The sequence below is a fragment of the Polypterus senegalus genome, chromosome 1 (assembly GCF_016835505.1).
Source record: "Polypterus senegalus isolate Bchr_013 chromosome 1, ASM1683550v1, whole genome shotgun sequence".
In the NCBI taxonomy this organism is placed as follows: domain Eukaryota; kingdom Metazoa; phylum Chordata; class Cladistia; order Polypteriformes; family Polypteridae; genus Polypterus; species Polypterus senegalus.
In genome coordinates, this window is record NC_053154.1 from 32,398,887 (window position 1) to 32,543,065 (window position 144,179).

The following is a 144,179-nucleotide window of genomic DNA, read 5'->3' on the forward strand; positions in this document are numbered from 1 at the left end:
GAGAAGCCACTGATGTTGAGCCACGGCAAATGGTTCACTTATTTGACAGGGTGGAGATTGGAGTATTACATCCATAGGCCTGAATCACATTCTTGATTATTTGGATGGTTATCTACCAGGTAACGCTTGTGGTTGGTCGGCCAGGTGGCAAACATCCGAGGTTCAATCCCCATAAGGGAAAGCAAAGGTGCGTACACCCGATGAACCCCAATAAGGGTAAAACACATGTTGTGGATTCTTTGTATTATTTGGCAAGTACTGTATCACATATTTATGATGTGCTGCTCACAACTGAGAGGATGTGATGGATGTTTCTGTATGTGTGTGTGTGTCTGTGTGTGTGTATAGTACACACGCACAGACACAGACACACACACCCACATATGTGAAAGAAAACATCAATAGGTTAGGAAGACAGGCTCATTTCTGGTTTACAAGGTCTATGGCTGTGGGAAAGAAACTCTTCAGATGTCTATTAGTTTTATTCTTTAATTGACCTAAAGCATTTACCAGAGGGGTGTATTTGTATCAAGTGATGACCTGGGTGAGATGAGCAATAATTTTCTTTAGTGACCACACTGTGGGTGTTTTAATGAGTCCATATTGCTCATACTAAGTTGCCTTTTACTCCTTTATGCTTGATGCTGCCAGGACAAACACTGTCCTTGCCAAACAAGCATGATGATATAGCATATTACCAGGTGGATTGCAGAAAGGCATGACATTTGGGCTTGATCTCAGAGTGAGGGGCTGTGACGGTGATTGACAGCACAGCCCTGTGAGCTCAATTAAAGGCAATGTCTAATTGGTTCTTGACTTTTGGCAGTTTACTACTGTTGCAGGAGCTCTCCATTGTCTCAGAATCTTCTGTGCCATGGATATAGAGCTTCCTCTGCAAAGTCAAAAATGCCCTGGGATTTGCGAATAGTATCCCTTAATCATGTGAATGACACTCACAGCCTTCCTTCACCCTTCACCTCTCTCCCCAAAGGGCAGGAGTGACAGCTCCAGAATGACAGGCACAAGTGACATGAACACTGGAAGCCTCTAGTGCAAAATCTGCATCTTGGTAGTGGAGACACAATGGTTGTTCCATCCAGTGAACTAAAGCTGCAGTGGAACTCCGTATCAAATCTCCAGGACTCTGCGGAGCTATTTAGATGCAGCTCTGTTCACCTCACCTTGTAAAAGGTGCCCTAAAAATCGTTTCCCTTGCTGATGGTACTATGGATCCAGTCACAATCCAGTGCCTTCAATATCCCAGAAAGTTTTCCACACATCTTGGCCTTCACAATCACCTCAGGGCCCCCCATAAAAAATGTAAATGGTTTGTGGGCCCATTTAAATTGTGGAAGACTAGTAATTAAAAAAGGTGTGATGTACTGGGTACTAGGGGGCTAATCTGAAAGGAACCTCAGATGACAGTTTAGAAAAAGTTGTCAGTCTGCTGGACTTTATTTCTTGCTTTAGCCTAATAATGCCAGAACCTGCTCCTAACTCATGTTTTTAAAATCTAAAACATGGAGGGGGAATCTGATATCATCAGATTTCTGTTGTTCTTGGAACAACATTGAAGATACTGTTCCAGGAATATCGTTCACCTTCACCCAATCAATTTAAAATTCAGTGTCTGACATTAGAGAACAGGAGGTGCACCTCACAAAAATGTTTTTCATATCTGCTGGGCTTGGACAACGAAGCTCTCACAGTTTAAATTCATAAGGAGACCAGTTTCCTTTAATTTGTTATAACAGTATGTGAAGTCATAAGCTTCCAAGTACTAAGCCCCTCTATTCTTCCAAGATGAACATCAGCAGGAACAAAAGACAAATGAAGAAAAAACATACTCAAGGTTAGAGATCAAGAAGATTAAAATTCAGTTATACCAAAGTCCGATAGTTAGCTCAAATATTATCATCACAAAACCCTCAAAGTGCTGACTTTGTAAAGAGATTTTTTTCACAAAGAGAATTTCACAAAGTATGCACAATTTTGAATTGAGTTGAGAATTTATTGTTATACACCCAGTAAACTGTCAGTCACCTTGTTCATTAGAAATATTACCCTGCATGCTCTTCTGGTCACCAGTATACACAAATTAAATAAAACATAATACAAATAACATGCTAATAGTCAATAAATAAGAAAAAAAACAAATGCCCACAATCAACACAGTAGTACAATGTAAGCATATATAGGGCAAATACAGGGTGGTCCTGATCTAATTATGCAGATCCAGATCGTCTGGATGACTTTGATTAATGCTTGGACGATTCCAGTTCAGCGTGAAGACGATTCTTCATGTTGTCACTTTGCACACTTCTCGATGGTCCGGGATTTTCCGGGAGATTTTCTATGTAATAAACTTAATAAGTTATAGCGTAATAAAAATTGCATAATTAGATCTGGACCACCCTATACCATGAGTATTATGTAAACATATAAATGAGATACTGAGATTGAAACATATAATCAAAAGCACATGTAACACAGATACCATAATTCAAAATGTGAACAGAATATGTAAATTACTGGCTGGAGCTATCTGCCAGAAAGTCAGACATTGCAAGGGGACAAGGTAATGAACGGAAATCATCCTTAGGTCCAACTGCAGACAGAAACTGTTTCTTAATCTTGCAGCTCTTGATTTCACTCTCCTGTACCATCTGCCTGATGGTAGGAGTGTGAACAGACTGTGCCGGGGTTGGGTGCTCTTCTTTATAATGCTGTGAGCCCTCCTGATGACTCTGGCATGGTAAATATTATCCAGAACTGCTCCACAAATGGCTTGTGCTGTCCTGACCACCCACTTTAGGGCTTTGCGGTCCTGTTTAGAACAGTTACCAAACTAGCTTGCGATAGCATTAGAAAGAATACTCTAAAAAGTAGCCATATAAAAGCTATCAAAAATTCTGTCTGCCGTGCCAAATATGTTTAGCCTTCTTAGGAAGTACAGTTGCTGCTGAGATATCTTTTACCATTGAAATAGCGTTGTGTGACAAGGCAAGACCCTGACTAATATAAACACAGAGACATTTAACATTTTTGACTTTCTTTACCTCTGTCTTACCAATGTGTACAGTGGTGTGCGCTGCTCCACCCTCTTCTGTGGGTCCACAACCATCTTCAAAGAGGGACTGTTGTCCTGGCAACATGTTACCATCACTGCTTCTTCTATTCCAGTAATTATTCCAATGACTATGGCACCATCACCAAATATGATGTTACTTAGTGTTGTTCTGGAAAGTAACATAGTCACTCATGAAGAGGGTATAAACCTGGGGGGCTTAGCACACAACCATGAAGGATCCTTGTATTTATAATCAGTAATTGGGAAATGTGGTTCCCATTTGTGGACAACATGAGGTCTGCCTATTAGAAGATCCAGAACCCAATTAAAGATGGCAGATGGCAGTTTTGTTGGTATCATTGTGTTGAATGTAGTGTTGTAATCAATAAATAGTGTTCTAACATCACTATAGTTGTTCTCAATGTGTGACAGAACTACTGTACATCCATGACAATACTAACAGCATCCTCTGTGGACCTATTTGCTCTGTATTCAAACTGATGGGGGTCTAGAGTATAATGCTCTGGATCTAAGTCATGTCCAGTCTTTTGAAGCATTTCATCACAATATGAGTCAGTGCCACCGGTCAATAGTCAAAGAGGCATGTCACTATGCTCTTCAAGTGGCAGATTAAATATTTCTGCAAAGACATCCACCAACACTGATGAACAAGATCTGAGTACACACCCAGGGATTTTATCTGGACCCACAGCTGTCCATGGGTTTATTCTGCTCAGAGTCTTACCCACAGCCAATCCCCAGACTGTGAATAGTGAGTTCATAATGTCCCTCACCACAAACTCACTCTTCTGTGGTTTGGTGTTAAGGGTCTTGAAATGGGCATAAAGTCCTTCATCTCATCATGCAGTGTGACGTAGCTACTGAATTCTCCCTTAGTTCTGCTTTGAAAGTCTGCAATCTGTTGCAGTCCCTGACACATACACTTGGTGTCAGCAGGGTTGTAATAACACTTGTGGTGGACGCCTGGGGTTCTTGCCCAGCCAGGATGCCTCTATGATGAAAGGACCAGGAGAGATACCTCCCCTGGAACATGAGAGTGTAACCCCCCTGGCTGAGTGTGCCTGGGTGCACTTGGACACTTCTGGAGTCCTGGTCTGCAGCACTCCCACCACACCCAGAATTTCTGCCGGAAGAGGATCCAGGAATAGATGGAGTACTTCCGGGGGCCCTTACAGCACTTCCGCCACACTCGGCAGTGCTGCCGTAAGAAGATCAGAGTGAAGCTGCACTTCTGGGTGCATTATAAAGGAGGCCACCTCACTCTGTTCATGGAGCCAGGGTTGGGAGGAGCAGGACAAAGCTTGCGACGAGGAGCGTAGGCAGCAGAAGAAAAGAGAGAAAAAAGAGAAGAGAAAAGAAAAGAGAGAAAAAGGGACTGAGCAATAGTGTTGTAGGCTGGTGATTTGTGCACTGTTCTTTAGAGGCAGCGAGAGGAAATAAACATGTGGTGCTTGGACGTGTTTGTCACTGAGCCTGTCTGTGTTCAGTTTAGGGGGCTGCACAACCCTTGTTATTCCACACACTACAAACTGAATTGTGTTTTGGTTTCTTTGATTACTCTAAATCGGTCATATGTGGCCTTTTCGTAGCCTTCAACATTAAAAAAGACAACTACAGCAGAATGAGCATACAGCTTGGACCGAACCTCACAGCTTATCCACGGCTTCTGATTTGGGAATACCCTTATGTGCCAGAAAGATGGTTATCGTTACAGTATACTCATCTAAATCAGCAGTGGAGTCTTCCCGCATAGTAGTGATCTTAGACACCTTCTACTCAGTACCCTCAAAGCAGTCTTGAAACATGTTTTCAGACTCTTCAGTCCACACTTTCACAGATTTACTTACTGGATGGACTTGTTTGAGGAGCTGCCTGTATGACGAATAGAGGAACAAGGAGGTGTGATATGACTGCTCAAAGTGAGGGTTGGGTATAGCCTTGAACGCACCTTTCACATTGCTGTAAACATGATTAACAATATTTTCCTCTTTCCTTTTGTTGGAAGCTTAACATGTTGATGGGATTTTGGAAGCATAGACTGTAAGCCACAATGATTAAAGTATCCCATAACAATAAATACAGCATATGATATCAGGTGCAAACACCCCAGAGTCCTTGTGGTCCATCTTAAATCAAATTCTACTGATTTAATTTGAGTTTGTATTCATTGTTAATCCCAGAGGACAAATTGTCTTTTTACGTGACCTTTCGGGGTAAGAGCATAGTGTCAGACATTGTACAGTGCTCCAGAGTAATTTTCAGGTCAAGGGCCAGCCTCGAGATGACATTACATCTCACAATTTCCAGTGGATGTTTGGTAGCGATGGGATGTTGTTGCTGTAAGAGCCAATCTTAGAAATTTAAAGTTTTGAGTTAAACTCATATTGATGTTTGCTTAATTTGAATAGAATATTAATGTCTTTCATAGTCATAGCCTATGGTATAGTCTTTTCCCCCTATAAGTTAACAAGAGATAGAACCTTCTTACTATAACTGAGTAACAGTGTGATAATAAGCTCTTTTTTGTTTGGAACAGGTCCCAGTAAAGAGGGACTTGAAAGACCCATTTTTTGCTAAGAAATGGGATAAGCATACAGTTTTCTGACCGTCTTGAAATGGTTCAGAAATGTTAAGTAAATAGTAACGATTTGAGATGTAACAAGATTAAGTTTAGAATTGAACTCTTCTTACATTAATTTTTCCTTTTTTTTGCTATTTCAATTTTCTCATTTTGTGTGTAAACTGTTTTACTTTAAAACTTAACTAAACTTCAAAAACGAAGATATTTTGTCTGTGGAATCATTTCTGCGCGTCAGGCTTTTGTTGAATCCCATTTTTGAGCTGAAGCTGCAGTACTTTGGTAATTTTTGAAAAACGCAGCTACATTTTTCGTCAGAAAACTTGCTAGCTATCTAAGGCCTGAACTGGAATCTACCATTCGGGAACAGAAGATACTACAGAACTCGTCAACGAAGGAAAAGAACAGAATCATTCAGAAGGTACTGTGCACTTATCTACTATCTTCGCATGATCATAAATGAAAGCAAGGTCGCCGTACCTTAAGAAGATTTGAGAGACTGTGATATTATTAAAGGACGTCTTGGAAAAGGACATTTTGGATGATTGCTTGTGCCTTTGCCTGAGCCATTGGAGCCTTGTTTCAAGAAAGTTATCTTCCTTGTTGGAACGTCTCTATTGTGACGAAATTGCTGTCAGGAAACGTCTTGTCATTTGATCGAACTGTTGTCATGGCAATGTCTAAACAGAGCTCAAGTGAGATTGGCAGTGATCTAAGTACAGACTCGAAGTCAGAAAATATAATTAGGGATCTTAAAGATCACATAAGTCAGAGGAAAGAGAAGCTTTCCGTGTTCATAACTGAAATCGAAAGTCTTAAAGGCATTCCAGGAAACCGCTTAATTGTGGCAGAAAGATTTCATGATTTTTGTGCGACGCATAGAGAGATAGAAGAGTTACACGAAAAGCTACTAGCTACTTTAAATAAGGAGGGAGCGATTAAGAAACAGAAAAAGACATTCGCGGAAAGCTCTAAGAAATGGAATGAATTTGCTGCCGTTACAACGGCATGGCTGAATGATGCAAATGAACAACTAGTTAATCAATTCGAAGAGATGCAATTTCAAGAACAGGTTCGTTCAAAGTCAAAACACAAAAGACATCTCCTCAGTTAAAGCATGCTCTTGATATTAAACTTGATTCTTTAGCCCAGAAAACCGCAGCTGCATCGTCATCTTCTAAAGCAGTGTTGATTGAACAATCGACACTTGATAGTATTCTACAAACGCTTCATGAACTTAAAAATAAAGCACAAAAGCAGGAACAAACCGACACTCAGAGCTCTGCAAATGATATACTAAATGTGCTAGCGCAGAATCAAGCCGAACTTCAAAAGGGCCAACTCGAATACAATAAAGCAATTATTGAAATGACTAAATCGATAGCTGATCAAAGGAAAACACCTTCTCCAGTACCTCCAGCATCCCCAGCACTGCGTGGAGAGGTACCGCATAGACAGGTCCCTTTATTTTCAGGTGACCCGCTGACTTACGCAAAATTTATTAGAACTTTCGATCATGCTGTAGGTAATATATTAACAGACCCACAAGATAAATTGGATTATTTGATCCAATATACAAGTGGACCAGCCCAAGAAATGATTGAAGGGTGTCTGATTGCCACCAGATGAAGGATATGAAAAGGCTAGAAACAGCTTGAAAGTTACTATGGCAACCAAGCGTTCGTAATAGATACATACATAAGTAAAGCTTTGAAGTGGCCTCAAATTAAACAAAATGATGGGGAAGCCTTGAGAGATTATGCAACATTTCTTGATAACTGTAAGGACTCCATGACTAAAACTAGAAATCGAGCAGCATTCAGTAGCAATGAAAACATCCGCACTATCCTCGCAAAGCTCCCATGTTATATACGATATAGATGGCGAGACGTAGCTTACGAAATTGAAGATGAAGAAGAGAGAGAGATCGACATTCAAGATTTAACTGTCTTTTTACATAAAGAAGCTAAGAAATGTATGCATCCCGTTTATGGCGACGTAGATAAAAAAGAAAAAACTGACAAAAGTAAGTCTCCTCAGAAGTATGGACAGAAATCAGGAAGTATCTTCACCACCAATATTTCTGATGAAACTGAAAGGGAGACTCATGAAATCCCTATCAAAAATACTGTTAACGATACATGTGCATTTAAAAAACCTTGTGCATTTTGCAGTGATCAGCATATTCTCGCCGAATGTAGAAAAATTAAAGAATTGCCACATAAAGAAAGAATTGACTTTTTAAAATCTAAAGGTTTATGTTTTCGCTGTCTCAAACAGGGTCATCTAAGTAAGAACTGTAAACAGAGAATGAAATGTCAGACATGTTCTTTACAGCACCCAGATATCCTGCACATTCAAGGGGACAGTGGAGCAGTATTTAAAGCTACAGCTAGTGTGGCAACATCTACTGAAACGGAAACCAAGACTGGAACTTGTACCTTTACTGAGGCCGGAGAAGAATGCACTACAAGTAGTTCCTGTTAAGGTAAAATCCAAGAAAAGTGAAAGGTATGTAGAAACATACGCCTTTATAGACCTCGGCAGTACAGTAACAATTTGCACTGAAAGGCTCCAAAGACAATTGAGCCTTCAAGGGAAAAGGACGCAAGTATTCCTCAAAACTATGAGTAATTACGATGATGATTCAAAAATGCTAACCCAATGTTCTGTTTTATCAGATTTACAAGTCTGTGGTCTCAATGATGTTGAATATATTGATTTGCCAAAGGTCTTCACACAGGTCTCCATTCCAGTGAACAGAGAAAGCATTCCACTACAAGAAGATATCGATAAGTGGGCATATCTTAAAGAGGTACGTCTGTCTCATATTGACTCTGAAGTTGATCTTTTAATAGGAATCAACTATCCAGAAATCTTCAAGCAGTCACGAATCATACCTAGCCAAAGAGGTGGACCTCACGCCATGAAGACTGCACTTGGATGGGTAGTTGGTGGACCATACAAAGAGATCGATGACCTCGCAAAACAAAGTGGTAAGATGCCTAAACATTCAATTAATCGTGTGTCAATAACAGAGATTGAAGATATGCTGCTGCAACAGTATAACACAGACTTTCCAGAGCGCAACTGTGAAGAAAAACAGGAAATGTCACAGGAAGACATCAAGTTCATGCGCATAGCTTCAGAATCTGCAAGACTGGTAGGTGGCCACTATTGTTTAAATTTGCCTTTGAAGGATGAAACACTTAAAATGCCGAATAACCGCTGCATTGCTGAACAGCGTGCTATAGGACTCAAAAGAAAATTGAGCAAAAATCCAGGTTTCCACGAAGACTATAAAGCCTTCATGAAAGACATTATAGACAATGGTTATGCTGTTAAGATTCCTAAAGAAAGCCTGAATTGCAATGAAGGCAGAGTGTGGTACATTCCACATCACGGTGTGTATCATCCAAAGAAAAATAAGATTCGAGTAGTCTTTGACTGCACTGCCACCTATCAGGGGATTTCACTTAATGAACAATTACTAAAAGGCCCTGACCTAACTAACACACTCATTGGCGTCCTTACAAGATTCAGAAAGGAGCCAGTAGCTTTAATGGCAGACATTAAGTCAATGTTCTACCAAGTTAAGATACCAGACAAGACACAGATCTTTTACGTTTTCTATGGTGGCCTGAAGGTAATGTAAGTAAAGACTTAGAAGAATTCAAAATGACAGTACATCTTTTTGGTGCTACTTCTTCACCCAGTTGTGCTTCTTATGCTTTACGTAGAACAGCCGAAGATGCCAGAGATACATTTCCTGAGGAAGCTGTTAACACCGTACTCAACAACTTCTACGTGGATGACTGTTTAAGGTCAGTGACAACAGAAGAACAAGCAATAAAGCTGGCAAAGGACCTCCAAGCTCTATGTCTCAAAGGGGGATTCCATTTGACTAAGTGGGTGAGTAACAACAGAGCAGTTTTATTGTCCATACCTGAAGAAGACAGAGCTCATGAACAAAAGGACTTAGATTTGAGCCACAGTCTCCTTCCCACAGAGCGTGCCCTGGGCATCCAGTGGTGCACAGAAACTGACAGTTTCAAATTTCAGATTAAATTGCCAAACAAGCCCGCTACAAGGCGTGGTATCCTGTCTGTTGTTAGCTCAGTTTATGATCCACTTGGTTTCCTAGCACCTGCTTACTGCCAGCAAAGCTTATTCTAAAAGACTTATGCAAAGAGAAATTTGGGTGGGATGAAGTAGTAGAAGTCAAACACTTTCAGAAATGGAAAAATGGATGGATGATTTGAAGTTACTTACAGACTATAATGTGAACAGATGCTTCAAACCTATTGGGTTTGGAACCATAAAGACAGCACAAATGCACCATTTTGCAGATGCTAGTGAAGATGGATATGGCACTGTCACTTACCTTGTTTTAACCAATGAAGATGACAAAAGGCATTGTTCATTCCTGATGGGCAAGTCAAGAGTTGCACCATTAAAGCAGGTCACGATTCCAAGAATGGAGCTGACAGCAGCCGTTGTGGCAATAAAAATGGACAAAATGCTTAAAGGTGAGCTTCAAATGCCTTTACAAGAATCTACATTTTGGACTGACAGCACCACGGTGCTAAAATACATTTCAAATGAAAGCACTCGATTCAAGACCTTTGTTGCCAACAGAATCTCCGTGATCAGAGATCATTCACAACCTTCACAGTGGAGGTATGTCACATCTGTCCTTAATCCGGCTGATCAAGCTTCTAGAGGGCTAAACATAGAAAACTTTCTCAAGAGCACCACATGGTCACAAGGTCCAAGTTTCTTATTGAAGTCAGAACGTGAATGGCCAAAAAGACCAGATCAACTGAATGATTCACTTTTTGAAGATGATCCAGAAGTTAAAATTTGTGCAGTTAACATGACAAGAGTAGAAGAGGCGACCGAACCCATCAACAAACTAATCACTTACTTTTCAGATTGGCATCGTTTGAAGAAAGCAGTGGCTTGGTTTCTCAAGTTTAAAGACATACTGTTGCACTTAAGAAATGAAAGAAAAACATTTCAACTAGAAGCCAGTCAGATTAAAAGTAATCCAAAAGAACAAAATCACTCATCACAAAGCACATGAAAAGGTACAAACTGACTTTAAAACCAAGTCCAATTTCTCTAGACGACTTAGTTAAAGCTGAAACAGAGCTTATCCGTCTAAGTCAACAGCAAGAATTTCCAGAAGAATTAAAAGCTCTAAAGAAAAGACTTGTGTTAAAAGAACAGTCAAATCTATAAACTTGACCCGATCATACAAGATGGAATACTGAGAGTTGGAGGAAGACTCAGTAAAGCTTCAATGCCCGAAGAAACTAAACATCCGCAATTCTACACAAACATTCACATGTTGCTTCTCTCATATTGCAGCACATTCATAAACGTATCGGACATTGTGGGCGCAACTATGTGCTCGCACATTACGCCAAAATACTGGATACCTCAAGCGAATTCAGCTATCAGGAAAATAATTTCAAAGTGCACAACATGCAGAAGATACAATGCAAAGGCAGGTGAGCAAAAAATGGCAGATTTGCCAGAAGATCGCCTAGCAACAAACCAACCACCGTTCACTAATGTTGGAGTTGATTATTTTGGCCCCTTCCTAGTCAAAAGAGGAAGAAGTCTAGTCAAGAGGTACGGAGTAATCTTCACATGTCTAACAACCAGAGCTGCGCACATAGAAATGCACATAGCTTAGACACTGATTCTTGTATCCAAGCCATACTCCGATTTACGGATACAAGAGGACAAGTTAAAATCATGCGCTCAGACAATGGAACAAATTTTGTTGGAGCAGAAAGAGAGCTACGAGAAGCTATTAAAAAATTGGAACACAAAAAAATCAGTGACGCTATGATGCAAGAACAAATCAAATGGATTTTAATCCACCATCAGCCTCTCACCAAGGTGGAGTGTGGGAAAGACAAATCAGAAGCATAAGAAAGATTTTAAATTCAACACTAAACCAACAAACACTCGATGATGAAAACCTTCCTACAATGATGTGTAGAGTAGAATCAATACTCAATAACAGACCCCTTACAAAGACATCAGATGACCCAAATGATTTGGAACCACTCACACCCAATCACTTGTTATTATTGAAGACAAAACCTGAAATACCACCTAAACTCATTTCAGAAAATGAACCATACCCAAGAAGACGCTGGAAACAAATTCAATACATGGCTGATTTGTTTTGGAAAAGATGGACAAAAGAATACTTGCCAATACTTCAAAACGTCAAAATGGCTTGCACCAAGAAGAAATTTTGAACCAGGGGACGTTGTTCTAATTGTAGATAAAGCTACACCTCGCAATTCCTGGGTAATGGGTCGAGTCATCAAGACAATGCCAGATGCCAAAGGTGCAGTCAGAAGAGTTTGTGTGCAGACCAAAACCAGCACACTAGACAGACCCGTGAATAAACTGTGCCTGCTTCAAGAAACAGCAAATGTTTGAAATATGAAATTTTTAAAATGTTTGTTTGCAGTGTTATTGCTAATGATTTGAAAAGAATAGTTAATATAAAAGTAATTGGCTCATATTGAAGTAAAGTAAAATAATTGTCTCCGCTCCTGCATAGCCAATTAGGGGCCGGAAATGTAAGAGCCAATCTTAGAAATTTAAAGTTTTGAGTTAAACTCATATTGATGTTTGCTTAATTTGAATAGAATATTAATGTCTTTCATAGTCATAGCTTATGGTATAGTCTTTTCCCCCTATAAGTTAACAAGAGATAGAACCTTCTTACTATAACTGAGTAACAGTGTGATAATAAGCTCAGTTTGTTTGGAACAAGTCCCAGTAAAGAGGGACTTGAAAGACCCATTTTTTGCTTAGAAATGGGATAAGCATACAGTTTTCTGACCGTCTTGAAATGGTTCAGAAATGTTAAGTAAATAGTAACGATTTGAGATGTAACAAGATTAAGTTTAGAATTGAACTCTTCTTACATTAATTTTTCCTTTTTTTTGCTATTTCAATTTTCTCATTTTGTGTGTAAACTGTTTTACTTTAAAACTTAACTAAACTTCAAAAACGAAGATATTTTGTCTGTGGAATCATTTCTGCGTCAGGCTTTTGTTGAATCCCATTTTTTGAGCTGAAGCTGCAGTACTTTGGTAATTTTTGAAAAACGCAGCTACAGTTGCTAACAATGGAGATAACTTTAACATAAAGTCACAGAAAGAAAATGGCATCATGTTAACTATAAAAAAGATACAAAATATGACAAGCCTTAAACAACAAAACAGTAACAAAAAGACAGTGACGCTAAATTCACTAATGCTCATACCCCCCAAATCATAATACCATTCATTATGGTGTGTGTGGCTAAGTATAATCTGACTGGTTAAATGTGAGAGGTTGTGTTTTACTAGTTTCCTGCAATTTTGTGAGGAAGCCACAAACAGATACAATCAGAAAGTTGCTTAGGATATTATTATTTATCTTCATTTTCAGAAAGCATTATATAAGGACTCAGCAATAAAACTAAAAGAAGTGGTAGTTCAGGGTGTGGTGTATAGATGGGTTAAAACACAGGAAGCAAAGTTTTATGGTTTAAGGAACCCTGTCATAATTGAGTGATGTTAAGAGTGGTGTCCCCGAAAGGTCAGTGCTAGGGCCACTGCTATTTCTAATTTATATAAATAATGTGAATAAGCAACAAGTTGGTTAAGTTTATAGGTGATGTCAAGCAGGCTGGGGTAGCAGATAATCTGGAATCAGCAGAATCATTACAGAGGCACTTACGGAGAAGACTGGCTTGGGTAGATTTATGGCTGATGAAATTTAATGTCAATACATATAAGGTATTACACGTAGGAAGTAGAAATGTTTGATCTGAAGAAACAATGGGATGTTGAGATCTGAAAATTGAAAGTACACTTTATAAGAAGGGCCTAGAGGGTCACAGTGGACTATCATCATCCAGACATTGTATAGAAACCATTCATAAGGCTAAATGAATGTTAAGTTATATAGCACAATGTGTAGGGACCAACTCCAAGGAGGTTATACTTAAGATGTTTAATGCACTGATGAGGGCTCACCTGGAGTACTCTCCATATTACAAAAGAAAAATACAGCAGTGGTAGAAAAAGTACAGATAAGAGTGACTAGGCTGATTCCTAAACTGCAAGGTAAAAGGTATGACAAAAGACTAAATGAGTTAAACCTTTTCAGTTTAAACAAACAGAGATTACAAGGTGACATGATTAAAGTTTTTTAAATTATGAAAGGAATTATTACAATGGAACCAGGCAAGAACAAAAGGAACTCAGGGATACAGGTGGAAATTTGTTAAGGGTAAATTTTGCACAAACATTAGAAAACTTTTCTTCACACAGAGAACCACAAACACATTGAATAAATAATCTTGCAGTTTGGTAGAAAGTAGGACTTTGTAGACCTTCAAAACTCAATGTTATTTTAGAGAGATTCAATGGATAGGACTGGTGAGCTTTTTCTAATGTGAAAACTCCCATTCTCTATTGTCAATGGTGAGAAAATGGCAAGCATACAATTATAATGTTTTGTTTCATTCCACAAAGTTGGATGCTACTACTGCGGTGGGTTGGCACCCTGCCCAGGATTGGTTCCTGCCTTGTGCCCTGTGTTGGCTGGGATTGGCTCCAGCAGACCCCCGTGACCCTGTGTTCGGATTCAGCGGGTTAGAACATGGATGGATGGATGCTACTATAAGTGTGCCACCATCTTAAACAGGAAGTGGTAATGACATCATTCCGATGATGACATCCACACAGTTGGTAGCAACCATAAATGATTTAGCCATAAAAAAACACAAAAAACGGCAGCATTCATAAAATACTGATAAAATGACAAAAGTTAATAAGTTCAAAATGAAAAAAAAAATCATAAAATACATACAAAATGTACTTCAGTACACATAAAAATCAACATAAAGGCACTTTTAAAGGCTGTCAATTGGCATCCACAAATCCCCACCAACCTCTGTGACACAAGGTGTTCCACTGTGCTCAGTACTCGGCCCACTGCTTATTATTATTTATCTTATCCCTTTAGTTGACTTTATTAATCAGTATGTTCTAGGCTTTGATTTCTATGTAGATATACTCAGATCTATCTGTGTACAGTAAGCCTACCTCCGATTTCCTACCCAACTCACTGGCTGATTGCACTGGTCACATTAATCCAAGACAGTGTTGTTGCTTATAGGTTCTAAGACTCTTCTTATATCTGATTGTTACTTTAGTGTTGATATTAATGGTTGGACTATCTTTACTTATTCAACAGTCAGGAACTTGATGGTTGGTGTTGATTCCAATGAGCAGTAGAATCTGTACAGAGAAGACTAACTAGGTGTATCCTAGAACTTAAGGACATACCATACTCTGATAAGCTCATAGAATTAAACCTGTTTAGTCTCAAGCAGAGGAAGCTACATCCTAATCTAAGAGTTCAGACTTCTCAAGGGCATTAATAAAGTAGAACCATTCAAATTATTTTGACTAAACAGTCAATTTTGAGGACAACTTTGGAAATTAAAAGGAAATTGAGCACTTTGAGTAGTGAGAAAAGCGCTATATAAATGCAAAGAATTGTTATTATTATTATTATAAATCTGGAATAAGCTAATGAGTCATGGAGCTGAAGAAGAAACTTTGACAACCTTTAAGAAGTATTTGGATGAGTTGTTGGGGCAGTTTATTTATTACCTAAACAACTGATCATGATGGTGTGAAAAGATAACAGGGAGACAGAAAAAGTTTTAGGGAAGCCACCCCATATACTTGAATAAAAAATGCTAAGAAATGTCTATCAAAGGTCTTTTCAGACTTGTTTCAAGACAGAACTGAATTAATGTTAACAAGATGACATTTTTATTGCCGGTTTGAAAGAAGTGACATCAGTGGGAAATTATGTGATTGGGTCTGGATCCAGAAGTGATGTTGACAGGCTCTGGGGGATTTCCCTCAGTTGGTCTGCAGGAGAAAGTGAGAAAGGATTAGTGAACACTATCACCCCCTGATCTGGCATGTATTTACTACCTTTCAGGCCCATTGGCTGCTGCCTATTTACAAGTGTGTGAAAAAGGACTAAATCTTGTCTTCTCTTTTTTGCCTTATATTCTAAGCACTCATCATCTCATCATCCGTCCAGCCATTAAGACCCCTCATGGTCCACCCTATAGCCAACAGCTGGGTATTGATACCTGGGCTGAGTAACAAACTGGGAAAAATCTGCATGTATGTGCATGTGCCTGTGTGTATGTGTATGTAAATAGATAGATACTTTATTAATCCCAAGGGGAAATTCACATAATCCAGCAGCAGCATACTGATACAAAGAAACAATATTAAATTAAATAGTAATAAAAATGCAGGTAAAAACAGACAATAACTTTGAATAATGTTAATGTTTACCCCAATCCCCTGCCCCCCAGGGGGGAACTAAAGAGTCACATAGTGTGGGGGAGGAACGATCTCCTCAGTCTGTCAGTGGAGCAGGACGGTGACAGCAGTCTGTCGCTGAAGCTGCTTCTCTGCCTGGAGATGATCCTGTTCATGGATGCAGTGGATTCTCCATGATTGACAGGAGCCTGCTCAGCGCCTGTCGCTCTGCCACGGATGTTAAACTGTCCAGTTTCATACCTACAATAGAGCCTGCCTTCCTCACAAGTTTGTCCAGTTGTGAGGCATCCTTCTTCTTTATGCTGCCTCCCCAGCACACCACCGCTTAGAAGAGGGCACTCCCCACAACCGTCTGGTAGAACATCTACAGCATCTTATTGCAGATGTTGAAGGACGTCAACCTTCAAAGGAAGTATAGTCGGCTCTGTCCTTTCTTACACAGAGCATCAGTATTGGCAGACCAGTCCAATTTATCATCCAGCTGCACTCCCAGGTATTTATAGGTCTGTACCCTCTTCACGCAGTCTCCTCTGATGATCATGGGGTCCAGGAGGGGCCTGGGCCTCCTCAAATCCACCACCAGCTCTTTGGTTTTGCTGGTGTTCAGGTGTAAGTGATTTGAGTTGCACCATTTAACAAAGTCCGTGATTAACTCCTATACTCCTTCTCCTGCCCACTCCTGATGAAGCCCACGATAACAGTGTCGTCAGCGAACTTTTGCACATGGAAGGACTCCAAATTGTATTGGAAGTCCGATGTATATAGGCTGAACAGGACCGGAGAAAGTACAGTCTCCTGCAGCGCTCCTGTGTTGCTGACCACAATGTCAGACCTGCAGTTCATGAGATGCAAATACTGAGGTCTGTCTGTAAGACAGTCCACGATCCATGCCACCAGGTGTGAGTCTACTTCCATCTCTGTCAGCTTGTCCCTAAGGAGCAGAGCTTGGATGGTGTTGAAGGCGCTAGAGACGTTACATGTATTATGTACAGTATGTAAGTGTGTATGTGTGGAGTGGGTGGTCAGTTTCCCCATGACAGTGCATCGAAATTTAAAAAAAGCACACTTGCATGTTTGAAGACAATCTAACAAATTGCTTGTGTTTACATTATCATCCTTTTCAGTCCACAAAAGGACTAATGTTTGTTTATCAACCTGCAGTTGGCATGTGTCTTAATCTGCAATAGATGGGCACATCATGCAGTTTAGCTAATGGATAAGGGTACAGAATAAGATAAAAGGGGACCGAAGACTATACCTGGGGAGTCTTTATGTATGTCCATACAGTTTAGTCTTTCTGCTCCTCACCAGTCAAGCCCTTTTCCTTAAGATTTTTGTTAACTTTGTCCATCCACCTCTGTTTTGACCTCCCTTGTTTTGTCCACACCTGTACTTTCATTCCCATCACTCTTTTGCCCACATAGTCATTTTTTCTCCTCATCACATGTCCATACCACTTCAACCTTCTTTCCTGTACTTTCTTAGATATCACTCCCAATTCTGTTGTTGATTGTTCCATTTCTGTCATGTCTTGCAACTCCACACATCCATCTCAACATTCTCATTTCTGCCACATCTAACTTTTTCTCCTGCACTGCCTTTACTGCTCATGTCTCAGCTCCATACATCATTGCTGGTCTTACCACTGTCTCAAAAACACGACCTTTAACCTACAATTTAATTCTTCAATCACACAAAACTTCTAAAACCTTCTTCCAATTGTTCCATCCACACTGCAGTCTAAGTGTTCTCTCTGCATCTAGTTTTCCATCTTGGGCTACCACTGATCCTAGATTTTAAATTAATCCACTCTTTTCGATAGCTCTCCCTGTAGGCTAACCTCTGAATCCAGATCATTATTAAACCTCATATATTCTGTCTTCTTCCTATTTATCTTTAATCCCTTATCTTCCAAAGCCCTTCTTTCATCTTCCTCTCCATCTTCTCTTTTCTGGTGCTACACATCACAATGCCATCAGCAAAAAGCCTGCACCAGGGGGATTGGTCTCCCAAGTCCACACATCCTTAATGTGGAAGTAACCCCTGAGGAAGACGGGAATAGTTCAGTCAATCAGACATTATTCAGTCAAAGGCGAGTACATGGATTTATGCTTTGCAAAGCAGAAGAGCAAAGTCTCCCAGTTTCAATCGACTTTTAATATTAATTTTCCTCCCTCCCCTTTACTTATGAAACAGCATCTAAGCATTTCATCAAATCAGCCAACCGTTTCTTTTTTGTGTACATGTCAAGAGGGGCTCCAAAGAAGGAAAGGTCTAACAGACGAGTTCCAAAAGAAGGAAGTTACCCTAGTTCAGCTTACTTCACCTTGTCTTATGACAGACTCCTGTATGAATAACCTGTCATTATAATAAAACAGCTTTTAATCCTTAGTAGTTTGGAAATAGTTACATTTTCTTTCACAATAACCAGGTCAAAGAGGTAAGGGCTTAAAGAAGACCCCTGATGCAGACCTCCTCTAACTGGGGTTGTGTCTGCTACCCCAACACTGCTTCTAACCTGAGTCCTCACTTCCTCATACAAATCCTGGACAATCCTCAGATATCTCACTGTGTATTACAGTTAATGTGCATAATCTAGAAATGTAAAGTATGTTCCATTATTAGCAGGAATTGACTATTAGGAAAGTATCTTGAATGAAAACCTACAATAACAAAGGTCCTTAAAAGGTCTGAGTTTAGGACCCCTGCTCTAAGACATGTAGAAAAACAATACAAAACTAAATCTTAAAAGCATTTAAACATGTAAAAGAACATTTGTTTTGGTTTATTGTATTCTGAGACATGCTATATGATTTCTTTCTCTCAGATATTAAGCTCTGTTTCAACATCTTTGTTCTAATGACAAATTCATACTTAATCAAAACCATATTGTCTCATTTTGGTTCCAAAAATATACATTTTTTTCATAAAGGCCAGGTGTATCGGAGGTGGATTCAAATTATTCTATCATGGTGTGGAGGAGAAATGGAGTAGGGTTATTCTGAAGGAACAGTATGTTAAAAGTGGTTTGGAGGTGAAAGGAGTGCCAGACAGAGTGATCATTATGAAGCTGGAAATTGAAGGTGTGATAAGTAATGTTATATGAATGGCCTGTTTTACTCTGGGAACAAAACTAAATTTTCAAGAGGAAAATGCATAAGAAAAACTGAACATGGACATTTAACTGGGTGTGGAATTCAACCCCAGAATTCTGGATTGGTGAGTCAGCAGTCCTGACAACTCTGCCACTGCCGCTCCCTACACATATCTAACTAAAGCTCATTTCAGTATGTGTATTCCATCACGCTTAGGTGCCGGCCTAAGTCTGAAGTAAAACAGAGGGCTGTTTCGAAATTATTTCTCCTAATACTAGACTTAGATCTTCACACAATCTGCATACTATGAAGGCTATTATTTCAAGTTTGCTTTATTAAGACATTATATATCATGCATGTAATATTTAATTATTATTTATCATCTGGCCACATGAACATCTTTGTTTAGGTTTAAGAGCCATCATTGTGAGTTTGGGTTGTAAGGATGGAACTACTTGCTGCTAAGGAGTAGACACATGACATCATGCTGAGCTCATCAAGCATATTGTTTAATGGAATCTTGGAAAATGAGAGCATGCCTGAGGAGGGGAGAAGAAGTGTACTGATGCTGAATTTTAAGAATAAGAGGGATGTACAGAGCTGTAGTAATTATAGGGGGATAAAACTAATGAGCCACAGCATGAAGTTATGGTAAAGAGTAGTGGAAGCTAAATTAAGAAGGGAGGTGATGATTATTGAGCAGCAGTATGGTTCCATGCCAGGAAAGAGAACCACAGATGTGATGTTTGCTCTGAGGATGTTGATGGAGAAGTTTAGAGAAGGCCAGAAGGAGTTGCATTGCGTCTTTGTGGATCTGGAGAAAGCATATGACAGGGTATAGTATTGTATGAAGAAGTCAGGAGTGGCAGAGAAGTGTGTAAGAGTTGTACAGGATATATATGAAGTGTGACAGTGGTGAGAACTGCGGTAGGAATGGGACCAAAACATCCGAGAGCAACTTCTCCCAACCATCCAAGAACAGTTTGGTGACAAGCAATGCCTTTTCCAGTATGATGGAGCACCGTGCCATAAGGCAAAAGTGATAACTAAGTGGCTAAGGGAACAAAACATCAAAATTTGGGGTCGGTGGCCTTGAAACTCCTCAGACTTTAATCCCATTGAGAATTTGTGGTCAATCCTCAAGAGGCGGGTGGACAAACAAAAACCCACAAATTCTGACAAACTCCAAGCATTGATTATGCAAGAATGGACTGCCATCAGTCAGGATGTGGCTGAGAAGTTCATTGACAGCATGCCAGGGCGAATTCAGAGGTCTTAAAAAAGAAAGACAGGCCAAAACTGCAAATATTGACTCTTTGCATAAACATAATGTAATTATCAATAAAAGCCTTTGAAACTTAAGAAATGTTTGTGATTATACTTCAGTATACCATAGAAACATCTGACAAAAAGATCTAAAAACACTGAAGCAGCAAACTTTGTGAAAATTAACATTTGTGTCATTCTCAAAACTTTTGGCTATTGCTGTACTCTTCAATGGACAGACTCTTGCTAGGGTGACTTGCTGCCTTGCTCCATTGCACTCTGCTCAGTCATCATCTCCATACTTACTGGCAACAGGTAAGCAAGTTCTGAACATTAATGAATGGCATAACTTCATGTCTCCTGAAAAATGTGTTTGGTGTGAAATGAACATGTCATTCATGTTACCTGTGTGGCAAAAGTTGAAAAGCAAACATAAAACTTAAGCTTAACATAATGCTTGCTTAAATTTCACTACTGTCTTCATTCCTGCACTAGTGAACACTTCATAATTTAATCATGCAGTACTTGTCTCATATTGGTAACACTTTAATTTAAATGCTGCAAAAATGCATCTGTTACTCATGTACTCTTAGGTAACAAGACCTTAACAAAGGCTTCTTGTGGTCTTCATACCCCTTAAAAAACATCAGTAGATCGGTTATTCATCTCTGTGCAGTGTGGCATATTGACATGATCGTAAAATGACTTGTTAATATGAAGGAGTCACAGGTCATACACTAAATTTGTAACATCAAGAGAAATGTGTCTCAGTTAAGCCACCTCAGACCTCTCCAAAGTGAAGTTTTGTTAGTAGGTCCCACTGCAGAGATGAAGAAACCCTTTAATGATGCTTCACAGGACCCAAAGGAGTGTTTGTTAAGGTCTTGTTATATAATAGTAAATGTGTAATAGATACATTTGAGCACTGCCTAAAGCGTTACTGGCATTTTTGTAAATATAGTTTATACAGTATAAAAATGTGCTCTTGTGTTTGCTTGGTTACTTTTCATTTGGTCAGCTTGCTTCTTTTTCTCATTTTTTTTTTGTGTGTTGCTTGTTGGTAGCTGGTACGATATGACACAGAGTAGTGTGCCTGCCTCTCAGATCCTGCACCCAGAGATCGAATGCTGTGCTCTGTCTCAGTGGAGTCTGTAAATTCTTCCTGTGTCTGTATGTTTATTCCTCTGAGTACAATAGTTTTCTGCAAATTTAAATGTGATAAAAGGAATTCCATACTAAAGAAAATTTAAAGAAAAAAATACAATCACAGTAAAACCTTGATTATCTGTCAGGTTTTGGGCCTGAGACGGATAAGAGAAAAGATGGATAACTGAACAGCTACTTTAAAAATGAAATACAGTAGATTAGTTTAACGAATAGTCATATTTATTAAAAAAAAAAAACTATATTTACAAAATATAATATAGTATTAACAAAATTAATTATTTTATATAATACTAGTCGCCCCCTCCCGGCTCCGCCTGCTTAGTAATGGAACAGGACAGTGAGGAGGGTCCTTCCTGGCTCCCCATTCCTGATGTCACACTTCCCCCTCTCCTCAGCCCGCAGCCTCTGTCTCGGATTAGTGTAAATATATTGCTTCTGAAAGCGAACTGTGATTCTTAGCATGATGAGAGAAGTCACAAAATCAACCGGAATGAAGCAAATTATAGAAAAAAAACAAACCTAAATCTGTAAAGTAGTTCTCTTGTAAAAAGTGGACAGACATACAGAAAGACAGACAGATGTTGGATTTTATATAGAGAGAGAGCTTGTAATGACCAGCGTAATAAGCAAATACAACTCAGAGGTACTGGGAGTTTTTTTTGTTTTTGTTTTTTCTGTCCCCCCCAGGCCATTGGACCTTACTCTTATTCGATGTTAATTAATTTTGATTCATTTTGTTTTCTTATTGTGTCTTTTATTTTTCTATTCTTTATTATGTAAAGCACTTTGAGCTACTGTTTGTATGAAAATGTGCTATATAAATAAATGTTGTTGTTGTTGTTATTCCACAACAAATGGTGCCCTGTCTTACACTCCATTACATGGGTTACAGAGCGCAACTCCAGAACAATAAAAGAAAGCTTTCCCTTCCAATAATTATCTTCTGTCTGTCTTTTTCTATACTACAAACACTCCTGCTTTTTGTCTCCTGACTTCTTACCCAAACTTTCCTTCCACCACACCTTCCTTTTTCTCCTAACTTGTCCCGTCACTCACATCCTAAGAGGTGCGTCCGCCTCTCACAGAACAGAAGCCCTTCGCCCAGTCCTATCGCTTACAGCATTATGGCCTTTCTGCTCCCACACATTGCATCACAAGCTGCTTGCATGTCACAATGTATTAACAAAACATAATATAATAGAATTTAAAAAGAAAATTACAATACAGAATAACATTAGTGTCAGTGGTTTCCTTTTTGTTGGCATCACACTTTATACTGTTCACTGTTGTTGTTCCTACTACATAAATTGAAGTAGTACTCGAGGCACTTTTGCCATTTTTAAAACGTTTAATAATTAAAACTTTTTTGTGACATTTCCAACTCCACACACATGTTAATCAGCCATAACAATTTATAGTAGTTTAATTATAACAAAAGAGGAAAACTATGAAACGCCATTAAAGCTGAAGATACGTAACTGACACTGTGATTTCAAAATGTGGCATGACATGTGGTGCAGGGGAAAACACTACGCGCTACCAGAAGGGAGAGTTGTTCCAATGTGCAGAGCTCGCAGTGCATCGTTCGTCGGTAGTAACAGGCAGACGCTGACATGCGCAGTGTTTTATTTTTTGCCTCTGATGGTTAATCGAGGTCTTACTGTATATATTTATAAAATAAATGAATAATAATGAAAAGTATGACCAGTAAAGAACATCTCAGAGCCCCAAATGTCAGACACAAATACACTGACACAGTACCAGGTTCAAATAAAATACAGTATTATTTTTATTAAATATTTTATATAGGCTTCTTCTTTTCCACAGTCCAAAATACATAATTCAATGCAATTCCTTCCTGTTCTTCTGTTCTGTGCACTACTCTCAGGTGAGCTTTGCTCAACTTCACTCCCAACTTACTGAGGTGAGGTGGCTCCTGTTATGCTGGAGCTGGAAGTGATTCTGATGTCACAGCATTGAGCAGTGGAAGCACTTCTGGATCAGCCTTTAATTTAGGGAGATCTGCTCTCAGCAGCTCCCTCTGATGGCACCCATGGCACCTAGCAGGGCTGCCCAATGGGGCAACAATTCCCAGGTTGTCCCGTCAGGCATACACATGAGTGAGCCAGTAAAGGGACACTGCCATTGCCACTCCACATTGGAGGAGTACTGTTTGGAGCCCTGATAGGCAGTCTCCCAATTGTCCTTCTGTTCCACCCAGGAAAAGGAGCCCCAACTATACAGTTCAACATATCCATCCTCTTAGAACCACCTTCCACGATTCAAGCCTTCCGGATTTAAATTGTCCATCCATCCCATTCAGGAAGCCAGTTCATCCTTGCTGTCCATGACAACAGTAATGTTAATAGAGCTGGCAAACAAAATATCAAGTATTGCAGTGAATAAGTTGAAAAAAGCACAAATAATGACCAAAGAAATGGAAAGAAAATACAAAATGAAAAGGTTTAAGTGAAAAGGGAGCATCTGCACAAATGTTGCGCTCAGACTTAGAACATTAGAATACTTTCCCACTGGAACAACAACAAAGTGTGCCAGTCATAGTCACCTAATCTACCCACTTTAACATTACGTTAAGCTTTGAAGGTCCCTAAACTTCCACTTTCCACCACATTGCTTTGTAATTTATGTCATGTGTCTGTGGTTTTCTGTGTAAAGAAAAACTTTCTTAACACTTGTGTGAAATGTACCCTTAAGTTTCCAACTTGTGTCCCCATGATTTTGTTGAAGAACTTATTTTACAGTAACAACCTCAATCCAGTTTAATAATTCCTTGCATAATTTCATGTAAACTCTTATTCCCCGTTTGCTTAAACTGAAAAGGTTTAGCTGATTGTATCTTTCCTTGTAGCTCATACATCTTAATCTCAAAATCAGCCTAGTCACTCTCCTCTGGACATTTTCTAGCTCTGTCTATGCTTGTAGCCAGACAACCAAAACTGAACAAAGTACTGCCAGTGCATAATAAAACATATTATCTAAGACAAAAAGTTCCATATACATCATATTAAGTCAACCATAAGGTTTCATAAATTAGATCAAAGGTAAGTAGAAGGAAAAAAAAGGCTCAGATAAGATGCAAAACGTTAAATACTGAAATTAAAGATGCAGGTCTCACACAGGAAGTTTTATCGTACAAGCAAACCTCAAAAGTAAATTTATATCAGAAGTAATAAAATGTAAAAAACAAAAAATGAAGGGGCAGAAAATCAAAAGGTACATCTTAATTGTAGACATGCAAATGTCAGTCAGTCATTACCCAACCCACGATATCCTGTCACAGGGGTCCTCTGGAGCCAATCCCAGCCAGCATAGGGCACAAGGCAGGAACAAATCCCGGGCAGGGCTCCAGCCCACTGCAGGGCACACACACGGGACAATTTAGGATTGCCAATGCACCTAACCTGCATGTCTTTGGGCTGTGGGAGGAAACTCACGCAGACACGGGGAGAACATGCAAACTCCATGCAGGGAGGAGCTGGGAAGCGAACCTGGGTCTCCTTACTGCGCCACCGTGCTGCCCCAAATGGCACTGTGGTAGCCTCAAACAGAGCAGTGCTGATAAATAAAACCTATGAAAACACAGAAGAAGCAGCCGACTTTAATACCCCTAATTTTGTAATTTTTATCATGTTATTAGTCATTCTTTATGCTTTTTCCAACCTATTCAGAATAATAGTTGGTATTTTTGATTTCCAATTGTTATTACACTACAGTTCTTTATTATTTGTTACATTTTCATACCATTATATAATTGCATATTAGTTATTACATTCAGTCCTCAATAGGTTGACTAACAACATTATGTAGATGAATTTAGAAACCTCATTAGTTTTAAGCCTGCATATCTTGAATGCTGTGTTAGGAAATCCCACATACACACAGAGAGAACATGCAGGTATGACACAGCCAATGGCCAGTTGCAATAATGGAACGAAGTATGCCAGCTTACAATATTCAGTTAGGGTTATTTGGAATTTGAACTTCAACACATAAACATGTTCATTTAACTTAAAAATATTCCAAGTAGCCTGCAAATGACAGAAATGATTCCACTTCGCTTGGCTTTGAGGAGGAGGTTGGGATCACACACTGAGCAAGGCCTTAACCTGCAGCATCCAGATGCTCCTACTTGTGGGGAAAACTTGGGGGTTGGTGGCAGGACTGGCACCCCAGACACTTTAATAAACCTCTCAGTGTTCATCCCTACTCGAACTAGTGTGGTGGTGAGTTGTCACCCATTGCACGGCTGCGCTCTTATCCAGTACCGCCGCTCCGAGTACGCAGTCTGCGTAGGGCATCAACTCTCAGGGGGGCACCATCCCAGCTGCTAAAAAAAATCGTTTTTATATAATAATAAATTAACATTACTAATATACATATACAAATAAAAATATAAACTTATATATTGCATTTTACGGTGAACGCAGAGTAGGCTAAGCACACGTGATGCGCCCTCATGTATTTACTTTTATTTGAATAAAGTTCTATTTTGGCCCCTATAGTAGGTGTTTTTTTTATTATTTTATTTTTACTTCCGTAATATTTGGGGGATGGGGCACAAAAGTAAATTTCTGCTTAGGGCACCCATTTGGCCAGCAGCGGCCCTGCTCTTATCATTAATTTGGGATCCTGAGGTGGTTCGGCGTGTGGTGGTAGATAGGGTAACGCCCGGTGTCAGCGCATGCTCCCAATCTCCTCCTCGTCCTACTTAAGATATTTTTCGAAATAGGAATTGTTTTTACAGCAATGAAATGTGAGTTGCGTATGTACGTCAGACGCGCCCAAGACACGAGTGCCCATGCCAGATATGAACAGGGCAAAGCCCGGTTGTAAGTAGCTGACTAGTTTCACTTTCGAAGTACATAACATGTAATAATAAAAATCATTTAGACGATTTTTTTTTTCCAGCCACTGTCACCCATTGACATTATAAGCAAACTACCGATGTGCTCCTTCAAATAACAGCATTGGGATAGGACTTAACTTTCTTCCACTCTTTGTGTCATCACCTTTACCAGGACGAGTCTCCACACGCGCACCCCTCACGTCACTGCAGAAGGATCGGAGATTACAAAATGGTCTTCTCCGAATTTCAAAGAAAAGGCAAAATAAGGCTGTTGGCGCTCTCTTTGACAGAAGTTTGCGGAACCCTTTCCGTTGCGGGCGTACCCGGATGCGGCCGGCGCGAGCAAAGCTGCCCATCCTTTCTTTGCTGCTGAGTGGTCGCGTCGCTTTGCGCGGCTTCCAAGTCTCAATCTGCGTCCCTCACTGGCCGGACTTCAGGTGAGTCGTGAACGCTCACTATGGCAGTTTTCATCCATGCTCGTAATACTGCACCCGCTTTGCAAAAAAACCTGAAACTATGATAACATAAAATAAGTCCAATTTACATTTTTTTTTTTAAAAAATCAGTGTTATACAAGAAGACGAGCGATCGATACGCTGCAGGTTTAAATTCCGTTATAACCAGTGGATACCTTGCTTTGTTTTATTTTTTAAGAGTTTGCACTTTAATTTCTTTAGCTGGCCTTTTGGGGGTTTCTTCAAGTTACACTTGAGGTGCCTGGTCTGCAATCGCAGCGCTGTAAAATCGCCTGTTGCTCCCACTGAAGGGTGACAGACTTGCGTGCTCCCACCTTTAACACTCCGCTTTGAAGTGGGAGGTAATTAAAGGGAAAACAAGCCATGGAGATAAAAGTAAAGATTTCCTGGAAGTAGCCCTTTAGTGACCACTTAGATGGCATTGTTTCCACCGGGCTAATTTATGCCTTTAACAGATCTCAGCTAAATAGGCTTTTGTGTTTGTTCAGTATTATAAAAATGAGAAAGAGCGTTAAGAATGAAGTAAAAAACGGGAGTGTCACGTAGAATTTAAAGTGTGGTTCTGAACTTTACTGGTCAGGTAGTGTTGCATAATTCTAAATATTCTTAAATTATCTTTCTGTCGTATTATATACAGTCGGCTGCCACTATACTAAACTGTTGTCTGAATACTTCATAATTGTCTCAGTTAATGAGGGATGAAGCGTTTTAAAGGACAAGAAAGTCGCACAGTAGCTTGCACTTATGTTCCCAACTTCAAGGATTTCGGACTGATTCCTGCCCAAGTTGCAATCTGTGCGGATTTACTTGTTCTTTCCTTATCACTGTGGGTGCTTACTTACTCTCCCATGTCAGAACTGTTCATATTAGATGACATGTTTTTAAAGTTGACTCATTGTGTAAACAAATGTGACGGAGTGTGAGAATGAGTGTGCCCAGTATAAGGGTAATGTCCTGCCCTATTGCAATAAGGTAGACTTCAGCTTCTTGTGGAGTTAAAATTGGATTATGTGAGGTTAGTAAATGTGTAGATGAAGGATGAGTATGACTGTGTGTAAGTCTGATTGACAATATTATGGCATTACATCCTGGGTTGACTCCTTCCTAATACCCAGTGTTGTCAAGATTGATGCTAGCTTTGCGTAAGCGTAATTAGAAAATAGAATGAATGAAGCCCTCAATTATAAATTACTGAATGTCTCAATTGTACGAACTCAATCCCACCTGTCTAACTGACATAAGCTGTTGGGTTATTGTAAATCACTCTTCATTTATGGTGATCAGTTTTATAACCTTGTCCAGTAACTTTCCAAAGAGCCCCCCAGACTAATGTTACTCGATTTCGTTGACCGCTTTTGTAAATCGGTTTGCATAAAAGTGTGTTCTAAGCAAATGTAAAATTTTGAATTTACATAATGGGCGGTGTGGTGGCACAGTGGGTAGCGCTGCCGCCTCACAGTTAAGAGACTTCCTGGGTCCTCCCTGCATGGAGTTTGCATGTTCTCCCCATGTCTGTGTGGGTTTCTTCCGGGTACTCCGGTTTCCTCCAACAGTCCAAAGACATGCAGGTTAGGTGAATTGGCGATTGTAAATTGTCCCAAGTGTGTGCTTGGTGTGTGGTTGTATGTGTGTGTGTGTGTGCTCTGCGGTGGGCTGGCACCCTGCCTGGGGTTTGTTTCCTGCCTTGCGCCCTGTGTTGGTTGGGATTGGCTCCAGCAGACCCCCGTGACCCTGTAGTTAGGATATAACGGGTTGGATAGTGGATGGTTGGAAAATGTAGTTTATTACCACAGGGCTGTGCAGCCTTGCAGGGATTGCGGAAGACTGGGTAGGGTGTCAGTCTATTAACAGCACTTTCAGGCAGATGGAACCAAATTCGGCTCCATCTAACCTAACTACATGTCTTTGAGATGTAGGAGAAAAATCAGTAAGATACAGGCAGAGCATACACATTTCTGAGACAGCGATTAGGCCAAGATTTGAACCAAGTCTCCTGTAACTGTGAAGAAGCACTGCAAACCACTACACCACCATGCCACCCCACACTTGGTGCCAGAGTGATTCCTCAGAGCGATGCCATAGAGGAACCTTTTGGGAACCACAAATGGTTCCTGTACATCAGACCCATCCACATAAAAGTTCTAGAAAGAACCTTCATTTATTTAGATCTGTAACAGTCTCCTTCCAAGAAACAACCATGACTAGATGGTGACAGATTTGTGTAGTACCATTGACTCGTTGATTTTAGGAAGTCTCTTGCTCTTGCATGTATGTAACAAAAGGCTAACTCTGTGTTTTCGTAATCTGTTAGTGCCCTGCTAGTTAGTCTACCATAAATTAAAGATTTCAGTTTTTTCTACATATCGGGAAGTTTTTCAAAGTATAAAGAACTAACTTTATATGCAAAGAACTCTTCCCATAAAGTGACGGTCCTTTGTCAAACAATATTTCTACGAGGAACCACACAACCCAGTAAAGAACCATAAAGTGCCATTAAAGCACCAGTAGTTTTAAGAGTGCAGTATTGAAATATAGAACACACTACAAAGCCCAGCTACAGTTGTTAGAAAGTAAATCCTATTGTGAAGACAGCAGCTGAAAGATTATTAAAAATCTGTTTGAAAAGACAATATGTTAAGTTTCAGACTAGAAGGTAAAGTTATTATATGTTGACTATGAAAACTATCAGCCACAGTGCTCTCAAGGACAAAATGCAGAAATCAGTGAGTTTGAAGATCAACAATTAGTTATACCATTAATTAAAAGACAGATACTGCTGGGCTGCAGTTTCAAATGATGTTTTTCTGTCTGCTCAGACAAGTCTGTGTCTTTTTGTGGACTCATTATCTTATTAGTAATTTCTAAAGTCTGTCTTCTTTTATCTACTTGTGAAACTGCTCTGCACCCACCCTCAGGGAACTGCGCTATACGAAAATACACCAAGCTGAACTGAATTGAATTTTAGATGTCTCTAAACCAGGGGATCCCAAAGCCTTGCCTGGACAGTGGCTGTAATTTTGGTTTTTGTTATTCGTGGCTTTCAAAATCTCTGAAACACCAATTGAACTAATATCAACAAATGACTATGTATTTAACCAAATAGCCCATTCATGAGAGCTTCATGAAGTAAACAGTGTCAGTTCCTGGCAATAATTTTACTTTGGCTTAGTCAGGGGCAATGCTCCAAAGATGAAGTCACCTCATTGGTATAACAATAGGTTATTTTTTTTAAATATAATGTTACCTTGTCTTTCAGTCCTTGGCAAAACGTCAATATAAAGAGCTAAAACAAACAAAAAAAAAACAGTTTCTGTGAATCTGAAAACAGGCATAGAACCTGTGTCTCCAAAGATTGTGCTGCTGAGCTTAGCACTGTACGTTCAGCTCAGCAACAGAAATGTAATGATTTCTGAAATACCGAGACAGATTATTTAAACTGGTTGGAAGAATAATGTAATCGCCTGAGCACATATCTCAGGAAATCTATCTTTTTGGATGCTTCCACCATTTTCTGCTTTTGCCTGCTGGTAGCGCATGTGTGAGAAGCTGACACATACACAGGCACCACAGACACTCACAGACAGTGAAACTCCTTAACTTACCGGTTTACGTGGCCACATCACCGGTTCACACCTCTGTTTCTCAGAAACCAGTATTTCGCCTTTTCTAACCATAATTAGGAAACAAATGACATTATTAAAACTTATTGGTTTCTGTGAATAGCCGAACAGTTAAAGGGAACGTAAACACACTGAGTGCATTGGTCAGCACTTCTGCTTCTCCCTTATAGGAGGCTGGGGGTTGAAACCTTGGTCATTCAATGTCTTGCTTTGCTTTGCATGTACTCCCTGTGTCTAGAATCCAGTTTACCTCTACATCCCACAGACACATTTATTGGAACTCTAAACTGGCCATGTGTCAGTATGTGTGTGACTGTGCCTTGTGATGGACTGATATGATAAAATCTGTTGTCCATGACCCAGAAAATTAGGCATCTGACCCGTACATTGGTGTTACTTGAGTGGCATTATCCCTGATTCTCATCTTTCTTTCTTGTGGGTGATAAGCTCACCTAATACCCCCCTCTCAGTTGTTTTGAGTGGGTCTCTCAGATCACTAGGCTTCCTTGTTGAACACCACCCTCTAGTTTGGCTCTACAAGTGAGTGTCAGTATCTCTCTTCAATTAAATTCAGTTCTAAGAATCACAAAAGCCCCTCCAAAACAACAAGGTAACATACCTAGGAGTCTATCGAAATCTGCCATTCATAAATGCATTTTCAGCAACACAAGAATAAAAGTCTAAAATGCATACTTGTCTCATAAGAGTGTGGATACTTTTCACATAAGATATTTAACTTTCTCATGCCTGTCTAAACCAAGTCAGGGTCACAGGGACCTGAACTTTATTCAGGAAGATCAGAAACAAGGCAGCCATTGCTCACACAGTCTGCTCATGCAACATGCGATGTGGTCAATTTAGAATCAGCAGTCGACCCAGAAGACATGTAAGGGGAAACAGACATGGAGAGAACATTCAAGCTCCACATTTCAGCAGCTTGAACCCAGAATGCTGCACCATATTCATATAGCTGCCTGTTCTGATACTGTAGACAAACACACTTCTGTTTGTAATTCATTCTTGCATATGTCATGTTTTATTTTTATTTTTTATTACTTATTCTTGAACAGTTCAAACAAATAAAAGAATTTGAACAAAGGGTATTTGGGGGCCTTGCATTTTATCATTGTTTGCCTTTGCCCCACTGTGATAAGTATGGTGACTAACAGATTAGAAAATAGATTAAATTGCTATGAAAGAATAATCTGGTTCATAATCATTTGTCTGAAAACTTTTTCTTCATTTTTTAATTATGCTCAGAGTTTGGAAACTGCATTTGCATCCTATTTTATGATTACCTTTTTATTGAAAACTTCAAAGGTAACATTTTAGTTTAGTCTGGCAAAAATGCATCTACAAGTATTACTTATATACTGTTATGTAATAAGACCTGAAGGAAGGCTTCTTTTGGTTTTAATAATGCCTATAAAACTTTAATAGTGATTATCATCTCTGTGCTGTGAGGTCTGCTAAGAGCATGTGATACGCCGATGAAATCACTTGTGAAGTTGAAGGATTCAATTGCAGTTTTTCATTTATGCTACCTCTGACCATTTGAAGTGAAAGTGAAGATATTTTAGTAAGCCACATTAATGAAGCCTTTTTAGTGTTATTAAGAGTAAAAAAGGTCTTTGTGAAGGCTGTGTAATGCATAACAGTATATGCAATTGTTAAACTGCTGAATTTTTTCATTCTGCATTTCACATTCTCTTTGAAATACTAGCATTGAGGACTTTTAGCTGACCAGTTATTCACAGAAGTGTGTCAAGAAAACACAAACTGAGGCTCCTTTATACCAAAGGCCTGTCTAGCGGCTCACTGCAGCTCTCACTGCTCGCTTATCATTAGCCAAGTCAGAGGTTTTCTTTCTTTTTACTAATTCTAGTGTGTATTTCAGAAAGGTTGTTGTTATCTGTTATAATATTAATTTACTTATTTATTTACTAAACTTCTTTTAAAAGCTAAATTTCCTTCGAGGACAAATATAGGGCTATCTATCTATCTATCTATCTATCTATCTATCTATCTATCTATCTATCTATGATCAACATTTTCAGTTTTACTGTTTTTATTAAAATGATAAATGAGATGTTTCCACCCCCCAAAAAAAAGTCTACTTTAAAGCTAGTTTATTTCTAAATCTATATTTAAAAGATTTATTATTCTCTAGAAGCAAACCCTGATGAGTCATTTCTGTAAGTTAATTCCTTTTAGTCACATTTGATTCATTCATCACTTTTTTTCATTCTCTATAAAAAAAGGGTTTATTTGCTGGCCATCTGCTTTTCAGGTCATCTGTTTCTTCCGAGAGAGACCACAGCTGACAACCAAATGAATTCCGGGTCTTTATTATAGTATTGCATTGTTGGGAAGCCAAAATCAAATTTTTCTTCTATGTCAGTTTTTTTTTTTTGATCTTTCTAGTGATTTTTAATCCTTTATTCACTACATACAGTTTCTTATATTAGGAATTGGTCATTTTTTTACATACCCCAACTCACTCTCCAGAGGGTTTTAGGGTCAGAGCACAGGGTCAGCTATTTGTACAGCACCCCTGGAACAATTGCTGGTTAAAGGCCTTGCTCAAGAGCCCAATGGAGTAGCATTCCTTCTGTCTCTGCCACGATCTGAACCGGCACCCTTTGAGTTACCAGCCCAGATCATTTAGTCACAGAGCTATCACTTTTTCAGTAGTGATTTTTAATGAAAAATGTTTTTCTAAAACCTTATTTCATTGGCTTTGGAGTAGGGTGGCACAGTGGATAGCCCTGCTCCCTCATCGTTCCAGCGGGCTTGTTCAAATCCCATACCAGGTCACTGTTTATACATTCTTCTCCATGTCTGTGTGGATTTTCTTAGCGTGTACAGGACAGCAAGCAATGCTAACAGGGGAGACCTAAAAATGCATTCTCTCTTGGATGTGATCAGAAGAGACCATCTGCACCATGATCAACTAGGGCGCAGGGTATTTAAATTGTTGCCATTGCACATTAGTTAGCCAACACTAAATGAGTTATCTCCGATCTGATGGTGTTTTACATCCTTTTGTGGGGCTGATCATGTAGCAGCCATTTTGGTGAAAAAGTCTCAAAATATCTTTAATCATGCCTTGACTATGGATGGGTGACATCTCTGTTTTTAGTGTGTAAATTTGGTTTTGATGTTAACTACAGTATTTTTCCTGTGTTTTCTTTTATCATATGTCCTGAAAATAATCCATTAGTCACTTTCCTTTTGTCTAAACCTTAAGTGGTTTTTTAAGCACACAGTACAATACAGTATATGTAGTAGGCTTTTTTAAACAGATAAGAGTAAAGGAATAAAATGGACTACTGTATATAATTGACACATGCAAAGCAATGTGACAACTTTATTTTGAAGAAACAACAAATTCATATTTATCTGTCCACATTCAAATTGTACAGTCTTCAGGTTAAGAGAGCCGGAGCCTATGTCTGCAGCCCTCTCACAACTCCAGGAGCTCAAGTTTGAATCCCCATCTGTCAGCTACCTTCTCTCAATTGAGTCGGCTCAGTGTCCTCATACAGATGTACAGACTCAATAAAGCAATAAAAATACATTTCAAAGATCCATAAACACAGGATAAAATATAATTATCCTGCTAGCTGAAAATCCTCCTAGTACATTTTCAGCCAGCTGACAATAGAAGAGGGGAAAACTCTAGTAAGTGGAAAGATGTACAGTCGTGGGGTCATTTTTGTAGCTTGGCTGATATAAACTGATTGGCTGCCTTCCCAGGATCACAGAGTAATATTTCTCTCTCTGTTGACTGTAACTATTGTACGAGGTGATGTTTCAAAACTGCTGCTAAAGGATCCTAACCATTCTGATTTCTTTATCCATGGCTAGGAATAATAATAATAATAATTCTTTGCATTTATATAGCGCTTTTCTCACTACTCAAAGCACTCAGCAGTTGCAGGTTAAGGGCCTTGCTCAAGGGCCCAACAGAGCAGAGTCCCTTTTGGCATTTACGGGATTCGAACCGACAATCTTCTGATTGCAGTGCAGATCCCTAGCCTCAGAGCCACCACTAACAGCTTAGTTCAGAAAGCAGAGACTTAAAAGTGCCAGAGCATGATGCTAAAAAGGAAAAAAATCTAATTATAACAATGATTGTAATATAAGTGATTATATAAATGTATAATAATCAGTCATGATTGACTCATGAATGTTATTACAATAGTAAGAGTCTAGTAAGGGTTAGTAGTGAGTCTTCAGCCTGGTCTTAAACAGGTCACCCTTAATGTAGGAGACAGATCATTCCCGAATTTAGGGGTCCAGCAGCATTAAGATACACCTTGTACAGAAGTTTTATTTATCATTAGAATTTTTGCAACACTTGGAATCTTGTGATTGTAATACACACTCACATATGCATGCATTTGTAAGGACTTACTGTAAGTATATGAGGCCAAAAAGCTTCTTTTATTTATAAGAATTTTGAAATCAGCCCTAAACCTGTCAAGGTGTTAAGGCAGAAATCTAAGAACAAGATATCTCAACAAGTTGTACTGTCGCAACAAATCTCCTTAAAGAATAAGTGTTCACATTTCAACAAAATTTGTCCATGTGGTGTCAATTTGTTTCTTTAGGACAGACAGCAAAATATAGCTGTAACACGCATTATATGTGTATGTACCTTAAAAATCATTAGGTCTTACTGTTAAGTAGAGCTGAATTTCATCCTAAATAAAAAGGAAAGAGAGCTTCTGACAATGTTAGTTAATGGTAGCATATAGAAAGAAAACTGTAATAGTTCCTGAACTGACTTTGGAGGGTTTGACTTCTAATAGCAATAGTAATAATTAGTAGTTAGCAGTAGAAGAGGTCGTAATAGTTGATGTATTGCCATGTGAGCAGAATACAATGGAATTCTTACTTGCATACCCAAAGCAACATGCAACACATCACCATGCTTTTTTTCCATTTTGTCACGGTACATAAAATATTCAACATCACACAGATGAGCCCCTAAAGAGTTTTTTTGATTTCTAAAACACCTGTGTTTCTTATTCCACGTCAATGCATTATATGTGTTGTACTTCTAGGAGATTGCCCGTTGGATGTCAGCTTGCACGTGCACACAAGTAACCCCCTACAACTTAAGACAAAATCGATATGAAACTTGCTTGTCAGGGGAAAGTGAACAGAGTTTCAGGGAATGTCAAATTGCACAAATGGTAATCACTGGGGCACACTGTATGTAAATTATGTAAATGAAGTCTGCAACTTAAAATTGCTGGAAAAAGTGTGCAACATGACATGGTTAAATTCTTGGTTTCATTTTAAAATTTACCCTGGTTCTTTTATTAGGTTGAAATTACTAATAACATCGATGGAAGGAGTTGTACAGTTAGAGCTCACTTTTCTGTCTGTTATTTTATCCAGATAATAATTGAAATAATAATAAATTCACACCTTCTTCAGATACAGTAGGTAGGTTTTTATGACAGTTTAGTATTCTTATTTGTCAAATTACCAGCAGCTTGTTGTTCCAACATTCATCTAAATCCATCCATCCATTTCCAAACGTACTTATCCTGAACAGGGTCGCAGGGAAGCTGAAGCCTAACCAATATTCATTTTTTTAGTTCGGAATAGTAATAAGAGTAGGTCTGTGTAGTCTGCATATTTCACTTATAATTTTTTTGTTTCGTAGGTACTCTATTTTTTTTTTTTCCATTTCCCAAAGATGTTTCTTAATTTGGAATCTCTGAATTGGCCCAGTATGAGTTTGAGTGCCCTGAGATAGATGATGTCCTGTCCAGTGTTGGTTCCCTTACTGCACCAGAAGGCTTTGGGCTCCACTTTCTGCAAAAACAAATGAATGAACATGCATTTGTTATATCCTTTAATTGATGATATATTAAACTGGTAGTCTTAAATCAAATCTGATGGCAAGTTTCCAGTGGAATGTGTCAAATAATCAACCATATTTGCTAACAGCCACATTATTTACAGATAACTACAGTGGCCCTGAAGTGCAATGTGTAAAATCAAATTAAATTGTGGAAAAGCAAATTATGGAACCATTGAAAAACAAGAAAATGCAAAAGCAAATTGGAAATTCAAAAATAAATCCAAAAACACTAAAACAAGTTGAATACACAAAAATAAATGAGAAAATGCAAAAAAAAAACAAAACAAAAAAACAAAATTGGAAACGCAAAAATAAATCAGAAAATGAAAACAAATCCAATAAAAGCAAATATAAGCAGCACATAAACAAATGCACAGACAAATAGGGGAGCATGAAAACAGAAAGAGCACTGCATAACCCAAATTGAAGCAGAAAAAACCCAATAGAGTCTTCTCGAAGTAACAGTGAAAGCTAAACGTACATCACGATTCAGTCCCAGCTTTTCAACGAGTAGTATGGTGGAAATGAGAATGCTGAAAAGTAATAGAGATCTCTTATCTCTTTTATGTACTTTGGCAGAAGAGATAGTGTTACAATAGCTTAGAGCACTCTCTGGGTTTCTGTCCAGTAGAAATCTGACATGTCTTCTGCAAGCATAGCAGAACTAATCTGATGCTTTGATATCAGATATTATAGTTTGGTCTAAATTCAGCCAACTAATAAATTGCATTCAAATTATTTATTGCCGCATGTCTTACAGATGATTGCTTTTGGCCAGCTATGTTAGTCCTGCAAACACCCTGGTGTCGTATGAATTGTTGCTTGCCACTTCACTCTCAGCATTATGTTATGGTTTTCTAACAGTCAGTATAGGACTGAAAAACTTGTGTGTGTAAAACTTTAAATCATTAAAAATACCTAACTAGACAGGAGACAATTGGCATCATTGCTTGCACCACACCACCCAATAAGACCCCATAATTAATTAATTCTTTTTTTCTTTTTACTTTAACCTCTGGCTTTTCCAGCATACATCGTAGCATTTTAAAAGAATGACCAAACTAATTTATGTGATTTAACTAAACACTGTCATACATTAAAAGGAGTGTCTGGCTCTTTTCATACCCACTTTCTAAATATGGTGATATCAAATAAAGAAATTGAAATGTGACTTAAGTATAGTGCAAATTTCCTGAATCACACTGGATCTGGGACCGAAATGATCAAAATTGTTGAAAAATAATAGACAGTAATGGCAGTGTGTATGAATGGCAGAATGTAAGATGGACACGCTCCTCCAGTGGACGTGCTCTGTCCGAAGTACCCTGAGAAGCTGTCTATAAAAGCGGCCCTGTGAGTAGTGGGTAAAAGGGGGCACAGACACAGCACTTTTAATCTCGTGTCTTCTGACAACTGAAGCTCATCGGTTTTGATGCTTGACCTCCGGTGAGCGTCATATGTGGACCCTAGCCTTGGGTCAGCTCACGGGGGAAAGTGTGGCATATGGGCCGCCTCTGAGCCTTTGTGAGTGAAGTGAGATACAGTTGGGTGGTGTGTATGAGCTGAGGAAGCTAACAATGCTACTTTTTAGGGCCACATCCCAGCAGTCTGGCTTAAAGCACTGATTCCATTTCTCCTTCTCTCTCACCCTCAAGTAGTTAAAATACATTTTTGGTCCACACCTAATACTACAGGGCAGCACGGTGGCACAGTGGTAGCACTGCTGCCTCACAATAAGGAGACTTGGGTTCACTTCCCAGGTCCCCCCGCGTGGAGTTTGCATGTTCTCCCCATGTCTGTGTGGGTTTCCTCAGGTTAGGTGCATTGGCGGTCCTAAATTATCCCTAGTGTGTGTTTGGTGTGTGGGTGTGTGACCTGCAGTGGGCTGGCGCCCTGCCCAGGGATTTGTTTCCTGCCTTGCGCCCTGTGCTGGCTGGGATCGACTCCAGCAGACCCTATAGACCCAGTGTTAGGATATAGCGGGTTGGGAAATGACTGACTGACTGATCTAATACTTACAACAATGTTGACGTGAAAGTTAATTATACTTGGAACAGAACTATCATACAAACAGTACATTTCACATCTTAAGTAATACATGTCAGTAGTGTGTATACTAGTGCAATAAGAATAATGCTAATATCAACTGTTTTTCAGCATGGAATGCTTTCGACTTTAAGTTTTAGCTTCACTGCCTGTTAAAAATACAGAATATGTTTGTAATACTTTAAACACTGCTCTGGCAGAGAGTTCTCAACATTATACAAATGTTATATTTTCTGCCAAAGTTCATAAAAACACCTAAAAAAAGATAAATGGCGCTTTTCCACTGCATAGTACGGCACGACACGGTTCATTTCAGCTCACTTTTGGAGGGTTTTCCACTGGGAACAGTACCTGGTACCTGGTCCTTTTTTTAGTACCACCTCAGCCGAGGTTCCAAGCGCGCCGAACCGTTACCAAAACGTGGCGTGTAAACTCTGCTGGTCACTGATTGGCCGGAGAAAATCGTCATTACTGCGTCACTGAACTTGCGACATGAGACACAACAGACCCGCTAGATTTTTAGCACAGCCAGCGAAGGTTCGCACGCACCATTTTGTTTTAACCAAAAATGGCTGTTTCGTGGTCTGTTGAGGAAGTACAGACGTTCCTCGTTGGTAGCCGAGGAGCAGATCCAGCGAGAGCTGGATGGGGCGACGCGGAATGAAAAAGTTTTTCAGGAGGTCGCTTGTGGCGCGTTTACGATGATGTCACGGCAGTAGAGGCGGCGCAACTATAACGACACGTGAATAATCCCGCCCACTCTAAAGCGGTACTAAACTGCAGTCGAAACGCAAACCGAGCCGAACTGAGCCGAACCAAGGTGAGCTGTACTGAACCGTGCTGTGCCGTACTATGCAGTGGAAAAGCGCCTAAAGAGATCTCTTTTACCTTCTAGTGTTCTCGCTTCTGCCACACCATCCATCCATCCATCCATCCTCTTCCGCTTATCCGAGGTCGGGTCGCGGGGGCAGCAGCTTAAGCAGAGAGGCCCAGACTTCCCTCTCCCCGCCACTTCTTCCAGCTCTTCGGGAGAATCCCAAAGGCGTTCCCAGGCCAGCCGGGAGACATAGTCCCTCCAGCGTGTCCTGGGTCTTCCCCGGGCCTCCTCCCGTTGGACGTGCCGGAACACCTCACCAGGGAGGCGTCCAGGAGGCATCCTGATCAGATGCCCGAGCCACCTCATCTGACTCCTCTCGATGCGGAGGAGCAGTGGCTCTACTCTGAGCCCCTCCCGGATGACTGAGCTTCTCACCCTATCTTTAAGGGAAAGCCCAGACACCCTGCGGAGGAAACTCATTTCAGCCGCTTGTATTCGCGATCTCGTTCTTTCGGTCACTACCCATAGCTCATGACCATAGGTGAGGGTAGGAGCGTAGATCGACTGGTAAATTGAGAGCTTTGCCTTACGGCTCAGCTCCTTTTTCACCACGACAGACCGATGCAGAGCCCGCATCACTGCGGATGCCGCACCGATCCGCCTGTCAATCTCTTCCCTCACTCGTGAACAAGACCCCGAGATACTTGAACTCCTCCACTTGGGGCAGGATCTCTCCCCAACCCAGAGAGGGCACTCCACCCTTTTCCGCTGAGGACCATGCTCGGATTTGGAGGTGCTGATTCTCATCCCAGCCGCTTCACACTCAGCTGCGAACCGATCCAGAGAGAGCTGAAGATCACGGCCTGATGAAGCAAACAGGACAACATCATCTGCAAAAGCAGTGACCCAATCCTGAGTCCACCAAACCGACCCCTTCAACACCCTGGCTGCGCCTAGAAATTCTGTCCATAAAAGTTATGAACAGAATCGGTGACAAAGGGCAGCCCTGGCGGAGTCCAACTCTCACTGGAAACGGGCTCGACTTACTGCGGCAATGCGGACCAAGCTCTGACACCGGTTGTACAGAGACCGAACAGCTCTTATCAGGGGTCCGTACCCCATACTCCCGAGCACCCCCACAGGATTCCCGAGGGACACGGTCGAATGCCTTTTCCAAGTCCACAAAACACATGTAGACCGGTCGGGCAAACTCCCATGCACCCTCCAGGACTCTGCTAAGGGTGAAGAGCTGGTCCACTGTTCCGCGACCAGGACGAAAACCACACTGTTCCTCCTGAATCCGAGGTTCGACTATCCGACGGACCCTCCTCTCCAGAACCCCCAATAGACTTTTCCAGGGAGGCTGAGGAGTGTGATCCCTCTATAGTTGGAACACACCCTCCGTCCCCTTTTAAAGAGGGGACCACCACCCCGGTCTGCCAATCCAGAGGCACTGTCCCGATGTCCATGCGATGTTGCAGAGACGTGTCAACCAAGACAGTCCTACAACATCCAGAGCCTTAAGGAACTCGGTATCTCATCCACCCCGGGCCCTGCCACCAAGGAGTTTTTTGACCACCTCGGTGACTTCAGTCCCAGAGATGGGAGAGCCCACCTCAGAGTCCCCAGGCTCTGCTTCCTCATTGGAAGGCATGTTAGTGGGATTGAGGAGGTCTTGAAGTACTCCTCCCACCGACCCACAACGCCCGAAGTCGAGGTCAGCAGCGCACCATCCCCACCATATACGGTGTTGACACTGCACTGCTTCCCTCCTGAGACGCCGGACGGTGGACCAGAATCTCCTCGAAGCCGTCCAAAGTCGCTCTCCATGGCCTCTCCAAACTCCTCCCATGCCCGAGTTTTTGCCTCAGCAACAACGAAGCCGCGTTCCGCTTGCCCTGCCGGTACCTATCAGCTGCCTCCAGAGACCCACAGGACAAAAAAGTCCTATAGGACTCCTTCTTCAGCTTGACGGCATCCCTCACGCGGTGTCCACCAACGGGTTCGGGATTGCCGCCACGACAGGCACCACCACCTTGCGGCCACAGCTCCGTCAGCCGCCTCAACAATAGAGGCACGGAACATGGCCCATTCGACTCAATGTCCCCACCTCCCTCGGGACGGGTTGAAGTTCTGCCGGAGGTGGGAGTTGAAGCTACTTCTGACAGGGGACTCTGCCAGCCGTTCCCAGCAGACCCTCACAACACGCTTGGGCCTACCAGGTCTGACCGCATCTTCCCCACCATCGGCCAACTCACCACCAGGTGGTGATCAGTTGACAGCTCCGCCCCTCTCTTCACCCGAGTGTCCAAGACATATGGCCGCAAGTCCGGCGACACGACCACAAAGTCGATCATCAACCTGAGGCCTAGGGTGTCCTGGTGCCAAGTGCACATATGAACACCCTTATGCTTGAACATGGTGTTCGTTATGGACAATCCATGACGAGCACAGAAGTCCAATAACAAAACACCCTCGGGTTCAGATCGGGGCCATTCCTCCCAATCACGCCCTTCCAGGTCTCACTGTCATTGCCCACGTGAGCATTGAAGTCTCCCAGCAAAACGAGGGAATCCCCAGAAGGTATGCCCTCTAGCAACCCTCCAGAGACTCCAAAAGGGTGGATACTCCAAACTGCTGTTCGCGCATACGCACAAACAACAGTCAGGACCCTTCCCCCACCCGGCGGAGGGAGGCCACCCTCGCCCACCAGGGTAAACCCCAATGCACAGGCTCCAAGTCGGGGGGCAATAAGTATGCCCACACCTGCTCGGCGCCTCTCACCGGGGGCAACTCCAGAGTGGTAGAGAGTCCAGCCCCTCTCAAGAAGATTGGTTCCAGAGTCCAAGCTGTGCGTCGAGGCGAGTCCGACTATATCTAGCGGAACCTCTGACCTGCGCACTAGCTCAGGCTCCTTCCCTTCAGAGAGGTGACATTCCACGCCCCAAGAGCCAGTTTCTGTAGCCGAGGATCAGACCGCCAAGGTCCCGCCGCCACCACCCAACTCACACTGCACCCAACCTCCTTGGCCCCTCCCATAGGTGGTGAGCCCATGGGGAGGAGGACCCACGTTACCTCTTCGGCTGTGCCCGCCGAGCCCCATGGGTGCAGGCCCGCCACCAGGCGCTCGCCATCGAGCCCCACCTCCAGGCCTGGCTCCAGAGGGGGCCCCGGTGACCGCGTCCGGCAAGGGAAAACGTTGTCCAAAGTTTTTGCTCTTCATTGGAGGTTTGTTGAACCGCTCTTTGTCTCATCCCTCACCTAGGACCAGTTTGCCTTGGTGGTTCTACCAGGCATAAAGCCCCGGACAACATAGCTCCTAGGATCATTGGGACACGCAAACCCCTCCACCACGATAAGGTGACGGTTCAAGGAGGAGCTTCTGCCACACCACTCATTAAAAAGTTGGGACTGAATCATGGCATACATTTAACTTTCACTGTCTTTTCTGCTTCGATTTGGGTTATGCACTGCTTTTTCTTCCTCCATTCATCCCAATTTGTTTGCATATTGTCATTTGGATTGTGTGTTGCTTCATTTTCATGTGTTGCTTCTTGTTTTTGTGTTTCCAATATGTTTTTTTGCATTTTCTCATTTGTTTTTGTGCTGCCTATTCTGAGTTGTTTTTGTATTTTCTGATTTGCTTTGTTTTGCATTTCCAATTTGTTTTTGGGAATTCAATTTGTTTTTGTATATTCTGATTTGCTGCGGTGGGCTGGCGTCCTGCCCAGGGTTTGTTTTCTGCCTTGCACCCTGTGTTGGCTGGGATTGGCTCCAGCAGACCCCCGTGACCCTGTAGTTAGGATGTAGCGGGTTGGATAATGGATGGATATTCTGATTTGTTTTTGCATGATTTAATTTGTTTCAGAGCCACTGTAGAGAATTCATTTTTGTGCCAAAACAAACTGTTGTTTTCACCCAGCACATATAAGGATGTAACCATACACATCTACACATCTGCAGTGGTTTGAAGGAGCAAATGAACAACAGGGCATCAAAACAAACTATTGCCTAAGCAGACTGGCACTGAATGTAAGGCAAAATGCTTAGCCATGCTGAAAATGCATTATCGAGAACTATTTTTAATGGAGGTAAAGTCTAAAAGCCCATACACACGCACAAGAAATGCTGATATCCACCAGGGTGATAGCCCTAGTCTAGCAAGTAATTAGTGCAGAACAAAGGGTATCTGAGTCCACCACCATTTGCCTTTGAAGTGAGCAGACATGACAACAGAACAGGTTATGAAAAATGACCTGGGAATGCTTTTGTTTTTATAAATGTGTACCTTAACGGGCTATAAAACATAAAGTTTTATTTTACTTGGCATGGCTATGCATCCTCTTGTACACTTCCTTTCTGACATTATGTTGTTGTAGTCCATTAATAGATTTTATAAATAAATGACACTTAAACAGATCCATCACACGTGTGGTGTCATTGCTGATTTGGAGGCATTGAGGAATACTAACTAAATTATGACTGACTTTTGTAGCATTTCAAGGCAGTTAAATTCAAGCTGGTTCATAGCATCTAACAGTTCACTTCAATCCAGAAGTGTTGGTATAGAGCTCATAAATGTGCTGTGCATCTGGAAATGTCAGTAATCTAAAAGATGGATCAGTCAAAGCAGGGAATGTGCAATGTCCACATTATAATGGTTCACCAGTAAGTAGTTTAAGGGAGTCAGTCTCACTGGTGATGACCCAGCCTCATCTTGCCTAGTATTGGTCATTAAGGTGGCAATTTTCTCCGTCAGGGAACACACACTTCATTAAAAAGAGTCACCTTACTGAAACTAATCCCCTTCCTGCAAAAGTGTGTTGGATACTTAACTGGCTTTTAATGTCCACTTTTACTTTTAAAGGCACAAGAGCAATAGAAGAGGTCTAAATTCACTTTAAATTCCTACATCTGGAAGCAAACAGGACTTTTTGTATTCTCCAGGACTGGTATTGGTCATCTGCCATCCATTGATTTGGATCAGCATTTACATAAGGTGTGTCTACACTTTCATAATCTCAGGCCAGTGTTTGTTGCCAGATAATTCAATGGAATGTAAACTCATTGCACATTTTATTCAAGCTAATATTTACTCATTCTCTTGGCCACGTTAAACAGCTGACCACTGCTCCCACCATGCACACAATTTTTCAGCTCTTAGAAAATACTAAACCTGTCTGCTCTCCTCATATACTAACTACAAGCTTCTATTAACTGATGTCTTTTTTTAGTTTAAGTGTTTAATGCTTAATAATAGAACCCAATTATACCTACGTACACAGGGCGCCCATAAGTCTGGAATCATAGGAAAAATAAGAAATGACAGCTGAGGTGACATCTCCTTCTGAAAGGATTCGTTCTTCCTTAAACCAATGCCACAATATGTGGCCTGTACTTGTAGAGTATGTCAGACTTGCCAGCTCCATTTGCTGATCTCGTTACTGGACCATGCTAATCTACACAGATGAAAATCACCTGACATGTCAATTTTGGTAAATGTCATGCACACCCTGAGGGCTGAGATTGCTGCCTGATAGTGCTGGTGCAGTAAGAAGCATTAACAGGTACACCCAGGTCAGCTGTAATCCTGTCCTCTTTTTCATTCTGTTGTGGTACATAACACCGAAAACATCACACTTCTCTGCTGTTTGTGAGGTCTGTGTTCCTTGCTCCTGATTCCTCATTGCTTCATTATATACATTATACTTATGGAAGAGCATTCATTGCTTGTTATTTGTCATGCACTCAAATGTGCTCCTACAACTAAAGAGAAGATCAAACATGATTGGTTTTATTGAAAGGAATAGCAGAGGCCATGTCGCATTACATGACAGGAGATCATGGAAGCATGCTGCTAACCATCAGCTATGCCACATGCAGTTCAGAGAGGTCATCCTCCTGAAGCTAAGCATGTTTGGGCCCGGCCAGTACTTGGATGAGAGAACATCTAGGAAAAGCTTGGGTTGCTGCTGGAAGAGGTGTTGGTGAGACCAGCAGGGGGTGCTTACCCTGTGGTCTGAACATGGATCCCATTGCACCAGTGCAGTGATGGGGACACTGGACTGTGAAAATGATGGTGTCCTTTGAATGAGATGTACAACCGAAGTGCTGACTCTGTGTAGTAATAAAAGATCCATGGGCGTCCTTCATAAAGAGCAGTGTGTATCCTGACGTCCAGGCTAAATTGCCCATTCTGGCCTCCTAATCATCCTTTACCTCTAATTGGCTATCTCACTCTCTCTCACCCCTTCACCACATAACATCTAATCTGGGTTGAGCGTACTGGCACAAAAATGGCTGCCGCCGCATTATCCAGGTGGATGCTGCACATTAGTGGTGGTTGAAGTGGCTCCCCACTCACTGAAGTGCTTTGAGTAGTGAGAAACACAGTATATAAATGTAAAGACTTATCATTATTAACTGCGTCTGACTGACTAAGGTTATGTACAGTAAATGAGGGCTACAGCCAAAAATCACTGGAAAAGTGGTCAAATATGACATGGCCTTTACTCAAAGACATATTAGGGCTCCAAAATAAAATCTGTCAATCAGTTATTTTACTCTATTTCCAGTCCTATGGGACATGTGTATTGACTGTATTTATGTAAGTGCACATAACCAGTCACAGTGACATACTGAATTTATGTTTATTGAAGTACTGAATTATTGATTGAAATACAGAATTTATTGATTGGTCAAAATAATCAGTCAAAAAAATGAAAGGTCCAATGCTTTCTATGGAAGTTCTAGAATAACATTGTGAAAGGTGCAACTAAAATCCCGAAACATGAGCCTCCCACGTGTGCCTCTGCAATCCTAGTGTGAAAGGATGTTGTGGAGGTCCATGCAGTCATTGACATTTCTTATTAAACTAAACCAATGAGTTAATCTTCCACTCTATGATTCTGTGCTCAGCTACTTCTAGTTAGTATATATATTTATTTTTTTATTTTTTGACTAAAGTATTCTTTTTTTAATAGTGCTCTAAAGAAAATCTAAACAAAGTAATTGCTTTTTTTAACTAATGAATGGATGTTCCTTAGGGAGTGGATTCTGAGGAAATACTTTGTTACTGGAATTTAAACCTGGCAGTTATCAAGCTGACTCCACCCACCTCATTCTTAATGGATTAGCTCACAGCAGGAGCTCCCAAAGCTGCTTTGCTATAACATGGAGTGCAGCGGTGGAGGGAGACATTCTCTAAGCAACAGACAGAGACGCTGACTTGTGAGTACAATTGTTTTTTATTATCTCAGTGTGTGTGTATATGTTCCATTTACTACTAGGCTGTGAAGGAATGTGCGTATTGTTTCCTTGTAGCAAAAGCTAAACTTGCCGTGTTGCTTTTACTTAGTGCCTTTTAGAAAGTAAAGCAAGTGGAGTGACATGGAGCAAGTGGTTTGCAGTTTCCAAGTTACTCTGCAAATAATATAGTAAAGGCTCTAACTCTTGTGTCAGATATGTGAATCCCATGAAAGCAGGTGTCAACATTTCCTGCACTTTCAGCGTTACATTCTGTCATACAGTGAGCATTATTGTACTTTACTTTCATGTCAGTATTTACATTAAGTATCTCTGGTGCTAGATAGATAGATAGATAGATAGATAGATAGATAGATAGATAGATAGATAGATAGATAGATAGATAGATAGATAGATAGAACTTATTTGTCACAAGAAGGAATTATAGAATCTCAAGTAATATAATAATTTAATAAATAACAAATAACAACAACCACCACTTAAACACATACCCAAAATAACTACAAAAAGTAGAGAAAAAATTCTGACTTTGCTAATGCTAAAAGAGAAGTCACAGTGAAAGGTGTATTTCTATAGGTATAAAGTAGCATTTCATGACACACTTCTGTTAAATAATTTGTCACCTTTAAGTACTCAATGTTAGTTTGTCATAGAGATGATCTGCAGCTTTCTGCATAATGGCTATCAGTTTAAGACGGATTAAAAGTACAGTAATGTAATCTGCATTACCCAGTCCTGTATTATTTCTTCATTTTGCACACATGTAAGTATATTTGGCTGATTTTGTCATTTGTGCTCTATAACAATTGTAATATACTGTATGCATAATATTGTTTATGTGCACACAACTGAGCAGCTGTATTGAAAAGCTTCAGTGTGCTGTTTTAAATTCATTTTACAGAAAATTGTTCAATTCATTTTTATACAGTTGATATCAGAAGTTTATATAGACTTAGATTGAATTCGATTAAACTCACATTATTGCACCTCCATAGATTTTATACAAACAAACTATATATTTGGCATATCATTTAAGACATCTACTTTGTGCAGGACAAAGTAATCTTTTCCAAAAATGTCCAGAGACTAGAGTATTTCACTTTTTATTGACTCTTATCACAATTCCAGTTGGTCACAAGTTTACATACACTTTGTTAATATTTGGTAGCATTGCCTTTAAATTGTTTATCTTGAGCCAATCATTTTAGGTCGCTTATTACAATAAGTTGCTGGAGTTTTGTCCCATTCCTCCAGGTGTAACTGGGACAGGTTTGTAAGTCTCTATGCTCGGACATGCTTTTTCAGTTCTGCCCACAAATTTTCAATCAGATTGAGATCAGAGTTTTGTGATGGCCGCTCCAATACTTTGACCTTGTTGTCCTTAAGCCATTTTGTCACAACTTTGGAGGTATGCTTGGGGTCGTTGTCCATTTGCAAGACCCATTTGCAACTGACCTTTAACTTCCTTGCTGTGCTCTTGAGATGTTGCTGCAGTATATCTATGTAATTTTCCTTCCACATGATGGCATCTTTTTTTGAAGTACACCAGTCCCTCCTGCAGCAAAGCACACCCACAACAAAATTCTACATCCCGAACCCTCTGGGGTTGACGGTTGGGATAGTGTTCTTTGGCTTGAAAGCCTCACCATTTTTCCTCCAATCTTGGATTCATCAGACTAGAGGCCATTTCTCCAGAATGTAAGATCTTTATCCCCATGTGTCACTGCAAACTGTAGTCTAGCTTTTTTATGGTGGCCTTGGAGCATTGGCTTCTGCCTTGCTGAGTAGCCTTTCATTTTACTGTGGATATACCTGTAGATACTCGTCTACCTGTCTCCTCCAGCATGTTCACAGGATCCTTTGCTGTTGTTCTCTGAGTGATTTGCCCTTTTTGTGCCAAGGTGCGTTCTTCTCTAGGAGACAGAATGGGTCTCCTTCGTGAGCGGTGTGAGGGTTGTGTGGTGTTTATACTTGTATGTTATTGTTTGTACAGAGGAATATGGAACCTTCAGGAATTTGAAAATTGTTCCCAAGGATGAACCAGATTTGTGGAGGTCCACAATTGTTTTCTGAGGTCTTGGTTGATTTCTTTTGATTTTCTCATTATGTCCAGCAAAGAGGCATTGAGTTTGATGCTAGGCGTTATCATATATCCACATGTTGACTCCAGTTAGGCTAATTGGCCATCAGAAGCTAATTGTCTAATTGCTTGGAGGCTTGACATCATTTTCTGGAATTTTCTAAGCTGTTTGAACGCGCAGTTAACAAAGGATATGTAAACTTATCACCCACTGGAATTTTGATACAGTCAATGAAAAGTGAAATACTGTCTGTAAACATTGCTGGAAAAAAATCATTTCAACCTGCACAAAGCAAATGTCTAAAACAATATGGCAGATTTATAATTTGGTAGAATAAAATCTGTGGAGGGTTTATAAAGTGATTTTTAAAGAGTTAGTATATGTGAACTTCTGACTTCAACTGTATATAATATTACCTTTTATTAACCAAGAACACTATTTTTATTTAGAATTACAACAGCTAAAACGAAACACAAAATTTCCATTCATCCCTTTTTAAGCCCAATAAATGCAGTTCAGGGCTAAGGGCAAAACGGACAACAATATTCAAGTAAAAGCTGTATACATATGAAACTCGATCTTAACCAACAAAGTCTCCTGTTCAGTTCCACTGTTGTCACTTAATCTTGACTTTAAATAATACCTGTAAGCATTTGGTACATATCCTGGTCTTCTAAGTCATGTCAGATGAAAATTGTAACTTGTGTAAATATAAAATATAGTTATACCTCCCATCCCAGTCTCTGAGCCGGGAATCCAAAGCAGACTCCCAGTCTTGAATTCCCGGCTAGTGGCTGGTGCCTTCAAGTTGCTTGTCTTAGAATAACTTCACTCATTATTAAAGGACATGCATAATCAGTTATCAGTTCTCTTTTGGGCCCATTTCCAAAGTCTTGTGAGTAAAGTTTTGTTTACTGACAGAACCACTTATTTTTGGCTTTCTTGTTGATTTGTTCTGCTCTTTAAAAATGTTGTAGTGCTAGGTGATAGCAATCAGAACAGGTTGGCACAAACTGCAGCAATGCCCCAAGGGAGAGGGAGCAGTACACATTGCCAAGGAATGTGCATTTCATTGTGTCAGTGAAGAAGAAAAGACACTGCCAGGTGCTGGTGAGAACTATTGTAGTGCCAAATACCCATAAGAGTTTGAGACAATGATCCTTTGGAGCTCATAATAATAATTCAGTTCAGTTTGATTTACTGGTATAGCTCTTTTTATTAGTCTGTGTAGATCTTTCCCACCTATGCATGCTACTAAACTACTATTGCAACCATCCCTCACCCTCAGTCTTGGCAGTGGTAATCGCACAAGATGGCTGCACATTAGGCTGCACCCGGCCAGGTTATGTGGATTTTCCAACCACTAGGTGTTTGCTGAAGAACATCACCCCAGGCCTAGCTGCTGGGTTGAGTCCCAGTAATCAATCTGTAGTTAATAACAGAAAGAATGAGATTGTAAGTACAAGCAGCAGAAATGAAGTTTCTTTGCAGTGTGGCTTGGCTGACACTCCATCATAAGGTGGGAATCTCATCAATTTGAGGGAGCTTGAGAGTAGTGTCACTGCTCCTCCAGATTGAACAAAGCCAGCTGAGATGGTTTGGGCATGTCACAAGGTTGCCCTCCAGTCAGCTCCCTCTACAGCTTCTCTGAACATGTACCACTGAACGAAGATTATATGGTAGGCACAGAACACAATGGAGGAATTATATCTCTCAGCTGGCTTGGGAATTCCTGAGAATTCCCCAGGAAGAGCTGGAATCAGTAGATTAGGACAAGGAGGACTGGTCTGACCTGCTTAACTTGCTGGCACTGCACCCCTCTCAAGGAAAAGTAATGAAATGAGCTCTTTTCACAATGGACATTGCCACAAAGCAGTTGTGCAGATTTCTGAGCCTGGACCACAATAAGAAAGACCAAAGTGGCAGTGGCAATGAAAACTCCCTTAAACTATAATTGGAAGTGGAATCAAGGCTTATATGGGGGAGCATATTCTCATCTGGCCTCCACTGAGTTAATTAAAAGATACAAGTTTCATAATGATAATAATTTCTGTTTGATTTGAACGTTTCAGGAAGCCTAAGGACACTGTACAGAATAAAATCATAAAATACATTATCAAAACAAATTACAAAATATCCAACTGTTCACCTGTTTTCTTAACCTGTTTATCCAGGGCAGGGCTGTGGGGCATCTGCAGCCTAAACCCATCAATTGTTAGGCACAAGGTAAGAACAACTGCTGTTGCCAGTCTATTGCAGGGTGAACAAAAAAAAAATGCCATTCATCTAACCTGCATGTCTTTGAAGTGGGGGAGAAAACAAGAGAACACAACAATTAAAATAACAAATAATATGTAAGAGGGCGAAAAGATGATCAATAGTATGAAGAAAGTGGTTTGAAGGGGTGAGTTTTAAGTTGTTTTTTAAGCAGAAATGTGAAGGTCCTAGCTGGTGGAAAATGCTACACACCTCTGTCCAAGCTGCTGATTCCCTCATTTATTTTACTCTATTCTGTATTTAAGAAGCATTTGAAGATTCTCGTGTTCTGTGAGTATCTTTCTAAGTGATAATGGCTTTGATGATAAACCATTAGTAGCTAAGGAAATATTAAAACTAGTTTTGTATTGTTCTATTTGATTTAAAGTCTTAACTTGTGATGATCAATTTTTGTAACCTAGTCCTGTAGCGCATTTTTTAAAATAGTCTCCAGAGTGATGATTACTGGGTTATGTTGGCCTCTTTTGTAAGTCACTTACTGTAAATTCATTTGCTAAAGGCTATATCACATTTGATGAATTTCCAAGAGATTTTACCATTTATGCAATACAATTTATTTTTGTATAGCCCGAGATTGCAGAAGGAGTGTCTCAATGGTCTTTAACAGGCCATGTCTTTTGGCAGCCTTTACTCTCTAAGAAGACAAGAAAAAACTCCCAAAAAATCCTTGTAAGGAAAAAAAAATGGAAGAAATTTCAGGAAAGGCAATTTGAAGAGACACCCCTTTTCAGATATGTGGGGCATGTAGTGGGTGTCAAAAATGGGGTCAACACAATACACAAAACAGAACACAAGTAATCCTCAAAACAGTATGAGAGTACAATAGTAATATTACAAGTACAGAGCAAAATGCAAGAGTAGATGATATCACATAATACGATTCAGATTTGTTCAGAGTCCTGGAGACCTCCTGAAGAAGCATGTTTTGGGCAATTTTGTAATGTGCGCCGTAAATGACATGCTAGAGTCAAAACCAACTCCTAGATCATGGGATTATTTAGTAAAATTAATGGTGATTTCAGCTGAGTTAAATAATAAAAAAATATTGTTGTGTGCAGCATCATTCCCTCCAATAATTAACAACTCTGTTTTATCAGTGTTTAAAGACAAGTAGTTCTCATCCATCCACTCCTTTAATTCACTAACACAACTAATTAAAGACATTGGAGAAACTTCATTTGATCTAAATGAAAGGTATAACTGGGTGTCATCTGCGTAAGAGTGAAAATTGATGTTTTAATATTTTCAGTCATAGCCTTCATTTACATTCGTTGGAGGTGCGCTCCCATGAAGACGATTGTCTAATTTGACATACTCAGCGACTGAGAACAACTTGTCTATGGCTGGCTAGGATAAAATCAAATAGGCTCTTTACATGTGAGAACTGAAGACCAATGAGCATTCAGCTAGCGGTACAATGCATAGAAGGACCAGGAATAAGGAGCATGTGTGTTTTGAACCTCATAAACACAAGAGAAGCTTGGCTGTCTGATGTCTCCTGTTTATATACTAAAATTAAATGGGCAAAAAAGACAGGCACAGACTACACTGAATGAGTTTTTAACCCTTCATACAGAGCTGGCTCCATCAGACAGCATGGGGTCTATGAACCTCACAAAAAGAAAGGAGGCTTGTCTTTCTGATGTCTCATATTTTACACGACAGAAAAAATAATTAACAGGCCAAGATTGCTGCTGAACTCGCTCTATCAGGCTCAATCAGGCAGCACGCTATTGGTTGTCAGAAAAACGGGTGAGCACAGCTGTCCTGGAAGATTGGCACTTGGTCAGTAAATGTGACATGAGCTGCGATTTGCAGTTGTGTGTAATTTGGTATGTGATTGGCAAAGTTGACATACCCCACAACAAAAAGTCGAATAATGTGACATCGGCTAAAGTGAGTAAATGTAAGTTGAAATGTGAATCTGAAAAGGAAATGAATTCTAGAGGTGAGAAGCACTGTAATTAAAAGCATGACCTTCCATAAATCAGAGACTGGCAAATAAAATAATGAGAAGGCCAGAAGAAGAGAGTAAATGACAGAGGTGGTGAATAATTTAAGATGGCAGTCTTTTCAGTTTGAAGTTTTATCGGAAGCCAATGTAGTTTACAGTATATAGGACAGGGTGAGAAGGTCATAACATGCGGCAGAATTTTGGACCAGTGGCAGCTTGTTTAGGTTTAGCAGGGATGTGAGAAAAAACAGTTTCACAATAGTCTAACCTTAAGTTGCATCAATTAGTGGCTGAGTGTGTCATTGAGGAACAGAGTGTTAATGTAGTGGAGAAAAAAAAAGGTGTGGGATTAACATGTGGTTCAAAAAGACAAACTACCATCTAAAGCAACACCCACAGTTTTATGATGAGAGTATAAAAGAATAGCAGTACCATCGATGCAAATGTTGAAGCTGCCAGGTTTTGACAAGTTAGCTTTTGAGCCACTAAGATTTGACTCTATTAAAATTTTAGAAATTGTGAGTTATCAAGCTTTTAATTTCATTGAGATCACTGGTAGACAGATAAAGCTTTCATAAAGAGAGTGCCCACTCCATGCTTAGATAAGGTTTCTACAGTAGATTCCCTTTTTTCTTTCTCATGTAAAAGATGAAACTGCCAACAATAAAGAGTCGGGGCACCACCTTGATGGCCCCGTATAATTGAATGAGAAAATAACAAAAGAAGCATGTAACATATTGTTGAGACATCTTCTCAGGTGCGAGTTCTCAAATGAACTGGGACAAGATGACTGATTTCTTTGTTAAGCGGTCATGTGACAGGGTCCAGTTGGACAACGGAAGTGACGTCAGCAATGGAGTGGCTGTCAATCTTCAGTTCTGCAGAAGTAGTAGAAGAGGCGCCATTAGAACATAGCACCAACCCCTGGTCCAGTGGGTGATTATCATAACTGGTGCCCTTAAGCTGTCTCCGACATGCACATGTGTGACACTCAAATATTTGTGTTTCATGTTTATTAATAATAGAACTGGGTTTTGTCTCCTTTCTTTTCATGGTGTACAATGTAGGTAGGTGGTATCAAATTACAAATATAAAAGGTTATGCACAATTAAAAAGAGCTGGAAATTCACTTCTTTTCGTGGTAGTTTACATGACTACAAGATTACTTGGCATATTCCAAATTGTTTCTTCTTGGCTACTGCATGAATGGCTAAATATAGCTTGTTGTGTAATTTTTTAAACCTCATCAAGTATTGTAAAACTAGTTATGTTACAGAAATATTTCTCAATCCGAGGACTAAGCTTTTCAAAATTGAATGTGGTCAGATCTCATCTTTCTGAAATGCAGAAGTCAGAGATCTGTTCACTGTATGCTATTTACACCCCTATGCAGGGTGTCTGTAAAACAGTGATATATTTATCAAGCCCAAGGTTCACTGGGGATGGAGCCAATCCTGGCAGCACTTGGCACAAAGCAGGAACCAGTCCTAGATGGAGTAGTAGACGAGAGGGCCAAACTGCTACAAACACCCTCACCCTAATTCATCTTAGAGTTGCCAGTTGATCTCACAGTAGAAACACGTTGTAAATTCCATCTGCTGCCATCTAAGAGGTGGTATTGGAATATCTAGTGACATACAAGCAAGCTCCTGGAAAGCTTCTTTTATCAGCACTCTGGATAGCTTTGGACTTCAAACCCTGAGTTGTCGGTGCAAATCCCACTGCTGACACTCTGTGACCACGAGCAAGTCACGTCACCTGTCTGTGCTCCAATTGGAAAAATAAAAGAAATGTCACCAACTGTATCTCTCAAATGTTATAAGCTGCCTTGGTTAAAAGTGTCGGCTAAATAATAATAATGAAATAGGTAAAGTATTGCTTTTGTATATCTATGGGGAGCTGAAGGTAGTGACGTGGGAGAGAATGAAGACAAAACTGATGGCTATAATGAATAATACTGCACCTCCTCTCTGTGAGGTACCAGCATTAACTACTTTTAGCCAACAAACTATTTAACAGAAGTGTATCAATAAATGTTTCTAGGACTCCTATATATGCTGTTTTAATTTCACATCGTGACTGCTCTCTTATCCATTTTTTTTTTGTAATTCTTGTATGCACTTGCGATGGGTTGTTTGTTATATTTCTATATTCTACATTTCTCCTTGGAACAAAGTGAAGTGGCTATAAAGATGGTCCACTCCTACAAGTACTTTCATTAATGACAGGTTGGACTGGTCTTGAAACACAGAGGAACTGTATATAAGAGAGAGCGAGCAGACTCTTTTTGCTTAGGAGACGTGCTTCCTTTAATGTGAGAAGTGACATTCTTCACATCTTCTAAAACTCTGTGATGACCAGAGTGATTATGTACGCTGTGGTGTGTTGGGCTGGTAATATAACTTTAGAAAAAAACCAACAAGCAAACGAAAAAGGCAGGCTCAGTTATAAGATGTTCTCTGAACCCTCTGGAGGTAGTAGGAAAGGAGAGAATAAAAAAAAAAAACTGAGGGCCATTATGGACAATGCTGCACATCCTCTCTCTGACACACTAACACCAAGGACTTCCAGACAACAAGTCATTCAGTATAAGTGAGTGAGAAAACGTTATGGGGGCTCCTTTGTACCAACAACAATATGTCTGCATAATGCCTCACTGGGACTGAGATAGCCCAGTCAGAACTTTTCTTTCTTTACACTTTTCTTACTTTATAGTCATCTTGGTGTGTGACTGAGCAAACTGTGCATGTGTTTATTTATTTGTGTGTTTGTTTATTGAGATTCTGGGGACATAAATAAAGGTCTATCTACAGTATCTAACCATCCATCCATTATCCATTCATCTATTATACAATCCGCTAAATCCTAACTACAGGGTCACAGGGGTCTGCTGGAGCCAATTCTATCTATCTATCTATCTATCTATCTATCTATCTATCTATCTATCTATCTATCTATCTATCTATCTAGTAACAAGTGTATTCTATCTATCTATCTATCTATTGAGATGCCAGTTTATTGGGCGTACTACCCACCTTCACTCAAATTCTACATTCCAACATGCCATTTGCCATGTGAGATCAGTGTGGGGTATAAATCAGACAGAACAGTATTTTCAGCATCAGGTAGTGTACAGTTGAATGTTGGAAAAATAAAAACGAGAGACTGTAGTGATTTTAAACATGGCATGATAAATTTGCTCCTAGGCATTTCAGTTCCCAGACGGCTTTGGTTATGGCTTTCAACACTATCATGGAGTGTCAGTCCATTGATCCTGATATCAACATTTGACTTAGTGGAAGTAAAAAAGTAGGGGTTCCAGGGGCACCCTGTTTAATATATGAAAAAATAGAATGAAAAAACAGATTGCAGTTCAGAGCGTTTTGTGGTGCTTGTTATGCAAAGTCTGGATTTAAGGCTGTAAAGTTGGCTTCCTGATGCAAAGCTCGGTCCTCTGTGGAAGCAAGTTCAGTAATGACTGCCGACTTGTCTAAAAGTAGCAGTCGTGCTGGAGGAGGTGAGGCTTTGGGAAACAGGGAAGAACTGATGTCATAAGCCTTCTGGTACGTCTGTCTCCACTCTAAAGGTAGAAAAGGGAAAGATGTTAGTAACCGTGTCACTTTCCCCCCTTTACTTAATCTGTAAAAACCTGTTAAACACTCCCATGGCTTGTGTGTGTGACACTGTAAATGAAAAAAGCTTGAGAATCAAAGGGGTTAAAGGGAATGGCAGGAATTGTACAAGAAAACATATGAGCACAAGGCAAATCACATCTAAATTCAACATTGGTGTTTCACTTTTTATCAAATTGCCTATAATGGCAGATGAAATCAGATAACTAAGCTTTGCAACCATTTACATGGTCACATACAGGAATTTGTAATCTCAACTTTCGAAAATGCAGAACTCATTGATGTATGTGCTCATAAATAGTGTGTGTATAAAATGATATAATTATCAGACCAACAAGTTCAAGTTGAGGGTTACTAATGCTGGAGAACCACAGTATTTCAGCAGCACCAGAAACAAAGAAAAAAACAAACCTGAACAGAGCACCAGTCATGGAGAGCACAGTCGCTCCCAGCAGGCCATCTTACATTTCCCAATTAGTCTAACTGTCAATGTAAGAATTAAATGTGATGTAAGTTTTGAAAATGAAGAGTTCAGAAAAAATGTTGTCTTCTCCTTGATGAGTATTAATGTCAACACCATTTATATCACCTTGACATTTTCTTCTCTTCCATTTTGTCATATATGATATAATGCCTGCTGCAGCTATGATTATTTCTGCTCATTGATAGTTCAGGTCTCTGATTTTAATATGTCTCAGGATGATGAGGTGTAGTGGTGTTAGATCAGGATTGCTGAACAATTAGCATCTTGTTATATACCAGGAAGTGGTTTGCATATACTGTACATAGATGCAGAAGATTTCAACCAGATTGGAAGAAGAAAACCTAGAAATCTATCTGTTCCATCCATTTTCATAACCTGCTCATCCAGGGCAGAGTCTTGGGGTGCATGGAGCCTATCCCAGCATTTATTGGGTACAAGGCAGGAACAACACCTGGACAGAGCGTAAGTCCATCAGAAGGAGAACACAAACACATATCAGGGACAATTTAGAAGTGCCAGTCCACCTAACCTGCACGTCTTTGAACTGTGGGAAGAAACCAACACAGAAATGAGGGTAACGGGGAAAGAAAATGCAGCCAGCACCTGAGTGCTGAACCCGGTCTAATTCTTTATAGTCTAATGAAAATAAACTATTTGGTAATTCTTAGAGTAAAACATTATACTCTAGTAAAGTTATACAATTTGTATGAATATGGTAGCATAACAGTACTGTTCTAAGTGACTTAGCACTAACGTTTGGACAGTGACACACCTCTCCATTTTATTATTTATTTATTTACTTACTTATTTATTTATTCATTGCAACATACTCCCAAGTGATTACATTCTCCCAATGCAAATATTTCATCCAGAGGGAAGTGTGCAGTAAGCACCATGCAACATTTCAGCCATGTTTACTCATAGTCCACTATGCTACTTTGATGCATTTCCTTAGTATCTATTTAACTAAATCTAGGGAAAACCTTCAAGATTTAATAACCTCTTATTTCTAACACATTCTAGAAAGGCACTAGAGATATTTTTTTCAAGATTTATTACACGTTTACTTGAAAGCTGGGGTGCTCTAGTGGTATAGTGGATATCATTACTGCTTAATGAACCCATTGTCCTTGGTTTGATTCCCTTACCTATTCACCTGTTTGGAGATTGCAAGGTCTCACCATGTTTGTGTGTATTTTCCTCTCCCATTTACCAAAAAGTTTGCGTCAAGTTGATTGTTAATTCTAAATTGGCTGTATGTAGCTGTTTACATGAGTGGGACCTGTGATGGACTGATTTCCAGGCCAGGGCCATTTTCTGCCAATCCAGGATAGGTGCTAAGTCCAAATCCTGACCTGGATAAAGCGGGTATGAGAATGCAAAGTGTTTTATGTGAAATATTCCTAGAAACATAGATAGATCAGAACACTTCATCCCCCAGTATGATAAATTTCAGTACTCCTCTGGCATGGTTCCAGTATGGACACCCACAGTGTTGCCTGGGGCTTGTAGTCCGGAAAAGCAACCCTGTTGAGGTCATTGGGTGTCTCCAGAGGGCAGTCTCTCTGTTTTCTGGGTCATGACTCAGGAAGTGCTTCTCTTGTACAATGCTATGGCATCATAAGTACTCCTGGGTCCAACATAAAAGAAGACACCTCATCATCTTTTAGTTTTCCGAGAGAGCTTGTTTCAAAGAGTGCCAGAGGGGAAAGAGATGAGTGCAGCTAGTTTTTAATAGTGATTGGACTCGGATCATTTTCAGTTGCAGAACCTGAGCCTGTTCACAGGAGCAACATGTCCATCAATGCCAGTCATCCTCGAGTTATGGTCTTTTGCCTCTGAGCAAGTGTTTATCTGGTGCATCCCAGAGCCATGTCTGGTTGCTCACAGGGTGACTGATCATTTTATCACATAAAGCAGAGAGGTTGGATTCCAAAGTGTCAGTTCAGCCATTTAGTCTGGAATGTAGGTTAGGGGAAGTGCAACTGGATTTCTGCATCCTTATTAAGAACTAACAAGCCTAGCGAAATGGGCAATGCCCACTTTGTCTTACAAGTGACATGTTTCAGTTCATGGTTTTTTAAGCTTGATGTTGTCAACTGGCTAGATATAGCTTGGTGATCTGTAGAAGGTAAGCTATTTCCTCCACCTGCTCCAGAATATCTTCAAATTGCTTTTAATTCACGATGTGCTTGATCTGTGGATTAACACAATTTTATTCATATAAACATCTCAAGTATGGAAATCCTTCACCTTCCTTGATCATCACTTTCATAAAATTTTTCTTCAGTCCAAGTTTTACATGAAGAGAAGGCAAAAAAATTGTTTTTGAGTTGACAACTGATTTATGTGCCACCAAATGTTTGTGGAGCTGCCGCTTCTTTTTCATGTGATAACACACTTTAGCGTGGCTGTCCCATTCCCATTCCCTTGGTATATCTAAACTGCTTTCCTATCAGCAGTGCCACTACTTTTTAGATCACCATGGGTATATGTATAATATAGTTAATATTAGTTTCATTTAAAATTGCTATTTGCAGTGAAAAAGTATGTGACAGGAAAATTTAAAGGTCATTTGCGTGATAAGCAGGACAAAATCTTTAATATACATCCAAACATGTTCAGGAAGCAAAATTTGCATTGAGCAATGTTAATTAATATAATTAACAAAACAGAAGAATTTTCCATAGCATGCCAAGTATGTATTTGAAAAGTTCATAAAATGTTTATTTCCAGCACTGCCAAACCTGTTAATTATTTTGAAGTTATAGAAAAATCACTGTTTACTAAACATTATTGAGAAAATCAGAAGTGCTTATACTGTATAATACACATAATAGCAGGATGTAAAATGTTCCAGTTTATCGTGAAAGCATATATGTTTTCAAAGGTGAATGAATGCTGGATGACTGGAAGGTGTTTCAGTGACAGAAACTAGTAAAGCTTAAATGCCACCATAATATTCTCAAACTCACGTAATCCACTAGCGGGTTGAGTGGGTGCTGGCACTCCTCTAGCAGCAGTGGGTACAAGGCATGGATTAATCCTTAATGGGACCTCAGTCTCTCATTAGGTCCATTCCAGCATACACCCAAACAAGGCCAGTTTGGAAATACCTACTAAGCCAGTGCACACGTCTTTTGGATGTGGGAGGAAAACCGGAGTGCACATGGGTTTGTTGTTCTGGCTCACAATTTATTAGAAATATGAGGGAGCATTGACAATCACACAGCCATTCACCTTACAGCCTAAGTAAGCTAACCATCTCAAGTAATTCAAGTGATGAGAACATCTTATTATAAAATAAAAAGCTACAATGTGTGCACAAGTGTGCCAGAACACACACAAAATGAATGCTCCAACACCTCTAAACGAGTACATTATGCAAATATTCAATATGCTGAAATTCTTTTAGACACTTACATTTTACAGAAGTACTATGGTAATAATAATGGTGTGAAATTTTGAGTGACTGACTAGCAGATGCATGAAGTACAAGCTTTTATCTTGCTTTACTAGAGGCAATCATTTAGAATATGTATTGCTTTATTCTAGTTTTCTCATTATTCTTCTTTCTATACATGATCTTTACCCAATTTTTGTGTAAGGCTTGTTTTCATGTTATTTAAGGAGTATTAAGGACACAGAGAACTGTTAGCAAAAAACTTGAAGTAAGCAAGCCGTATGAAAGGGTTTAACAAAGGTGCAGGTGGTCAACATATATTAAAAGTGTTTAACATGCAAGTCTCTTAAGCCCTAAAAGTTACAAACATTATCGTATATACTATTATAAATGTGTACACAGTGCATGTGCCAAAATGGGACTCCTCTTAATTAATCGTACCAATGGCAGCTTATTTGCTGAAAGCCAGTGTTACTCTCTCTGTATTCCAGTGACGTGCGGTGAGGTTCATGGCTGGTGAGGCACGGACTCCTTCAGAGTCAGATTTACAAATATATGAACCCCAAAGAGTAGCTTATTCACTATTCAATTGGCAGCTTGCACTTTGACTACTGGTTATGTGTCATATCTCATCAGCATTCTTTACACACACACATAGGTAAGGTACATATTTGGCTAAGAAAGAACGTTACATTTATATCGTCAAGAAAGAGCAGAGAGAGCGCATTTGCTCTGCACCCTCCATGTGTTCTAAATTTGCCATTGCAATTTCACAATTCACACTCATTCAATACAAATGAAAGTACTGAGTGGTGTACAAAAAAATGGATTTCAATATTGACCTTAATTGAAATATTTAGTTTTTATTTTTAAAAAGCTTTTTATTTTGATGGTTTAAGCAATTGTAATAGAAACTGTTCAACAAAAGGATAACAAGAAAAACAAAATAATATTTTATTTGAAGAGAAAATTTAGTTTTTAAATATTGGGTTGTTTTTTTTAGTCTGATCCCATTTTTTTTATAAAATTGAAAACAGTTTATGGTCTTACCTTTATTAGTAAATGAAGTCCATGTGCCTATCCTTCTCCACAAAAATCTCCGTCATTTTCTTGTAAAAGTCGCTCCTTATTTTCCTTTATTTTTAAAAACCTTAATCTTCTATTTTGCCAGTTGGAACAAAAAATAAAAATAAACGGACCGCTGCAGTGCACTTGACTTTCTGATATCGTTAACTTATTGGCGCCCACAGCCTCTGCGTAGAAGAACAACAGCAACAAGCACCTCTTGGGCTCACGGGCGCCCCCTTCGGTGCGGCACGGTACTGTCTGTCTCACCTTGTGCCTTTTCACTGCAGTTTTATGTCCGATTAGCAAGACTAACTATGTCACACACATTCATTAAAAATATCAGCCAGACTGTGTAAAGTTAGGGTTTATAATAAACATATCTGCAAACACTATATTGGTGACATACAGAGAGACAGCAACAGGCACTCGCCAATTGCATACATCAACCCCGTGTGTGAGGGAGAGCGCAGTCGAAGGTGCGGTGAGGCTCGTTGCTCCTGCACCTCACGTTTCTCCCCTGTATTTGAACAGGAAATGCAGCAGTTCAACGATTTTGATTATAAAAATGAACAAAATTATTGGAATCATACAGAAAACAAATTTACAGCACAGACCAGTGTAGAAATTTATTTTATGTTATCATTATTAGTTTTTTTACTTTTCATGATGACTTGCCTCCCCTGACTGCACGTCCCTGCTGTATTCTAGCAATAACACGTGTGTATCATCATTTCCAAAAAGCCCTGTGCACATTATGTTTAAATCTGTTAGCAATTGAGGATGTGTTTAAAGTGGGCAGAGAGCCTTCAATGCGCAAGAGTCCAATTGTTAAGGCCAGCTTTGTGAGGGACATCAACTACAAAACATGAATGATTGTAAAATGACTTTTTATATATTTACATTCTTGAAATCATTCATAACAGTTACACCTATTATAAAGATTGAAAAAAGTTTTTCTCCAGAATAAAAAGGTTAGAAAACTCACAGTCTGCTGCCAGTTCTTCATTTCCTTTAGTATAACATGAGTAGCCTGTGTTGATTTACGTAATCTATATGGGGAAAAAATGTAATTTGTACCACATGAAAATTTCTGTGGCTGCCTTTTGATTAGTGACTTTGCAGCAGAACATTACACGCTTTCAATAGTTTTGGGCAGCTTGCATAACTGTGCACTGCCCTGCCTACAAAGATGTTTGTGACCATTGATTTACGAGATGATTTACTGCAACTTCATGAGGCATATGCACTCGTTGAAGAAATTCTTAGAACCAGTAAACTAATACTGAGTAGGACCTCCTTTTGCTCTCAAAACAGCAAAACAGCCTGATTCCTTCATGACATGCCCTCCACAAGATGCTGAAAGCATTCCTACTGAATTTCTGGTTCATGCTGAAATACTTTCATCAAACAATTTCTGCAGATTTGACAGCTGCACGTTCTATCACATCCCAAAGGTGTTTTATTGGTGCCTGGGAAGGCAAGTGAACTTATTGTCATGTGCATGAAACCACTATGAGATGTCTTTTCCTTTGTGTCTTGGTGCATTATCATGCTGGAAGTAGCCATTAGAAGATGGGTAGATTGTGGCCATGAAGGGATGCACAAGGTTAGCAACAATACTCAAATAGATTGTGGCATTCAAGCAATCATTGATTGATATTAAAAGGCCCAAAGTGTGCCAAGAAAACATTCCTGACACCATTACACCATGACCAAAATCCTGGACTGTTGTCACAAGGCAGGATGAGATCACGGATTCATGCTGCAGGTGCCATCTGTGTGCCTCAGCAGTAATCGAGACTCATCAGACCAAGCTATGATTTTCTAGTCTTCATCTGTCCAGGTTTGGTTGGCTAATGCCCTCTGCAGCCGCAGCTTTGTGTTCTTGGCTGACATTAGTGCAATCTGATGTGGTCTTCTGCTGTTATAGCCTGTCTGCCTCAAGATTTAACAAGCTGTTTATTCTAAGATGCTTTTCTGCTCACCACTGATGTACAGAATGGTTATCTGAATTACCATAATGTTTCTGTCAGTTCAAACCAATTTGGACATTCTCCTCCAACCTCTCTCATCAACAAGGTGTTTCCATCCACAGGAATGCAACTCACTGGATGTTTTTTTTTTTGTTTATCAAGCCATTCTGAGTAAACCCTTGAGTCTATTGTATGTGAAATCCCAGGAGATCAGCAGTTACAAAAATACTCAAACCTGCCTGTCTGGCACTGACAAACATGCCACAGCCAAAATGATTCAAATCACTTTTTGTCCCAATTCTGGTGTTTAATGTGAACATTAAGTGACAGTCCTGACCTGTTAGAAGATAGATAAAATTCTTTGTTGTCATTATGCATACACATAATGAAAGTTTTTTTTGGTAGGACATGGCTTCAAGGCAGAATACTTAAATACACAATACACTATAAATAATAAAATAAACATAATAAGTATAAAAGACAGCAGCAATAAAACATCACCAAGTCCATACTTTTCCTGAGGTAGTACGCCAGCAGAGACCAGTGATCTGTTTGCATGGGTCTGCAGGGGAGGAATACAAATGTGTGTGTCTGATTACGAGGGAAAGTGTGTGTGCAGGTCTACAAGGGGGCAGGTTACGGGTAGATGTATGTGTGTGTATCAGCAGGGGCAGATGGACTTCACAGTTCTGGGGAAAAAGCTGTCTTTCAGTTTGCTGGTACGTGTTTTTATGTTTCTGTACCACTTTCCCAAAGGCAGTGGTACAAACAGTCCATTTCCCGGATGGGTGAGATCTGCAGCTATACATTTGGCTCTCTTCTGCACACTTCCAGCATATACAGAGTCCAGGTCTAGAAGAGGACTTCTCACGATCCCCTGTGCTGCTCTCACCACCCGTGACAAGTCCTTTCTGTCCTGTGCTGTGCAGCTGCTGTACCACACTGTCATACTGTGACAGAGGATGCTTTCTATAGCAGATCTGTAGAAGTTTGTGAGCAGCTGAGAGGAGAATCCAGCACGTCTCATCTTCTTGAGGAAGAAGAGTCTTTGTTGGGCCTTCTTTACCAGGTGAAATGTCTTCAAAGACCAGGTCAGATCCAATGTGATGTGGATACCCAAGAACTTGATATTGTCCACAAACATTACAGCCTCCTCATGTATGAATATAGGAGCATGTTCAGTTCTTCTGGACCTCCTATAGTCCATAATGACCTCTTTGGTCTTGTTGGTGTTCAAGATGAGGTTGTTGGCTGAGCACCATAGTGCTAGGTGTTGTATCTCCTCTCTGTAGTGAGTCTCATCATTGTCTGATATGAGACCCACCACGGTCATATCATCCGCAGACTTCACAACCATATTTGTGGCATGGATGGCAGAGCAATCGTGCGTAAATAATGTGAAGAGTGCTGGGCTGAGAACACAACCATGTGGCGTGCCTGTGTTCAAAACCAGTGTGGCTGATGTACGATCTCCAATTCTAACCACCTGACGCCTGTTGGTGAGAAAGTCCCTGATCCAAAGACACAACCATGTGGACAGACCCAGATTATGAAGCTTTTGTACCTGGGATTACGGTGTTAAATGCTGAACTAAAATCAACGAATAACATCCTAACATAAGTGTTAGGGCACTACAGATGAGTCAGGGCTATGTGAAGTACTATTGAGACAGCATCCTCTGTAGATCTGTTCCTCCTGTAGGCGAACTGATGGTTGTCAAATCCAGCAGGGATGGCATCCTTGATGTACTTTAGGAGGATTCTCTCAAAGCACTTCATTATTACTGTGGTTAGAGCCACAGAGCGGTAATCATTAAGGCAGGTGACCGCAGATTTTTTAGGCACTGGCAAAATAATGGAGGATTTAAGGCAGACAGGGACCATTGCAAGCTGTAGAGAAAAGTTGAAAATGTCCAGAAAGACTCCTGCAGGATGGAATGCATGGTGGGCTGGCTGCCTGGCTGTCTTTGTAAGACAGGTGCATGGGGGTCGCAGTTGCAGTTTGTATGGTTTGTACCTCCTTTCATCGTAAGCGTCAGTCCTACCAGGTGAACGTTGTCATAGGTGGATCAGCTACACAAACGTGTTCAGCACCATGATCAGCTGGGGATCGACGAGCTGATGCGGGAACCTCACTTTCATACATCTCCAGATCACTTGTATCAAAATCAGAGTCCGACAAATCAGAGTCCAATTCAGCGATAATATGAGAAAAGTTTTGCTTTGAGCATTCACTTTGGTATCTCTCCACATACCATTTTAGAAGCTGCTTGCTCTTCGCTAATCCTGCAAGTGCAGGGAATCGAGGTCAAATCAACAAAGCTAACTTTCCTTCTAGCAAAAGCATATCGAAAAGCGCTGTAACAAGAAGACCACTGATCTCTATCGATTGCTAGCGAGACTGACGCTTTCAAAATAATAATAATAACAATAACGAGATAATAACACATTAACTTGCCCAGCCCTATTATTAATATACTGTACATATTTGCTTTTGAAACAAAATTATTGTAGTAGACATGTAATATTGGAAAGTTGACACATTTTTTGGTATCTGTATACAAAATCTATTATCAAACCCGCTTAAACCAGGTCAGGGTCATGGGAGCCAGACCTTACCCTCAGTATTGAATTTTGTTCAATACATATTGCCGTTGCTGTTGGACAAGCCGGTCCAGTTCTGGGCACTAAAATTGAAAATTGTACTTGGGAGAAGCTCTTGTGACTTGTGCCATCATGGTAGCCATGATATTAAAGATGTCAGCATGCTCTGCAATTTCCAAACTTTATTTGCTAAAGAAGAGATCTTGGGGGTGGCACGCTGGTAGTGCTGCTGTCTCACAGTATGGAGTCTGTGGTTCATGTCTTGGGTCCATACTTCACAGTGATTGAATGTTCTGTCTTTGCCTGTGTGGGTTTCCTCCAGGTGCTTTGGTTTCCAGAGACATGCAAGTTAGGTGAACTGGTAATGCTAAATTGACCCATATGTGTTCACCCTGTGATGGACTGGCACCCTGTCCAGGGAGTTGTTCCTGCCTTGTATCTTTTGCTTCCTGGGATAGGCTTCAGCCTCCTTGTGAACCTGCTAAGGATTTGGGAGGCCTAGAAAATGGCATGGTATTGTACAGCATTTGTATATATAATAATAATAATTCTTTGCATTTATATAGCGCTTTTCTCACTACTGAAAGCGCTCAGAGATTGCAGGTTAAGGGCCTTGCTCAAGGGCCCAACAGAGCAGAGTCCCTTTTGACATTTACGGGATTTGAACCGACAATCTTCTGATTGCTAGAACTGATCCCTAGCCTCACAGCCACCACTCCGCCTATAGTAATAGTTAAGCTGCCCCAATATCCCATCCATATACAGTGCATGTGCTTCTTAATGGTTCTAAGTTGATGCTTCAAATACATGTCTTGGTAGTTTGTTCCAGATTACCACAACTCTTTGCATAAAGAAATGCTTCATAGTTTATGTTCTAAATGTCCTTCATTGGGACATCTCTCTAAAGCATTGAGGAACTGTAATGAAAATGTTGACAAAATAGAGCCAGCAACATTATCAGAAACCACACTCACTTCAACAATGAACTGTCCGGCCTTCTGCCCTCTGGCAAGCAGTACCTCCGGGAGAACTGCAGAACTGCCAGAAGTCATGAAAAACTTCATCCCACAAGTCATTGGACTCTTAAATAAAGATCAGCCCTTTGATACAATGCAACATATTGTTTGTCTTTGCAGTATTACCTCTGTTATTGTCTGTTAAGTTAAATTTACGTGATTGATTATGTTGTGTAGAGTGTTTGTATTTAAGTATGTATGTATCTTAGAGATTCTCTGTTGTTTATTCCTGTATATTCTTGTATATTATTATTCTTGACTATTTTTTATTGGCTATTCTTGCACATAATTGGGTCCACTGCTGTATGTGGTTTCAAATGATAAATAAAGTTAACAGTAGACCCTGAACCCTTGAACCATGAAATCACTGTCATTCTATCTTACAAGGGTGGTCTCAAAATATCTCTGGATATTGAGATTCACACAAGAACCCATAACAAATATCAAAGAGGGTCATTCTTAAAGGTGCAAAAAAGGTGTGGGTTTAGCAAGGGTGATTTATTTTTATTGTGTGCTACATATGTCTCATTTATTTATTGTAATTATTGTTTTACAGAGTGTACTACAATTGTAAAGACTCCTCTGAGACTTGAACACTATCAATGTGAAGCTGAAGAACAGCAGAGCTAAACAAAAGCTCCCCAAATCTGAGTACGTATGTTACTCTGTCTTTGTTTCAGATTGCAGTTTTAATTAGACGTGTGCCACATTCTTTACAGGTTCACTAAGTCTTCACTGCCAGTGCTATGCATAGATGAATTGCTGGTGACTGGGCTGTAAGGTTTTCTTCCTGGCTTGTACTGAAAATAACTCCTTTCTTGCAAAGTTTTTTTCACAAATTTTCTACATAGTGAAGTAAAAAAAATCACTAAACTTTGGTAAAAGATTGATCCAGTAGTGAGGAAAAACAAAACACTATACTTTGATAAAACATTGATCCAGAAGTGAAGTAAAAAAACTCTAAACTTTGATAAAAAGATTGATCCAGTTCCTTGAGTCTCTTACAACAGTATTCTTAGTATAAACATCAGATTATGTATGTGACAATATTACGACATTTTGAAAGCTTTACCCAGCTGTTTTCTGCTCTTGTTTAAACATGAACCAACCTAGGAAATTTCCAGGAACTCTACTACCTCTCAACCTAAGAAACTGCCAAGTCAGTTTTCTAAAGATACTTGAAGTTTGTGCACTCAACCCAAAAGTTTTCCTGTAAATGTTTCAGATAACTTAAGTTGCTATTAAGTACACGTAAGTTCTAAATCTTTGGTAAAACTCAAAGTCTAATGGCATGGACAGATGGATGCAGGACGGATTTTGAGGGTAGGGGGCCACTGTGCTTGAACCATTGTTCAGGCTCCGCAGGTGTTTTGAGGGAACCAAAGAAAAACTAGTATGTAATGACAAAGCTTAGGCATCACCTAAACTTGAATTGGCACTACACAAGAAGAGTAAGTTGTATGTCAGTATTTAATAAGTGTTTGGATAACAGCAAAAACCACAAACACAGCATCTTAAATTGTACATGATATATACAGTACACACATATATAAATAAATAGTCACGCATGAACGGCAGAGGGTCACCTGCCAGACTCACCTTAGGTATGTACTACCACCCTGGGATCAGATGTTGTGTTGCTACTTAATAGTCTTGTCACCTTCTTCCTTCACAGTGCCAAGAAACCAACTTTGAGGGCAACATGGAAGCTCCACCCTTCCAGTGTGACCGATATAAAAGGGAGACATTCCCTGGAAGGTGGTGTCTTATTTGAATCTGAGATTCTGACTGTCTTCATTCAACCAGAGAATGCCACTAGAGCACAATAAAAGGCCATTGCCTGTGCTGTCTTGATATTACCATCATGTGTCTTTTTTTTTTTTTTTAATTAAAAGGTTGGTGCCCAACTATTTCGGGACTCACTCTGCCTTCTCACTCACCACCCTACAATATATTTATACACACAGAGCAAGGTTATTAGAATTAACAAAAACTAAAATCAAAACTGAAACTATTATTAAAAAAACATTTTCATAAACTGAAATAAAATAATTAACAAAACCGAAATGGAAAACTAAAACTAAATGAAACTATTAAAGTAGCTGGAAAGACTAACTGACATAAAATAATAATTTACTAAAAGTATTTTTAGTTTTCATTCATGAATGAATACTCTTGCTGTTAGTCTTTAACCCTTGTAACTTTAACTCTGAAATAGAAAATCATCCACCACAAGCCACCTGGATCTATTCATCCAGTGAATGGTGGCTGGTGACGGAGGGCATCTGTTCACAGAGCATGTGTGGTGACAGAGCAAGCGTGTAAAGTATGTGAAATAAAAAGTGATTTACTGTGACGCCTTTCCTTGTGCTTCTTGTATATCAAAATGTAATTCAGACGCCTGAATGTTGGAATGTGCAGGTCAAAAAAACCTTTACCATATGGACAGAAAAATCATGAGTGAATAAAGATTCAGCTTATTTCTTAGGTGTCTACATTTTTGTTGACAACAATTCACTCACCACTTTGCACAGGAGAAATCCTTTTTGAAAATAAAACGACACAGATAGAGAGACTGACTAGGTCATCATACAAGATCAGCATATTGTTGCTAGACAAATCTCTTTTGCTTTAAAAAAAGCCATTAACAATGAAGCGTTACAAACTTTGTAAAATTCCTGACTTGGCAATGTCTCTACTGAACTACAGGTAGGTAGGCGAAGAGAGTCTGCCAAGTGATGAAAAGCTAAACATACTAATGTGTTTTTGTATTTATTCTATATTTATTAATTTATCTTTTTTAGTTTATATTCACAGCTCAAAATACCTGATATTGAGTTAAATATAATCCAGTAGCAGAATGATATTTTTAAATATCTGTCCCCTTTTTTCATTTTTTTTCTCTCTCTCTCAAAAGATAGCTGAAGTATCATATTCTTTTTGTTCTTAACATCAGCCATATCATTCATATTGCATAGCAGGGACTTTTCCTTCCTTGCACCCAAACCTGCTGGGGTAGGCTCCAGGCTTCTCTGGATAAACAGGTTTAGATAATGAATATGTTGTTCATAATCTCAGATGTTGTATCTGTCGTTTTGTGGCTGTCCGCACTCCTATTAACTGCTCTTACTCTGCTCATTAAGGGTTTCCTGTTCTTTTGCATGGGCTTTTCAAGGCTCATTGCCCCTAACCTTGACACTAAATGCTTGTTTTTCTTTGTTTCCCTCAATACAGCTAAGTGGGGTCTGCACACTGATTCAAGCCTAAGAGTCCTGTTCTTCCTAAGCCCACATAATTTTTATGATTACACATGTCAGAACACAATAGAGTCTATTTTCTGATTTTTAATATCTTTTCAGGCTTGCAGGTGGCAAAATTCTGTCTATAAATTGTATGTGCCTGAGATGGAATCAGAGATCAATATGGCAGGTAGAAAATAACAAGGCCCAGTATAGGAGATTTTTAATGCAATATTGAAGGCATTCATTTTAAGCACATTTTACTTAGAGCATTATATGTTATGTATTGTAGACATTTAGAGTAAAAAACACTCAAACCTTAAAATTCTCCTAAATTTCATTACAAATTGGCCTATTCTGGGCAATTAAAGGAAAAGATAAAAATGCCAACAGTCAGCGCACAGTTGTTCAGCACAAATGACAAAGAAAAATATTTTTAAAATTATAAAATTATGTAAAATTGTTCATATTCAGTGTCAGATTTTGATTACTGTATGCTTGTTTTTATTGGACAAAAACAAAACGAGATAGTAAACCATATTGTGTAGTAAGCTTCCACTAACATTAAACTCCTATTATATCCAAATCCATTAAGTGTACAGTTCTGACACAAAACTAAACTCCATAGGAGCTCCATGCCATAATTACTAAAACTAAACTTAAAGTAATAGATATAAAATAAAATAGAAATGTCTTTGTGAAATAAAAACTAAATTTAAACTAAAAATACACAATGAAAGAAAACTAAAACTAAACTGAATTTCCAAGTAATGTCAGAAAAAATACAGAAATAAAAAATAATATAAAAAGGCCAAACTAAAAAAGGATAACTAAAAGGGAAAAATAGCAAAACTAAAAGGGAAAACATATTTAAAAGCTTTATTTTAGCACATAATTATTTTCACAATTTTCAGCTATTATTGAGAAACTTAGAAAAAATGAAAACAAAGATAACAGATTAAAAAAACACTTAAACATAAAACATATCAGCAGGCTACGTCATTTGCTAGATTGTAGATTCTTTTGTCAAGCCACCAATGAACTTGACGTGCTGCTCAGTGGGGACACTGACAACCCAGTAATTAAATATTTATTTTGGCCTTTACAGACCGTAAATGAATGGAAAACAACATTCTACTCAGATATGCAGACCTAATGAATCTCTCTATCACTGCGTCAAGCAACAGTTTTATTTCCAAAAGGGATTACTCACTATAAAGTAACAGGTAACAAAATACAAAGACCTGACAATTAAGCTGGCACCATTTTTAGTTGCGATCTGCTGTCATAAGTCTTTCAAAACAATGTTTTTTCAGACCAGTACTTCGCAGCCCCAAACTTTTCAATTATAAACACTTATCATGACTGACGGGCCACCTGTGCAGCCCGTATTTTTCTTTCAGTGTAGGCTGCCTGATCAGTTCCTGTGCATGTCTGGGCTCAGCCACAATTACGTCTAACATGCTATCACTAATGAACTGAGTGAAATTATGCAAGTGATCTTCTTTAGCTGATACATCTGCCTTGTGCCCTGGAGATCAGTTTTGAAAGTCGTTCAGCACTCTTGCTAATCCATGCATTTTTAGACGTTGTGTCAGAGATTACTGTATCAGGAAATTCATCACCTTTGTGTGCATCACCACTAGCAGAACAAGACTCTACTGTGCATTGTAGCCACTTGTCATTTCCAAGGAACCGTCTGTAGTACTAGGGTGTTGTACCGTGTTAGCCATTATGAATGTAGAGAAAAGCCAAGCAAAATGACACCTTTTATTGGCTAACTAAAAAGATTACAATATGCAAGCTTTCGAGGCCACTCAGGCACATCTTGCCTGAAGAAAGGGCCTGAGTTGCCTCGAAAGCTTGCATATTGTAATCTTTTTAGTTAGCCAATAAAAGGTGTCATTTTGCTTGGCTTTTCTCTACAAGGAACTGTCTCTAACATGATACAGTAAATCACTTTCTTCATCACACTCTTCATTTTCTGACAGCTAATCTTCTAAACACCATCTCAACAGCCATTATTGAATAGAGACGAGTAAACACAGGGATGACCGTGTCCATTGAACTAGCGATGGATGAGTTATCGCAAAGAGATAACAGTAACGAGTTTAAAGAGGACACGATCAGCCAGTCTAGAGTCAGTAATATTTGTTTGAAGAACAAAGAACGCATTTTTTTTTTCATACAAGTTGATTACTTTCAAGCCCCCTGCAGCCCAAGTTAGCCTGTGCAGAAGTTTGGCCGTGGATGAAGGAGAGGAAAACAAAAACTCCAAAAGCATCAGATCATTTTCAACAACTTTTATTAATTTTTTAAATATTTTTGTTTACTGTAGTCTGCCTTTCATTTGAAATTTGTGAAGCAAGGTAGTTCAACTCACTAATTATGGTGCCGGAGAGTGGCATCATATAGCATGTTTAGGAATTTCACTTAACTCAACAATAATGACACTACTGAATAAACCTCTAAAGCTTTTGTAATATTGTAATAATGCACCATCCTAGAAGCACCAACTGACGCAGCGGATCTCAGTAATAAGATCAACATCCTTCCCAAAATCAAAAGCAGCTGCAGAGGATTTTCTTCTGGTAGCAATGGCAGAAGGATGCCACTGCAGAAATTGAAAAAAAAGCATAAAAGTAATGGTCAGTCACTAGTGCAGATCTTTTAATTACAGGTACTTGTCGACTCGGTTCCAATGTTAAATCGTTGTGTGCCATATTGTATAAGTAAAAGTCATGTAGTGTGCCTCAGGCCTTAGAGGGGTATGCAGCGGAAAAGACATTCCAAAATACAAGAAGGAGCAAGATTGTTTAGAGCCGAATTTAAGAGTGTTTTAAGATCAACTCTATAATATTGTCTAATCTATCTATCTATCTATCTATCTATCTATCTATCTATCTATCTATCTATCTATCTATCTATCTATCTATCTATCTATCTATCTATCTATCTAATTTATTTTGATCTGTAAAGCTACTTGATACATTTATTTCTAATACTCTCATGTGTGTTTTTTTTTTTTTTTGCTGCCAAAACCTAAAATTTCCAGTTTTCCTTTGTTTAGTTTTAGGAAAGTAATTCTCATCCAATCTGTAATGCTAGTAAGATATTGGATCAGAGTGCTTGTAGCCTCTAGGTTCTCCTACATAATAAATACAGTAAGTAAAGATGTGTGTCAACATCCGCATAGCTGTAGTAGTGCAATTTTGTTTCAAAATAATCTGAAATAATAGGAGCACGTAGATGAAGACTAACAGTGGGCCTAGAATAGTTCAGAGTGGCACACCAAACCCATGATTATGCCTCTCTAATGTACAATTGCCACAACATATAAAGAATGACATGTTATGTGCCATTTATACAATCTTAATGCAGTACCAAAGACACCCAACCAGTGACTAAGGAGATTAATGAGAATGCTGAGATCTAATGTAATCTAATCTAGTATCAAATGTTGTTCTCAAATCTAAGAGAAAAGAATAGATATGTTGTTTATGATATGTTACAACAAATCTGTAACTACTTTAACCAAGCCTTACTTATCGTTTTATCGAGTAATCGTTTAACTGCTGAAAAACTACTTTTACTAGAATTTCACTTAACTTTTGACTAATCTCTAGCCTCCATTTTTATCAGATCATTAGAAACAATCAAAATTATTTTTCTTTAACAGGGGATTACCTACTTAAGTCTTTAAAGAATCTACAACAAATGTCCTTGTTTATTGAAGAGTTAATAATGTCTAGTACATGATTAGCACATCAGAAATTTCTTGGAAACGCCTGTTAGAACTTGGTCAAGGAGCCATGTGGAAGGTTTTATCTTAGTATTTATTTTGCTAAGTTCAGGGAAACCTAAAGTAAAGTGTTTAATTTACTGTAAGGAGCTCAGTGAGGTTCAACATTGCTTACTTTTGAGAGATGTATTATATTACATTTGATATTTTTTTATCTTTAAGAAACGGTGCTAACGCCTTTATTTCAGCTTCTGAAGATATCAGGATCCATTCCATTGAAGGAGCTTGGTTTGCTTGACATGTGTTTTTTTAAGTCTCAGAATCTTTTTGAGGACATTTATGGAGTAACATGGTGGCTGTGAATCTAAGGTATCTGCAAGGTTGCCAGTTCGAATCCTGTTACTACCAAAAGGGATCCTGCTGTGTATGTGAAAAATAACAAATTCCTAATACAAGAAATTGTATATGGTGAATAAATAACAAAAAAATAATCACATACAGGGTGGGATGGGCTTCCCCCACAGAGTTTCATGCAACTTGATTCATTAACAGTTTAGACGAGAACAGGCCATTCAGCCCAACAAAGCCTGTCAGTCCTATCTAGTTAATTTTTCTAAAATAACATTAAATTGAGTTTTGAAAGCCCATGAAGTCATACTCTCTACCATGCTACTTGATAGCTTATCCCTAACATTCCTAACATTTGTCCAATATTTACCCTTAACAAGTTTACAGCTGTATCCCCGTGTTTTTGGTGAACTCATTTTAAAATAAAAGTCTCAATATACTGTTCTAATTACCTTAATAACTTTAAACACTTCAATCATGTCTCCTCTTAATCTTCTTTTATTTAAACTGAAAAGGCCCTGTTCTTTAAGTCTTTCTACATAATTCTTCCCCTGTAGCCCTGGAATCAGTCTAGTCACTCTTCTCTAGGCTTTTTACAGTGCTCCTCTGTCCATTTTGTAGCCTGAAGATGAGGCCTCACCAGTGCATTATAAATCTTGAGTATAACCTCTTTGGACCTGTACGCTACACATCGTGCTGTATAACCTAACATTTTGTTAGCCATCTTAATGGCTAATGGCTAACGAGTGGAATCGCTCGTCATAGAATTTCAAGAAGCTTGATTTTTTTAACAGTGGAGAACGCCAAGAACCGGCGCATGCATTGCCTGTTTTTTGCTGATTGGCAATGTGGGAAACACTGTTCTAGCTAATCAATAGTTGAAAATATACATTTGCATTTTTCACATTGTCATTTATTAAAGTTTTGCAAGTTTCGCAAGTCGACGACTGGTTTGTGTACAGCTATAATTGGCTTTAGAATTTCATAGTGGACCGTTAATTTAGATTTCCTCAATTTTCACTAAAGTTTATCGTACTCCATTTTGAGTGTTCCATGGTACTTGTTTTTTTTTTTTTCAAGGAAAAACTTTGTGCTCTGGTAATCAGTTTTGAAATTCATCCAACGCTCTCTTTATTCCATGCATATTTAGAAGAGACGTCACCTTCTTTAACTCTGAGAGTCTTTTCAAAGACCTTTATGGAGTAATCCTATACTGGGTGGGAGGGATTTATCCCCATGGAGTTTCATGTGACTCAACTACTATGTTGATTGTGGCCTTCACCGTAGCATTAAAATATTCTACCTTACTGTATACTATTCATTGCTATTGTAATAAGACAAAAACTAAATTCAAACTGAGTATCTAGAATTAGCAAGCCTAGAAGCAGACACAGCATCAAAATAACATTATTTAAGAACATGCTGCTCTTTAGGTCTAACTGCAGGTCTGTTTAGGTCTAGCTGCAGATATTGTTATGTTGAAGGAAATGCAGCAGTGATCAGATATGCTGACGGCCATGATCTGTGGATAAGTCCATTTGAATAACTAAATCTAGAATGTGACATCCCTGATGTGTTGCCTGGATGATGTGTTACTTAACTGACATAAACGAATGCTGCAAGTTAATAAACTGTCTTGCTTTGAGGTCATATTGATTGTCTACATACAAACTGAAATTGTAAACTTTTAAAATGAGTTTCTATTGTAGATAACAAATCTGAAAATGAATTGATAGTAGAAGTATTACATTTTAGATGGATGATAAATGGAATAATTCCTTGAATAGCTACAGCAAAATACTTAAAGATGAAAAACAATTTCTACAGTTTAAATGGCTCTATAAATATAAATAATTGCTAGACTGAATGCTCTTTTTCCTTGACAAACGAATTATCATTTGGAGGGACTGCTGCAATTAGTACTGCTCTATTGAGTCATGCCTTATAGAAAGTTAAGATATCTACTTTCCATAAACTGATAGAATCATTTATGTAAAATGTCACAGTAGTTAAAGCTCTCGGATTAAGTAAGGCCATATTGTGAGTCTCAGAAAGACATGACTGCACCACAAGTTAAATTGCATCCCTGTCCCGTTCAATGATTATTTCTGCCTTACTTATTTGGATGAATAAAACATTGTTTAGTTTATTAAATTGAATAATAATTATCGAATGATCAATTGATTTTGATATAGCATAGTATTGTGTGGAGTTAATTTTTTTTTGTTTTTTTTTTTTATTACAAGGGACACTGCATTTGGAGCAAGTCATGAACAATTCCTGTTCTCTAAATTTTACGGATACCCAGAGATCCATTGGAATTTCATTTTTGGCTTTCGCCTTCCTTCTTGGATTTCCAGGGAACCTATTTGTGGTGTGGACTGTTGTATTCCAGCTACGGAAACGATCTGTGACATCAATCCTTGTTCTTAATTTGGCAGCCGCGGATGCGGTAGTTCTGCTGACTGCTCCTTTCTTTATTCATTTCCTAGCAGTCTGTACTTGGGAGTTTGGAGATGCATGGTGCAAGACTCTTCATTACATGTGCTGTGTCAACATGTATGCCAGTGTTTACCTCATTGCCTTCATGAGTTTGGATCGCCTTATGGGAATAGCCAAACCCTTCCTATCGCAGAAGGTGAGAACAAAGTCAAAAGTATCAAAGGTGATTTTTCCTCTGTGGGTTGCGGCTTTTCTTTTTTCCCTGCCAATGGTGTTTTATCGGAAAGTATTTAACGTGAATGGAGCATTCACTTGCAAGCCTTCTCATTCACATTATAAGGATGAGATTTTTCAATACCTGTTTGAAACTCTTTTATGCTTTGTAATTCCTTTCAGCATTATGGTAGGAAGTTACATTCATATAAGCCGTAAGCTGAAGAATGGAAGATTTCAAATACGATCCCGAAAGAGAGTCAATAGACTAATTGTGTTGATTGTTATTTCTTTTGCCATGTTTTGGATGCCTTATAATATGATCAACATTGTTCAGGTGACTGGACATCTGGTCGATAAACCACTTAGTGACACACTTTTAACAGCTTCCAAAAAGCTGCGTCCTGTCGTGACTGCCTTTGCCTTCATTAGCAGCAGCATTAACCCAATTCTTTATACATTTGCTGGAAGTGCCTTCATCAGGACTTCAGGGATGAAGTTTATTGCCAGACTCCTTGAGGGCAATACTGAGGTAAATAGCGTAAAGAAATCTGCCAAGCCAAATGAGGATAAAAACAAAAAAGCAACAAATGGGGGTTCTGTAATCCTTCACCAAATCCAAGTCAGTGAGATGAAAAATGTTACCACAGAATCAGCTGAAAAAAAGTGAAGATTATTGCTGCCATTAGTTTGTGTGAAACAAATTATGAAAAGAATGATAACACGTGCAAAAAGACCAGTTTCAGTAAATAAATGACTTTTTTCATGAACAAACTTAATGTCATATAAAGAAAATTTGTGACTGTGATGCATTCTTATGCACAACAAATGGTTTTCCTAAATGTAAGAGATGTTGTCATATGTAATCCACTGTAATTTAAAAAAGTGGTTGAGGCTTTCAACCTCAGCAATAATGAAAGCATTTCCGAAGTGGTTTAATTGTGAATCATGTATTTATTAAGAGAAAATGAAGTTGAGGTATTTTTATGCTCTCGTCCATAAATGGTTTCTTTACAGCTCTTTAGCCATATATTTAAATGCCGTCCAGTTCTGACTGTACATATTCTTGAGTTTCAATTTGTGTTCTCTGGGCCTTCTTTTTAAGTTACATTGTAGTTTTCTGACTGTTAAGGTATGTGTGACCTACAGTATACTACAATGAACAGACAGGATTAGCAGTGCTCATTGTTATCTACCCAGCCATTTTTATAACTTGAGTTTATTCTTATAAAGTGCGCTTCCACTTTTATTTTACTCAGTTATAAAAATGAATTCATTATGGAGTGAAGCTATAACATTGTGGAGACTAAGGATAACAGTGCACACTGAGATATCAAGCTATCACTGATTCACATTATGTCTGCATTATTCATTTTGTTTTGTGTTTTACTTGCATAATATTTTGTTTTAATTGCTACTTTTTTAATTATTAGAATAGAACATACGTTATTTAATTGTTAAGTGTGTTTTCTAAGAATATTACAAAACAGCTTAGCAGGCAACAAGAGTAAACTAGCCCTCCACCCATTTTCCGAAGCTGGATAAAGGAAAAAAGTGCAAACTCTGCACAGTCCGAGTCAAGGCCAAGACCTAATACTCCACTGACTTTCTTTCAGACTATTCAGAGCTGCGGGTTGTGACGTTTCACCTTCCCATTTCAAGGCGTTCACTTGGGTTCATGTGGGCCAAACTATTTGGAAAAATGCAAAGTTGGTATTGACTTGTTACTTGGTTTGCAAAAAAAAAAAGATATGCAGGAAGTGGAAAATACACAGCACAATAAATGTATTAAATGTGTATCACTTCACTGTAATGCAATTAGATGAAAAAAGGCATTTCTGGCTGATCAGGTTATGTTTTATTTACTAACTTAATAAAACAATAAGGTTTAAGGTGTAAAAGAAAAAAAAACAAAAAGTTTTACAGGAAATGGAAAATAAACAGCAAAATAAATATATTAAATGAGTATCACTTCGCTGTAATGCAATTAGATGAAAAAAGGCATTTCTGGCTGACCAGGTTATGTTTTATCTACTGACTAAATAAAATGATACGGTCGGTGTGTCCAGTCTCTCTAAGCAATCTGATTGGTCAGTTTGGCTTTGGTGGCGCAACAAAAGAGGAGTAAAGGCATATGAGTCACACAGGGAAAGTCACCTTCAAAGATGGAAAATATAAAACCAGAGAGGAGACGATCAAATAATGAAAAAGTATGAGAAGCAGGCTTTACGGGAGCGCGCTCAACAGAGTGAGCACCGGTGAATAAGGAGGACAGGCACTGAAGGTGCACGTGGGGCAAGAGATAAATATTTTTCAATTATTCTGTTACCTCTCTGCGACAGGTACCATGGCTAGTTTTATATAATTGAATAAAAAGAAAGGTCAGCGTTACATCAAAACTTGCAGAATTTAGGTAGCTTTGTTTTCTAGGAACTTTTCGACTTGTAGCTTCAAGTTCTTAATGTGTTTACATGGAATATGCAACTCGGGAACTCTGGCTTACTGACTGTCCAAGAGCACATGAACGTAACATAAGACCTGGTGCTGTGTGGTTAAACTGCCAGGCAGTTGCTCCACTATGTGGACTAGCTGTGAACAGTCAGATTGTAGAACTTTGCAAAGTGAAAATGAAGAGCATTATTGCTAAAACAATGTACCCAGCCTTGGAGCGTATTAAATGCAACTTTTGGATTATTATACTGAAAATGAAAGCACAAAACAAATGTTTTGAAATTATTGCTGCATTGTTGGCAACAGTAATCCAAAATAAGAAGAAAGCCTTATTCATGTTTAGCAATTCTGCACAACATTCTGCATCAATTTGCAAGTTTTGATGGTGTCATGGAGAACTTATTAAAACACAATTGTTTGACCTACACTTGAATTACTTAGATTAGCCTTAGATGGTTAGGTGACAGTAACCACCAAGAACTACAGAGTTATGCATCACTTAATCTTGTTAAATATTTTAATTGCAGCTGGACCAGTTATCAAGAAGCACCTGACACATGTCTAAGGTCACCATCATGTTGCCAAGCTGAAGATGGAGCAGAGTCAGAGAAATCAGTGCACACCTTTACCCACCTCACCCCTCAATCAGAGCTATCCCTAATGCTGACATTACAAATCTAACTTTACAGCTTCACTTACTTGCATGACTCTAACATGCAAGAGATCCTGGATTGTGTGACTAGGGCCCCCACTCGGACCTAACTACATTTAGACCGTTCTATTCTGTGTGGAGCAGTAGTCACAGTGATGGAAAATGGTGTGTCTTGGTCAAGCATATAGATAACAATTACAATTACACCGGATACAGTAAATCTGAATTGAACTGATTTGATGACATTACATGTCATGCCAAAGAGATTTTAGACTTTACAAAGAGATAATTCCATTGGCCATCTTGCTTGTGGCCACTTATACCAATTAACACACACTATTATGAGTTTACTATGTGAATAGACGATAAGTTGAATATTAAGGAAACAAAAAATACATTAAGTGACACACTGTATATCTAACCAATTACCGATTTAGTTATTGATGTTTACAGTATGATAAGCAGAAACAGAACAACTGAAAATGACCGATTTGAGTAAGGAAACGTATTCAGCAACTAATACTGTTTATTGCCGGTTGACAGTTATTGAATTCCACAGTATGGCATTTATGAGGCAATTCTATTCTTAGGATTTGATGCCATCACAAAGTTGTGATTCATAACAATTTTTAAATCAGCTTTGTAACATTACTGAATAACACTTCTGGTGTTGTCTCCTGTAATGGTGAGTTCAGAACCATTCTCTGTGTATCATCCCCCATCATCTTGCATCATGAGGCCCCGTATGACACCCCTGCTGCATATGCTATTCATAGTTCATGCCAGATTTTATGCCTTAAAATTATGCAAAGTTTTTAACAACAGGGCCAATAGCAGTATCTTGTCTTCTACATGGGAATTTCTTCCTTAATTTGTAAATGTGAACAGTGAATGGAGGTGAGATCATGTGCAGTCTTTACACTGTCCTTCCAGATTCTAGGGCAAGAGACATGGCAAGAACGTGCTGAGGTGAAACAGTTGATCTTGTTCTTAGAAGCTGTCTCCAATTACATCAGAGTAATTTCCAGGTCCACATAGAAATAGACTCCCTCCGGTTTCTGCTTGGGTATCTGGGGCATTTTACCTACAGGGCCAGAACAACTCAACTAGCTCCTGTTGAGCTTGCCATGGAAGGCACGTCAATATATTTCAGAAAGTGCTTTTCACTGAATTCATGCTCAGAAGTTGATTCCATGACCTACACCTGATGCCAGGCCTGGGGATAACTGGAGAATATTTGGTCACTTGCAAACATGTAAGGCAAGGTTAAGCCCAACCTGAAGAGATAATATGGAGCCAACATTTGGACACAACAACAGCAGTGAAATCTGCGTGTGGAATGGATCTGATATGTAACACTCAATAAGAACTTTTATAATAAAGTGGAATTCAGTATAGGCCAGGCATCATATTACAAATGCACGTTAATTTTGTTTTGCATGTGAAGAATATTTCATTTTTATTTTTTAAAATATTTTTTAAATAATGAATTGAGGATTTATTGTTTTCTTTTAAATATAATAAATGTTATAAAGAATCATTTTTTTATATTTTTTAATAAACATATGGTAAACGTCAAATGTCTTGTGTGTATATATGATTTTTTTTAACCTTTAAACATCCACCTATCCATTAATCAAACCAGTGCAATCATTTTGGGTCCTGAAAGTACTGGGTCAAAAACAGACACCAGTCCATCTCAGGGCTCACCAGTTAACTTAACCTGCATGTCATTAAGTGGGACAAATACCAAAGTACCCAGAGTCAAATCCACAGGCGCAAGGAGAACATGAAAGGTGAACAAAGATTGTGAACACCACTGGTGAGAAACAAAAGTTATATAACACCTCTAAAGAGTTTTCACATTTTATTATTATACCACATTGAATTGGTTTGTTATGTTCTCCCCGTATCTGCACGGGTGCTTCAGTTTCCTCCCACAGTCCAAAGACATGCAAGTTATTTGGATTTGCAATGCTAAATTGGTTTGTGTCTGCCTCTGTGTGTGTGTGTGTCTGTGTGTGTTTCTGGTGACCTGTCCAGTGATTATCCCTGCCTTACGTCCTATGCTTGCTAGGACAGGCCCTGGCTTCCACATGACCCTACATAGGATATAGCAGATTTAGGAGATAGAAGGATGGCTGGACAACACTGAGTCATAAATTGATTTAACTTGGATTTTTTGACACTGGTCAACAAATAAAGACTCTTTAATGTCAAAATGAAAATGGATCTCTGCAATGTGGTCTAAGTTAATTCCAAATGTAAAACACAAAATAATTCATCACATAAGTATGAGGTAAGACACAAAAATAACCGGACTGGGCTTGGGGCTTTCCTGGAAAACCGTCAGGAGGTCAGCCAGACGTGAATCATAGAACTAAATCCCCTGATACATGCCCTCTCAAATTGCCGACCGGCTAGGTATATCCTGTGAAAAGCCCAGTCAGTATTTGCACAACAATCGCTACACGAGTTGCTGCTATAATGTCGGGTGAAAAAATCGAACAGTGAATCAACATCAAATTTCTCATGAAATTGAACATAATGGCCACAGAAATTTATGAAATGATAAAAACAGTGTACAGTGTGTAACAAGGCGCTATATCGGCACCTGACCTGACACAGATGGACACAGAGACACGTATAAAATTAATAAAGACTTTTATTTTTCTTCACCCGTGGGCGCACATCTTCCCCGTGACCCCCAGGCAATACACAGTCCACAAAGCACTATTCCAACAACAACACAATCTTTTCTCTCCTCCACCACTCCTCCTGAAGCTTAGTCCTCCTCCTCCTCCCGACTCTGGCTCCTTAAGTGGTGGTGGCTGGCCCTTTTTATAGCCCACCCGGAAGCGTTCCAGGTGCTTGACCACCTGATCCTAATTGCACTTTCGGGTGGGGCTGAAGATTCGTCCAGCCGGGCTGCTGACTCCATGCAGCTCCCCCTATTGGCCATCCGAGCCCCCAACCAGGCTGTGGAGGACTCCATCTCCCATGGAGCCATGCTACAGGCTGGGGGATCACCGTCTGCCAGGGAAGCTGCCACCAAGCGTAGGTATTGAGCTCCCCATGGTTGCTCCCCCGAAACAGATGCAGCAGGGGCGTCCCTGCCGGGCATAGGACCCGGCTGTCCGCCACAAGTGATAACAGTTTGTCTTGCACACAAGTTTTTGAGTGGCAAGTTCATTTATCTAAAGCTGGTACATATGTGCCTAATTTGAACCAAAAGCTATTGTAACTTCTAGTCATGAATGGCACCCTTCACATCCAACCAGATGTATGGAGGACCACTGACCCCTGACCACTGAGTTTATTTCCAAAAATTGTACAACATGAATGAAAGTGTGGTGAAAATCCAGGGTTGTGGAGCAAGGATTTGTGATGGTGGTGTGAGGGAAGAAACCTGCAGAAGACAAACTTGGACTGTGGTGGGTCAATGATCAGAAAGCAAGGAGGGTTTTAATATTGATTCAGACAATAAAACTGAAAGTGATTGTGAGATAAAAGCATTGTTGATCCTCAGATATATTTACATTTACTTATTTTGGCTGATGCCTTTATCCAAGGTGACGTACAACATTTATAATGCAATTAGTTAAATTTCTTTTGGTTTTCCAAATGGAGCACATATAATATAGAAGAAAGTCTAGTATATAATTCATGTATTCACTTATACTGTATATTCACTTCAATACAATAAAAGTGTTCACAGCCTTTTAAAGGAAGGATTAGGCTAGTAATATAACAAGGAAATGACAATTAGCACAGTGTGGGATGTACAATTAGCATAAGGGAGTTTTCTTTTGGGTTAGCTCAAGTAATACACAGAAGAACCAGTCACTCCCAAAATCCTAACATGAAGGTTGCAGCAAAACAGAATCACAACAGCTTGTTTCCTGAAGTCAGTGGAGGCCTACAGAACAAAAGAGCAGATCTTATTATAAAGTCTGCACTTATCATCATCCCAGAGTTTTGTCTGCTTTGTCCCTAAGGACTGAGATGAATCGCCAGCATTAATGACAGTAAGGGCTTCCCCCACAAAACTAAATGTTACACTCGATACCTCATAAATTACTAATGGGATTCCTGATGTAAGAAATGGTGTCCTCTCTTCAGACACGTTTGATGACATATTGTAATATTAGAACATTCAAAAAATTTAGGCAAGAATAGGGCATTCAGCTCAAAAAAACGTTACCGTCCCGTCCACTTAACGTCTCCAAGTCTAGTTTTAAACGTCTACCTGTCTACCACACTACTCTATGGTTCTCTGTGCGAAATTTACCCTTAACAAGTTTCCAACTGTGTCCCTGTGTTTTTGATGAGCTCATTTTAATTCAACATTCTTGATCCGCTGTAGTAATTCTCTTCATTATTTCAAACACTTCAATCATTTCACCTCTTTATTTAAGGAGTGGATGTTGTGGTGATGTACTCCTTGGTAGTCCATATCAATGACAGGTTGGACAGGTCTCGTAACACAGAGGAATCTGTATATGAAATGACAGAGCGGCTCTTTTTTCTTAGGGAACTGCATTCAACAACAACAACAACAACAACAACATTTATTTATATAACACATTTTCATACAAAAAAAATGTAGCTCAAAGTGCTTTACATAATGAAGAATAGAAAAATAAGAGACACAGTAAGAAAATAAAATAAGTCAACATTAATTAACATAGAATAAGAGTAAGGTCCAATGGCCAGGGGGGACAGAAAAACAAAAAACTCCAGACGGCCGGAGAAAAAAAATAAAATCTGCAGGGATTCCAGGCCATGAGACCGCCCAGTCCCCTCTGGGCAATCTACCTAACATAAATGAAACAGTCCTCCTTGTATTTATGGTTTTCATGGAAGGATTTGATGATGATGATGATGATGATCACGTGGACTTCTGGCTTTTAGTCCATCAATACTGGGGCATCATGGTGCTTTGAGTAGGTTGGTGGTGGCACAGGCCGCCACCACAGAGAAACCGGAAAAAGAAACAGAAGAGAGTAGGGGTTAGTACGGATTTTAGAGCCACCATGAATAGTTATTATTAGTTATATCCTTCACATTTGCTCCAACTTTGTGATGACCATTACAATCTTCTATGCTGTCATGTGGTAACATCACTTCAAGAGATACCCACTGAATGAACAGGCTCAGTAAAAAGGCAGGCTCAGTTATGGGACACACTCTGGACCCCCTAAAGGTAGTAGCAAAGGAGAGAATTAAAAAAAAATCTGAGTGCCATTATGAACAATGCTGCACATCCTCTCTCTGATGCATTAATACTGAGGACTTTCAACTAATGAATTATTCGGCAACATAACAGAAACATTACTGGGGCTCCTTTATAGCAACAGCAACATGCCTCCATAATGCCTTACTGTGACTGGGACAGCCAAGTCATACTTTTTCTTTCTTTTTTAAATTGTCTTTGTTTTTAGTTATTTAGGTGTGTTCAGACCATAGGATGAATGTAATATAAAATTTAATTTATCTATTTATTTATGTATGTATGTATGTATTGTCACACACGTGTGCATAGGACGCAACTGAAGGGCTTAGAAAGGACTGATTTTACATCTGCCCCTCACACTGACGCTCTTTCTAAGTTCCCTGCAGGTCTTTCCCGGGAAATCCCTCCAGGAGCCACCACCTCGAAGCGGGACACATCACTTCCGGTCCCGGCCCCGAGGACGACGTCACTTCCGCCCAACGTCCTATAAAGCCTCCCGCCTTTGCTCTGGGAGGAAGTTCTGTTTTGGACTCTGCCGTGTAAACTTGACTGCATGAATCATTTGCTTTTGCAGCCAGGAAACCGCATTAAACGGGTGGCTGCCCCAAACCTTGCCATGCCTCGAGTCTCTTCTTGTTACAGTATGTATGTATGTATGTATTTATTTATTTATTTAAAGAGCTTCTGTAAAAAGTCAACTTTTCCCCTGTGTACAAATAAAATTCTACCTTAATATTCTATGCTTAAACTGAAAAAGGCTCAGTGGGAGGAATAGCAGCAGAAAAAAAGGGAAGAAGCAGGGAGAACTGAAAGAAAAAGTGGAGCATGTAGTGGTGTGACAAAGCTGGCGATAAATAATTAATACAAGTCCCTTTGTGAGAAAGAAGGTTGTGTGCATCAACACCACCAACCTCTATTTATTTTGTTGTGCCTCAAACTAGTGAATTTACTGTGACTGTTTGAGTTCTAAAGCAGCAACATGCCTGCCCTAAAGAAACATGGCCAGACGACTAAGGGCAAATGAGCTACCCTGGGACCCAAACAACAACCACAACATTTATTTATATAGCACATTTTCATACAAAAAAATGTAGCTCAAAGCACTTTACAAAATGAAGAATAGAAAAATAAAAGACACAGTAAGAAAAGAAAATAAGTCAACATTAATTAACATAGAATAATTAAGGTCTGATGGCCAGGGTGGACAGAAAAAACAAACAAAAAAAAAACTCCAGACGGCTGGAGAAAAAAGAATAAAATCTGCAGGGATTCCAGACCAAGAGACCGCCCAGTCCCCTCTGGGCAATCTACCTAACATAAGTCAAACAGTCCTCTTTGGATTTAGGGTTCTCATGGAAGGACTTGATGATGATGGTCATGCAGACTTCTGGCTTTTAGTCCATCAATGTTGGTGCATCATGATGCTTTGAGTAGGTGGTGGTGGCGCAGACCGCCCCACAAAGAAACCGGAAAAAGAAACAGAAGAGAGAGTTGGGGTCAGTGCGGATTTTAGAGCCACCATGAATAGTTATTATAATGAATTGAACATACAGAGCATCAGGATTAAGTTAAAGTCAAATTATGAGAAGGCCATGTTAATGTAATGTGTTTTCAGCAGTTTTGTAAAGTGCTCTACTGTATTAGCCTGGAGAATTCCTATTGGCAGGCTATTCCAGATTTTGGGTGCATAACAGCAGAAGGCCGCCTCACCACTTCTTTTAAGTTTAGCTTTTGGAATTATAAGGAGACACTCATTTGAGGATCTGAGGTTACGATTTGGGATATAAGGTGTCAGACATTCCGATATATAAGATGGAGCGAGATTATTTAAGGCTTTATAAACCATAAGCAGAATTTTAAAGTCAATTCTGAATGACACAGGTAACCAGTGTAGTGACATCAAAACTGGAGAAATGTGTTCGGATTTTCTTTTCCTAGTTAGGATTCTAGCAGCTGCATTCTGCACTCGTTGCAAACGATTTATGTCTTTTTTGGGTAGTCCTGAGAGGAGTGCGTTACAGTAAACTAGTCAACTGAAAACAAAAGCGTGAATTAATTTCTCAGCATCTTTCAGTGATATAAGAGGTCTAACTTTTGCTATATTTCTTAAGTGAGAAAATGCTGTCCTAGTGGTCTGATGAATATGTGATTTAAAATTCAGGTTACAGTCAACAGTTACCCCTAAGTTTTTTACTTCTGTCTTAACTTTTAATCCTAATGCATTAAGTTTATTTCTGATAACCTCATTGAATCCATTTTTGCCAATCACTAAAATTTCAGTTTTTTCTTTATTTAGCTTGAGAAAATTACTATTCATCCATTCAGAAATACAAGTGAGACATTGTGTTAGTGAATCAAGAGAGTCGGAGTTATCAGGTGCTATTGATAAGTACAGCTGTGTGTCATCAGCATAGCTGTGGTAGCTCACGTTGTAACCTGAGATAATCTGACCTAACAGAAGCATGTAGATCAAAAAAATCAGGGGACCCAGGATAGAGCCTTGTGGAACACCATATTGGATATCATGTGTCTTTGAGATGTAATTACCACAACTAAAAAAGAATTTTCTCCCTGCCAGGTAGGATTCAAACCAATTTAGGACACTGCCAGAGAGACCCACCCATTGACTAAGGCAATTTCTAAGAATATTGCGATCAATGGTGTCAAATTCGGCACTCAGATCTAAGAGGATGAGAACAGATAAATGGCCTCTGTCTGCATTTACCCGCAAGTCATTTACTACTTTAACGAGTGCAGTTTCTGTGCTGTGATTTGTTCTGAAACCTGACTGAAATGTATCAAGAATAGTAGGTTTATTGAGGTGGTCATTTAACTGCATAATGACTGCCTTCTCCAGAATTTTACATAAGAAGGGCAGGTTAGAGATGGGTCTAAAATTTTCAAAAGCAGAGGGGTCAAGATTATTTTTCTTGAGCAGGGGTTTAACTACAGCAGTCCTAAGACAGTCTGGGAAGACCCCTGTATTTAATGATGAATTTACTATCAAGAATATTATCAATTAGCACGCCCGATACTTCTTTGAAAAACCTTGTTGGTATTGGGTCAAGGATGCAGGTGGAGGGTTTCAGTTGAGAGATTATACTATGTAAATTAGGTAAATCTATACTGGTGAAAGAATTTAATTTGTTTATAACGGAGTACTGGGGCTTAGGAGGTTCCGCAGTGTTAAGGAGATGTACTATGTTATTTCTAATATCATTAATTTTTTGATTGAAAAATACAGCAATGATCTAACAATGTCAGGAGAGCAGCTTGAGCCCACTAGCTGCACGTGCTAGGAGCCCCGAGCAGCCGTGAGTCGAGGGAATTCCTGGTAGCGAAAACCAATGAGATTGCTTTCTGCTACCAAGATTCTACCAAGAATTGACCATTCACAACCCGTTTCGGCTACCAAGAATTGGCGAATCACGGCTCAAGTTGGCTACCAAAACTCGGAGAGGGCGGGCCAGCCTCTTGTCAGTTAATGTATTTTGCAAAAGCTTGTTCGAGTCGGCACACAGACGCTTTGCGATTTGTGTTTCTTTTTGAACTACCTAAAAATGTTACTCACGAGTGTCGGTTTGTGCAGATATATTTATATTCACGTACACATTTTTTGAATGATTTTTTAAACATTCCTGGTTAAGTTTGTAACATTTATTAAATATGTGTGCAACACGTGTAAAGACAGATAAGATAATGTATAAATATAATAAACATTTAATTGTATAATCATAGTTTAATTTTACAGAATGAGCTTTAAAAATAATAATATGAAGTGCTCTATAATTTTAAAAATACAAATCATGGAAAGTGAAAAGTTTTTTTTCTTGACTTCATCTTTGCCAATTTAAAAACTTTTTTTGTTAATTAATTGTTTGGGCGAGTTCATTTTTATCTGAAAAGATAGATGAACTATGTGTACATATTTTCTACAAAAGACCCTAGGAAAGTCTTTCTGGTATATAAAGACCAATAATCGTTAATGAATTACTGCAGTAAAAATTATATATATACAGTGGTGTGAAAAACTATTTGCCCCCTTCCTCATTTCTTATTCTTTTGCATGTTTGTCACACACAATGTCTCTGATCATCAAACACATTTAACCATTAGTCAAATATAACACAAGTAAACACAAAATGCAGTTTTTAAATGATGGTTTTAATTATTTAGGGAGAAAAAAAATCCAAACCTACATGGCCCTGTGTGAAAAAGTAATTGCCCCCTTGTTAAAAAATAACCTAACTGTGGTGTATCACACCTGAGTTCAATTTCCATAGCCACCCCCAGGCCTGATTACTGCCACACCTGTTTCAATCAAGAAATCACTTAAATAGGAGCTGCCTGACACAGAGAAGTAGACCAAAAGCACCTCAAAAGCTGGACATCATGCCAAGATCCAAAGAAATTCAGGAACAAATGAGAACAGAAGTAATTGAGATCTATCAGTCTGGTAAAGGTTATAAAACCATTTCTAAAGCTTTGGGACTCCAGTGAACCACAGTGAGAGCCATTATCCACAAATGGCAAAAACATGGAACAGTGGTGAACTTTCCCAGGAGTGGCCAGCCGACCAAAATTACCCCAAGAGCGCAGAGACGACTCATCCAAGAGGTCACAAAAGACCCCAGGACAACGTCAAAAGAACTGCAGGCTTCACTTGCCTCAATTAAGGTCAATGTTCACGACTCCACCATAAGAAAGAGACTGGGCAAAAACGGCCTGCATGGCAGATTTCCAAGACGTAAACCACTGTTAAGCAAAAAGAACATTAAGGCTCGTCTCAATTTTGCTAAGAAACATCTCAATGATTGCCAAGACTTTTGGGAAAATACCTTGTGGACTGATGAGACAAAAGATTAACTTTTTGGAAGGCAAATGTCCCGTTACATCTGGCGTAAAAGGAACACAGCATTACAGAAAAAGAACATCATACCAACAGTAAAATATGGTGGTGGTAGTGTGATGGTCTGGGGTTGTTTTGCTGCTTCAGGACCTGGAAGGCTTGCTGTGATAGATGGAACCATGAATTTTACTGTCTACCAAAAAATCCTGAAGGAGAATGTCCGGCCATCTGTTCGTCAACTCAAGCTGAAGTGATCTTGGGTGCTGCAACAGGACAATGACCCAAAACACACCAGCAAATCCATCGTGAATGGCTGAAGAAAAACAAAATGAAGACTTTGGAGTGGCCTAGTCAAAATCCTGACCTGAATCCAATTGAGATGCTATGGCATGACCTTAAAAAGGCGGTTCATGCTAGAAAACCATCAAATAAAGCTGAATTACAACAATTCTGCAAAGATGAGTGGGCCAAAATTCCTCCAGAGTGCTGTAAAAGACTCATTGCAAGTCATCACAAACGCTTGATTGCAGTTATTGCTGCTAAGGGTGGCCCAACCAGTTATTAGATTCAGGGGGCAATTACTTTTTCACACAGGGCCATATAGGTTTTGATTTTTTTTTCTCCCTAAATAATAAAAACCATCATTTAAAAACTGCATTTTGTGTTTACTTGTGTTATATTTGACTAATAGTTAAATGTGTTTGATGATCAGAAACATTTTGTGTGACAAACATGCAAAAGAATAAGAAATCAGGAAGGGGGCAAATAGTTTTTCACACCACTGTATATATATCTAAGTCACTGTGTACCTGTAAAAACAAGAAACTGGAATGCTTTTTTTTTTTAAATACTTAACACTAATTTTACAAATCTTTCATAGCAATGCCAATATACTGTAGAATAATAATAATTATAGTTATACTCTATATTAACATTGATGTCATAAAATATGCTTATAAAACAGATCTACACCTTTAATACTCCGACGATTCTAATCATGCTATAGAATAGCATATATTTATATAGTTTACTGTCAAATAATGCAAAGAGTATGCAACACGTGTTTCACCCTAATTCTGGGCTCATCAGGCATACACACTCACTGCACCCCCTTTCGGGAACCGAACCTTGAATGTCAGTGTCAAAGCCTCTTACGTTGCACCACGGTGGTTCTTCATTTGACTGTATGTAGATCGGGGTAATTACATTCATGACATTCGTAGTCTGAATCACAATCTGATTGTATGGGTGGCTACCTACATGTGCAGCTCTACTGGTTACACCACACATCAAACTCTGCTCTACTGGAGCTGGAACATTCTCTCATAGTGCTCCTCAACTCTGGACTTCTCTACCCTCTGTGGAAGAATAATTTTAGGGTAGCATAGCATTCATCTTTAAGAAATAGCATAAAGGGTTAATAAATGTCAGAAACGAGATAAAGATCAAGCGAACAACAAAATGTACACTAAAATATAAGAATTGGTTTAGGAAAAATACTGAGATGGTCAAGTAAATAAAGAATGTACCAGAAAAAAGGGTGATGTGATATACAAAATGTACTGAAGGATGACTAAGAGATGACTAAGAAATCAGCAGATGCCCTATAAACAAGAATGGACAGTTGCTATATGCACAGAAATTTAAAGGGCGATGGCTCATCTGAAAAGGTATAAGAAGAACCAGATATAATATTTTTGTGATGTGAGATTTTGCATATAAGTTGATAAATATTTTGTATGTCTTTATTTGTAACTTAGGCAAAGCAATGTAATATTAGTGTTACATTATGTGAGAAGTATTCATGTTTAAAACATGATCCCCCCAACCATCCCCCAACCAGCAATGGGTCTCTCTACGACAGGATTTGGGGGATGTGCCTTAAACCAGTTTGGCAAGTGTATCTCTGCTAAAGTCTCTCCCTTCAACCCCCGCAAGAAAGCCAGGCTGCCTAACTGCCAAGCTTTACCTTAACATATGTTTTGGGGGCAGGTGTGAAGGTGTTCTATCCCTCCCATTAGTCTGAAGTATGGCTGTTTGGAATTGACTTGTATCAGAAGCCTTTAAGTACCAGAACGTCCTATTGGCTTTAGGGGTCGGACAGAACATCTATAAATCTGCTTGCTTAACCTCACACTCTCTTTTGTACTGACATCTGATGAAGAAGCATCTCTCTTTTACCAAACTGATAAACTGAAAGGACAACACAATGGAGAGTACAGCTCTGCAGCCATGTTGAAACAGGCATGTGGCCTGTTCTGAGAAAGCTGACCACAATTGAGAACTTAACTAGAGACATTAAGTAACTAACAAGTCTGTGTGCCGCCTGAAACTACATATCACCATTTAATCAGGTTGTATGGTTGCCAATATTCAAATGTACTTTGCATATTGTTATTATTTATGAATATTATCAATAATACATTGTTTAAATTGTAACTTAACTCTTGCTTGTCTTTTACTACACCTAATTGCCTGAGGTTATAGAGAGTGAAAGGAAGGCGGGGAGTTATATACAGTACTATAATCTATACTAATAAAAGGCAAAGCCCTCACTCACTCACTCACTCACTCACTCACTCACTCACTCACTGACTGACTCATCACTAATTCTCCAACTTCCCGTGTAGGTAGAAGGCTGAAATTTGGTAGGCTCATTCCTTACAGCTTCCTTACAAAAGTTGGGCAGGTTTCATTTTGAAATTCTACGCGTAATGGTCATAACTAGAAGCTATTTTTCTCCATTTACTGTAATGGAGTTGAGCTCGAAAGTCGTGGGGGCGGAGTTTCGTGTGACATCATCACTCCTCCCACGTAATCATGCAGTAAGTAGAAAACCAGGAAGAGCTCCAAAAACTGTTGAAGAAAACATACATTATATATTTAAGAAGGCAGCAAAACAATTAGAAGCGAGCGAGTGACATATAAAACCATATTCAGGGCTCATGTGAACTGACGCAGTGCGCAGACAAAAAGCAACAGTTCCAAAGAGTGCTGAACAAAAACTGAATTATACTGCTACGCTCAAATAGACAAATCACACGCCATGGCGCAATAGTAGAGGCTTCGCCTCTAGCGCCGGCTTTCAAGGTTCGATTCCCGAGAGGGGATGCACTGAGTATGCATGCGCGCTTCCCGATACATTTTAGCCTCGCATTCCCTTGGTTTGAGATGTATGAAAAAATATGCGGTTTACGCAGAAAGACAGATCACCAATTGAAGCTTTATGAATAATGGATACTTTATTCGCGATCAATGATTGTTTTGGTAAAGCCATACTCAGTGTATTCATTAGATGAACGGTAAAAAAGTAAGAGCGAGGGGAGGATGACTTATTGAGGCACGCAGGCAAAACCACAATAGCATGCGGGCTCGATGTACTGTAGTGCGCGTCAACTCGATCTGAATTGCCGATCACATTTGAAAAAATATATCTTTTCAAGTTCTATTTAGTCCATATGTGTCAAACTCAAGGCCCGCAGGCCATATCAGGCCCGGCGTGTAATTATATCCGGCCCGTGAGATCATTTTATATATTATTGTTATTAATGGCCCGGGGATATGAAGCGCTGGTAACACAATAAACTACAGATCCCATAATGCAGCGCTTCAGCTGCCTTGCCGAACACTTACCGCGTTAATCAAGTCTAGCTTATGATGCTGCAAGCTATTGCGAAGCTAGCCCACACAATGCTGAAGAGAAAAGGTGATTCTGAACATAGAACCTTTAAAAACCGATGGGAGGCTGAGTATATGTTTACTGACATTGCTGGTAAACCCGTGTGTCTCATTTGTGGAGCTAATGTGGCTGTAATTACAGAATTTAATCTAAGACGGCACTATGAGACAAAACATCAAGATAACCTGAAAGACCTGAATGCAATGCACAAGATACAGAAAGCAGAAGAGTTAAAGAAGAATCTGACACTTCAGCAGACGTTTTTACCCGTGCAAAATCACAAAGTGATTTCAAGTGAAGCTACTTTTATGGGAGACACAAATGCACCAGTGCAACTTGCCCCACTTTCCCTGTTGCCAAGTAATGTTGAACCAAGTCGGCACAACGGTGTTCCCAAATACGCACTTTGCTGATAAACTGAGCGCATTGCGCACTGAGTTCGCACGACGCTTTGGTGACTTTGAAGAACAAAAAAATAATTTTGAGTTGTTTCGCAACCCATTTACTGTCGATGTGGAAACTGCACCTGTGCAGATTCAGATGGAGGTGATTGAGCTGCAGTGTAATGGCACACTGAAGGCAAAGTACGATACTGAACGACCCGCACAGTTTATTCACTCCATTCCCGCAGAAATGCTCCAGCTCCGTCTACATGCGGCTCGAACCTTGTTTATGTTTGGTAGCACATATCTGTGTGAGAAGCTCTTCTCAGTCATGAAGACTAACAAAACAGCACACAGGAGTCGCCTCACTGATGAGCACCTGCAGTCCATCCTGAGAATCTCCACAACACAGAACCTCACACCAAACAGAAACGAACCTGTGGCCAAAAAAAGATGCCAGGCTTCCAGCTCTGATAAAATGACATAAGAGCAAAGACAACTGAATGATTTGATTTGTTATTGCTGAAACGAACAAATTTTATTTATATTTCCAGGTTTTGTTATGCACCATGTTCATATTTGAATTTGTATCATTTTGACAGGATATATTTTTATGGAGAGCAAAATCTTTTGGGATATTTAAAATTTAAGTTTATTTTTTATATAAAATCACATAAGAGTAAAGAAATTTGAATGTTTGTTCTTTTAACGTTTACTTTATTTCTAACTTGTATAATTTAGACAGGATATATTTTTATGGAGAGCAAAATATTATAAGTTATTTAAGGTTTGAGTTGATTTATTCCGGAATAATATTCGGTCAACTAAATAAAAATTCCTTCTATTTAAAATTTAAATAGAACTTGAACAAATACGATAGTTGTGTGTGTGTGTGTATATTTATATACAGTATTTAGATATGTATGTATATATATATGTTTATATATATGTGTGTGTATGTGTATATATATATGTATTTGTGTGTATATATGTGTATATATATATATATATATGTATATATATGTGGATTTATGTGTATATATGTATGTATATGTGTATATGTGTCTATGTGTATATGTATGGATATGTATATATATATGTTTATATGTGTGTGTGTGTATATATATATATATATATGTATATATATATATATATATATATATATATATATATATGACAGCAACACTCATCACTCACAACAGTGACAAAACAATTACATTGACAATCATGTTACATTATTTTCAAAATGTTTCCTTTTCTTTCTCTTTCCTTCTTTAACACACTACTTCTCCGCTGCCAAGCGCGGGTATATATATATATATAGATAGATAGATATGAGAACAACACTCATATCAATGACAAAACAATTACATTAACAATCATGTTACGTTATTTTTAAAATTTTTCCTTTTCTTTTTCATAAGTTCTTTAACACACTACTTCTCCGCTGCGAAGCGCGGGTATTCTGCTAGTACCTTATAAACAGTGGTAAGTCTGTGAGATTAGGAATTCTGACAAAGGCTACTTATTAATAATACAAAAGGGGAAAGTAGAGCAATATATTACTCTACCAAGACAAAACAATATAATAGACTTTTATTTTATATAAATCATTTGGGTGTAAACCAACGAACCAACCAGAGTAAAATGTATGCCTTGATTGACACTGTATTTAAATTCAACAGTTTATAAAATGAAACTCTATTCTTTGTTTCTCTGATCATTCCGATCGTGCTGCTTTTGAAGAATGCTCCCTCCAAGGTATTTTGCTGAGGAGTAATTAAAAGATACAATGAACAGCTTTTCTCCTGCCTGATAACTGAACTGTTCTGTTAGAGGATTTTTCTTTCTTTAATAAGATGGTTAGGTTTCAACCACATTTCTCATTTCCATCAACTGGACTCAATAACACAATTCAAAACTACTCTTAAGACATAACTTTTTAAACTTCCATCTCAACTTTGATTATAGAATTGTTGTGTTCTTTTATCTTTTATGTTTTTTAATACTTTATCTGATTTTTATTGTTTTATTTGTTTTTATTGTGAAGATATAAGAAAGAGACAACACTCTCAAGACATTGTGGGGTTTTGCCTTCCCCGTGTAGTGAAGAGTCCCAATAGTCTTACTCAGACTTATACATTCAGAAACATTGAATCACAACCCGGACCAAGGTATTGGTGAAATACCCGGATTTATATATGGGACGGACAGGAAATTGTGTACAACGGGTGTGATGTGAAATTCTAGGAAGCGCCAGAGATGATGGGGAAACATGGAGCCAAAAGTGATGTCATCAGAATGAAACAGAAGGGAGGTAGCAGTTGTTGTAAACACGAAAGGGAAATCGATTGCGGGTCTTTGAAAAGGTTTGCTTACTCGTCTCTTTTCCTGCAGAATAAAAGAGAGATGTGTTAGTACTCTGTTCCAGACCCATTTTCTATGAATTATCACACTCCGTTGAGCCGGTCGGCTGCTCCCTACTCATGTGTGTGTGACATTATTTCTATTTATTTATGTAATTTTTTGTAAAGTAACCTAGAAAGCTAAGAAGGGTGCATATTAAATTAAAATACAATACAATACAATTTATTTTTGTATAGCCCAAAATCACACAAGAAGTGCCGCAATGGGCTTTAACAGGCCCTGCCTCTTGACTGCCCCCCAGCCTTGACTCTCTAAGAAGCTAAGGAAAAACTCCCCAAAAAAAACCCTTATAGGGAAAAAATGGAAGAAACCTTGGGAAAGGCAGTTCAAAGAGAGACTCCTTTCAGGTAGGTTGGGTGTGCAGTGGTGTCAAAAAGAAGGGGGTCAATACAATTCAATACACAGAACAGAACACAAGTAAACCTCAATACAATACAATAGTACAATATAAATATTACAAGTACAGAGCAGAATTCAACAGTAGATGATATCACATAATATGATTTGGATTTGTTTAGTGTCCTGGAGACCTCAGCCATTAAGCTGCCTCCTCCGATTGGCCATTCCACAGCTGAGACAGCCAATCCGATGAAAAGACCCATGACTTTACCTTAGGCAGGCAAAACAACTTGCCACATTTGAGTACAGAGAAATGTATTATTATTAAGCAAGAGGCTGATTATTTACAATAATGAGATGGACTTTTTCTTTGCCTATACAGTATTTCACCAAGGCAAAGTAGCTTGGGATCATGCGCTGATAACGCTTTGCTGCACCAACGATACAAGGAACCACCAGGACTGGAACCCGAGTGCAGTGGGTGACACCACGGCACCACACTGGAACAGTGTGACATTTTTTAGAGAGGGATGCATTAGCATTCACAGTGAGTGGTGCAGGCCTAAATTAATTCCATATTTATTTATCTAAATTTATTGAAATTTATTCTGAATATTACAGTTGTGTTTCAGTGAAGATAATCTAATAATAACATAACCAAATGAAAAGCATTTTATCATCATGTAGTGTATGTTCTATTGATTCAGACTGGTAAACTATTTCATGTATTAGAGGCCTCAATGTTACTGAAATGTACCTATAGGCTTGGCAACATTAGAGCTGCAGAATTCACAGGAATTGCTGTCTACAAGATGGAATACGCAAAAGGTTCTGAAAAACCTCAAAGGAGTGAATCAGTGTGTCGTTGCCTCACTCTGGAAGATCTGGCTTTTGCCCATCAATAGACTTATTTATTTCCACTTGCAAAGCAGTCTGTAGTGGCGTCCTTGTCTTTGGCACCTTCACACGAGTTGCCTTGAATCAAGTGTTCTGCTTTATCGCGTTACTAGATTACAATGAGTAGTTTGTTCTTATTTGACACTGACCTTACTTACTCTCATCTTATGATTGATTTTACTATTGTGTCTACAAGCATTTTGCCGTTAATGACCCTGATAACAGATGAAAGAATGGATGTTTTTGCTAATCCAGTATTTATCCTTTTCAGATATGCCAGTTACTCTAATGTGCATATCTTTGAAATCTGGGCGGAAATCACAACATCTGCAGTTGAAGATTTCTTATCCAAGGCAGATTCTAGATTATAATTGCAATTTATTGTATTGTTTTCCTGCGGGAAATAATCTCTTAACAGATGATAAGCAGAGATAGAGCCAAGCCAGGAAAACATTATTTATTTTGAATCCTTTGGAGACACGGATGACACTGCAGTTGTGACCCGCTGGGCTGGCTACCTTGAGTAGCTGTTCAAAGCTGATCCTCCGGCTAGGACGTTGGATATCTCTGGGTCCTTTTTGAGGCTAATCCTCCAATTAGCTGTGAACCACACAGTCTCACTGAGATTGCGCAGGTGGTGAACCAGCTGAAGGAGAGAAAGGCTGCAGGGATCTGTGGTATCTGGGGTGAACTTCTCCAGGCTGGTAGTATAAGACTGTTCTCCTGGCATTGCAAGCAATCTATGCTTCCATTTGGGAGACTGGCATTATCCCAACTGACTGAAAAATGGGACTTGTCATCCCTGTCTGGAAAGGGAAGGGTAATTGCCTGGATTGCAGCAACTATAGGGGGATAACACTGTTCTTGGTGCCAGGTAAGGTCCTTACTAGGGTCGTCCTCAATAGGATCCATGATCATTTACTTACCTACCAGTGACTGGAACAGTCTGGTTTTATACCTAAGAAGTCTACCATCGACTGCATCCTGGCACTGAGGGTTCTCATGGAGCGCAAACGCGAATATCGGCAGAGTTTCTTTGCTGCCTTTGTCGATTTTCGTAAAGTGTTCAACTCAGTTGACAGTTGATCAAGCTGCCCTGTGGGACACCCTGAGGGTTCGAGGGATCCCCTCAAAGTTGCTGGATATCATGGCTGGCCTGTACACTGGTACTGTGAGTGCTGTGCAGATTGGAGGAAGAATCCTCTGTGTTTTTCCCAATTGATACAGGGGTTTATCAGGGGTGTGTTCTGCTCCTACTCTGTTCAATGCTTGTATGGACAGGGTGTTGGGCAAGGTCGTGGGCTCCAGCAGCTGTGGGGCATCTGTTGGTGAAGAAAGATTCATGGATCTTGAGTTTGCTGACGATGCTGTGATCTTCGCGGAGTCAATAGAGGCTCTGATCAGGGTGCTCGAGAGACTGAGTGAGGAATCTGAGTGTCTGGGCTTACGAATGTCCTGGATAAAAACCAAGATCCAGGCCTTTAATGACATCTTCAGCACAGCCATCAGCATTGTGTCTGTTTGCGAAGAGAGTGTTGACCTCATCGAGAGGTTCACTTACCTTGGCAGTGACATTCATGTCTCAGGTGACTCTTCCTATGAAGTCAGTAGACGGATTGGGAGAGCATGCGGGATCATGAGGTCTCTGGAAAGAGGTGTGTGGTGCTCCCGATATCTATGAAAAAGGACGAAGGTCCAAGTCTTTAGAGTCCTGATGCTTCCTGTCTTGCTATATGGATGCAAGACATGGATGCTATCCAGTGAGCTGAGACGAAAACTGGACTCCTTTGGTACTGTGTCTCTCCAGAAAATCCATCGGTACCATTGGTTTAACTTTGTCTCGAATGAGTGGTTTCTCATGAAGTCCAGGGCTACAGGGGTTGAATTATGAGGAAAGATTAAAAGAGCTGAGCTTATACAGTTTAAGTAAAAGAAGATTAAGAGGGGACATGATTGAAGTGTTTAAAATTATGAAGGGAATTAGTACAGTGGATCGAGACTTGTATTTTAAAATGAGCTCATCAAGAACACGGGGACACAGTTGGAAACTTAAGGGTAAATTTCGCACAAACATTAGGAAGTTTTTCTTTACACAAAGAATGATAGGCACTTTGGAATAAGCTACCAAGTAGTGTGGTAGACAGTAAGACACTAGGGACTTTCAAAACTCGACTTTATGTTTTCTTGGAAGAAATAAGTGGATAGGACTGGCGAGCTTTGTTGGGCTGAATGGCCTGTTCTCGTCTAGAGTGTTCTAATGTTCTAAAGTCCTGAATGAGGCACATTACCTGCATTGTGAGGAAGTGTCAGTTACGGCACTACGGCCATGTGGCGTGTTTCCCCGAGGGTGATCCAGCTCATATGATCCTCAATGTTAGGGACCCGAGTGGCTAGACCAGGCCAAGGGGTCACCCACGTAACACCTGACTGCGGCAGATAGAGGGTAATTTCTGGAGGGTGGGACTGGACCATTGGGGGGTTGCCAACCGGGATCCCGAGCTGTTTCATTGTGTAGTGGGTGAGGCAATGCACTGTACCAGTGTACGCTTCCTAACTTGACTTGACTTGACTTTGGAGAAAATAAAAAAAAAAAAAAAAAAGTTTGCGAGTGCATGATTAGCATCCACTAATGAACACTAAATTCTTATGATGTGTGGAATCTGTCCCCTTTCACCATCTGGGTCATAAGACTGATGAATACTGTCACATTGTCCTTAATCGACAGACTTGTAGGCTGAGTTGGGGCCCGAGTTAATGTTCATCTTCACTGTTAGTGACATCAGAGCTGAGCAGGAAGCAGGCAGAAATTGTTATCCTTGGGGGTTTTAGGAACCACAATTACCTGTGTTCTATTTAATATACAGGTGCCGGTCATAAAATTAGAATATCATGACAAAGTTGATTTATTTCAGTAATTCCATTCAAAAAGTGAAACTTGTATATTAGATTCATTCATTACACACAGACTGATGTGTTTCAAATGTTTATTTCTTTTAATTTTTGATTATAACTGACAACTAATATAAGTCCCAAATTCAGTATCTCGGAAAATTAGAGTATCAATTAAGACCAATGCAAAAAAAGGATTTTTAGAAATGTTGGCCAGCTGAAAGGTATGAACATGAAAAGTATGAGCATGTACAGCACTCAATATTTAGTTGGGGCTCCTTTGGCCTGGATTACTGCAGCAATGTGGGGTGGCATGGAGTCGATCAGTCTGTGGCACTGCTCAGGTGTTATGAGAGCCCATGTTGCTCTGATAGTGGCCTTCAGCTCTTCTGAATTGTTGGGTCTGGCGTATTGTATCTTCCTCTTCACAATAGCCCATAGATTTTCTATGGGGTTAAGGTCAGGCGAGCTTGCTGGCCAATCAAGAACAGGGATACCATGGTCCTTAAACCAGGTACTGGTAGTTTTGGCACTTTGTGCATGTGCCAGGTGCTGTTGGAAAATGAAATCTGCATCTCCATAAAGTTGTCAGCAGCAGGAAGCATGAAGTGCTCTAAAACTTCCTGGTAGACGGCTGCGTTGACCTTGGACCTCAGAAAACACAATGGACCAACACCAGCAGATGACATGGCACCCCAAACCATCACTGACTGTGGAAACTTTACACTGGACCTCAAGCAACGTGGATTCTGTGCCTCTCCTCTCTTCCTCCAGACTCTGGGACCTTGATTTCCAAAGGAAATGCAGAATTTACTTTCATCAGAGAACATAACTTTGGACCACTCAGCAGTTTTGTCTTTAGCCCAGGCGAGATGCTTCTGACGCTGTCTCTTGTTCAAGAGTGGCTTGACACAAGGAATGCGACAGCTGAAACCCATGTCTTGCATACGTCTGTGCATGGTGGTTCTTGAAGCACTGACTCCAGCTGCAGTCCACTCTTTGTGAATCTCCCCCACAGTTTTGAATGGGTTTTGTTTCACAATCCTCTCCAGGGTGCAGTTATCCCTATTGCTTGTACACTTTTTCTACCACATCTTGTCCTTCCCTTCGCCTCTCTATTAATGTGCTTGGACACAGAGCTCTGTGAACAGCCAGCCTCTTTAGCAATGACCTTTTGTGTCTTGCCCTCCTTGTGCAAGGTGTCAATGGTCGTCTTTTGGACAACTGTCAAGTCAGCAGTCTTCCACATGATTGTGTAGCCTACAGAACTCGACTGAGAGACCATTTAAAGGCTTTTGCAGGTGTTTTGAGTTAATTAGCTGATTAGAGTGTGGCACCAGGTGTCTTCAATATTGAACCTTTTCACAATATTCTAATTTTCTGAGATACTGAATTTGGGACTTTCATTAGTTGTCAGTTATAATCATCAAAATTAAAAGAAATAAACATTTGAAATACATCAGTCTGTGTGTAATGAATGAATCTAATATACAAGTTTCACTTTTTGAGTGGAATTACTGAAATAAATCAACTGTCATGATATTCTAATTTTATGACCGGCACCTGTAATCCCACAGAAACAGCAGCAGTGTCACATTCATGATACCTACCTGTATTTAACTGAACTCTTTAGTACTTTGTGGGCCGTTACGTCTTAATAGGATTTTGTAAACAGAACTAGTTATAGCAGGCCTAGGGAACTGTCCTCCTGTAAACTTTTTTTACATTCATTGTCAAACTGGAGCTCTGTACTGGCTCTTCCTTTATTGTTCTTCTTCCTGTCAAGCCTCTTTTACTTATTAATTGCTTCCATTTAAGGGCGCAGAGTGTCATATTACTGTTAACTACCACCTGAGATCAGACAAAATGGCTGCTCACACTGCAGTGCCCTTCAGAGGTGGCTCTCCTCTACAGCCTCTATACAGTCTCGCTTCTCTTGCACAAGCTTTTGGTTTGTTTGTTTTTTGGATCACAGTCAGCTTCCCAATTTCTATTCATTTTCTGGAACTTTAAAAGTAATTAAAAATTTTGGATTTGCTTCTGTGTTTTGATGTTGTGTTTGTTTCTTTGACGCCTCCCTTTTTTTAAATTATTTTTGCTTGTTTTTGTATTATTTATAGTTGTAAAAGTAAAATCTTGTTAATTATTTCTGTTTACATTTTTTTCTTTTCTAGAGTTTGGACTTTAGTTTTTGCTGTTAAATACAACTTTTTCTTATAGTAAATTTGATACGTAATTTATTCATTATTCTTGTATTATTGGAAGAGGTTCAGTTAAGGGCCGCCTCTTGTTGGGATGTCTAGTTTTTTGTAGGGTGTTTCTACCCTTGGAGGGGTGTTAATGGGAGTCAAATCTTGGCATCATAACATCAAACCAAGGTATTTGTTATGACCCTGCAGGTAGAGGTTTGTGTTCCTACGGAAGTCCCTATGGGCCAAACTCAAGATTTTGAAAGAATTGTGAACAGAATAAGGTGGAGAAGACTGCCAGAGTGTAGATGAACCTCTGAAGAAATTATAGAAAAATAATTTGCATATATATTTTCAGACATGTGAGCTTCAGGAGCATTTTGTGGGCTTTTTCTGGTCAAACACAGGGAAAGATGTGAGTGTTTTACTGCCGCTAACTTCTGTTCAATGTGCTTCCCTGGACTGGAGGAATATAAATCCCAGGAGAGCTGTTGAGGTCACTTCCTATCCCCACAAAGTCCTACCACTTCTAGTCTCTACCACATAAAACCGAAAGGCCTCACCGGTGGTTGACATTCACATTTGGAACAATTCTGGAAAAAATGTGCTTTCCTTTTCTTTTGTCCAGTCGGGACACCAACATTTATTTACTAGTGGTGTTTCATCTTTTACAATATATACATATCGTACTTTACAATTAAAATTAATACTCAGAAAACTATTTCTAAGAATTCTAATTAATATTGTTTCAATGTAAAGGAACATTTATACTCCAAATCTGAATGAGCACAGATAGCTGTGGACATGGTTGCAGAAAGAAGATTCTAGCCCTGCTGTGCTTATAGTAGAATCATGTGTGTGCGGCACTGTCATTTCACACGTGCACACTGGCCTTCTGTTTGAATGCATCCATGTTGTGCTGTCTAGCACATGCACAGTCTGTGCACAGGTACACACGAGACAGTATGGACACAAAAATCTGGAGGCATGCAGTGGCACAGCACTTCAGTGTGATACAACTGATGATTAAATTTACATGACGCAAAGCCTCATGGGTATGTGGATGCACAAAGTATATATGGGCTTTATGAGTACATGCATTCAGAAAAGACGAAAAGACAGTGTGAGTACATCTGAGACATGGTGGAGTCTTGGCATTGTGATGCATATGCATAGCAGCTTGTGAACTGGTTTGAATGTTTTATTTCCCATCATGCATGTATCGGTTTACCTTTGCACGGATAGGATTAGAATGGTGTTCTGCTGCGCTGAGGGGCAACTCAGATCTTGCTTGTTGTGTTTTCAGGTCACACAAATTTTACAGTAAATGTTTGCCTTAGCAGCATACATGCCGGTGGCCAGTACGGTTCTGTCTATCGATTGCTTCTATCTGTTTGTTATGGTGACCAGACTTTGGTTTTCAAAAAAGAGGATAGGGGGCTTGGATGATTAATTGACACTCAACACGTGTTCATATACACCCACCTTAAGGATTATTAAGAACACCATACTAATATGGTGTTTGACCCCCTTTCGCCTTCAGAACTGCCTTAATTCTACGTGGCATTGATTCAACAAGGTGCTGAAAGCATTCTTTAGAAATGTTGGCCCATATTGATAGGATAGCATCTTGCAGTTGATGGAGATTTGTCGGATGCACATCCAGGGCACAAGTTCCGTTCCACCACATCCCAAAGATGCTCTATTGGGTTGAGATCTGGTGACTGTGGGGGCCATTTTAGTACAGTGAACTCATTGTCATGTTCAAGAAACCAATTTGAAATGATTCGAGCTTTGTGACATGGTGCATTATCCTGCTGGAAGTAGCCATCAGAGGATGGGTACATGGTGGTCATGAAGGGATGGACATGGTCAGAAACAATGCTCAGGCATTTAAACGATGCCCAATTGGCACTAAGGGGCCTAAAGTGTGCCAAGAAAACATCCCCCACACCATTACACCACCACCACCAGCCTGCACAGTGGTAACAAGGCATGATGGATCCATGTTCTCATTCTGTTTACGCCAAATTCTAACTCTACCATTTGAATGTCTCAACAGAAATTGAGACTCATCAGACCAGGCAACATTTTTCCAGTCTTCAACTGTCCAATTTTGGTGAGCTCGTGCAAATTGTAGCCTCTTTTTCCTATTTGTATTGGAGATGAGTGGTACCCGGTGAGGTCTTCTGCTGTTGTAGCCCACCCGCCTCAAGGTTGTGCGTGTTGTGGCTTCACAAATGCTTTGCTGCATACCTCGGTTGTAACGAGTGGTTATTTCAGTCAAAGTTGCTCTTCTATCAGCTTGAATCAGTCGGCCCATTCTCCTCTGACCTCTAGCATCAACAAGGCATTTTCGCCCACAGGACTGCCGCATACTGGATGTTTTTCCCTTTTCACACCATTCTTTGTAAACCCTAGAAATGGTTGTGCGTGAAAATCCCAGTAACTGAGCAGATTGTGAAATACTCAGACCGGCCCGTCTGGCACCAACAACCATGCCACGCTCAAAATTGCTTAAATCACCTTTCTTTCCCATTCTGACATTAAGTTTGGAGTTCAGGAGATAGTCTTGACCAGGACCACACCCCTAAATGCATTGAAGCAACTGCCATGTGATTGGTTGATTAGATAATTGCACTAAAGAGAAATTGAACAGGTGTTCCTAATAATCCTTTAGGTGAGTGTATTTTCATGCTTTATTAACTTTTTAAATAAAAAGGTTTCAATAAATGCAAATAGTTTATAACTGAGTCAACTGCTTAGTAAAACCTTTAAGAAACTGCTGTGTTGCTATTGCTCCCGTAATGACAAAAAAAACCCCACAAAAATATTCACCTATTTTAATATTAAAGTAATCTTTTTTAGCACAATAAAAATCTTAACATATGAGGCTGTAAAAATAATCAGTTAGAACAATCTGAAACATAATGAAACGTGTCTGACAAGGAAGACTTTTACATTTGTGGATAAGCTCTTGTCCTTTAAAGCAATTTTGTGCTTTTCAGAGTCTCATTTTCCAGCTCTACACACCATACATTCGGCTTACCATTTGTGTTGCTCAGATCAATAATATAAACGTTTATTTCCTTAACTCGTCTATAAATATCCACTTTCATTTGGGAGCCTATTATACTTATAAGATGGCACTGAACAGTAATGTGGATCTGCCCAGTCCGGGTAAAAGAGTACATCTGGTCACCCTGTCTCTTTTCCTCCTCTCTTTATTGTAATAAACAAGCAGAGACAGTAAGAAGGATTGGGGCACTAGTGGGAAAACCCTGTATAACTGATATCTCAAAAAGAGAAAAAAAGGAGGTAAGAGCATTAAGATGTGTATTTTCAGATGGAAGTCTGGTTACAACTACCAAAATGGTGGATCTTCCAGCTATGAGAGAGAGGCAGGTTAAGGTAGATGGACACTGGAAGTGATGTCAGTGGTGGAAAAGCCTTTAATCTTCCAGTCTGCAGAAGGAGAAAAAGAGAAGACAATTATGCCAGTGTTCCTTCCCCTGGAGCAGTGGAGAATTATTGACACCAGAGCCCTGAAACTGTCCCCTGTGAGCACAACTATGACACTATCTATTGATTTTTTTGAAAATGATTGAAATAAGCCTCAACAAATGGTATTATGAAAATTAATAAACAGTTATAAACAGATTCACTTATACTTGTATTAGCTGTGTAAGCCCGTGCTGTAAAAAGCCCGGGCTCCTAGAAACTATTGAAATCATCAGAAAAAAATTGAAATGCATAGTCGGCGGTTTCGTTTTGCGGACATGCTCACCCCCTTGTCTATCAGCGGCTAAGCGAGTTTCACTTTGGTGAGAAGAGTCGCTTTCTTTCAGCTTCATGCTGTAACCTCATATTTCAGGGCCAGACAGACAGACACACACTTCCACGCATAGTCGTTTATATATAAGATGATGTTTTCTCCCCGTTTAGATTCTGCTGTTTTGAATTCACTTGGGCTATAACAATAATTAATTACATTTATATAGTACTTTTCTTGCTACTCAAAGCACTTTACAGAGACAGAGGGGAACCACTTCAACCACCACCAACAGGTAGCATCCACTCAGTTGATGCAACGACAGCCATTATTGAACCAGTACCCTCACCACACATTAGCTGCATAGTGACAGCTGTTTGGGAGACTGGACATTATTAAGGGGGGCAGAATAGACAAAGCCATGATGGGCAATTTAGCCAGCACATTGGGATAAACCCAACTCTTTTTGAAAGATGCACAGAGTTCTTTTATGACCACTGAGAGTCAGGATCTCATTTTTACATTTCATCCGAAGGACAACACCATTTTTACAGCACAGTGTCCCCATCACTGCACTGGGGTATTGGGAACGACATTCAGATCACAGGGTAAGCACCCCCCGCTGGCCCATCAACACCTTTTCCAGCAGCAACCCAGACTTTTCCTAGATAGTCTCCAATCCAAGTACTGGCTAGGAACACATATTCTTAGCTTCAGGTGGATGACCTGTTCTAAAGTGCAGATGGAATGGCTGCTGACCTATTATGTGACCAATTAAAGTAATTTCTATAGGGAAAAACAGGAATGTTGTCTGGAATGGAATTTCCTTGAGAGAAGTTGGGAACAGGATAAAACTTTATCAGAAGAAGTTGGGATCTGGATCGAAAAACCAGTACCAAGCAGATCTTTCCTGCAGATGCCAGGGACAAAGGTGTAAAAATTCACTTCCAGGAGATGAAAAATTCCTCAGGAAGAATCTAAAACATAGTCAGTGTCATGCAGAAATGCTAACAAAAATGTCATTATCAAAGCCAACTACATAAACAAGGATTGTGATCTGTCACAAAACGAGACAAAGACAGATAAAGGTTTGAGGCAGCCACCCATATAATTTGGTATCCTGGCTGCAAAAGTTGTTTTCAAAGCAACTAGCACTGAAGTGCATACAATGGAGTCCAAAACCAGACTGCGGGAGAAGGGAAAAGGGTAGTCTTTTAAAGAGGAAGACAGGAAGTGAGGTCATAAGGATCGGGCACGTGTTCATTATTCATTGGATCAGGCCCGGATGTGACATCAGGGGGCGGAGCTGGTAAGGTCTGTTTCCATTGGTTCGGTCCCAGAAGTGATGTCAAGAGAGCCAGGTGGAGCCTCCCGGGTTTGGTCTACAGGGAAGTGAGAAAGAGAGTTAGTGCACTCTGCCACATCCCGGCATGCCTCAGAACTGCCTTCACTCGAGCCCTTTAGCTGCCTCCCATGCGCGCGTGCATGACAGATCAAACAGGAAAAATAAAAAGTCAAAATAAGCTAATAAGCTAGCTAATAACCCAAGCTTTGTCCACCAAAAAAAAAAAAAACAGTTGATTTGCAAAAGACATTTTGCAGTCAACACTAAGGTTTCAAATCAATCTTTTTTCACTTGTCATCTCTCTATATTATCAAGCCTAATGCCCATTACTTAATAATAATAATAATAATAATAATAATAATAATAATAATAATAATAATAATAATTATTGTTATTATTATTATTATTTATTTATTTACATTTATATAGTGTTTTTCTCACTGGTCAAATCATTTCAGTGAGTGATGAGCCACATTAATGTGTAGCATCCACATTTTTGAGCCAGTACACTCATCTCACATTACCAATTTGAGACAGGGGATGATTAGGTGGTCTGAATGACTAGGTCATGGTGGGCAATTTAGCCTGGACATCAGTATACACCCTACTCTTTACAAAGGATGCCCAGGGATCTTTTAAGACCACAGAGAGTCATGATCTTAGTTTTATGTCTCATCTGAAGGACAGAGCCACTTTTAAAGCACAGTGTCCCCATCCCAACTTACTTTAACACTTTTTGTAGGTGATAAGTGATTTTGAGCTACTGTTTGTATGAAAATGTGCTATATAAATAAATGTTGTTGTTGTTGTTGTTATAATGTTTGGTTCTGCTGGAAGAGGTGTTGGAGAGGCCAACAAGGGGTGCTTAGCCTGCGCTCTATGTTTGGATCTCAATGCCCCAGTGCAGTGAAGGGGACACTACGCTGTAAAAATTTCCATATGGAAATCTGTATTATTGTCCACATATTGATCTGGCAGATTTTTAAATATATTGCCCTTCCTGATGTAACTATCCCCATTTATCCGGGCTTGGGACCGGCACGAAGCAACACACTGGTTTGTGCCAACCCTGTGGGTGAGTTATTGATCTTGAGTATAAAAACCATTAGAAGAAATGTATTATTATTATTATTATTATTATTATTATTATTATTATTATTATATAGTTATATCGTTAGATAATTTTTAGAAAGGCTGTGAGTCTAACAAATCGGGAGGCTTTAAACAAGAATATAGGGAAATGAAGTGTGCAAAAAATCTAAAGTATCTGGTTGTATGTGACAGCTGAAAGGTATTCAGATTTGAATGTTTAGGCATGCCCTCAGGGCAGCAATGCTTAATCACAGAACCAGAATACTGCTTTAGTTGTGAGAAGGAAACACAATGCAATCTATGGGCTGTCAACCAGATATGCAATTCTAGGGGAACCTGGAGAGTTGGTGGGGGTGAGGGATGAATCATAAATACTGTACAAGACACAACAAGTATGATACCTGTGTGAAGAAAGAGCAATAGGAATAGAAAACACAAAACACCTATTTGTCTTGGATGAAATATATGGATGGGCAAATAATGACACAATGTTCAGGTGTCAAACCAGAATTCATCCCACAGTGCTCAGAGCCTCCACATGAGGCTAAAACACATTCAGCTTAGACGTTTATAAACTGAAGACTGACTGAAATGGCCTCAAGCTTGAGAGTAAACATTATGGACATGTGGGTAACAGGGATGCCAAAAAAATGTCTGCTGACTATGGCAACAGTGGCAACAATCATGGTCAGCCTAGCTGTACAGTACAGTGGTTTGATGTATGGGAATAGAGGCCATCCTACTCCATTAATCAGGAAGCTGTTACAATTTTTAAGAGATGAATTTCTTAAGAAGCAGTATAAAATGGCCAATCAAGCAGGAATAATAAACTTTGGCTATGGTTATAGAGGGGCAAGGTATCATGAGTGTTTACCATTTATCAGTTAGTGCCTAGTGGCTTGCTGCTATGTTATGTATCTGGGTTTTGTTAGTTAGGTTTTACTATTGGGGGTATTTTAAGATCTTCTTCATGGCACTAAGCAGCAGTGTTATAAAAAAAGATATTTATGTTGCCATTTTAAAAAATGAAAATTGGTACTAGGTAGGCTATTCAAGACTGCTAGTTGGAATGAACACTCAATCCTTCAATTCAATTCAATTTATTTTTGTATAGTACACTTTATTGATTATAGATTCAAAATGCTGAAACAGGCTTGCAGGTAAATACAATTAACAACTTTACAAATTATGAATTATGTAATTAGTACACATAAAGACACAGATTTGTTTAGACAGGTAGGAAAACAAAGTGTTTTGAAACGTATTAACGCAAATGGAGCCCAGCACTACCTGTCCATTGATAAAATGTTGAACTGTGGCCAGTTGAAATTGGAGGAGAGGAAAACAAAAACTCTAGCTAGCAGCATCCATGGAGAAAAAACTCTGGTGGGTCCATGGTCAGTTATAACAGAGAAGGTCAAAGACAAAGTCAGACCCAGTCGGAGTCCTGGAGACCTCTGCCATCTGGCCACCCACCACCTTTTGGATATCTACAGCAGAGTCTTGGCCATCTACTCTGATGACAGAATATTTACATCTGATTATTCTAATGCTCCTTTATCTCTGGTGACTTTTCCATTGGCAGGAGAAGAGCTTGGTAGTACAGGAGTGGCACCAAGAGGCACAGCAGGATACTGAGAAACAGAACAGAAGAATATTATCAACGGTTTATAAATATTACATTACTAATATTTCTCTAAAAGTGACTAACATGCAGAAATGCAATACACAGAGCTAATCAGCATGTCTAGTCAGAGTATGCTAGACTAAAGTAGTGAGTTTTCGGCCTGAATGTAAAAGATGTTCTGCCCCTCATGCTGTTAGCTGTTACTGTTATTTGTGGATCTGCGCACCCTTTTATCTTGTCATTTATTAACACAACTGTTAGTCACGTCCCAAACTCACAGTGGTGTTATTAATGCCCATGATACTCATATAAAGCACATAATGACCATTTAAATACAACGCACCCCTTGTGCCTCATCTAGCCAGTCACTTTATCTCTTGTTGTTAATCTGATGTATCTTTTTTTTTTTTTTTATTTATTAATTTTATTACAATCAATACATAGCAATCAAGTTTTTACAAAAAAAGAATTATGCTAAGAACAGATCGATCCCCACCCTTGAGAGAGAGAGCAAGCCAAACGGTGTAAAATTTAAGGCTTGTAAAAATACCTAAATCAACAAATTCTCTGTGCTTTATAAACTTCATTCAAAATATTACTGATTAGATCCTGCCACGTTTTGAAAAAAGTCTGCACAGATCCTCTAACTGAGTATTTGATTTTTTCCAATTTCAAATAATATAACACATCAGTTTCCCACTGACTTAAAAGAGGAGAGTTTGGGTTCTTCCAGTTTATCAGAATAAGTCTGCGTGCCAACAGTGTAGTGAATGCAATCACAATTTGTTTGTCTTTCTCCACTTTAAGACCCTCTGGAAGAACCCCAAACACAGCTGTTAATGGGTTAGGAGGGATTGTGAGTCCAAGACTGTCTGAGAGGTAATTAAAAATTTTTGTCCAGAATAATGTTAATTTGGTGCAGGCCCAGAACATGTGACCTAGTGAGGCTGGGGCTTGGTTGCAACGTCGCAGGTTGGATCATGCCCTGGAAACATTTTGAGAGTTTTAGTGAGACAGATGTGCTCGATATATAATTTTGAGTTGTATAATTGTATGCTTTGCATATGGAGCTTGAGTGAATTCTCTGCATTGCTACTTTCCACTCCTTTTCTGATATATTAATTGAGAGGTCATTTTCCCAGTGTCCTCTTGGATCTTTGAAAGGAAGGGATTGTAAAAGGATTTTATATATTGTAGAGATGGAGTCTAACTCCTTGAAATTGAGCAATATTTTTCCAGCGTGGATGAGGGTGCAAGATGAGGAAAATCTGGAAGGTTCTGTTTAACAAAGTTCCTGATTTGAAGATAGTGAAAGAAATTTGTAGCTGGAATGTTAAATTTGGAATGTAATTGTTCATAGGATGCAAAGACGTTGTCTATATAAAGATCTCTAAGCAAGTTAATTCCAAATTTTTCCAGATATTAAAACTGCATATGTTTGTGAGGGTTGAAAGAGGTGGTTCTTTTGCAGGGTGCCACAGAAAGAAGCTTCTCCGTCTTAAAATGCTTTCTACATTGGTTCCAGATTCTAAGTGAGTGGAGCACAATTGGGTTATTAGTGTATTGCCGATAACGTGTGTTTATTGGAGCACAGAGCAAGGAATACAAAGAAGTACTGCAGGATTTTACTTCTATTGCGGTCCATGCCTGTGTATGTTCTTCTATTTGTGTCCAGGTTCTTATCGACTGTATATTTGCCCAGTAATAAAACTGGAAGTTAGGTAGAGCCATGCCGCCTTCTGCCTTTTGTCTTTGTAGGGTCGCTCTTTTGATGCGTGGATGTTTAGAATTCCAAATAAATGAGGTTATTGTTGAATCTAATTGCTTAAAGAACGATTTATTAATGTATATTGGTATGTTTTGAAATAAAAAGGAGCTTAGGAAGAATATTCATCTTAACAGTGTTAATTCTTCCAGCTAGTGTGAGATGAAGGGTTGACCATCTATGCAAGTCTTGTTTAATTTTTTCCATGCAGACGATAAATTTTGTTGATAAAGAGCTTTATGTTTACTTGTGATGTTTACCCCGAGGTATTTAAACTGTTCTGCAATGATAAAAGGAAGGGTGTCTAATCTAATATTATATGCTTGAGAATTCACGGAAAGAGTACACTTTTATTCAGATTAATTCTGAGACCAGAGAGCTTTTGAAATTCTGTGAGTGCTGCTAAGACTGCAGGCACAGAATTTTCTGGGTCCGATATATACAGTACCATGTCATCTGCATATAATGAGATTTTCTGTTCCAGTCCTTCTCTGCTAATCCCCTTTATCTGATCAGTATTTCGACAATGTATTGCCAGTGGTTCAATGGCAATTGCAAACAGCAGTGGTGACAAAGGGCATCCTTGTCTTGTGCCACGCTCTAGTTTAAAGTAGTCTGAGCAAATGTTATTGATGCAAACTGAAGCTTCTGGGTTAGTATACAGTAATTTAATCCATGCACAAATGTTGGGCCAAACCCAAACTTCTCCAAAATAGTAAAAGGTATTTCCATTCAATCATGTCGAATGCTTTTTCTGCATCCAATGATAATAATATTTCTGGGGTGTTTGATTTAGTTGGTGAGTATATTACATTAAACAGGCGTCGAAGATTTGAAGATAAGTGTCGGCCCCTAATAAATCCAGTTTGGTCTTGTGATATTACTGAGGGAGCACTTTCTCCATCCTTCTAGCTATGATTTTAGAGAGTATTTTAACGTCGTTATTCAGAAGTGAAATTGGTCTGTATGATGCACATTGTAATAAGTCCTTATTTTGTTTTGGAAAGACAGTGATTAGTGCTTGGCGAAAGGTTTGTGGAAGAGATTGGTTATCTCTGGCTTCTGTAAATGTTGCTAATAGGAGGGAGCTAGCTGAGCGGAGAATTTCTTGTAAAACTCTGCAGGGTAGCCGTCAGGGCCTGCTGCTTTTCCACCTTGGAGTGACTTTATAGCATCCAGTAATTCTGATAATGACAGAGGTTTATCGAGTTCCTCCACACTAAAAGCGTCAATTTGTGGTATCTGTAATGTATCCAGAAATGCATTAGATTGTATATTGTCTTCTTTAAACTCCGTAGTATATAGGGATTTATAGTAGTCTCTAAAAGTGTACATTATATTTTTGTGTTCGATGATTTTATCTCCGTTCGTGTTAGTAATTACCGAGATTGCGTTATACATCTTGCTTGTGAATTTGTTGCGCTAAAAGCTTATTAGCTTTCTCTCCATGTTCATAATAATGATGTCTGGATTTGTAAATTAGTTGTTCAGTTTCTTTAGTTGTCAAGAGGTTTAATTCTGAATGTAGAGCCTGCCTCCTCTTATGTAGAGTCTCGCTTGGTAGTCTGGCATGTTCTTCATCTATTTTAGTAATTTCGCTTTTTATCTCTGCTACTTTCTTCGCTTCGGATTTATTTCTGTGGGAAAGATATGAGATAATCTGTCCTCTTAAGAAGGCCTTAAGAGTTTCCCAGAGTATTCCTGCAGAGATCTCAGGGGATGTATTTGTCTCTAGAAAGAATTCGATTTGTTTGGATATAAATTCAGTACAATTCTCGTCAGCTAATAGAAGCGGATTGAGTCGCCATCTACAGGGTGAGTGTATGGGGCTTAGTAATTTCAGCTCCAAGATCATTGGAGCATGGTCTGAAATATCTTTAAAGTATATAAACCCCTGGGTCTGGTTAGTTTGGTACACAGCAATCTGAATCTCTTTCTACGCACATCTCTTGTTATGATCTGACCATGGAAAACACTCGCCTTGTAAGCATCTAATATCTTAAAGCTTTATTGTTTATTGTGCACAGTCTGCTATGTAAATCATTATTTCTTATTTATTGTCTTTGGTTGTGCACCTTTTTAGTCTCTAGCTGGGTTCAGTTTGTACTGAAACCTCTGTATTACAAATTCATTTTGTTTCCTGGTTTTAAGCTTTTTGATTTGCTCTTTGGGTTTCTTAGATTTATGATCCCTGCTCTTGCTTCATATTACTGTCGTTGTTTGTGATGTTAGAGGGTTCAGACCAGAAGAGAGAGCAGGAATGGCCCTTCGTGTGGGCTTTTTTGTTGGCTTACAACCATTTTTTGCTTTGTTGTCGCAAGAATTTCCAGCACTTTATTTTTATTGATGCTGCTTGCCCAGGCCATGATTTTTTTTCCTACTCCTTTTGTGCATTTCATTAACTTAATAATTTTCCTTGGGCCATATTTATTTCGTTATACTTTGTTATGTCATCACAGCACAATGTTGTTTTGTGGAATTCACCATTTTGTATTGTTTTCATGGTGGCAGACATATTATTTTTTGTCATGGTATCCAGCTTATTTCAGTGGATTGTGAGCATATCCAAGTATTTTTTTGTATTCTATTTATTCATTCATAAATTAATGTATTGTTTTCTCTTTGTTGCAGGCTAAAAGACAATGTCAACAAAAATTTAGTGGGTCAATCTGCTATGTGGGTGGCACAGTGGTGCAAAGGGTAGCGCTGCTGCGGCCTCGCAGTTAGGTGACCTGGGGTTCACTTCCCAGGTCCTCCCTGTGTGGAGTTTGCATGTTCTCCCCGTGTCTGCATGAGTTTCCTCCTGGTGCTCCGGTTTCCTCCCACAGTCCAAAGACATGCAGGTTAGGTGTATTGGCGATTCTAAATTGTCCCTAGTGTGTACTTGGTGTGTGAGTGTGTGTATGCCCTGCAGTGGGCTGGCGCCCTGCCTGGGGTTTGTTTCCTGCCTTGTGCCCTGGGATTGGCTCCAGCAGACCCCCGTCACCCTGTAGTTAGGACATAGCGGGTTGGATAATGGATGGATGGAATCTGCTATGAGAGGGGCAGGTCAGGTAAGACTAAGAGGACATCAGATCTGCTCAGTTCAGGTTTAGTGGGAGACTAGAGCTGCTTTTGAGCAACTTCTCTACAGTTGCATTTTCAGAGCCTTTTTGCCAAGGCAAGACGCTTTTTCCCTGTAAGCTTTACAGAGAGGGAGAGCATGAGAAGCATTTTTTTTAAATTGAAAACCTATGGGTTCACCACTTCAAAAAGCACCCTTTTTCTCCTTTGAGATTTTTTTATGTGTGTGTGTGTGTGTGTGTGCAATATTTTGTTTTCATTGTTTTTATCACTTAATATGAAGATTTATTTTAAGTGCACTTTCTGGTATTATTTTTAAATTAATATAAACTTTGGCACATTGCCTCCCATATTACTTCACTAATCCCTTGACCGCCGATACTACATGTCCCCAAGGTCCTGTTAAAACTAAAAATAAGGACCTCATGGTATGACATGAAGCAATCCTTGTATCTGTTGTGGTCAAGTGAAGTTTTGCGGCTTCACAAGTAGAAATGTTGTGGAGCCAACCCAGTACCCCCATTTAATCAGTTGAAAACAGTAAACAAAATATGTTCTTGATGGTGCTAGAAATGAACTTAAAAGGGGGTTCTTAAAGTTGGGTACTTCTCTTTTCTTGTAATACCTGGCTTAATCACTGGAGTTAGGAGCTCCGTCCTGCGGTGCACTCTTGTATCGAGTGATACCTTTGTCTAGGGTGACCAGAAGGAGTGGAGTCAAATGTCCTCAATGGATATCTTCTTAGCACTGTGGAGGGAACAGAGGAGATAAGGTTAGTGTCAACATTCCCTCTCAACCCAGGGTGGTAGTACATACCTCAGACAAGCCCGAAGGATGATCCACTGACACTTATGTGTGACACTATGCATGACTCTCAAATGACACTTTAGATTTCATGAATGTGAATCTCAAGCATAATTTTCTAAGCAGCATATAGCATAAAGCTATGCAAATTGCAGAAATGAATGCAGTGAATATACTGTATAATTACAAATACACATGTCTGTAACTGTAATGCTGTATTTATTTTAATGCTACATTTTTTGCTTTTGGTATTTATTTATTGTCACCAGTTTTACACATGGCCAAGCATATGTTACTTGGTCGAGAGCAAAAGTTAAAGTAAAGCATCTTGACGCAGCACAACAAGGAAAGCTAATTTACAATAAAGACTTTTAAATTCATTATTTCATTCTATAACGAGTTATGTAAGTATACAAGTATAAATACAATAAGCATTTGAGCATGCAAGTTGCATGTAAGTCTCCTTCTTCTTTTGTACTTTTTTCCTAAGCACTCAGCACCCTTTGTCATACATGCGCAGCAGATAAGCACTACCACTCCTGAACACTACAGGGTGCAATTTTTTATTTTTTTTTAGTTATTAGATGTTTTTAATACTTTATTCACCATGTACAATTAGGAATCTGTAATTTTTTGCATACCCCAACTTATCAACTTATTCTCCACAGAGTTGTGGTGTCAGAGTGCAGGGTCAGCAATTTTGTACAGCACCCCTGGAGCAATTGCAGGTTGAGGGCCTTGCTCAAGTGCTCAACAAAGTAGCATTCCTTTCAGTCACTGCCAGGATTTGAACCGTCAATTTCGAGTTACCAGAACTGTCTTGCCTGCTTTTCCACCCACAGCTCCGAGGAGATGCCTAATGAGGACAACATATTCCACCCCTTCCTTTCCACAAGCTATAAAAGCAGGGCACTTCCAGATGGAGGCGTCTCATTTAGGAGACTGCTACTTGCACCAGATCTGCCTTAGCTGACTGCTAATTACACTTTTTGTTAAGTATAGCACCATCGTGTGACTGTTATTTTAGTTTCCCTTACACAAGTAAATGGGGTGGCCCAGATGGCACCCCGACATTTCGTTTGGGCTCCTGTACTAGAATCGGTCGACAACATCTGTCAGTATTACAGTTTTCTTTCCGTTGATGGTAGGATGTGCTATTATGGCTAGTATTCATGTATGTTAAATGTATGAGTGTGTATTGTAATTCAAGAATTAGAGGTGAAAAGTTTAAAAATATGAAAAAATATGTAGCTAAACCTAACCCTAAGCCTAAACCTATTTGCTGACAAGCCCTCACCCAGGTGGCATTCACTCGAAAGGCACTGGCAGGTGAGAAATTTGACGGTAGAGAAGTACCTGTCAAAAACTAATGTAGATTCCCCAAAATGAGCTCAGAGAAACCAGAAATCTTTAGAGGAACAGAAGGACAAAAGCTCACTTGATGACATTACTTGTTGGGAAAGCCTCATGATCCTTTTTTTTTTTTAATTTTAAGTAAAACGTGTCAGCTATCAAAGTGATAACTGGCTTGTGGCAGCCAAGCAGTCTCAGCAACGTTGCTCCTGGATTTTCAGTATTAGCTCTCCTTGTCATTGTGAAGCAAAATTCTTGAAGCATTGGAATGTTCACTCACTAATAAGACATGAGCAGGAATTTGTCAAAATGAGACTAGTTAGTTTACTCATCTGATGATAGCAGTCCTGCTTAGATACAAAAGAAGTGCAGGCTGAGACATTGACCAAACCTGGATACCCCTTTGTCTGCTGCTCACCACCATCCCATCAGTCTGAGAAAACCCAGTCATTCTAATCATTAGAAATTAATAAACTAATGATAAAGCAGAAAAAAAGTTATCAGAACCTATGATGACAGATTTTGCACTTTGTTTGTATGCCCTCATCAATCCATTTGTAACTGCTGTGGTTTACTGCGTGTTTAACCTCATTTGTATTTTGATGAATGCATTTGTGTCATTTTTATTATAGTTTCTAACTTGATTACAGCACCCTAAAGCTGCACTTGGTAAAGAGAGCTTTATAAAGTAGATTGTATTGTTCTGTTTTGTGTTGAACTGAATACACTGTTACCCTGTCTTGCACTTGATGCTGCTGGTTCTGATTCTATAACAAACATCCATCATTTTACGTCATTACAGAGAGCATACCTGTACCCTTGTAAAACATATATAAACCTAACCTGTTTGTCTTTGTGACGTGATCGCCACTGATCTACAGCAGTGATCGAAAGGAGGAGCTCTGAAGTACATATCATACTAAAGCATCCACCTTTTAGCTTGGAAATATAGAAGCTTCCTTATTTGAAATGTTTCCAATTTCCAGATGCATTATAAATAGTAAGCACAAGAAAACTAACTTGAGAGAAGTGATTTACTGTCATTTACTGTGTCACTGTGTTTTACAGAAGAATGTCCTGACACTTTGGGAATCTTCCTTGTTTAGTATAAACATACAGTAAGTCAATCTGGGAAATTCCCGGAACATAAACCATATTGTGACCTAAAATTCTCAGCTTAGTTTCCTTCACACAAACCCATGACCTTACAGTTTCTGGGAAAATTCAGGGTAAAGCCTGCTGGTTATGGGTGTGTTAAAAAAAGACTTTGATTACTACACTACCTGCCTCACACTTGCTGTATCAAATGTAAACTAGCCATTTATAGTGTAACAAATCAAAAACATTAAACAAGTAATAACTGTGGAGATGTCTTTCCAGATGTGAGTCTTCAGCTAGACTGCTAGAAGATGGTGGCGCCAGTTTTCAGGCAAATCAGGTGGAAAAAGCACTTTCAGGAAGTCACGCATTAGTGTTGAGTACATCAATCTTCTGCTCTACAAATGGAGGAAGAGGAGGGGCATTAAGAGACAGCACCAACCTCATCGGGGTGGAATTACCATTTGACGAATCCTGAAGTTATCACCTAAGTGCATATACGTGACATCATTTCTCAGCTGAGATTCGGTAGGGTCAGGCAGTCCAAACCGAGAGGTCATGTATCCAAGAAAGAACATCAGTTTTGACATGTAGGAAGCCATGCAATTTGGACCTTAAATTTAAATTGATGGAAATCTAAAAACCATTTGGTGACATGCAGAATTGACTCTTTGTGAAGGGAAGGTACAGTGACAAGAGTAAATTTATGGCAGAGAAGATAGTACCTCAGCAGTTGTATTGCCCTTTACCTTTTCACTGCCACATGCCTTGTTTGCTGGTCCAATAGTTTGCAGCTCAGGTATATCACAAGATGTTCAACACCTAGATCTGCATGTGAAGTCTGGAGGATAAAGTTCAAAGAAAAATCAGGTGCCAATGATACTGGTACTAATGTAAGGGCCTTCTTCAGGTTGTAAAATGCAGTCTCCAATTTTTCATCCCATACCACCATATTAGATGCTCACTTTTTTGTGAGGTTCATCAAGGGTGTAGCTCTTGCAGAGAAGCGAGGCACACACTGGCAGTAATACCCTACTAAGCCCAAAAATGCTTAAACATGACATTTGTTTTTTGGATGTGGCCAGTTTAATATGGCATTCACTTTGGTACACCATGGACCCTGACAGTTTCCCCACCCACCATGTAGCCTAAATATTTGGCCTCAGTAAGGCCAAAATAAAATTTTTTGGGTATATTCAGAGATTGACCTCACATAGTGTTTGAAGCACTAATAGATGAAAGTGTCATCCAGATAGGTGGCACTGTAGACATTGTGGGGCATTGGCACTCCATCCACCAGACACTGAAAGGTGGTTGGTTCCCCATGCAATCCGATTGGGAGTACATGATGCTGCCAATGACCACTGGGGTGCTAAATGAGTTTTTTTTTTTCCCTTGGTGGACTCTGTTTAAGGAATTTGTCAGTATCCTTTTGTCATTTCAAGAGTGATCGAATATTGAGCATTTCCAAGTAGCTTGATTGCATTGGATATGCATCAAAGTGTGTCAAAACTTGATTAAGCCAATTGACGTCATTGCAAAAGTGGCAATTGCTGCCCAACTTTGGGACCAGAATAATAGGAATAGACCAAGGACTAAAATGCTCCTCAATGACCTCAAAGTCTAGCATTCATTTAATCTCAAGTTCCACTTTTTCCCATTCTCTGACAATGACCTCTGGTTTGATGACAATGTCATGTGTAATCAGAGACATCCAACTGGGTTTTTCATTCACTACCTCTGGGACAGACAAAATGGCTGATTAAAGCTCTCGTCGCTGCCTGCGTCCCAAAGTAGAGCTGAAATTAAGCTGTTTTTTAAGAGCAAAATAAGAACAGGGTTGACTGGAGAGGGAATTTGGTTCTTCCACGGTTTCAGCAAGTTAATGTGGTAAGCCTATTCAGATTCATGGTGATATGGCTGTTTCACCAAATAGTTGACCAAGCCTTTCTTGTCCTTAATTTCTTTAGACTCCTGTCACTGGTTCAGCAATTTAGAATGTGAAGTGGGAATGAGAGCAATGAATTGATTGCTGGGTTTGAACTCTCAGAGGGTCATGCCACGGTCATATAGGTGGGCCTAGGCTGCTTGTGCATATTTCATATTAGCTTTTAGCAAGGGTCTTATATTGTTCCATCCACATTGACCATCTTGCACAGCATTTGCTTGAGCATCAGGTTAAACTGCTATACCAAACTATACGTCTGAGGATATTTTTGATATTGGTTTGTCAAAAGGGGATTGCCTCAGGGTATTGTGTAGTATATTCCACTATGACCAGAATGTATTTACATCTCAGGGCCAACTGTTCAAATGGTCCTACACTGTCCACTCTAGTTCTCTCAAAAGATATGTCAATTAGCAGTACCAGAACAAGAGGAGTCTGGTCCGAGGAATCTGTTGCAGTTGACATTCTGGGTAGGAACTACAAAAGCGATGGACCTGCTCATTAATTCCCAGCCAATTGAAACATAGTTTGATTCACTCGAGAGCCTTATCAGACCCAAGGCGGGCTCCAAGGAGGTAGGTGTGTGCTAGCTTTCAAACCTGCTACCAGTAGACTTTTGGGACTACCAACAATGATATCACCTCTCCTTCATGTTCCTCTATGTAATACAACAAATCACATTCAATTGGAAAAATTCTACCCTTGTGGCATGGGATGTGCAGTATGCTGCCATTCAACAAGAACTACTGCATTTTTTGCAGATTTAAAAGAATCATCTTTCCATTGTTTTCTTTTAAATGATAATTATTGGATTTGAAAATATAGTTGTGACAAGGGATCAGGTGATCAGTTGTGACCTTCCAGGGCAGAGTTCCCAGCTGCGGTGTCACACCCAACACCTCTGTCAAAAGTGTTAGCATGAGACAGTGTGATGTTACTTACTCAAACTGAGTTGGCACTTGATTCATCTCTAGTGCTGGCATAGAACATTGCCTGGAGACAATTTGAGATGTAGATCATCCATCTAATGCCAGGCCCAATGAATCAACAAGTGTGTTCTGTGCTTATCTGCTGTTGTTTTGCAATCAGTCCTGCACAAGTATGACAGAATACAGTGGGCTGAGCATAACAGCCTTTATTATAGTTCAAGTGGCACCCTGGAAGGTCATCAAACATGCAGTGGTCCTGTGCCAATGAGCTTCCTCGTGGAAACAGGGTTAAACTGACTTTGGTGGTTTCCTATTTTATAAGCATGTAATGGTGAACAACAATAGAAATGTTACTCCTGGAGTTGCTAAGTACTGTTACCTTGTGCCTATTGATTATCACAACACCCATATAAGGAAGAGACAGAGGGTTAGCAGATGCTCAATACCTTCTTCTTCACTCTCAGCTGTAATCCATCAGCTTACAGGATGAAGTGTCCAATCTCCCCACACTTGAAACAGTGGAGGGGAGGATGGTCATTTTTTCTTTGGCATTGTGATGTGCTCCACTTTTTGGGCATATCCCATTCAAGGTCTATGATGATCATTGGACTGTTGTGACCATTCTAGTTGCAAGCCCTTTCTATGCAGCTGCAAAGTCTTGATCAGGCTATCCATGTTCCGTGTCCGTGTTAAAACATTTAATACGTAGTCACAGGTGAATATTTTAACTACCTTTTAGGTGGTGCTGGCCCTCAGTTTAAGTCAGAACCCAAACTACTCCCATAGCTTGAAAGCCTGAGAGCACACCAGCTGTTCTGGTCCAAAGTGCCACTCCATATATTTCCACGCATGCTGGTCCATAGTAATTTTGTACCTTGCCATTATCTTGGCATTGAGCTTTGTACTTTTACTTTGAATTGTTTCCACTGCCATTTTGTTTTGTCTCAGGTTTTGACAGTTTGTCATTTTTGTCACTAGGGACACCTTACGGTTGGTTGGTTATGGAGTTCATCACCCCAAATATAATTTGTGCAGGGTTTAAAAGGAGAAGCATCAGGTTGTACTGAAGTGTTGACATTGTGTTTTGGTCCTCGATTCCTGTTTTTGATTCGTGATTTGTGCTTGGATTTACTGGCTTGTTGACCCCGCATTTGTTGTAAGGTACTTGCCTTGGATTTGTTTGCTTAATGTTTGGCCTTTATGGCACAACTTATTTTTACTCCGTTTCCTTTCCTATCCTTTCTCTTGTGATTCCTTTTATTAAAATAAATTATTTAAACCTTATGAAACTTTGTTTTTTGTTTGTCCTTTAGAGCATAGTTTAGAAAAAAACAATTTTCATTTCCTCTTAAAAGAGCATTTTTTAACTTTAAAAGCCTTAATCTTTTTGCAAGTAGGCTGTCGAGGGTGAGGTCTGCTCTCTGGGTCCAGACAGGTCTTGGTTTCTGATGTTTTTTGTTTTCTTTGAGGCCTGCACTTCATTTCTGAGCGTGTTGTAGCAGGACTCACTAACACATTAATGAAAAGATTCAATTGTTTTTTTTGTGGGGCTGTGATTTATCAACTTGGCTGGGATTTCAAATTTTATGTCAAAACACTTACAAAGGTAATGTTTCAATTTGTACTGTCCATAAAAGTAAAGATACCCTTCTTGGTAGTGGTATTTAATATAATTGCAATTCTTTTGAAAATAGTGCAAAATATACTGTATGATGATATCGTTTGAATACACAATGGGAAGTCTGAAACTTCAAATTACAGTACTCCTTATATGAAGGACTTAGGAGTCATAATGAACTTGTTATAGCTAGACAGTTTACAGGAGCCAATCTAGAGACTAACAGAAATATACGAGGCTTGTCCAAGTTTCGTCAGTAAGTCATCAATACATGACACCAAACTTGGAAATCTTATTCAAGCATCCTAAATCTATACAAAACCTAACCAAACCATGGTTTGGAACCAGAACAATTAGACTTCATCTTTCGCTTTTACAGTGGTGAATCATACCCAACTCGAGCATCTGTTTCATCTCCATATGATATGGGCACATCTGTATCTTAACACTGGGTTCGGTTACAATCTTATGTTCAACAATTTCCATCCCACCAGGCATCGCCAAAAGGTCATCAGAGTTCCATCTAATTAGAGACAACAACTCAGCTTTCTGAGTGTCCTTCAAATCATCACCAATACAACATCAGAATGAAAGACTGCAGCGGATGTGGCCAACACCTTGTTAGGTTCATGCCACTCCTTCAAAAGATAAACATGCAACTTTTGTTGCCCAGGAATCCTGACCTTATCATTCACCAGGCTAATATGTTCCCCACTACTGCCAGACACAGCAAATTCGCCTGAAATTTATGTATGTCAGATGGGATCAAAACCAAAAACCAATCACTCTTTTTGAATTCACAAAGTTAGCTTTTTCTCTCATAATTACATATTTTGCCTACTGTTCACACTGCTGGTGCACAATTGAGGACAATTTGGAAATTTGTTCTTGGAGTGAAATGACCTGATTGAGAACTCTCACCCTATGAGTTTCAGTGGGAACCACCATGCATTCTTTCCAAAAAACCTCCAACAGCCCTCGTAGCCACTGGCCAAATAACATTTTGAAGTGGACTGAAGCCATAAGATGCCTGACGGGATTCCCAAACAGCAAATAGGAGAAAGGGCAACACTGTGTTCCCAGAGCTCAGGTCGTCATGAGCCACCCTCCAAATCATCTGCTTTAAAGTCTAATTAAAACGTTCAGTCAGACCATTCGTCTCTGGATGATAAACAGTGGTGCTCAATTGTTTAATTGCAAGGCTCTCACATAGCTGCTTCATTATGCGAGAAGTAAAGGGTGTACCTTTACTTGAGGAACGACCTCCTCAGTCTGTCGCTGAAGCTACTCCTCTGCCTGGAGATGATCCTGTTCAGTGGATGCAGTGGATTCTCCTTGACTGACAGGAGCCTGCTCAGCGCCCGTCGCTCTGCCACGAATGTCAAACTGTCCAGCTCCGTGCCTACAATAGAGCCAACCTTCCTCACCAGTTTGTCCAGGCGTGAGGTGTCCTTCTTCTTTATGCTGCCTCCCCAGGCACATCACCGCGTAGAAGAGGGCACTCGCCACAACCGTCTGATAGAACATCTGCAGCATCTTATTGCATCCTTATTGCTTCCTGCATCAACCAGAGGGTGAGACTTCGAACGTGCATGAGCAGACCGCGAACTTGTAGGTACACAGGTAGAGGACAACTGGTCCCTGAGGGTCCCTGAGCACAACTGAGAGGTTGTTAGGGTCTCAAAAATCTCACAATATCTCTCCCAAGAAGGAGACCAGATGTCACCGCTGACAAATTGCTTGCAGGCTTTATCTGGCCCATGCCCGTCAAGGGTAACGTCTAAGAAGAGTGAATAGGGTCCTTTGAATCGTCACCATGTTGTAAATCCAGTAGGATGAAATCTGTCACTCATTGTCAAGCCACTGATGTGGTCACTTTATCTGCCAGTAGTTTCAGCTGCAAGACAGGTGGCAGATCTGAAACAATTTCTCAGATGGACCAGTCTGATGGGTCAACCCTGATCTGATGTGCTCACTAGAAGGCAACTGGATTTTGAAAAGTCATCTGTCCTTGCCATCTGCTGAACCTTTGACTGCAGTCAGTAAACATTGGAGTTGTCTATTTTATAGTGCCTAGCAATGGAGGAAACAAAGGTTGGCTCCAAGCAACATGACAATGGTCTTCTCCCTTACTTCTGGTGACATTCAAACCATGATATAATGCACAGACAACTGAACGGGAAGGTTTTTGACCAAAGCTATGAATGAAGCTCTATTCTATGGTGACCTGATCAGAACCTGTTTCACCAGGACCACGCTGAGTAAAAGTGCAATTAATGTGCTTTTGTGTGTTTGGCAAATTTCAGTGCTTCACTACACAATCAGGATTGCTAAAATGATTTTTTTTTGCACAAACTAAAACTTGAGCTCTTCAGTTCCAGAAAATGCTGTTTCTTTTTTTCCTCCTCACTATCTCTCCGTGTATATACTGCAGGGACCAGTTTCTACTGTTATTTGATTTTTTTTCCCTTCATTTTAATTGCTGTGTTTTCAAAGACTCAGTCCTCTGAATTAAATCTTTTTTTCCTTGAAAGGTAGTGAAACAGAAACAAGAGGTGAGCTAAGCCAACATTTAACCATCTAAGTCTGGGCCTCAAACTCCAACCAATTTCTCACCAACCAGTTTTTAATTAGTAGCCGATTCTTGTGGTTCATTAAGTTATTTGACTCCATGGCCTGTCGGTGCTCCCATTCTGTCACAGCAGACATTTCCAAAGCTGTTGATTTCCTTTGTTTTAAGACCACCATCAATGTGTTTTGAGGACCTGAGTAGATCAACATTACTCAGACTTTTACCCTTCTTCATTTTCAGATATTCTTTTCGTTGGTTAATTTTAAAGCTCATTATTATTTATCTGCCAATTAAGAAAAAAGGAATCAAATAAATAGCAAGCCAATTAAAATTAAGGCAAATGATGTTAATCAGGTCGGTGGCACAATGGGCAGCTCTGCTGCCTCGCAGTTAGGAGACCCGGGTTCGCTTCCCGGGTCCTCCCTACGTGGAGTTTGCATGTTCTCCCCATGTCTGTGTGGGTTTCCTCCCACAGTCCAAAGACATTCAGGTTAGGTGCATTGGTGATCCTACATTGTCTCTAGTGTGTGTAGCACCCTGCCTGGGGTTTGTTTCCTGCCTTGCACACTGTGTTGGCTGGGAATGGCTCCAGCAGACCCCCAAGACCCTGTAGTTAGGATGTAGTGGGTTGGATAATGGATGGATGGATGTTAATCAGCCAGTACAAACTGGTCACTAATTAAGAAAATGACTAGAATGAAAATTTGCCTTAGTCCCCTGTTTTGTGGGTTTTTGTGGCTCGTCAGGTCTTTTAGCTGCCCCCTAATCGCTCGTATGTGACAATATGTATATGCACTGTATACCGTGGACCTACTATATCTATTTTGAATTGATCACATTTTGATTTTATTAAATGCTTTGGGATTTCATTCAGGCCTGTTCCTTACTTGTGCAATTAACTGTCAGGAAACATTTCAGCTTCCCACAAATCTAAACATTGAGAATAAACAGAAATATTCTCTCCAGCTTATTATAGAAGGCATGTTTACTAATGGCAGCAATTTTAAGGCTGTGATGTATGGTGATGGTATACATGGATGGTGATGTATACAGTGGCGCATGTGTTTGTGTATGGCCAAAAATAAATGACCAAGAATTTACTATTGATTTGTTATCTTTGTAAAAAATTCCAAAAACAAGTCAAATAATGATGATTCTTAGAAATCTACAGCTGACAGTAAAATTGCGTAGTGAAGCTCTCTTCTGGGACTGCCTCTACTTTGAAATTCGGAAGAAGAGTTCTGCCAATGTTAGTGAACTTGGAAAAAGTATTTTCCATGCATGCTACAAGTCCCTAACTCTCAAACTGAACCTCATACATTTGACTTCAGTAGCTGCTAGCAGACTGAGAATAGGCATAGAATAAAACGTAGAAATCAAGCACTTTGGGGAAAAAGTGTTAGGACTTAAGGTCATCTAGAGGCTTTCTCAAAACGTTGAACTGTTCAACTAGTGACCCACTGGAAACATCTGAGTGAATCAGGGCACCGGATGGAGAAATGTGGAAATGTGTGATTGGAATGTGCATTTGTCATCAGTAAGGCAAAGAAATATGAATGACCTGAGCGTGGTGAAGTTTAAGTGTTACTGTGTCAATGATCTACTGTCTTGGGTCTCATAGATAGATAGATAGATAGATAGATAGATAGATAGATAGATAGATAGATAGATAGATAGATAGATAGATAGATAGATAGATAGAACTCTATATGTAAAATGTGGCTTTTTACAGAAGCTCAATAAATAAATAAATAAATATTATATTATCATAAACAATAAAGGAACATTAGAATGTCTCAAAATAGAAAAAAAACCTTCTGATAAATTTAAAGGTAATAACTTGCTTGGCAAAAGTCTACTCTTGTATTTATCAGTTTTTTTAAGATTGTGTAGATTTATTTGTTTTTCTCTTTGTTACTTAATCTTTCTTAGTATTGCTTATTTATTTTTCTTGTAACTTTTTCTTTGACATCTTGTAAACCACTTTGGCCTACACTGTTTATATGAAAGTGTGCTATAGGAATAAATGTTAATGTCGTTGTTGTTGTTGTAGTGTGTCATGGAGAGGATGTGCAGCATTGTTCATATTGGCACTCAGTTTTGTTTCAGTCCTCTCCTTTTGCTAAAACCTCCAGGAGGTCCAGAGTATGTCCAATAATTAAGCCTGCCTTTCTCATTAGCTTATTGATTTCGCGGGCCTTTCTTCTTTCACAGCATAGAAAATCTCACTGGCCATCAAAGAGTTGTAGAACATGAAGAGGATGTGACTACCCACATGAATAGATTGCAGTGTATTAATATAAACAGCCTGCTCTGCCCTTTCTTACATAGTCACACAGTGTCACTACACCAGTCCAGCCTGTCAATGATGTGGTCCCCCAAGTACCTGTAGTAGTGCATCACTCCTACATCCACTCCATGAATAGTGACTGGGCATAGAGGCTGTTTGGTGCAGCAAAAGTCAATAACCAGGTCATTGGTTTTGTTGATGTTAAGTTAAAGACAGTTCCTTCAGTCCCTCCTTCCAACTCCCACCCTCTGTTTCACCCTTTTTATCAATACACCCCATAAGTGTGAGGCGTACAGGGGGAACAGAAAAGGAGATAGGATTGTTTCCATATGGTGCTCCAATGTTGCTCACATCCACATCAGAAACATAGTCCTTGAGTTCTTTCCAACAGATAGTTCATTATCCAGGACACCATCCACCTACATATCTCAAAGTTTACCCCTTAACTGGGATGGATGGACAGTAAATGGCAGTGAAGAAATCAAAGAACAAGATCTTCCCAGTGCTGCCAGCTTTGTCCAGACTTGTGGAGGAGACTGTAAATTCCAGTCTTTGTCCATTAGGCCAACTGCAGTGGCTCCGAGTGAACTTTCACAAGAGGACTCTTATAGCCTTGTATCAGGCCTTTGAAGGTCTTTTTGATGTGAGACATAGGTGGCACTGGTCTGTAGCCAGTAGGTGAAAGGTGTTTGCCTTCTTTGGATAAGGAACAATGCAATAAGGTTTCCACAGCAGTGGTACTTTCTGAAGCCTTAGGGACAGACTGAACAGGTGACAGAGGACACCACAAAGTTGGTCAGCACACACCTTAAGAACTAAATGACTGACTCCTGAATGCCTTCTATCCATCTGATGTTTGCATCCAGATGTTTTGCAGTGATGAAAATAAGCATCTTCAGGAAATGAATGGATGGATAAATTAAGCTTATTATATTATACTATAGGGTGGCACGGTGGCGCAGTGGTAGCGCTGCTGCCTCGCAGTTAGGAGATCTGGGTTCGCCCTGCGTGGAGTTTGCATGTTCTCCCCATGTTTGCGTGGGTTTCCTCCCACAGTCCAAAGACATGCAGGTTAGGTGAATTGGCAATCCTAAAACTGTCCCTAGTGTGTACATGGTGTGTATGCCCTGCGGTGGGCTGGCACCCTGCCCGGGGTTTGTTTCCTGCCTTGCACCCTGTGTTGGCTGGGATTGGCTCCAGCAGACCCCCGTGACCCTGTGTTAGGATATAGCAGGTTGGATAATGGATGGATGGATGGATATTATACTATATTACCATGTAATGTTATACTAGCTGGCCCAGTCCATATTGGTCTAGCATTTAAATCTCACTACAGAAGCACCACCTAATTAAATTGAATTGAACGGAGTGAACCTGCAGTCCGCAATGCCTGCGATGTCACCTGTGACATTCACGCTCAGTATCTTTCACAATTACTAATACAATTTATTCATGCTCTCTAATGAGGACATATCATTAGATTCATACTCCTGCTGTTATTCTTTTTTATTTAATGTATTTTTTATTTAAATTTTTCTTTAGTGAGAAGTCAAGTCAAATGACTCCTTTTATTGGCTAACTAAAAAAAGATTACAATATCCAAGCTTTAGAGGCAACTCAGGCCCCTTCTTCAGGCAAGATGTAATCCTTTATTAATTTTCCTTTATTAATGTATAGTATTAGTTTGCCTGTTACCTCACCTATATGGAATGCTAGCATTTGTACTATAAGAGATTAATCAATACATTTCAAATGCATCGACGGTCAGATTAAAGGAGTAATGCACAATTCTGATGCTCCCTGATGCTGCTGTCACACACGGTTGGATTAATTCCCTCAAGTGCACTGCTGTTTCACAGTCATCTTCCTGTAGTTTTTTTCAGGAATTGATTAAAAGTGTGGAAGTTGAAAGAAAAATTGGGTTGAGTTAATGATCAAACATAAAAAAAGCTTAGGGTCAGCATACAAAATTCCTCATAATGCAGGAAGCCTCAGGGGAGAGTTGGCAAGTGAGTTGTCAAGCCAAAGCAGATCCTCATGTACAGGTGGCTAACCAGAAGTCACTGTCATTTGAGGGCATTTAGAGAACAGCTTAAGGGCTCTGGTGATTGTAATTCCTTGCCGCTCCAGGGGTTTCCAAATGTCTTTTTCTCTTCCTCCCTCAGCAGACTGGAAGATTAACACCATTGATGTAACTTTTGGTGTTCGTCCACCTGGACAAGCCAGTTTTTTTTTTATGGTTATTTCATTTTTAGTTAGGTCACCAGGGTGGTACCCCAACTTTTATAGTGATCTGTCTGCTCTCTTACATCAATACAATACAATACAATACAGTTTATTTTTGTATAGCCTAAAATCACACAGGAAGTGTCGCAATGGGCTTTAACAGGCCCTGCCTTTTGACAGCCACCCAGCCTTGACTTTCTGAGAAGACAAGGAAAAACTCCCCAAAAAAAAAAAACCTTGTAGGAAAAAATGGAAGAAACCTTGGGAAAGGAAGTTCAAAGAGAGACCCTTTCCAGGTAGGTTGGGCGTGCATTGGGCGTCAAAAGAAGGGGGTCAATACAATACAATACACAGAACATAACAAATCCTCAATACAGCATAAAAATAAAAAAATTTAGAAGTACGGAGCAGAATTTAACAGTAGATGATATCACATAATAAGATTTGGATATTTTTAGAGTCCTGGAGACCTCATCCATCAAGTTGCCTCCTCCATTTGGCCATTCCACGGCTAAATCAGTGCTGGGCCAGCCAATCCGATGAAAGGACCCCTCTTTCCCACGATTCCTTTGATCCTCCATCAGGGATGACTTTACCATAGGCAGGCAAACAACTTGGCAGGTGGGCCATGGCACCAAGTGCCACATTTGAGTACCAAGGAGAGAAACAGAATAGGTAAGGGTTAGTATCAAATTATAACTATCATGTTACTTATGTTTTAGTGTTAATGACTAACAGCAGAGATGCAGTCTGTACAGTTAATCAGCAGCTCTAGTCAGGATATGCTAAACTGAAGTAGTGAGTCTTCAGCCGGGATTTAAAAGCTGAGACTGAAGGGGGCATCTCTTACAGTAGCAGGCAAACCATTCCACAGTTTAGGAGTCCTTTAACTAAAAGCTCGACCTCCCACTGTTATTTTGTAAATCCTTAGAATCATAAGCAGACCGGCATCTTGAGATCTTAATGTGTGCTCAGGTTTGTAAGTCACGATAAGTTCAGAAAAGTAAGCCGGACCTTGGCCATTTAATGCTTTATATGTTAAAAGGAGGATTTTGAAATCTGCCCTGAACTTAACTGGGAGCCAGTGTAAAGATTTAAGAACTGGAGTTATGTGTTCATATTTTCTTGTTCTTGTGATAATTCTTGCAGCCACATTTTGGATTAACTGGAGGCTGTATAGACAACAGTTTGAACAGCCTGTGAACACCGCATTGCAGTAGTCAATCCTACTAGAAATAAATGCATGAATTAATTTCTCACAATCCTGTTTATTTAGAAAGCGCCTTAATTTCCTAACATTTTTAAGATGGAAGAAACATGTTTTGGACGACTTTGTAATATGCGCTTTAAATGACATGCTAGAGTCAAAGATAACACCTAGATTGCGGGCTGATTCAGTAAAATTAATTGGGATTCCAACTGAGTCAAGTGATGACAGAATATTGTTGTGATCAGCGTCATTCCCTTCAACAATTAACATCTCTGTTTTATCTGTATTTAAAGACAAGTAGTTCTCATTCATCCACTCTTTTAATTCACTTACACAACTAATTAAAGACAACATCGGAGAAACTTCATTTGATTTAAATGAACGGTATAACTGGGTGTCATCTGCATACGAGTGAAAATTAACATTATATTTCCTAATGAGAGATCCAAGTGGAAGCATGTAAAGTGAAAACAGTAAAGGTCCCAGTGCTGAGCCCTGCAGGACACCATATTGAACTTCTGTGTATAATAATGGAGTACTGTCAGCACATTTCTGTACATATTGGAATCGATTTGATAAATAAGAACTAAACCAAGAGAGCACGTGGCCTGTAAGCCCAACATCATTTTCTAGCCTGTGCAGTAAAATAGAATGGTCAATGGTGTCAAATGCTGCACTTCAGTCCAACAACATAATTACAGTGGAGTTTCCTTCATCAGAGGATATCAGAATGTCATTTACAAACCCTGTTAGTGCAGTTTCTGTACTATGACCAGTGCGAAAACCAGACTGGAATTTCTCAAATAAATTGTAATGCGTAAGGTGTGACTGAAGCTGACTGGCGACTACTTTTTCTAGTATTTTAGAGAGAAGCGGTAAATTTGAAATAGGCCTATAGTTATTTAGTATGTGTGGGTCTAGGTCTGACTTTTTAAGTAAAGGTTTAATGACTGACACTTTTAGTGTATCAGGTACTGTGCCATGTAATAATGAACTATTGATAATGTTTAGAATAGGCGCTGCAAGAATATCCATTGCACTTTTTACTAGTTTTGTTGGCACTGGATCTAGGGAATAAGTAGTGGGTTTCATTTTAGAAATTAAAGTTAAGACTTCCTGCTCAGTTACAGGATTAAAATTACTAAAGTGCTGAATGCAATGTGAGACAGGGCCTGCTAAGCTAGTATTTGTTTTATACCACACAACAGTCAAAACTGGACAGTCAAGGCATGAGGGCAACAGCTTTAATGTTATAACATGCATGTATCTTTTAAACTTTCCATTTATTTTCAGAATCCATCAAATCAAATTTTATTTGTCACATATGAATAACACAAACAGTACAATATGTATCCAAATACTAAGTTGTTAGACTCCAAGACTGTGTGTTTAGGAAGAATATAAAAGAACAAATACATGACTTAATAAAAATCTAATAAAAATCATTACATTAATAAATGCTATAGTATGCATTACAGTAGAATTATCGAATATTTGGTAAAAAATACGTAATGTAATTAACTTAATGTAAGGAAGATAATAATAGGGTATCATGCACTTGTAGGTGTAGACACTTTGCTCATTGAAGATGCAGATAAACTGTAGAAAGAAGCTCCTCCTCAGTCTCTCTGAACTGGTTTTCAGGCAGCCACAGTGTTTTCATGGCCACCGCACAGAGAAGAGGCTGTTGTTCAGATTGCTGGTCACTAATAATTTTTTATGACCTGGTCTGATATCAATTGGTATAGGTGTCATGGAAGTTAGAGAGTGCACACTCAGTGATGAATTTAGCTGACTTCGGCACTCTCTGTATAGCCTGTGGTCCTTCTGCATGCTGTTCCTAAACTAGGCAGTAATACTCCCTGTAAGATACGCTCGATGGTGGATATGTGGAAGTTCTTTAGTATCTTCTGGGCAGCCTGAAATTCCTGCGGCATCTGAGGTTGTAAAGACAATGTTGTGCCTTCTTCATAAAGGTGTCAATGTGCTTGGAACAAACAGGTCCTCTGTGATGTGGACACCATTGTATCTGAAACTTTCCACCCTCTGCACCTGAGTGTTGTTGAAAACTGAGTAGGTGGTAATGTCAAAGTCCACCGTCACCTGTCAACTGGTCACATCTCATTCATAACATTAACGTTACTCATTCTGAAATGTATTAATTTTATTATGTGTTTAACTAAATCTGTGTTTTTTTAGGTTTATATATTATGTACTAGGGGGTCCCCCCTGCTTGCTTCACTCGCCAACCACTGCTGCTTGTTGTGAAGGGGGCTGAATGCACCGCAAGGAGACGTGGTTGCTCCTCTGTAACCCCCTCTTAAACGGTGATACAATGGGAAATAAATACAGTTTTTTTTCCTCCCTCTTTGCTCAATCGGCTGCTGGCTTGCTGATGCTGCTGCCGTGCTGCCTGATATGCATCTCGTGTGGCGCTTTGAACATTTAAAGGCCTGGACAGCAGCTGTCCTACTTTGTGTTTTATTTCCGGCCCGGGGCATGGTTAAATCTTTTGGTACATAGTCGCATCTCGCGGGACGTGAGTTCTTGATATTTTTTATCTTATAATTTAAAATCAGATTAAGAATCTGAAAATCTAACAACATCACCTTAAAGTTCAATAAATTCTGAAAAGAATGATACAAAACATATATATGTAGGTTTTAAAATAAGCCCAATTTAAGATGTGACAAAAAACATGACACAAAAACGTTACCGTTGCACTTTTAGGCTTAGGATTTTATATGTAGAGAGTAGATATTGTAATACGTGTAACTTTCATTTTACTTGTAAATTAATTACAGTGATGTAAGTCTATTCTCATGAACAGTGCTTTATAAAAATAAATTGAAATTGAAATCTGCCTGCTCATGATACTGTAAGTGGATGTTCCATTGGTCTCAGCACTCTAATCTGTTCTAAACATTCACCATATTTGATTAGCTGTTTAGCTGTGCATATTTAAAGTACGTTTATTTGTCACTCACTAAGAAATGAATGCAAAGCAATTGTGAACTCTTATTACCCCTTCTTTAATTTTTGTATTCTGCTGTGTCACTTGCTGCTGTTGCTCCCATCATATGATTAATGAATAATACACCAGAATGTTTGGGAAATGTATGATTCAGTAGTTACTGACACAACAACACGCCTTCTCGTTTCAACACGTGCATCTAAAATTTGTAAAAAAAAAAGTGATTTTGTATGTTATGACTGGCCGTGAAAACACTAAAGTTTGATGTTTGCCGGGAATTCTGTTGCCTGGTCATATCTCAATTCCCATATTAACAGGAATTTATATTATCAGAGCCATGTATTTGTGTATGTGAAGTACTTTACTGTCATCGTGTTAAGCATTCTGAGAATATACTCAATGACATGTGCTACTACTCAACAATGAATCAAATCGATCTGCATAGTGCAGCTTTGTCACAATTGTGAAATGTTTTATTGAAGCATTGGAACCCTTAACAAGATCAGTACAGCCTCCCTGTATCTCTAAGCTTTTTACTTAAGCACTCAGATTTGTTCTATATGCCAACAGGAATGTGGCTGTAGTATGCAAGCCCTGTCTCAGATGTTTTTAGGTGCATTCACATATAATGCTTGACACATCTATTCCAATAACTAACCCAACTGTAGATGAATGTTCTTCAAATGTGGGACATTTAATTCTTCAAGGAAATTTGACGACACAGTTTCATTTGTGTTGAAATACCTTGAACAGGCCGTGCTGTAAAAAGTTTTAAAATTTCCGACTAAAATGCACTGTTCAGTTTGTAAACTCATCTATCATAAAACAAAGAAACATTTTATGTGACTTCAACTATGAATTAGTCTACTGTTTAATTTTACCATGACAGCGGTTACACTACCTTGTATTCTCATCTGATAGCCTCTGCTGACAGCAAACACATCCCCAATACAAGTTAATGAAACACCAGCAGACTGCGTGTGTGGGTAGGAACTCGTGGTCACAAGTTGCTTGAGTGCAGGTGGGACTGCAGTTCTCAATCAGTAAGTCCAGCAAGATGTGCGGAGGAACCTCCGCATCGACAAACTGTTTCTGCTTTATGACGTCTTCTCAGTGGCTTGAGCACAAGCAAAAGTGCACTTCAGTCCTCTTGTTCCTTTAAGTTGCAACAGGTAAGTTAATTGATCTTCCTAACCATAAGGTATAAAATGCAAGCAAGGAAAACAAAAGGTTATCTATAAATGATATGAATGATTTACCTTGTGATGTATTCCCCAGAGAAAGTAAAATTTAACTCAGTATTACTGCAGATTACAATAATTCACTCTTTTGCTGTCAGTATAATTTACTAGGGTGACCAGACATCCTATGGACAAGGACAGTCCCAATTCCAGGCTATGCTGACTGATAAGTAACTGAATTATATCAGTTACTATATCCAGTTTTAATAGGCTGGCCATCTAATTAAACATACAGTTGTGCTTGAAAGTTTGTGAACCCTTTAGAATTTATATATCCTTTATATTTCTGCATAAATATGACCTGAAACATCATCAGATTTTTACTCAAGTCCTAAAAGTAGATAAAGAGAAACCAGTTAAACAAATGAAACAAACATATTATACTTGGTCATTTATTTATTAAGAAAAATGATCGAATATTACATATTTGTGAGTGGCAAAAGTATGTGAACCTTTGCTTTCAGTATCTGGTGTGACCCCCCTTTGCAGCAATAACTGCAACTAAACGTTTCCGGTAACTTTTGATCATTCCTGCACACCGGCTTGGAGGAATTTTAGCTCATTCCTCCATACAGAACAGCTTCAACTCTGGGATGTTGGTGGGTTTCCTCACATGAACTGCTCACTTCAGGTCCTTCTACAACATTTCGATTGGACTAATGTCAGGACTTTGACTTGGCCATTCCAAAACATTGACTTTATTCTTCTTTAACCATTCTTTGGTAGAACGACTTGTGTGCTTAGGGTCGTTGTCTTGCTGCATGACCCACCTTCTCTTGAGATTCAGTTCATGGACAGATGTCCTGACATTTTCCTTTAGAATTCTCTGATATACTCCAGAATTCATTGTTCCATCAATGAAGGCAAGCCGTCCTGGCCCAGATGTATCAAAACAGGCCCAAACCATGATACTACCACCACCATGTTTCACAGATGGGATAAGGTTCTTATGCTGGAATGCAGTGTTTTCCTTTCTCCAAACATAACGCTTTTCATTTAAACCAAAAAGTTCTATTTTGGTCTCATCTGTCCACAAAACATTCTTCCAAAAGCCTTCTGGTTTGTCCACGTGATCTTTAGCAAACTGCAGACGAGCAGCAATTTTTTTGGAGAGTAGTGGCTTTCTCCTTGCAACCCTGCCATGCACACCATTGTTGTTCAGTGTTCTCCTGATGATGGACTCATGAACATGAACATTAGTCAATGTGAGAGAGACCTTCATTGGCGTAGAAGTTACCCTGGGGTCCTTTGTGACCTCACTGACTATTACACGCATTGCTCTTGGAGTGATCTTTGTTGGTCGACCACTCCTGGGGAGGGTAACAATGGTTTTGAATTTCCACCATTTGTACACAATCTGTCTGACTGTGGATTAGTGGAGTCCAAACTCTTTAGAGATGGGTTTGTAACCTTTTTGAGCCTGATGAGCATCAGCAACTCTTTTTCTGAGGTCCTCAAAAATCTCCTTTGTTTGTGCCATGATACACTTCCACAGGCATGTGTTGTGAAGAGCAGACTTTGATAGATCCTTGTTCTTTAAATAACACAGGGTGCCCACTCACACCTGATTGTCATCCCATTGATTGAAAACACCTGACTCGAATTTCACCTTCAAACTAATTGCTAATTCTAGAGGTTCACATTCTTTTGCCACTCACAAATATGTAATATTCATTTTCCTCATTAAATAAATGACCAAGTATAATATTTTTCTCTCATTTGTTTAACTGGTTTCTCTTTATCTACTTTTAGAACTTGAGTGAAAATCTGATGATGTTTTAGGTCATATTTATGTAGAAATATAGAAAATTCTAAAGGGTTCACAAACTTTCAAGCACAACTGTATCTCCACCAAACCAGACATCCTCAAAATATATTTAGAGCAGCACGTACGAAGCACCAAGGGGTAAGCACATACCCGAACCACCATCGTCTCTTCAAAGAAATATATATATAATAGCACAATAAAAACTCAAAAAAGCATAAGATTGATTAAGAACTTGTGCTTACTTTAAACAGCATCACAAGGTAGACAAGAAACAGACAGTACTGCCATTTATTTTGTTCCCACATCAACTACTGTGTGGAATCATTGGTGTTCATTTGTGATTACCAATTAATTTTTTTCCCTTTGCCTTTATCCCTCTAAGAAGATTATGAAATAAAGGAGGTATTAAACAAATGAGGGAGGGAAAACATGTGACCCAAGTTTTCCAGTTTGGAACTTATCATCAGAGTGCCACATTCAGCCATAATATACATAAAGGTCACTAACTGTAATAAAGTTTGCCTTTCACCTTTATTATTGCCTGACATTTGTCATAACTGAAATACAGTAGCATGGCAAGTCCCATCTCTCTATTATAAAAAAAAATCCTGGAAAGCAAAAGCAAGGCGAAGATACGTGATCTTCTCGGAAGTTCTCGGAAGACATTTAAAAGACCCGCATGACAAAAGAGATTTGCCACGGAGCGTCTCGTGGGGACCATAAACATGAGACTTGGTGCCAAGAGATTGTCCCAGGGACATCTCGCGGGGACGTGGAACATGAGATTCTTGCAAGACATGCCCTACTTACAAAAGAAATCATATAAGAGCACACCCTTCCAAAAAACACTCAGTCATGTAAAAGCACATAGCACACACACATCCTGTGCTCTCAGCACATATAAAGTGTATAAGGACAATACGGAGAATAGAGACCCAAAGGTATTGGAGAGAAAAAAAAGGCAGATAAGAGATTATGAAAGCAGTGGAATTCGAAAGGCTCAAACAAATGATGCCGCGATACACATGCAGAGAAAGGTACAGAATATGAAAGCAGTAAAATTCTAAAGTATTGTAGCGCCCCAGTCACGTTGAGGCCTTTTTGGTTTTAATTGACTGTTCGGTCTGATTGAGGGAGGGCGGAGTACAGCATGGAAGACTGATAGCAGGGAATTGATTGTTGCGGTAAAAGGGGGGCAAGACCCAGTGGAGAAGGGGTTGGAGAGGGTGCTAGACAGTTGTGTTTAGGGTTACAAACTCAGCGATTGTTCAAGTAAAACGTTTGTGACACTTCATCACGTCAGTCGCTACAGTATCAAAGAAGAGATAGAAAAGATTGCATTACCGCAAACAAAAGGTGATTAATCATCAGAACCAGGTGTAATTGAAAAACTAGCAGGACAAATTGAGATCAGAAATAAAAGGCAAAGAGTAGACAACAAATTCTTTTCGCATTTGCATCATTCAATGCACAGAACGTGGGTTTACACAATAATGGACCATCCGCTATGAGAATCTGTGGTCCCGGAACAGTTAAAGCAACAACAAGTTGAATTTCAAAGAATACACAATTCGATCAGGTGTATATTGATGATCACGGAGAAGCGATGCAAATTTTAACCGGCAAAAAGAAAGGTAATGTATATATTTTGGGAATAACATTACACAATAAAGGAGATTGTGATATGCCATTCGTATTAAAATGTTTACAGTTTACCGTGAGAATAGCTTTTGCTATGACAATCAATAAATCAAAGGAACAAACGTCGGATTATTTATTTATTAGAGAAACAGAAACAATAGTCACTCACGGGCAGTTATACAGTACGTTGTGTTTTTAATGAAGCTTTAAAGTAAAAATGCAAATAATGAAATTGAAACAATTCCAAAGAAAAAAAAATTAAAATTGTACAGTATATCTGATTAACCAAACATAGGGGTTGGCAAGCGAAGTGAGCAGGGGGTGAAGCCCCCTAGTTTCATAAAAATTGCAGTGGCCAGACATGCACAGCCCCTTGAAGGCACCTGAATGTTACGCCATGTGTACATTTTCTAACTTGTTTCTTTTGTCTTGGACTTGGTCATTCATACTTTGCTCTTTAATCAAGACCAGTTGCCTACTTTAATATTGATATATATATTTATTTTTTGTTTGATTGTTTTTCCCTCTTATTTAATTAGAAGAATTGTGTGCACCAGACTCCTTATAAAACTACATTTTCTGATGAAGTTGACCTTATACATTTTGAGAATTTTAAGTGACTGATGTATTGCTTAACATGCTAACAAGGGTGGGATGTTTTGCACAGTTTTATCTTTGCAGATAGTTTTTTTTTTAAAAAGCATAGAGAATGTTACTGGTATGCTACAGTAGAAAGATGATACGGATCTGTGTGGTATGTTATAGTTATATCTGATGTACTCTATAAAGATGTGAAGAGTGAGTTCATCTTAAATTGACTTTCACTTCAGTGCAGCTCAACAGCCTTTCAAAGGGTTGTGGGTCACATGCTGAATTTCCCCATGGGATTAATAAAATTTATCTCATCTAATCTAATTCTGTTTTTTCACAGAATGTTGAGGGTAATGCCATGGGAAAAGCCATAATATAAGTAAATAACATGACCTAATTTAATGGTACGCTGTTGTTTCACTGCACTTATTTTTTTCATCATTACAAATGTGAAGTGCAAAGAAGTGATGGCCATTTACTGCTAGTGTCCAAAAAATAAAACAGAAATGGGCGTGTAGTGGTACAACAGAAATCGGGGGTAACAACTGCTCTTTCAGCCACAGTGGCTTCTCAGATAAATCATCTCTCTCGAGCAGGTCTCGGTTGGGGGGCTCCGTGTATCCAGCAGGGGGCATTCGCTCCCTTGTTGGAATAAGTTCTTTTGTAATTGTGGCATGTTACATAACCCAAATCTATATAGATATGATATTAAAAGGTGATACCCCTCCCTTAGGGATAGGAAATTACATAGGAAAAATAACATAGCTTTGTTTAATGACGGCTTATGTTGCATAACCGATGAAGGAAGCCAATGGGAAGAACCCAGTTTGGGAGTGGGGGCACGTTATGTAGAGTCTGCCATTTTCGCCGCTACATTGGAAGGATTTTCAGGATCAGATGACGGTATCTCCCATCCGTCTGTAGGCTTCAAAGGTGTGCCGAGCAATATTCCAAGGCTTTATACTCTTTCTTCATGTGCAGGCCCCCACTTAGGTGAATAATACAAATCAAAACAAGGCAAAGAGAATACAATTTCATGCTGACTCTGACAGACAAAAAACAGTATGCGACTGTTATCAGTCTGACTGCACATTTCGCAGTTGTCCCTAACTGTCTTGTCTTATAATGCTTGCCTAGCAGTTCTTGTATATGGTGAACCCCTGTGCTAAACATGGCTCTGTGTCAACAGTGCACATGAGTAGAAAAAGGTAGTTTTCTAAAATATATTTGCACAGAGCACAGTGACATATTAAACTTATACACTTATTACACTCAGTCAGACAGTTTTCATTAGAACGAGATGTCATCTTCAGGGATCCCTCGATTATATATTGTCTGAATCAGAAGTGGCAGGGCTTAGCTGATGGTGGGTGTGGCTGGTGGGTGTGGCTTCGGTGTCCTCACTGAGTGGCTTCTCAGAGGCTACAGAGGAGAAAAGAGACGGCATTGTTAGCAGTGGTGTCCTCTCTTGCCCTGGTTGGGTATTGCAAATCTTGTCTGAGCCTGAAAGGTGCTCCTCAGACGGCCATGCGTGGCACAAATAAAAGTGGAACATGATCATTTAAAAAATGTCTCAATTATGACTCTATAAAAATGCTCAAAAATTGTAACTTAAAAAGTTGCATTAATTAGTTCCTCTAATCTGAAGTATGTTGACACATTTTTTTTGTTGGAGATAAGATCTACATTTCAGTGTACTATTGTGTATGTCCTCACTCAACAACTGAAATGACAGCAATAGAAAATGATCAAATCTGGGCTAAAGCCTGTTGAATTCTAGTTAAGGAGTCTAATAGTCTAGTATAGTGTGGAAGGTTTGGACTCCATTTTTTTCTGTCTCAGTCTTGACTCAACCTTGATATCATTTGAATTTGGTTTTGATCCGATTGAGTCGATGTTAGTCAGACCTTTTTCTAGTTGTAACTATTTACTGCCCAATAGAAAAGTGTAAATACTTAAATGTGCACTTGCCTGAATTAAACTGAATGGTGCAGAATGGCAATCCATTGAGGAATCGTTTTGTAGTTCACTCTGCGTTTTTCAGGATTTAAAAAGACTTCTGTGCTGGTATTTGTAACGTACATTAGTCTTAAGATTGATTCCAAATAGTCAAAGCTGATTGATTACCTTAGTTATATTGCCTGAGAGGACCTGGGTGCCTTGCCTATTCCTTTTTCAGTACCTCTGACTGCAAATGTCGTTTGTTCCCATGTAGAAAACCACAACGCCGATATCTAGGCTTTGTGAAGACAGATGGAGCTTTTTTTTTAACAATGTCCTGAACATGCACTCCAAAAAAGCAGAACACAGAAAGTATCCCAGCCAGAAGGTGCAAAATCCAGGGTGTATACAATGGATTCCCACCAAAATGATCACAGTACTTTGGCCAGCAGAGGGTGCAGAGTTGAGAGCCTTAAAATGGTTGGTCAAATTTAACATCAGTACTTCTCTGGGCTCTTCATGTGGAAGCCCCATTTTCTGTTGGAGCTTTCACACTGTGTCCTGAGTGGGAACAAGGGTATAACAGATACTCGCTGGTTTCAGGCACTGCTGGGCTAGGACTTTCAGATGTCTGTAGTAAGCGCAAAGTTTCTGTATCTGTTCCTCCAAAGCCTTTAGTTCTACATTGATGTATAGAAACTCACAAACCTCTGTTCTCCTTCGTACTAAAAGATCAAAAACAGTAAAAGTGTGATAAGCCAACACTTAGAGCCTCCGCATGAGACTGTTCCTCACAGGAAATGACCCAAAGGAAGCACTAAAAAACTACTTTGTTTTTCCAGTTTATTCATAGAATTCTTCATTGATTGAAAGCATCTATTTTCCATTTTCAATCTTTGCTCAATGTAGTCTGACTATGCCAGATTAATTGGCCTTATGGTTTCCTTGCACCTGATGCTGACAGGATAAGCTGTGACTCTTAACTTGATGAAGCATATTCAAAGATGGACAAATGGAATATTTAGAAGTGCAGGCCATTCATTCATTTGTATAATCAACTAATGTTGGTGGGGGTCCTAAAAAGCCAATAGTAGTGAGCGTGAGAAACAAGTCAAGGGCAGGATAGAAGGTTACCCCAGAAAACACTACGACACTTTCATCCATCCATCCATCCACTTTCTAACCCGCTGAATCCGAATACAGGGTCACGGGGGTCTGCTGGAGCCAATCCCAGCCAACACAGGGCACAAGGCAGGAACCAATCCTGGGCAGGGTGCCAACCCACCGCAGTACGACACTTTCATGCATTAACATTTCCATTTAATAGCAGTTAAATATTTAAACTCACTTATACTTATTTGACATGGCTTATGATTTATAATCACATGCCCTTGATGAGATCAACATCAGCTTTTAGCAGTAGGCCTTTGACTAAGCAGCATATAACTTAGCAGCTTTCTTTTTAAAACTTTTATGATTTTTTGTAAGGATTTTTCCTTTTTTAGTTAATATATGTTTCCTCCGGGCGCTCCGGTTTCCTCCCACAATCCAAAGACATGCAGGTTAGGTGGATTGGCGATTCTAAATTGGCCCTAGTGTGTGCTTGGTGTGTTTGTGTGTGTCCTGTGGTGGGTTGGCACCCTGCCCAGGATTGGTTCCTGCCTTGTGCCCTGTGTTGGCTGCGATTGGCTCCAGCGGACCCCCGTGACCCTGTATTCGGATTTAGCGGGTTAGAAAATGGATGGATGGATGGATAGTTAATATATTCCAGCTTTCAGGAAAACAGACAAGAATGTGGTAGTGGGATTTACTGGAAAAGCTTGACTGATGATCATGCATGCCTAATGACAAATTTAGTGGTCTTCTTCTAACTTTTCCATATAATCGGAATGGTGATCACTGCATTGCTTTTTATCCCAAATTTTCCCCATAAGGGGAACTCAGAAGAAAGAGGATTGAAAGATAGTGCTATAAAATCAGATCAGGCTGTTAAAACAAAAATAAAGCAGGCTTAGATCTCAGGGTGGTAGAGAAGTTTACATACTTGAAGCTAGTTGTAAATTAAGTGGGGGCTGTGAAGTGGAAATGAATGAGACCATAAAGGCAGCATGGAAGAAGTGTCTTAAGGTGTCTAGAGTACCAAGTGACAATGACAAGTAACAGTAATACAGAGCAACAGGCAAAGAAAGGGAAAGACAAGAAGATACACTTAAAGAAATAAAATAAAATAAGAAAGCTGAGGTGGGATTTCAGTGTCTCGCTGAGTAAC

General features: G+C 39.5%; 1 protein-coding gene across 2 annotated transcripts; it reads left to right on the forward strand.

The window, feature by feature from the left end:
* The first annotated feature begins 26,527 nt into the window (after nucleotides 1-26,527).
* Nucleotides 26,528-79,436, forward strand: LOC120523946 (leukotriene B4 receptor 1-like). Of its 2 annotated transcripts, XM_039745692.1 has the most exons (5): nucleotides 26,528-26,904; nucleotides 44,178-44,309; nucleotides 46,357-46,540; nucleotides 67,624-67,718; nucleotides 76,643-79,436. In XM_039745692.1, the coding sequence occupies exon 5, from the start codon at nucleotides 76,666-76,668 to the stop codon at nucleotides 77,719-77,721; it is 1,056 nt and encodes a 351-aa protein (XP_039601626.1). In that variant the 5' UTR covers nucleotides 26,528-26,904; nucleotides 44,178-44,309; nucleotides 46,357-46,540; nucleotides 67,624-67,718; nucleotides 76,643-76,665; the 3' UTR covers nucleotides 77,722-79,436. The 2 variants fall into 2 exon arrangements, with proteins under 2 accessions (XP_039601626.1, XP_039601617.1); XM_039745683.1 differs by lacking the exon at nucleotides 44,178-44,309.
* The last annotated feature ends 64,743 nt before the right edge of the window (nucleotides 79,437-144,179 follow it).

Bases quoted from the DNA above. Each gene is read 5' to 3' on its own strand.
- LOC120523946 (XM_039745692.1), top strand. From the start codon at position 76,666: ATGAACAATTCCTGTTCTCTAAATTTTACGGATACCCAGAGATCCATT.